Source organism: Nymphaea colorata, chromosome 7, assembly GCF_008831285.2.
Source record: "Nymphaea colorata isolate Beijing-Zhang1983 chromosome 7, ASM883128v2, whole genome shotgun sequence".
In the NCBI taxonomy this organism is placed as follows: Eukaryota; Viridiplantae; Streptophyta; class Magnoliopsida; order Nymphaeales; family Nymphaeaceae; genus Nymphaea; species Nymphaea colorata.
The window spans coordinates 6,260,234-6,404,412 of record NC_045144.1 but is presented as its reverse complement, the minus strand read 5'-3'; the positions used below and the strand labels follow the sequence as shown (position 1 = coordinate 6,404,412).

The window sequence follows — 144,179 nt, the reverse complement described above, 5'->3', positions numbered from 1 at the left end:
CCTGCGTCACCTCCGTCAAGAACTCCATCGGAGCCGAAGGCTCGTCCGCAGCCGCGAAGCCGCAGGAGGTGGTGAAGGCGGTGATCAAGGCCGCGGTGGATGAACAGCAGGAGGCAGCGAAGCTGCTCGAAACGCTAAAGGCGGGGGACGAAATGCATAAGACCGCACTCTCCGACTGCAAGGAGCTGATGCTTTACGCCGTCGACGATCTACGCAGCACCCTGTCAACCGTCACCGGCCACGACGCCAGCAGCCTGTCGCATATCACCGCCGATCTCAGAAACTGGCTTAGCGGCGTCTTGTCCTACCAGGATACATGCCTGGACGGCCTCAAAGATGGTGACCTCAAGGCCAGGATGCAGCACGGCCTGGCTAACGCCACGCAGCTGACGAGCAACGCCCTGGCCATCGTCACCCAGTTCTCCAGCATCTTGAGCCAGCTTCAAATCCCGGAAGCAATAGCGAAGGAGATTGGAGGCCATCGCCGGCTTATGTCGGACGGGGACGGCGATAGCTTCGTCGACGACGTCGACGACAACGACGACTTCCCCGAGTGGATGCCCTCCTCCGATCGTCGGCTCCTGAAGGCTGCTGAGACCAAAATCCCGGCACACGCAGTGGTAGCGAAAGACGGGTCTGGGAACTACACGACCATAGGAGCAGCACTGGCCGGCATGCCGAAGAACCGGTCCGGCCGGTACGTGATCTACGTGAAGGCGGGTATCTATGACGAGATGGTGACAGTGGAAAAGGATATGGTCAATGTGACGATGTACGGGGATGGATCCAGGAAGACAATCATCACCGGAAGCAAGAATTTTATCGACGGAACTCCCACCTTCAGGACTGCAACTTTTGGTGAGTGTAGTCATATTCATATCTGCACATGCAATAGCTATATATATAGATTTATTCATAACTGAAATAGCGAAATTAGTAATCAATAGAACATAATAAATTTGGTATGCTGGTTTTGCATTAAGTTTTGATTGACATGATCAGATTGTTGGGTTAGATGGGAACCATTTAATTCTAACTTCTGTTAGGAAATGATTTTGGGAAATCTGTCACCGTTAAGTTCAGCCCAGCGTCATAGATATAGCGATATTTTCAAAAATATATCAATATAAAGTGATTAGAAAATGGGAAAAATATTTATCGTGCAATGTTGTGGTTTTTTTCACGATTTTTGCCGATTTTTTTTATTTTTCTATTTTTGAGCATTGACATTATCATGGATTCAAAATTTAAACTTAAATTAAATTATTTTCATCATTTTTATTATCATTAAAACATTCTTTTATCACTTTTATATAATTTTATATATGTTTTCCTATTAGTTTCTGATTTATTTCATTCATGATAAAACAACCATGTCAATGCCAATGATAAAACATTCTTTGAACAGTATCCATCTCTATGATTTAAAACCGAATAATGGTCTCACAAGTTGATGTTCTAAAGAAAAATTAAGAACACCAATTACAGTAGCAGCAACCATGATCATATTTCTACATATGCAATTTGCAGTGGCTATTGGAGATGGATTCATCGCCAGGTCCATCGGGTTCAGCAACACAGCCGGTGCAGCAAAACACCAAGCCGTGGCACTCCGCGTCCAATCGGACCGTTCATCCTTCCTCAACTGCAGGATGGACGGCTACCAAGACACCCTCTACGCGCAGACCCACCGGCAGTTCTACCGGAGCTGCGTCATCACCGGCACCATCGACTTCATCTTCGGAGACGCAGCCGCAATATTTCAGAACTGCATGATAGTCATCAGGAAGCCATTACCGAACCAACAGAACACGATCACAGCCCACGGAAGGACGGACAAGAACGAGCCCACTGGGATAGTGATACAGAACTGCAAGATACTGGCCGATAAGAAGCTGTTGCAGGACAGGCTGAAGATCCCTAGCTACTTGGGGAGGCCATGGAAGCAGTACTCTAGAACTGTTGTTATGGAATCCATAATTGGAGATCTCATCAGGCCGGAAGGCTGGCTGCCATGGGACGGGGACTTTGCTCTGGACACACTGTTCTATGCAGAGTTCAACAATAGGGGCCCTGGAGCAGCAGTCGACAAGAGGATAAACTGGAAAGGATTCAAAGTGATCAAAGACAGGGCGGAGGCCTTGAAATTCACTGCAGAGAAGTTCATAGATGGGGCGAGCTGGATCAAAGCTACGGGATCACCGGTTCGCTTGAGCTTGTTCGATTGAGAGGTTTCGTCCATTTGAATGCATGTCATTGATCTGGGAAAGATCTTGTGCTGTGAACGTTTTTCTTGATCTCTTAGCTGTTCTCTTTCTTCCTCATTTATATCAGAAAATCTTGAAAGTTGTGGAATGTGAGAAAAACTACCAACTGCAACCAACTACTGTATCTCGACCACTGATGAAGGTTACTTGGCTTCATGTCGATGATGAATTAATTGGATGAGATTATGCTTACAATGGCATAAATTTTTTGCAGCAGATCAAAATGTAGCTGTAGAATTGGTTGGTCTACAAGAAACGACATGTGTGCGATTAAGCATGTCAGAGAATGCAATTTTATGAGCTCACTTGGCTTTAGTTTCATGCTTGGACAATGGGGAGCAAAAAATTATATGGTTGAGGAGCACTGGTATTTAAATTTAATGTTGTCGTTTAAAAATTGAAAGATTATCAGTAAAACTACTATAAGTCATCATCACGCCATAAACCATGTTTAGTGATATATAGTGATAGTCTTTTAACGACAAATTTTTGAATTTTAACCACAATAATATCAGGCACATGCTGGCATTGGACTATCCCTCATTTCCCTATATGAGGAGCAGATTTAACCACAAAGTTTCATATTTTTCATCTCTCTCTCTCTCTCTCTCTCTCTCTCTATATATATATATATATATATATATATATATATTCCTTTGCATGATGCTGGCAATCGGCTCAGGACGCATCTCTGATGTCTTAGAAACTCTTTGTGTGTCACCCACCGGTGGTTCCCCTAAAAACTCAACAGTTTTTGAGATATTAAAATATGAAATGATAAGGGTTTCATTGAACCGGGTGCTTGATGGGCATAAAGTTGTTGGTTGGGCCTGGTCTGATAACTAAACTAATGTGCTTGAGATGCATGTAAAAGCTTCGAGCCTACCTAAGTCTCCCTTTGCCAAGCCTTGAGCTCACCCAACCTGACGAGATGCCGAGTCCTAGACAAACCGAACAAGAAAGACACAGAACTTTAAGTGGTACGGTGCTTGAGCACTTCAATTCACGAGGTAACCTATGATGACACCAGTTGTTTTTGCTTCTTAAATAAACTTACGTTTGATTATTAGAGCTGGATTCTTTCCATCCTTTTGGATCTTATTCCACTATACAGATATAATTAGGAGCAAGGTATTTTTGGGGCGCTTGAGTTGGTCGACATAGGTTTGGTGTGGGCATAGCATCTAATTTTTTAGTCATGACAATGTGATCTGAGAATATTATAATAAGATTTTTGTTGGGCTGATGTGGCAATTGCTCACACCAGCCAACAAGTGGCTCAGCCATTGATCCTCATCATCAGCGTAAACCTCTCCAACCTCTCCGCCTCTTCGGGGTTTCTTCAATTGCACTCCAATGATTTCCTTACAGTATATGTAACATTTCATAACATGATACTAATCACATCAAATAAATTATACAATGATTCAGCCAGTGGAACAATTGACATGTATTTTTTTGCGAGTAAGTTATCTCTATCTTTTGAAAGGAAACCCGAAGACCCCTTTATTTCCCTTGTCTCTAGGGTCCTAACCTCTTTCGACATTAATAATGATAACAGTGCATCCTTCAACTTAAATGTCACCCTCTACCACCTTAAGACACGGGAACATAGCATCTACAGAAATCAAACTAAAAACCTGTGTTCTTACAAGCTCCTAACCCGACCAGTTACACTATACCTCTTTTTTTTTTATAAAGCAACTTTTGCATGGCTTTGATTTTTTTTTTTTTGGTACATTTCAAGTTTGAAATCTCCTAATTATTCTAGAAACTCACTTGAAATTGGTTCTTCTTTTATATGTGATGGTTTGTAAGTTTCTACAAATCGAATATAATGATCCAGGCATTGTCTTCTATGTATACAGTAATCAGTAACAACGTTACATAGTAAACGATAAGTCCTTTATGCTTTATCACCCGAGAGTAGAAATTAAAAGGCTTGTGAATGAAGGGACACAAATAGTGGTTTTTGTATGAGTTGCATAAATGCAAAGACAAATTTACACAACAAAACGTCCCAATCACTGTAATGGGAGGTTAAATTGTCTATACAAATGTTTGAGACCTTTCACTCCCATCTTATATGGGTGAAAATATTTTATTACATTTGTTGATAACTATTCTCAATATATGTATCTCTACTTGATCTTTGAAAAATTAGATATTTATAAAGTTTTGAAATACTTCAAGAAAATAGATAAACACATCAGTGAAATTATCAAGATAGTTAAGTCTCATAGAAGGGGTGGACAGAAAGGCTTTTTCCAAGTACCAAATGAGAAGTTTGTTTTTCTTTGGAAAATCTCACCAATTCAAAAAATATAAAAATATAAAAGGATAACAAAAAATAATGAAAATTTGGATTTTCAATTGATTTACTTACAAAAACCATAATGAAAATCCACACTAGTTGTTAAAATATTAAAATAAATATAAACCTGCTATATTCAGTGCAGCAGGTGGAGTGCAGGCTTGCCCAGTACAAACCTGTCTTGGGACATGTGGTTTCTTGGCATAAAAAACTACAGTTTTAGTTTTAAAAGTTTTTAAAGTATTCTTCTGTAAGTATTGTTAAAACATCGCTCACAATTTCCATCTAATAATACATATAGAAAGTACACGGCTTAGTCTCACTCCTATTTCCAACCAGACAAAAAATGAATATCCAATGGCTAAGAAATTCAGAGTCAAACTATGAGTCTAAAATAATCCAAGCCGTAAAACTTATAATTATTAGTCATAACCATGGGCAGATTAGTAATTGACTAATTTAATCATGATTAAATTTAACTAATAACAGTTTAAGAACTTAAGCACCCAATCAATGACAGATTACAACTCTAAGCTAAGATTAGATACTAAGCTAAACTGAAACTGAGCTAATCATTTAAATTTAATTAATTAGACAAACATCCTCAAAATATATTATTATTTTTTTAAACCTCCTCAAAATAGAACAATATGAAATATAATATAATGAATAATAAATAATAATAATTTTTTACTATAAATAGGTGTTGCTACCGCCTTTGGGATGCAACGTGAGGGAGAAGATGGAAGAGAGAAAAAGAGAACGAGAGAGGGGAAAAGAGACAAAGGGGAGAGAGAGGAGGGAGAAAAAGAGGGTAGATAGAGAAAAACAAGGAGAGAGAAAGTGTCTATCGATGACGAAACTTTGTTGAATCCTTCCTCTCGTGTATTGTAATCACCTGGAGCAAGACTTTGCTAAAATATCAGTATAATGAAAGTTATTGCAATTTTTTCTGTTACCTGTGAAATTTTAGATTTTTAACCATAGAAATCTTAATTGCTTCTCTTAGGCTGCACTCTGCAGCTATTCTCTACAATTCTGATGGTTCGTAATCGAGAAAATCAGATCGATAGACAAGACGCTATTGAATTTTCGTTAGAAACTTTGACCCTTCATTCTGAGCATAGCACATACGAGCATGAACAGACTGTGCCAACAGTGTTATCGACTTATCGTAGCTTAATTGTCTAGGCTGCATCAAAATCTATGTCGAATCGTGTGCAGGTTATGTATCATGAAACTTGACAATGAACTAGACTAGGCCGTTAGACCCAACTAGTCTCGACCCTTGGCACAGCCAAGATCAATATATGAGTTGATGGTATAAGGGAAAGTTTGAGTACGAGCCAATATACCGAAAACGAAAAGTCCAAGATCGACACATGTTGAGACTATAAAAGTTGAACCCAACTCTAAAACATAAAAAAGGGTCAGGTCAGGTGGTGCAAGGGTCCAAGGACCCACGTGATCAGAACTTTTCTTGAATGCATGGATTGATGTATAAAGTGTTCCTTCTCCGGGCTACTTAAAGGAGCCCATCTCCGCCGTAAGGCAGGGAGAGTGGGATGCAATTACTACAGTAACGCAGTTGAGTACGCGCTTTTGCTTGTATATAATTGTAATGTTTTTTTGTTGTTTGAGACTTAGACTTGAGAGTCGTGGCTCTCCGACATATGTATAAAATAATGTTTTATTAATATGAATTTTTTGTTAAAAACATTAACTGTTAAGACAGATCGTGTCATGCGCTAATTACGCATGCAAGTTATCTGTATGCAATAAACAGATCGAAGCTACACCAACTACGTATGTGTGTGATTGTTTCACTTCCACTGATTACTAGTGACCCTACCACCCAAAAAAAAAATTTGTTTATGCTTAGTTGTGCATGACATTAGAGCATTACACTGTGAGCTGATTTCTACCATACCGGCATCTTCAGTCGGCCCTGGGTGCAAAACTGGGTGCAAAACGAAAAAGAAGACCTACAAGAATATGTTCAATGCCGAAATTGCTGATTTGTTCTCAGAATTTGTGGGCACTATCCAAAAAAAGGCCTGCCATAACAAACTATTGGTTCCCATGAGAACTTTGAAATTGCTTATTTCAGTTGCATCCAGAATATATAGATTTCAAGTATTCAGAATACAAGGGCACTAGGAACCCAGGCTTCTAGCCTGCTTGCAATAAAATAAGCTTATGAAGCCGAGGAAACAAGTTGGTATAAGCACAAGAAAGTATATTAAATTAACTACACATGAAAAATCATACAACACACACACACACACAGAGAGAGAGAGAGAGAGAGAGAGAGAGAGAGCCTGGTTATACAACTGCTGTTGGCTGGAATCTCTGTTTTGCCTGAGCAACCAAAAGGTTGTAATCCTGCATGATGGTTTCTTCACTAATTAGCTTGGAAGGCTACCATTGAAAGTATCAAATTTATAGCTTCATATGTACTCAGTACAAATTGTAAATATAAGAATGTTCAGAAATTGGAGTCATGACTTGCTGCACTTTTATTAGCAAAATTCTGTAAATTTTACTTAACAAAGACGGAGTATCATTTTGCCAACTTACACAACTTGAAACATCAAATTTTCTGGTCGGCTCAGAATGGGACCTAAAAGAAACAAGTGGACCATATATGAAAGAAAAAACATCACATAGAAGCATCTGAAATGCTCTGATTAAGACACCAGTGCTGATGCATTGGCATTAGATATTATTTTATCAAATATGTTAGTTTCCGGAAGACTGGTAATATTTCATTTTCACAGGAAGCATATGGACCACTAAACGAATTATAGTGGTCCAATTTAATCTATAACAGATTAATTTATGGTCCTGGCCAATATCCTGAGCGTGTGCATGGTGTGTTTGTCTGAAAGTATTACAGATGCTAAAGCTTATTCTCCTTAATTCTGATCATGATAGATCTATGAAGCATCCACCACCAAGTATGTTTCACCCTTTAGCATAGTATTTGTTTAGTGTTTACTGGTAATATTTCATTTTTATATCAAGCATATGGGCCAATGAAGGAATTACAATGGTCCAATTTAATCCACAACAGATGCAAACATATTTATATGGCCCTGGTCAGGATATCCTAAAGTGCATGCATGATAATTTGTTATCAAAGGGTAGAAGATGCTAAATCTTTTTTCTCCTTAATTTGATCATTATACAGACAGGCCTTTGATGCTTAAAGGATAGTCCAAAAACATGTACAGCTTGAGGTGGATGATAAGATACGTTCCTTTATTTATTCTGCTGTATTTGGATTTGGGCCAGGTCCGACCCCTAATCCCTGTATATCCTGCATGAGGTACTGTTGTGGCAGTCCTGTCATTTTTTGTATTAGATATGTATATATTAGTCCATCATTGATTGTGTTTATTGAAAGAGACTAGGGACACCTAACAGATTAAGGTTGCCATCTTGCTGCTAAAGCAGCTCCTTATATCTCTCTCACCTTTTTTCCTTATGCTGAACAACTCTGGACGTCAAAATTTAAGAAATAGACAACGAAATATGTCTCCCTTCTTTTCCAAAGTTATTCTATTCAGTATATGCTCACTCATTTCTTAGTTCAATCCCTTCTTTTCTCATTGTTTCTAGCAGTGTTCTCATATTAAGAATTGGCCGTTGGAGAAGCTGCTACATATCTGGCAACAAACTGTTGTTTTTTCACAATTCACATCCTGGTCTTCCAATACATCCTTTCTTTTTGGAATTAAAGTTGTAAAAATTCCTTAAAGTTGAACATTAAGTTTGTTAAGAAAGACATTCTTACACATTCAAAGTAAGAGAAAAAAAAAAGTGAGGGCTGATATGTAAGTACTAAGTACACATATATCTTTCAGGATTATATACATAGCTATATTGAATATGATAATTTTGTATATAGGACTTTTTGTATTTTTTGCTTGTGTATTTCTTTTGTTTTCATCCTCTATTTTTTTCTGAAAGATGTTGGAGTCCCCTGCGGCTGCAATTCTAGCCGTTCAGTCTTCCAACAGCTCCACTGTCTTACTTAAACCTCTTGTAACATATTCTTAGTGGAGGCTGTTTTACAGCCCTTATTCTTTTCTTAATAAAGCTTTTTCTTCATCCACTCGTAAGACTCTTGTTGGACTCTGGTGCCCCTTTGCCGGTGTGTTCTTCTTGGTTAGGTCTTAGTGCCTGTTTATTGGTTAGGCCTTAATGCCTGTTTCGTAAGTTTGTTGCTGCTGTTGGCAGCAGAGTGTGCGGCCTTAGAACTCTCTTTAAGTTGCTTCTTGCTTTGTTATCAGCTTGGATTTGTGCCTTGGTGCATGGTTTTGTCTCTTTACTGAAGAAATTTGGGTGTTGTACCCTGTTGAAGATCAGTTCTTAGGATCCAAAGAGTAAGTCCACAGCAGAACTTATTTATTAGAGAACCCTAGCATCAAAAGTAATTTAAGTGGTCAATTTAATTATTTCTAATAAATGCATGTGGTAGGCAGTATAACTTTTTATTTTGTGATTTTGTGTAATTTATTTGTCTAATGCAGATATTTGTCCTTTTTTTTCCTATTTTTTATATGCTTTATGATTTCTCATTTCTTGTGGTCTTTTACCACAAATTTTGAATTTGTGAGTTTTTGTGTTACATTACACAGTATACACTATTATGTAACTATGGGTCTGACTAACACAGGCTACATTATGCATTTTACAACATTGTTTCTATCATGAATAAGATGAGATAAAATCTCAAGCTACTAAAAACATCGTTATGAATTATTTCACTATGAAATAAAATTTCATACTTTTTCGGTGTCCACAAGGTCAATTTAGGACATGTTAAGGCAAGTTGATAAGATGAGGCTATGCTTTATAAAGTTTATGTAATATAAAACAAGTTCAAGCTGCAGTTTTCAAGCATGAGAAATTTGAATCGTATATAGTTAATCTTAGTAAGATATTGGAGCAACAGCATCTGTCCCTTGAATTGTGTGGCTCATTCATTGATAATTTAATATACTATCCAAAAGATGGCTTATCACAAGCCCTTGGTCATCTCCATCCAAATTAAGATTATGAAATATCAAAAAATAAGTTAATATGCTCGGAAAAACATTATTAGATCCTTCCTTGAGAAAATAAGACTGCTCTGAGTAGGAAACATTTGCACTGAAAATTTTGAAAGCTTAGATGCAACATTAGCAAGGTAAGATGAAGATGAAACAAAATCCTTTCTACTGGTGGGTATCCTATGGACCAAAAATACAAAGCTCCAAACAACTGCAATAATATTATTATCCCAGCCAACAACCTCATCTTGTTATAAAAAAAATTGAAGCACATATTCTCAAATAGATAAGGGACAACATCACTAGTGAACATGCAGAGGATCAAGTTTTTGTGCATTCTGATTTGATTTGTAAACACTTCCATGAACAAACAAGGAATAAAAGTACTATATTTCATTAGTTCACTATCAACCTAACAATTTTATTCATTTTTCATTAGTTCCTTATATTCTTGTCTACATTGCATGTATCATGTAACCATAGCCAATACTTTCAACTTTTCATGTTTTAATTGCTCACTCACAATTGTGAAGTATCCAAATTTTGGGATGAAAACCAGGAAAAGTTTTTGAAGGAAGCATGAGTTCTGACATGGGTTTAGTTGATCTAATCATTCCTTCTCTTGAAGAATTTAGCAATGATGATGGTGATTGGTGAGGCATTGAAATCACGGAATAACGACACAACAACAACTTAGAACCTCATCACCTGATTATCTTCAAAAAACCACACCGCCTTTGAAAAGGATGCATGTTCCATTCCTATATTTTTACTTTGCCCTTTCTTGAGTTACTAGTAACCTAATAAACAGTGATCTCGCTTGCATTGCTTTCATTGTTTAGTTGCTTATCTATTTGTGAATTTCTGTGACGTTGTGACTGTGATAAGTTAGCTCATGGCTGGTTCAATAATTTATGCTCGCCTAAGTTTTGTAATTTTGCAGTTTATTGATTAGTGGACCCTGAACTACAGTTTCAACTTTCATCTTTTGTTGTGTATATGCAATTGACTTCTACCAATCCTAAGAACTGAGTCTACAGAGAGCTGTTTGGATAGTAGTTGTCAGGAATATATATATATATATATATATACACACGCACACACACACACGAAGACACACTACCTAAACCCACACCCAAGTTCTTTCCCAAAAAACCCACCTGAATCTCGCAGCCATTTGACATAGTCTAGATGTTTACCTGCAGAATAGCCTGTGCACAAAGTTTTCCAGACAGAACAGCGCCCTCCATTGATGCTAAATACTTCTGCTTGGTGAAGTCTCCAGCTAGATAAAATCCTTTGACAGGAGACCTTTGTAATGGTCGGCATGGCTCACAATCAGGCACCGTTTTGTAAACAGACCTGAAACACAACATATCGTGCAGATAAAATTAAGAAGAAGAAAAAATACCTTAGCAAAGAAAGAAGAAAAGGATGAAATGTTGAACCATCTGAGTTTGCCTAAAAGATTTTGTATATTTTAGAGAATACATTCTACATTTAAGATTAGCATATCAAGAGCACCAACCACCCTGGAACTAACTGATCTAGTAAATCCCGGTTAAGGCCTGCAATTAGTTTTCAATTTGGCCATGCCATGTGAGATCCATAGAACATTAAATCCATAAGCTACAAAAGATACTGAGCTAGAGCTGCTGGTATGCTATTTTGTGTTTGAAGTTACAGAGTTTGGACAGAGACTAGATTGCAGCGGTTCCAAAACTCATGTGGTCTCCTGGTTCAGCTGACTAGTAACAAATGAGATTCAGCTGCTTTATAGTCCTGAAGGTTTCATCTCTACAAGCTAACCTTGGAGTTTTGACAACATGATACTTCAAGATCTTTGCTTTACTCTGATCAGCAGCAATTTCATCAGGGAAGAGCTTTGAAAGCTCCTTCATAGTGGCTTCAATAATATCAGCATCACTGCGTGAAATCCATTCCTCTGCAGGTGCAAAAACTAGCTCCAACATGGACCTATCTGGATCATAATACTCCTGCATAGGATATGAATAGGTAAGCAAGAGAAGACATTAGCAATATGGATGTACATTTAAAAAGTTGTATCCGAAAAACAACACTTTTTCGCAACTTTTGCAAAAAAGATTCATCAGGACAAAAATAAATTATTGACTTGGTACCATAAATTGTTTTTGTACCTTGCAAGTTACAGACATATCTGCATAAACACTTAGAAGAGGACTTCTGCAAGTAAACATAGAAATTGATATCAGAGAAACAAGCCCTTGCTCCTCAGCATTGTCACATGCTAGAACCACAGACACAAACTTCAATAAAAGTGGTAAACCAATAATTTTCAAGAGAAAAAACAGTTTTACATAGCAAAGTAAGCTAAAGAGCATAAACATTGGGTTTAGATGTTTCAACCAGAACATAAAACCTCATTAATGAGGCATAGAAAACAAGAACAGCAATACGAATTCATCTTTCTGATAAACAACTTGTGGATGCACGGCAGAAAGAAAAATATTATAAAATCCCAGGTCTTTCTTACTCTCCCTACTCTACCTAAACGCCTAAATATAGTTTCCCAGGAACCTTAATTTGTGACACAAACTTAAGTCATTAAACAAACCCAAATAAACCATGTTAAGAATAGTGTCCAGTTCTTAACAAGACTCAGGTTATGCTCACTGTCAGGTTGGTAGTAAAACATGCCAATGCTGGTGTCTCTTGTTGGGCATGGAGAAACATTGGAACCCCAGTTTTAATTTTCAGAGGATTTTCTTTTCCCATCCCCTTACCACTGCTCTTCCTGTTCATCAAAAGAACCAACTTCTCCCTCCACTGTTCCAGGGTAACAGGAACTGTCTCCCAATTGGGAAGGTAAACATCAATCAAGTAGCTTGATGAAGAATAAGCTGACACGGCAGAGTTGGATGTCATTATGATAATGCCATAAAATGACACATGCAAGTAAGATACATAACCGACTTAGGGACTCGTCTCGGAACGAAACTGAGCAAGTAAGGTCTTCAGATGGAAGTAATTTCTGGACCAAACACACCAAATATTTGATCCATGAATTAATTAAACTGATTAGATCTTGAATTTTTATGAATCTCGTTTTATTTTCGGGAGTTCATGGAATAACGAATAGGGTTAGACTCATAGATAGAGTAAATAGATTTAGTAGGACCAATTATGGATACATGTAGAATTTTTCTTTGCCTTTCGAAAATGAGAAGCTGTTTCATGCCACTTTAACACCAATCGAAAGAGAACATATTACAGTGGTAATATAGTAACTCAGAGAGAAAATAGCAACAGAACCTGCTGAACATAAGATGATTGTAAGTATTCCTTAATTTTCTGTCGAACCTGCAACCAAAATGCTAATGTGGTCAGGCCGTCAGGGTACGGGAACAAAATGAGATACACTATTTATCATGGCAAACAAGGAAAAGTGGAAAACTGCACGAAACTATCTCATTGTTAGATAACATGACACATAGTTATAGGTGAACATAGTCAAAGGTTGCACAAGGCAGTGGTCAACTCATTTCGGCCAGGAGACAAGGACCTCACTAGACCACTCTTGGGGTCCATCTCCTAGCTGCTGCCTACACTTTCACTAAATAGCAACAACAGATCATTACGAATGTTCCATATGAGCAAGGGAAAAGTACTGACCATATATGAACATTAATCACAGGTACTCCTACCAACTTTTCCAGCTTCTTGAAGTAAGTTATCTCTTTCCATTCATGGGGTAGGAGACGCTTCAAAATGTCAACTGAGTAGGCAAATACAATCAGTAACACCATTATTTTAAAGATTAAAAGAAGACGACAAAATAACCAAGTGAGCAATTGAAATACAATTTGCACCTGGAGTTGCAATTACATAGGCATCTCCTTCGACAACATTTCCATTGCTAAGTACAAAATGCTTCACAGTACCATCACTGTTAAGCTCAACCTTTTGCAGTCGTGAATTAATCTGTACTTGGCCACCCTGTTGAAGAATATGATCTGCAATTGGCTTACACAACCTCTCAGGAGGATTACCATCTAAAAATGCCATCTTCGATCCATGTTTTTCCTGTCAAAGAAGTACATTCATATCCCTTTTATTCATCATTTTCTTTAATCCATAAAAATTGAATAGCTTCCAATGTGACAATAGACATTTGACAGAAACACACGCGCACACATATACATGCCATATATAAAAACATAAATGTACAAGAAAGAAAAATACAATATGACTCACATGCAATATATATATATATATATATATATATATATATATATATATATATATATATATATATATATATATATATATATATATATATATATATATATATATATATATATATATATATATATATATATATAAGAAACAAAAAGTTGGTGATGCAAGTGCCTTTGGTGACTGGTGAGAAAATCTACTAGTCGAAACTCTGAAGAAATGAACGGCAACTCAATGGTCTGTTAGTGAAATTTTTTGCAACAATGATGGCAACTCGTTTCCATATGTCATGTTTTGCTTGTCAAATGTATCATGATAAATTGCATTTTGTTGTCTCAACAAGGATTGGTTGGTTCTTAAAGATGAATGCCCATGTCATTCAGAAGACTCTTCAATCTTCACCCAAACAATCTTCACAGTTGTGGTTTCCAAGGCATGGCACTGAGCTTCAGCAGATGATAAGGAGAACTTTTTGTTTCTTTCATTTCCAAGATACTAGATAATTACCTAAAAACACATAAAAACATGCTGTAGAATGTCCATTATATGGGTTTCCAACTCAATCAGCAGCAGTGCATGCAATAAATTTCAATGGCAATGAGAATGATAAACAACTCTCTGGTTTGTAGTGCTTTTGATATATCCAGCAATCCTCAGCACTACTCCCATGTGGACTGAGGTTAGAGAACATTGAAACTTGCTAGCAACATGAACAGCATGAGCTATATCGGGTCAGTAATCATCAAATATGATAAATCCCTAACAACTAGTTGATAGCTGCATCATTAATTTTCATCCTTACTCCAAGACTTTCAGGAGTATCTACTTTCTTATCACCTGCAACGCTAGACCTTATGATAATATATATTCTAAATTCAATGTACAGAAAGAATCCTCTAGAGGAATAGCCAACTTTCGGTTCCAAGAAAGTATGTAAGATAATCCAAGTCAGACATTTCAAATTTCTTTCTTAGAAAGGTTTTGGTTTTATTCATTTCATCTATACCACTTCCGACAATTATCATATGATCAACATAGAATAATAAAATAACATGAGTGATTTTAACAAAAGAAAGCAGTATGAGAACAGGAAGATATAATTTTTTGTTCAAATTGTTCAAACACAACTATACTAAATGTATCCAACCAGACTCTGGAAGCTTGTCATACACCATATAGTGTCTTTTTCAAATGAAGAACCTTCCAATGGGGATATCAAAACCTAGGAGCATCTATATAGACTTCTTGAGTCAAGTCACCATTCAAAAATGCATTTTTCACATCCATTTGAAATATGGGCTATTTTTAATTGATGCAATGGCAATCAAGGTTCTCACATAGTCCACAGCAATGGGTACAAATGCTTGATTATTCTCTACCTTATATCCTTGACAATGTCAGAAGACCCATTAGCCAAAGTCTGGCCTCGTATCTCTTAAGAGTGATTTTTAGTTTTTATCTTATAAACAAATAAACAACATATTAGTAAAAGTTGTGTTATGACAGAAAATATAGTTATCTTAAAAATTGAAAGTCATTTAATTTTACATTTGAAACTTACCAACAAAAACTAACAAGGCTCACATTTAGAACATGCAATGGAATTAAAAAGATTATTACCTTTTTATTGGTGGCAAACAGATTTTAAAATTAATAATTTTATCTATTGCCAAATTGTTAAGATTATTACCAAAATATGTGTAACAGTTAAGTGTCCATATGTATACATATTTTTTTATACCTTATATTGTAAAGGATTAATGTTCCCATAGCGATTTCAATATTATTTAACATAATAATTTATTTTTAAGTTGCACACTGTTAAAATTGTTTCGTGAATCAATGCCCACTAACACATATACTCTATCTCTCTCTCTCTCTCTCTGACTCGCTCTCTCTCTCTCTCTTACACGCCCTTTTTCACTAAGCATTGTAATATGATGAATCACAACCTTTACAACGCAATTCATTATCACTGAACAGATAAAACAATGTTTTGAAAACATTGTGATCGGTAAATCCATCAAGGCAATTGTCATGGTTCGTCAATGACTCTGCCACCGACTCACTAATGTTAACAATGGATCGATTACTATAAATTTTGGTAAGCACATTCAAATGTGCACATTTTCTCAATTAAAAAAATATGATTCAAGTTCTTATTTTACCAAATGGATTGTGATATGCACATCTACAGTGTCAGAATTGTAAAAGATGTAGAGAAATTCTGTAAATTTTAGGTATCATCGTCTAGTTTTTCATATATATGTTATAACATCATCTCATATGGTTTGAATATATATATACACACACACACAGAGAGAGAGAGAGAGAATAGCTGTGTGTGCTCATAAAGAATTCTATGAAGAATTCAGTTACCTGAAGAAACCGATTCAGTGCAATCAAAATACATTGCATTGACAACTCATCTGGATTTATGAAGTTCAAAGCCTTGGACATTGCAATAAAGACTTCATCATTTACTCGATCAGGAACACCCTACAATTCAGTTTCCAGAATAACCATAAGCAAAGAATAAGAAATAAGGTACATAACATCATGGACATACATATCAAGACAAATAGAAACTCAATATCAAGTAGCAAGTGAAAATGCATTCATCATGTTTGGTATACAGCTGTCTTGCCAACAGAAAAACTCTTGCTTTTGCTACAAATGCGACATTGAATGAAATGAAATCAACCTCACTGCAATAAGGACCTATTTCATATGCTGTGGACCTCAGGGGAAGCAATCTCAATGAGCAAATAGTTGAATTTCAATGAGCAAGCAAAAATAAATAAAACGTTGAATAGGTCATTGAATTTAATCCAACCTTGTGCCTGAAGTTTTTGGCAAGACAGATAAGATGAAATCAATTGTTGGACAATATCAGGAGATCACAAAATATATTTCTAATCATACTTACGTATTAAGTTTTATCAGAAATAGACAAATAGAGATTAATTGATCCAGTCTGCACTTGAGATAAAATCAATTGCTGGACGATATCAGGAGATCATAAAATATATTTCTAATCACACACATGTATTGATTTTTATTGAAAATATACATATAGAGATGAACTGATCCAGTCTGTACGATAAAGTATCTTTGCTGCAAACATTTTAATACAAAGTATAGTGAAATAGAGAAATATTTTGAAGCAAATATGCTCCAGGTGATGAATTAGCTGCATAATGCTCACAAAAGAAACCTTTTCAAATTAAAGTGGCAGATATTGTATTTAACAGGTAGAAATCATGTGTCAAATCGAAAATCAGCATACCCTTAAAGTTTAACATTGACTGAAAACAAAGATAAGCCTGCCATGGATACCCCTATTCATGGTATTATTCAAGGCAGTACATCACCTAAGCGCCAGCGATTTAGGAACTAGAAAGCATTGCAGGATCAGAAAACAAATAGATGCATAGAAGGACATGAATATATGATGGGATTGAAAAATTGGTTTACACAAGTAAAAATCCCATAGTTTTCAGAAGGCCAACTCATGGACATCATCCTTAGAGAGAAAGGTCAACTGTGGAAATTTTTAAGAGGATCATTAGATTTTCCTTGCAGCTACTGGCTCTCAAGAGGAACTTAAATGTTACTTTCATGTTAGCCAGTCTAGAAACTGGGTAGAAGCATTGAATGAAGAAATGGCAACCCTCTACAAATACCAAACATGAGAAATTGTTAAGAGACCTTTAGATAAATGGTTGGCCCAAGATGGCCTTATAAAACAAAATGTAATCCTGATGGAAGTGCAAAAGACTTTAAAGCCAACTTATTAGAAAATGGTTCCTCCATAAGAATTTGTGCATATGGAACAACTAGATGGAATGGGATGGCCATGCAATTCAACTTTCCCACTTTCACAGCCAAGTTTAATTTTATACTCTTTCACTGCCATCAGCAACTACAACAAAGATTGAAGTCCCAATTAAAAAGCAAAAGCAAGGAACCATAGCAATCTTTACTCATGCCTGCCTTTTCATCCATTCCTTCACAGTCAAGCCATCCTGAGCTTCAACATATTCTTGGCCTCCAAGCATTGCTGGAAGAAGTCCAATTGCAAAACGAATTTTTTCGGGCCAAGTTAGCATCTCATTATTCCTTAGGATGGCCCAGATCCCTGCAAATAGTACTCATGAAGTGAAAACAGAAATGCTAAAATAAAGTACCAAACATGTAAGCATATCGTGCAACCAAGTAGGACAACCAGTAGGACATCAATCACATCATAGTACAAGGTAAGTCAGAACTCTCAACATCAAAGAAGCACATTGCATGCAAAAATAAAATATGACTTCAGGCTCCGAATTAAAAGGTAAAACAGAAGTATTGACAATTTTGCATTGGTACATGAAATGATCAACCAAAAACCCGAATTAAAAGGTAAAACAGAAGTATTGACAATTTTGAATTGGTACATGAAATGATCAACCAAAAATGCCTCAATAAGGTATTGCAGATGAAATGACAAAAACTACATCACCCATTTGTAAATATTATGGTCCTCAGGATGTGCTCTAGTAGAGAAGAATTACGAACGCATCCACATCTTACGAAAAATCAAAAACACTTACAGATGTGACCATTTGAAATGGCTCTCTCTCTCTTTTGTTAGATACATGCACACATATACACACAGCAATAAAGTTACACCATGTCCCCTGTATGTGCTTCTAAACACCTAGTTACACTGGCATTTTCTTCTCTACTTATTTCTAAACAGTGAGCAACTTACATACTTAAACCTTATTTCTTCTATCATTTCATTTGTCAACTATAGCCATGTTTTTCTGCCAACTTTACAGAATGAAACAGACAGATATTACAAAGTATAACTTGATGAAATGCTTCAAAGAAGAGGGTGGGGGTGGAGGTGGGGGTTCTGTGGAAAGAATCAATGGCCAAATCAATGGAGGAAGATGCTACTACATGTAGTCAGCAATTTAACGGAGGCTGATAAATTAACCAAGAGCAGACAATGTGGCATGCATCATTGACATCCAAAATCAAAGAGAAAGAGTCAAAGATTGTACAGCTTGTTGACAATGCAGGTTATACACTACAATAGACTAACAGCAAATCATCAACATGTAAGAACATTTCAATTCAACTGGTAAGAACTTATAAATGAGTGGCACATATGTGCAGGCTACTAAGAAGGAACTTTCATAAGCAAGCATTCATTCCTTTGAGATTGCTTCATAACAACTTATTATTTAATAGAGCAGGAAGAACTTCAGGAATATTAAAACAACTGAACTCTCCCAGTTTATTTGGCATTGCAAAAGTCAAGCAAGCATTCTTTCCTTTTGAGATTGGTTCAAAAACTTACCATTTAATGGAGCAGGAAGAACTTCAGGAAAATCAAAACGACTAAACTGTCCAGGTTTATTTGGCATCGCAAAAATCATTGAGTGTTCTTTCCATTGTAGTCGATCATTTATGCCAAGCTCATTGAACAAATTTTGGATATTTGGATATGCCCCAACTGGAGGAGGTTACAACCATGCAAAAAGACACATGCATCAGTACAAGAACACAAAAATTTTCATAATAAATTATACAAGCATCCATAGACAGAAAATATGATGACAAGAAGTATCAAGGCATCATACATCTATGTTTTTGTGATAGTATGGCATCAAAGTCTTCCAAATCTTAGTTCATATGCTAGAAAAGCCTGTGAAAAGTCAAAATTCCTAGCTAAACTGTTATTTGTAAAAGGGAAACATCCCTCTCTTAAAGAATGACTTGTACCCTGCATACTCTACATGACATAAACTGATATGCGATACCATGGTCTTTCTCAGCCGTCCCTCTCTTAAAGAATCACACAGGTTACATATCGTTCTTCATATCTTTGTCCTCGTTTTATCATTAGACTTGAGACTGTTTTCTTCTTATAATCTACAACCTTTTGTACATTTTTCTGTTAAAACTTTACAACTGTAATAACCCTATGTTACAATTGTGAAGAAGTTTAACACGATTGTGTAAGTGTATACGTGTGAATTTGCCACTAACTTATAACTGATTTATGAGTATTTTTTTTATTTCTGTATAATATATTCTTGTTCGTTACTCTTATTATCAGATTTCACAATGAATGGGAAAAATAGAGTTGAAAGATGAGATTGGGAAAATCCACCTTTATCAGAGATTGTCCCTAGCATAGGACATCAAGATGATGTACTATTGAAACATTCTCTGATACTAAAAAACAAGATCATGCATTACTGTATACTGTCCCTTAATACTGAAGATCAAGATGATGCACTGCCACAAGCAGTTCCCAATTCTAATGTTAATGGCAGAAATGCATCACTAGGTAAATGGATGAAGATATTTCTAGAAAGGTCTCGTGTTCAACAAGAAGAACCTAGCCAACGCTCAAGATTTATTCTGGATTCAAAGTCCCTCATGTCTTGATTAACTTAAATATTATTGTCTTAAGAATTTGCTTTGTATAATCATACACTTAATGTATTACTTTAGAGCTTTTGTTACGTATAGTGTTAAACATCATGCACTCCTATATTTTTAACCTTTCAATATTAATTATTGTGCTCCGATATGTTTACTTTAACCTCAATATTGTTTAGTAACGTAGTTCATGGTAGTACGTTCCCTCAATTTTTTTGGGAACACCCAAGCCCTCTAGAACGTCACTTGCCTAGGGCTGCATAGTCTTTTAAATACTAAAATATACAGAAATACACATATATACACCCCCATCATACTTGTGTCCAAGATTTCTTGAAAAGCGTTGCACTAGTGCCAGCACCCACTCCGGAGTTACATGGTTCTTTTAGGAAACGTTTTCTTTCTTTCATTTACAACTGTTTTAAGCATAATAGTCATGCTTAAGCTCTGCAGACAGACTTAATTTCTGCTTTCCATGTCTACAAATATTATCAACTTGATGAACTCAGTCAAACGTCGCAACAAGCTTTCTGATCATCTATTGGCATCCTTCAAGTGTTCATTTTCTTCTTTTCCACAGCAAGGGACTCAGGCTTGCCTTAGTATTACTACAATGACATGCATCATTATTCTTTTTGAGTGCTTGGCAAGAAATTGCAATTTCAGAAATTCTGTTCCAGCTTAAAGGACTTTGCTTATAACAGCTGACACAAGCAGATATACGAGATCTTGTTGTACATTAAATCTCATGTAGTTCAATGCCAACAAAATCACAGTTAGAAGCTTACAGAATATATGTAGGCCAGTTTCATACCAATCTCCATCACTATCTTTCCATGCAGCAACCTTTACAAGAAAATAACCAAACATAGTATGAGATATTCATCAGAAATAAGAACAAACACCAAAACATGGAGACTAGGGAGACAAATTTCCACTTGGTAGAAGAGGGTCAACCTCCCCCACAATTTTTGTTTGCATAAATCAGCGGCATGAATAAGCCACGCAGGTGTAGATTCAAATTGAAATCCATATTGTTACCATGTGGCAATTTCAATCATTCAATGATGTTTTCACACCTAATTGCTTGTACTACAAAGGGCCATTTGTGAGTCGTCTAACACCAACAAGGACTGATGTTTAATTTAATAAAAGCATATAGAATTGCAGCCTAACATAGATTAATCTAATGCAGCATTCACTATGTGATGCTTATTATACTTCTTCATGTTGCCTGCATAAGGTTTCATGCTTATGATGGATGATTTGCAGTTACGGCTAACATTTAACTGAAACAGGGACCTTAGACAACCAGACACACATGAGTGTAAATGCACAAGGACTATGTTTAGGTTTACATGCAGGTGTAGAACAAAGGTGATGGCAGAAGCACAGTGATGGAGGAAGGACTTACACGAGCCTTCCAAGTTCCAAACATAGGTTGGCTATCTGGGAACGGATATGGCTTTGCTTGTGAAGCTGACAGGCCAGAAAGGAAAATTCCATTTTTATATTTCCAAATCAAACATGGGAAATGCCTCCTACATATTTTTCTACAGAAATAAATTATAGAAGACTAAAATAAGCAAGTTTTAGTGCTATTTTGTGAACGTTTACTCCTATGTGATGAATAAACTATTCACAAGACTAAAATAGCAAGTTTGAGACCTACGTGATGCATAAACTATTATTTTATCTTGTGGCTCGAATCAATTGTTTTTAGTTCTCCTTGTGCTGGTTCTTGGCGACTAGTTCTCAAGTCTTATCTGTGGTTCAACGCTTGACCTTTGGACCTCATTTTTTGAGATTTTTCACATGATATCAGAGCCATGGACCGAAGGAACTTGATAATTGTTGTGGTGGCCCTGGGTTGCTGTCCCAAGAATTGTTCAACCTGTCAAGCACATTAGTGCCTTGGTAAGGGAGTCTCTTGAAATCTCTTCCATTTGCTCTTATTCTTAGTGGAGTAAATGGCAGAGAAACAATTCTGAATTTTGCTTTTGTTTTATAACAGGGTAAAAGCCAAACAATTTTGCATTTCATTAGACACTCCTATTACCATGTCACAAGCATAGTCACAAAAAATTTTCTCGTGTTTTAAATGTCAAGGTTTTTCTTGGGTATAATACGGCAAGCTTGAACAAAAGGGGAAAAACAGGGTAATTAAAAAAAAACTAAAAAATAGGGAAAAATAATTTTATAAGTGAGAAACTAATAACACAAACAACAAAAAATAAATAGACTTGCACAAATAAAATTAGAAAATACAAAACAAGCAATTTGGTGTTAAAAAGGGTAAAAAATGAATAAAATGAAAAACGGGAAAATTTTTTTGGGTTTTTTTTTCGTTTTGGCATCTTTAAAAAAAAACAGCATTTTTTTAAAGTTTTAAACGGCTGACCTATTTATTCCATTTGTTTCGCCTTTCTTTTTTTTGAAAAAACGTGTTTTTTGTAACTCTGGTTACAAGGTAATGCCTTGGGCATAAGAAGTAAGAACATGGTCAAAACCAAGGTGCAATGATTGATATCCATTCAGGCCCAAGTTCACATAACCTAGTACAAAGAGCATAAGACAATTTTTTATCAAACCAAAATGTGCATTTCTGTTCTTCACTATGAAATGACACGAGTTGCTTTATTGATTCATTTGTCCACCTAAGTTTGATGTTTGAGCAGGCAACAACATAAAGAAGAATCAATGATAAAACAACATATGTATGCAAGCAAATAAGGTATATATGTGCTGTAACACCCAATGCGTGGGCAAGAACTTGAAAGTTGAAAAAAGTCTTGTATTAAAGATTCTGAGAAATATTGAGGTACATATATACTTGTGTCACGACCATGTGTCCTAGTTTTTTATTTTCTTAGAAAGTGGAACTAAGCCAGCTATGGACTGAGTTGAGATTTGTTGCACAAAGCAACAGAGCCAATTTTGGGTTGGGTCATAACAGTTGGTGTCAAGTGTCAACATAAAGTTGAACACTCAGACCAAGGATCCGATATGGAACGACACATGTTCCTCAATGGAGTGGATGGTGACACACCACATGTAGGAAGAACTTGAATATGTGACATATTGAAGATTCTGAGAATATTTTATGTTCATAACTTTATAGTTTATATATTCATGCTTTACACTAAAATGTGTCTCGGTTCATGGTTTTTCAATGTGAAAATTGCAGCCTCCTACAAAGCAAGTCTGGGATCTCCTGAACTGCACAATGGGGCCAGCTTTAAAGTAGGAAAGTAGGAATGAGGTGGACTTAGAAAGCACCACTTCACAGCTAATAAACTGCTAATTTGCTATTAAAATTATCATTTCCATGGTTAGCATTTATCTATGTATCTGATGTCCATTCGAAATCAAGATTTAGGGATTTTGCATAGAATGCATCCATATGTGCACTCAAAAAGTTTACTTCCTCTTTCACAATACTTCCTTTTTCACATAACCCCAACATTTATAGTATTTCCCCATTAAACTTGTTAAGGTTCTGAGAGTTCATCAACTGTTACATATGCAACATAGCTAGGAAGCACAAACCGTCCTGGTTAACTTGCTACCATACTGCTTTTGGTAAACCAACCAGCAAACTTGTGGTCCTAGTGGTATTGCCGGTTTACTAAGACACCCAAAATATGACCTGATTTATTCTCCGTATTTAAGTTCTTAAATATGAACACTGCTTATTAATTAGAAAATAAACTTCTCCAATTTTCAAAAGCATTACGACACAGGAGATACTAAATCAATCAAAATATAGGTGGAAAACATCATAGATATTTTGATCACTTCTAACCTTTCCACCTAAAACATCCCTTGCCTCCAACAGTATAGGCTCATGTCCTGCATCAGCAAGATATTTTGCAGTTGATAAACCAGCCAAGCCTGGCAAAACAGGGAATCTTTATCAGAGAAAGATTTCATGCTCATGATTATTTCAGATGCCAATGGCACAAATTATTGACATGTTGTCATGTTGACACATTAAATAGGTATACATAACATGGAGTGGGCACTAGATGTCTAGTGATTTGTCGAGACAATTTTTAGTTTGACAACAATTAGCATGCTAGGTAACTCATGATTTCCTTAAAATAAAATCCAGACTAATTCAAAAAATTAACTCTGATTGCAGAATGGTCGACACTTGGCATCTGTTTCATTTTCCTAAACCGCAGCACTGATAATACCAGATTCAAAGTCTTATATGGTCAATGACAAATATATGGTTATTTGTCTACAAGAATGAGATTTAAGTGTCTCAGAAATTCATGACATGAAACCTCCTAATAGTTGGGACATTACACTTCCTGTAGCTTAAAGTGTAATGAACCAACTACCGGTTCCCAATAATAGTCTTTACCAATTTAAAAGATCATTAAATGTGCTTGAAGCATCTGTTAACATATGTAATCTTAACATACATGTATATGGATCCTGAATATATATATATATATATATATATATATATATATATATATATATATACACACACACAATTATGCTTATGCATTTACATACTTTATAGACATGTATATGTGTACTTTTCCTTTTTGGAATGCATTTTACATACTTTATAGACATGTATATGTGTATTTTTTCTTTTTTTGAATTTTTAATTTTTCATTCTATATTTTCTGTTCTGCTTTCATTTCTGACTCTTTTTTCCTTTGCTCAGCCAATACATGGCGTTTGAGCTAGCTCCTTTATTCTCCACTGTATGTATTTTGAGGTTTTCTCTCCTTGCATCTTAAAAGTTTAGATTCTAGAAGCTTGTTTAATTTAATGAAATTCAGTTTCAAATTGTCAATTCCAATCATCATCACAAGATAGAAGAAGGCAGCAGAAGGAAGGATAAAGGGGGCTGCAACAGGTCACAGTTCACAATACGGGGTGTGTGGTAGCCACGCTCAATTCTGCATCTTTGGTGCCCTTCAAAAATTAAAACCTATTCTTCATAAATTCTTGGCAAATAAAGCCGCACCCAGCTTTTTAGTCCACATGGAATGGAGCCCAATCTCCTTGTTTTCAGCTTTCTAATGATCAAATGCTGAATAATTTCAGTGTGCTTTGTTCAGCTATAATAAACAGGCTTACCGGTTTACAGGGTTAGACAATACCTATTTAGCACTCTAATCATCACATAGTAAGAGGGGCATATAGCTTCCACCAATTCAACCAGAAAGAATCTAAGCCATGTAACTTCAGTTGTTGCCAACTTGCCACACAGATAAATCTGTATTTTTGCTTTGATGCTTAGCAGCAGACTTTTCTTTTGATCCAAGATACCAAGTCTCTCCTAAAAAATGCAATACCCCAAGGTTGACCTCTCCACGTCTGCAATAAGTCATGTCCTTCTTTTTCTAACTCATGCAGTCTATACAAGAGTCCCTCTGAAATGTCCCCTTTAAGTATCATAATATTCTTTTAACAGTCCATATGTCCAGCTTGTTACTCATGCATAAATTGTGATACTTGTTTCATAAGATGAGCAATATCAGGTCTAGTGACAATAAGATACTGGAGCATACTTTACAGGTCAATAATTCATGGGATCATCATATACAGCCACAAAGGAAAATTCCGCTTCTATTTTTCCAAATAAAAAAATTGTTTCCCAAAAGTTAGATTGATACAAAATTAATTTAAAATTTTAAACTTATTTTCTGCCTCCCAAACCTTGTTTGGTGTACATATAGTGGGATGAATCCTGCCATGTGAAGCTTCTCTTAGTACAAGAATTATTTATTCTTAAGTACATTCATGCACCTCTAAGAGACTTGTAGCTGCTCTTTTATTGTATGAGATTTTTTGCACATAGAAGCCTTGTGCAAAAGCCTGTGTCCACTTGTTTGAGGTTGTATTTTGTTCACTTGGTCCTGCCATGAAATGTGATCATTAGCAATACATATTACGGTTTTGTTATAATAACAGAACTTTGAAGACTCTTCAATGTGCATGTCAAGTGCTTGAGGAGACTTCTCAACCAAACAATTTTTGTAATTATAGTCATAATTGCATGATATTCTACTTAAGTATATGACAAAGAGATCTTCTATTGTGTCTTACATCTTCATGAAAGATTGATGGTCCTATCATTGGTAAAGTGAGTGGAAGAGAATGATTTAATTCAACTCCCCCAACCCCAACGCACACCAAATTTGTGAGCAATTAAATCTAATGAAGAATATGAACACAAGATGCATTTCAAGCAGACAATTGTGGCAAAGTTCTTGGCTGGTTTGTCACCTAAGTTTGAGGTAGCTAAAGTGCAGATGCTTACTGGAGCATAGATTCTATATCTTGTCGAGGCATATAATAGACTCAGTAGACTGGCTGTCTCTCTCTCTCAGCCCCAGAGTGAGGATCCTACTGCTGCCTTAGTTGTGTTTGGAGGGCATGGACAAGCCACAAGGGGAAGAAGCTCAGGTCATGGTGTAGGGGGTACAGGGCGATTTCAGTGTACATACTGTGGAAAATTGAGACATTTAGAAGATAGTTGCTTCTTAGGATGTAAATATACCTGACATCACTAATCCTCCTCCTTAGAATGCTTTTGAAATATCTTTGGATTTACCTATTGTCTTACGCAAAGGTAAACGACAGTGTACTCTTCACCCCATCTCTAAGTTTGTTTCTACTTATACTGTTGGTGGTAGCCTGCAGCAGTTTGTGTTTGCCTTGTCAATGCACTTTTTTCCCTCTAGTCACCAGCAGGCATTACTTGACCCAAGGTGGCGGCAAACTATGCAGGATGAGATAGAGACTCTGCTGCAATGGGGGACATAGGACTTGGTTGATCCCCCTTCTGGTTGTAATGTCGTTGGCTCTAAATATAGCTTCACCATAAAGTATATGTCTGATGACTCAGTGGAGCGCTACAAAGCTCATCTTGTAGCAAAAGGGTATACACAAACATGGCATCGATTTCTTTGAGACTTTCTCTCCTGTGGCCAGGTTGGAGACCATACGTCTTATTGTGTCAATTGTTGTGCATTATGATTAGCCCTTATATCAGTTGGATGTCAAAAATGCGGGATCTCGATGAAACTATTTATATCCAGCAGCTTCCAGGCTTTGAACATAATTGGAAGTGTGGTAAGATCTGCAGGTTGAAAGTTATACATGACTTAAAACAAAATCACCGTGCTTGGTTTCACAAATTCTCTAAAGTTGTGTTAGAACTTAGAATGTAACTTTAAGATGTCTCAGCTAGACCATTCATTGTTCATCAAGAAATGATCTAGAAGTACAGTCATGCTAGTGGTGCATGTTGATGGTATTGTTTTGATAGGTGAATGTGAGCAGCAGGTAGCACTAACAAAGGAATTTCTACAAAGACTCTTCGTTACCAAGGATCTTAGCCAGCTATGATATTTCCTTGGCATTGAAGTCACTCGTAGTAATGAAGGTGTGGTGTTATCTCAAAGGAAGTATGTTATTGATCTTTGCAGGACATAGGGATGTTAGGAGCCAAACCTGCAACTCTTCCTATGAACCCACGGCAACATTATGATGATGACTCCGAAGAGATAGCTTCATGACCTTACAAATAGTTGGTTGGTGAGCTTCTTTATGTGATTGTGACTCGGCTAGATATTAGATTTGTTGTGGGAAAACTAAGCCAATTCATGGAAAGACCAAAAAGGACACATTGAGATGCCGTTATGATGGATTTGTTGTGGGAAAACTAAGCCAATTCATGGAAAGACCAAAGGACACATTGAGATGCCGTTATGATGATTGTCGAGTATTTTAAAGTCCTGCCCTGTTAGAGGCCTTTTCTTCAAAAAAAAGGTACGTCTCTCGATGTTGAAGCTTACAGTGATGCAGATTATGTTGGCTCAATTGATGACAAGAAGTCTACCATGGAGTTTTTTGTGTTTGTGGGAGGAAATTTCAAAACTTGGAGAAGTAAGAAACAAAATATTGTTTTTAGCTCCAGTGCGAAGTCAAAGTATGGCACTATGGCTCAAAGCCTCAAACTACTGCCGAAATGACTTAGTTTAGATCCTTACTTGAAAGCCTTAGCATTTCTACTTTTATTCCTATGAAAATGTTTTGTTATAATCGGGCTACCAGTATTTCATGAGAGGACGAAGCACATTGAAGTAGATTGTCATTACATCTGTGACATGGTTCAAGGGGGAATCATTTCCACCATAAATGTAGCCTCAGAAGATCAAGCAGCTGATATCTTTACTAAAGCTTTGCCTATTGCTGAGCTTTCTAGATGTTGTGACAAGCTGAGCATGATTAACATTATGTTGCAACTTGAGGGAGAGTGTTAAATAACATTTATGTTAGGTGGTGTTTTGAATATTTAATAGTTTTAGGAACAACTCTTTATTAATAATTGTTTTAATCTTGGACTTATTTTGTAATTTGTTAGTTTCACCCTAATTCTCTTTTAACAAGAGATTAGGGCAGATTAATGAGTATCGAATTGGTTTTTCTCTCTCAAAAAACCAGCCGTAACAGTAATATCAGTAAAACATTATTCAAAACCTCTTCACTTAGACCACTATTTCAAAAAAAAAATTAGCATCCATTTGAGGCGAAGGTGATTTTCTAATAGCGGAATAGAAGTCAAACCCCTCACAGTTGTCATATAGATATGGGAACAAAATGTTCATCATAATCGATTTTATATTTTTGATAATTTAACAATTAATCTTGTACCTTTTTAAAGATACATCACTTTTAGTTTCAACTTTAAAGATTTACCACCACTCAAGAACAAGAAGTTGAAGCCTTATTGTTTCAATTCAATGTTTGTAAACTCATGGTAGGTGCTAGGCTCATATGGAGAGTAGATAGCAAGATCACAAGGTCTATTTCTTGGAGAAAAGATTCACAAGTGGCAAATCAATGAGGAGGGCTAGTAGTCCGTGTAGATCTTTTACAGACAGAACTTGAATCTTCCAAATTTAGTTCTAAGCTACTATCAAAAATATGTTTTTTCACTTCTATTTCAAGTTTAAATATCTCTAGGAGACTCCACATTAGTATGAAAAGTATTGACAAGTACATTTTCCAAAGGCCAAAAATCTAGGAGGAGAGGAGTTTTGTTAATAAAATCAGAAATCAAAAAGTAGAGAGAATAAGACCAGTATATGGGTACACAAACAAACACACAGGTAGATATACAAATATAATATATATAGACATTTTTTCTTTTTGGTATTGTCTCGTTTTGTAGTTTCATTTTTTATTTTCTCTTTTTGCAAGAGCTAGCCAATGGCAATTCTAGCCATTGGAGTCCTATGTGTGAATATAGGAGACTTCCATGATTTCTTTTTATGCTTCTTGAAAGCACTAGCAAGCATTTCCTGAATATTTTTGAGCTCTTGACCACACTTGGAGTGGTCTTTGTGCATCGTGAGAACTTGTGAAGCTCTTAGCATGATTGTTGTGTGGGTGGTTGCTGAGATACCACTGTGGTGTGTGACAAAGGTGTTGATGTCCATTGCCTTTACTGAAGAAGACATTTCTATATATACAAAAGAACATGTAGAAATATATATGTATATATAACTGATATATATTCTAGCAGTGTCAACATTTGAGACGATCTGAAGAACAACAGAAAAAAAATAATACATTTAACAATGTCTTGAAAAAGTTATGGTGGCAATTATTTTGCACGTATGCACTTATATATTTGTGACAAAAGTGTTGGTGTATGTAAATAGAAGACAATGGATTCATATGCTGTCAATAAATTTCTAAAAGAAATGAAAATTGGATGGTATTTGAAATACAGCAACAAATAATACGAGGACAGAAATGTACCAAATGAAGAAAATGTATAGGAAATATGTTTTTACATATGCGGAAAAGAAAACCGATAACCAAGCAGCTAGGCTGACGGTTCTGGCTTTCCTATAAGGCCAAGATACTAAGACTAATATGCAAGCCTGTTTACCTGCTCCAGCAATAACAACTTTGAGACGTCTTTCTGGTGGTGGAGAAGAAAGAAATAATGATGATAACTGAGCAGCTTCTATATAACTGACTGTACCATCAAGCTCTGGCCGTGGACAGTCAACACAAAGGACCTGCAACATCAGAGAAAGCAACCATGAACCATACAGAACAAGTACTCAAGGAAAACAACCAATAATGCTTGCAGCATGTAAAGATAACTTATCAGAAAAGCCCAGTAAAGCATATAGGTGTAAACCTAATTTTCTCTAAACCTTTCCATGCAAACTACTTTGGCAAGCTTACAAAAAGGAGCACCCTGCAGATTTACAGCAAGATATGGCGTTAGGTAAGAACATTATAATTTTACTAATAAAATACAGTTACTATTTCTGGGATTCCAACCAAATACGAGATGGAACAAACAACAACAAGAGTCCATTAGGAAACTAGAACATCTCCAAATTAGAGATTGGAAGTAGGGAGCGGTGTGGGAGGGTCAGGGTGGTGTTTGTTTTTGGTGCCATGGGGGACGTGTTTGGTTTGAAAGAATTTTTGAATAATAAAAAATGCTTATTGTCACGAAATTAAGTGTTTCCCATTTTTAACTCGTATGGTACCGAGCAAGACCATCTGAGCACATCAAAGCAACTCCAAGTATCACATAAGCAAATGAATTCAATATATATTCAAGTGTGGAGTTCGTGACCTGTAAGGTTCAAAAGCTAGTCATCACAAAAGAAATGAAGAAGTTGGAAACACCAGTTACCTTAAGATGACAAAGTTCCTGCCGTGGTTTCCACTTTGTGGGACTCGAAACGTTTCTTCTTAACTGGTGAAACATTGCGTTTCTGTTTCCTGATGCTAGTGCATGTTTAAAAGGCATCACAAAGGTAGACGTCCTTGTGGGGGATAGGCTCATGGATGTTCCGGCCCCAGATACTATGGTCGCATTTGCCACTGAACCAGCACCAACTATATGCATCTTGCAAAGAAATCCACGATGATTTAACCCAATCAGCGACCAAATTTGTCAGACCTACAACAAATAAATGATCAGCAAAAAAGACAATAAGCATGTGATTTTCCTGCTTTCGTCATAATCAGTTAAAAAGGAGACCACTTCAAAATGTGTATTCACACTTCAATCCCCGCTTAAACAGGAAACTATATAAACGGTAGAGCGACGTAGTTTTCCTACGATATCACCATCTTGGCACATCTATTCAGAACAAGAATATGCATCAGCCGATGGAAGAACGCACGAACGGATGCTTCGACGGAGTAAGAAAATCCAGAAAAGCAGGACAATTTGGAAAACGGCGACACAGTCCAGGACATGCACAAAAGCAAAATCATTGGAAGCTAGCGGAGCTATCAACCCATAAAGAGAAAGAAAAGAAAGAAAAAATGAATAAAAAGGTTCATGCAACGATCCTCAGAGAAATTCTAAAGTCATCGAAACTATAAAACTCGAACTCACTCAGGCAGAAACCAATTGAATTTCCAAATAGCGGAATAAGCCCGTGCAGAAGATTATAACTGAGAATTCGAGAACCCCGACAAGTGGCCACCAGAATCTTACGCTTTTCGTCTTCTCCAGACAGAAGGAGGAAACCCCACCAATCACAAATTTCAAAAGGAAAAAAATATGAGGGGGGGGCGAAGGGGGAGAGTGGGAGAGAGAGAGAAGTGACACTGGTGGAGCTTCAGTTTTGTAAAATAAAAAAGGAGGGACGAAAAAGAGGAGCCAAACAGATGCTTTTTAGGAAATTAAGCAGGGGCCGGGCTTTGCCCACTTCGTTCCGCTCCAAAGCGGATAAGATAAAACTCTTCACCCACGACATTGCCGTATTTCTCGATGACGCCACCTGCTCGGAGACGCAGCTTCGGGTCCTGATACGTAAATGGATCCCATTCCAATCCGATGTTCCCTTTTATCATATTCGGGTTTATCGGATGTCTATACATTTGAGTTTGAATCTGAATTCTACAAAATGTGAAGAAATGTCTAAATTATATATGAACTCGATTTTTAGATTCACAACTTAAAGTCCGATCCAAATCCAACTTTTAGATTTACATCTGAATATAGACCCTACTTTCAAATATATTCGACAACTTGTCAAAGTAATGTATGCAAAATTTGTATTTAAGATGGGGTCTAAATTAGAATTCAAATCCTAATCCGTTCTGATATGTATTCAAAACAAAATTTAAAAGCGAATTTGATTGGATATCATTTCTTAAACCCGAATCTAACTAAATTCTTAATCGAATATTAATTTTTTTTTATATCTCGCATTTTAAACTAATTCGGTGACATATGAGATCCAAATATACATTAATGTTCCTAAATTGCAAATTCCTTAGATTGATACTATGCTTTACGTCTAAATTGGCCAATCCTCAGTGGTGCGTCGCTCCATCATTGAGGTTATGCTTTATGTCATTTCGAGGTTGAAAAGCCTGTTTGGTTGCGTTCACCATTGACAGTTCTTTCACAACTATGTTGTGAAAAATATGACATCAATAAAGGCAAGTATGATCTCAGGTTCCAATGCAGCTCTGGCCCGGAGCCCCGATAAAAGGAAGAGTGGATGGAAGTTTCGGCCTTTCATGCAAGCAACAGCATGGATTCCCTTGTGCTCAACCGAAAAGAAGCAATACCACTTTTTGTTGATTGTTACTGATGTGCAGTTTATTGTTGGCGATTCATTGCGTTTATTTTATGACTCAGGCCAAGCTAATGTTTTGAATGCAGACTTGTGGTTGTTTTAAGAGAGCTTACAATGTCTCAACCTAATGTGAGTTGGTTATGAACTTGTGTCCTAAAGATTTGGGCAGATTTATGGAACAACGTGTTTTAGTGTTTCATGAATAGAGTCCAAACTTTCGAGACATATTTATAGAATGTAACAATCCGACTCACTCTTGGGCATGAGCCCTTGGTTCAGCCTCAAAAAGGCTAAGAACCAGGACAATCATCTCAATAATGTCCCCTTCTTTATAAGCTCTTGAAGATCTCTCACAATGTTCGATATGAAACTAAACTTATCGGGTGTTACATGGAACACTGTGTTACTATTATCAAACGCCCCCAAAATGACATCTATTTGCATATAAATCATTTTAATTCTATGAAAGGCTTGCAATGTAATCCAATGTTGAGCTTGAGATGTTGCAAATTGCTGGAGTGGTAGATCCATGTATCAATGGCGGAGCCAAAAAATATTTGAATCAAATGCATTGATACTTTAAATTGCATTTTTTAGGGGCAGCTAGCCGATATGTAATTAAAAATTAAAAACCAATAAGATATTAGTATACAATTATGTCATTTACATGGGATTGATGTGGTCAATTGCCCACACCAGCCCACAAGTGCCTTTGCATTGCCATGGCCGTAACATTGTGTTCTCTCAATTTATACAATTAACATTATATAATTAGTGATTTTTGTACAAAACGGCCACAACAGTTTACAGAACTTGAGATTTAGTTGTAGGAAGTCACAACAGCCATTTACATTAATAATTATACTTGATGATAGCAAATTCATGAGTTTGCATGTATAATTAGCAACTTACACTAGGCAGAGTTGACAAAAAATAAAATACTGATTTACAAGGCACACATACATATCAATTTGCATTAAGAGTAGTGATTTATACCAAAATAATAGTGTTGTAGAAAACCCAACTTAACAGTGATTGACACCAAAATTGTGACTTGCATGGAAATGGAATTACATTTCTATCTTCATGTTCCAATAATCTTCATTTTTAGTTCAAATCTCATATTCTAAATCTGCACGCACGGGTAGAGCCAAGGTGGGGCCCACTTGGGTCCTAGCCCCACTCAAAAAAAAAATATAAATTATAAATTTTCACTTGTTTTGTATAAAAATTTTGAAAAATGACATTTCTGCTCTAATTAAAATTTATAAACTTTAATTTGGCCTTCCTCATGAAAAATTTCTGTTGTTGCCCTTGTCTGTAGGTACTTTTTCTTATTTTTGAAGTTCATTGCTACAGTGATCCCAGCAATCGAATGTGACTCTACAATTGTTTTTGTTATTTTGATATGGGAAAAGCCAACTCATAAACAAGAGGTATCCTTCTTGAACATTTTCTTCGCTATTTTTGTGGTCCTAATACGTATCAAATCCGATTTTGTGGCCAGCTAGTATAAAGTTTTAGAAAAATTATGCTAGAGTAGCAGCCAAAGACCTGAGAGGAAGGAGGAAAGGGGAAAGGAGAAGGCTTCGGCCTTCACTTGGGTGGTGGGATTAGTCTTTCGCTCACCCGAAAAATAGTTCTACCTATAGTGCATGCCTTTTGCTAACTGTTGGTTTTTTGTCCTCTTTATTAATGACGTTACACCAAAAAAAGGTTGACTGCTGAGCTACTAAAGAGATCTGGATTATGAATGAATCTAGGCATTTTACAACAAGCTTAAACATGCATTTTGAAAATGTTCATTTGAAAACTGTGATTTCGAAAGATGTACATTCATATAGGATATTGCAGCATATGTATAGTTGATAATCATAACTTGATTAGTACAAAACCTAATTCTTGGTGCATTTTTTAAATGAACGAATGCATTACGAAAGACACACTACATGAACAGTTACTTTTGGTTCCTTCCTTTTAATAGCATGCTATATTTTGCATCGTCTTAGCCCTTCCAAGACAGGCTGCATTTTGCAACAGGTTTTCAGTGTTATGTTAAATGCAAATTGTATTTTGCAACAGTCATGAGTTCCATCAAATGGATTTTTAATACCATACCATCAATCAAACGGAGTATTAAAATGTCTGGAATAAAAATTCCAGACCATTACACACTTTGGCATTGTGGAACTTGGAACTTTTGTTCCACCCCACAAAAGCCTTGTATTAAATACTTGGAATTTTAATGTCATACATTTTAATAATAGGCTTTCAAACACCACCTGAAGGTTTGCTTGATTGTTTTATACTTGAGATACTGTCTGATCTAGTTCACCTTAAATTCACAGATTCAAAAAACTGTAGACCTGAGAACCATGGACTTAGGATCTTCATTGCTTTGCAAATTCACGGATCTCTTCATGTAATTTATTCATCTTTCAAAAAAAAGTTTTAAGTTCCTTAATAAAGTTCATGAATCTGAAAATTTGCAGTTTAGGACCCTGAGATTTAATGTCACCTTAGTTCTGTGATCCAAAGTAATCAAGCGCCTTCTAAGTCCTAGTCACTCAAACCAATCTCATTACTTCATCTCCAAATGAATTATCTATGATCCTATTTTCTTCTCCCTCTCTTCTTTTTCTTTTTCCTTTTGACCTTTTACATGCAACAACTGTATGTACATGCCAAGTGTATGTGGTGCACAAGTGTTAACACGACTAAAACATATCTCATCTAAAGGTGGGCATCGGGCTGGGTTACCCCATACCCGGCCCGGTAGGACCTGGGTTCAGGCATGAAAAAAACGGTGTAATTTGCCTCGGTAAACTATTTAATATTATTTTTATATTATTAATAATATATTTTTATTACTTTATATTTACAAAAATTTATTTTATATTTTAAAACTATTTTTTTATTTTAACCAAAATAGACTGGGTGGGGTTCGGGCTCCGGTCATCAAGCGCAGCTGCAGTATATTAATTTAGAGTTTCATGTGTGCATATATATATATATATATATATATATAACACTAATGTTGTGCCATCAAAGACCGTTGTGATCCTTTCGCAGATGGGTTCACCTGAAACTATGAAGCACTATCGCATCCAACGACTTGTGCTTCCCTGCCAAATTTGTTAGAGGCCCTACCCCTTTTTTTTAAAAAAATCATTTGCTTGATTTTAAGGCATTAAAGCAAGTGTTTTTTTTTTTAATTTTCATTTTAGAAGGATATTTTAATTTCTCCATTTCAAAAGCAGATTCCAATTCACTATTCAAGACCCTCCTTCAAAACCAATTATAACATTCACATTATGGCTAAAAGGTAAAGACCCACATTCTGACCTGGAAGAATGACACTGCAACGCTACCAATCTATGACATTTATACCGATCTTTAAAAATGGTTCATGAATCCAATTAGCAAAGCCAGTTAGTTTTTTTTAGAGTTGACAAAAACATAAAAGTTAACTTTTAAAAATGAAAAATATGTAAACTATTTATTTGCTTTAAAGGTCAGATCTAAAGAGATCATGGCCCAGCGTCATAAGTTCCAAAAAATGTACTTTTCTAAGCACACTCGCAGAACTTCAGCTTTGCTTTTCTCAAGAGAGTCAAAGCATTATATTTGATAGTTGGCGTTAGCTGGTTTCAAAAAACACCCATTTCAATAGTCTTGTATGTCATGTCATGTCACAAAAAATCCTTTTTATTTTTTTGTTAACGAGTTCCCTTCTTTCAACCAAACTAATCTGAGTTTCATAAACTTTGTCTTTGCTTATTAAAAAATGACATTTTTCTGAAGCACACTCCCATAGTTTTGGCTTCTTTTGGTGAAAGCACTCGCAACTTGGAATTGCCCCTTAAAAAAACTCAACACACACACACAAAGACGCACTGGCAACTTTAAATTGCCCCTAAAAAACACACACACGCACACAAAGACACAACTGTACATGAGAGCTTCCCTAAATACGGCTTGAATCATTCTCAGACAAGATTAACTACTTTCAAAATTAAAAAGCATTTAGAACTTACACACCACACTCTTAACCGACCACTGAATCAAATCGGTCTGCCACCGATTTGATTTGAATCGGAGGCGCTGGTTTAGAGTATAGGTCGAGACTGGCCAAAATAACCAATATGTGAATAAATAATAGTATTGTTCTTTTTATAAAAATCACTGAAACTAGACGAGACCCATCAACGAAGAAGAAGGCCTAGCTACGCCATATATACGGCTTCCACAGAGAGACTTCTGACCGGTAGCTTGACAGTTGTATTAGGAAAAAAAAAAAAGTAAAGTCATATAAGACAATTTAAGCAAATCTAAGACCCCAAAATGGGAAAGTTTTCATTTACTTGGGGTTGCTGGATGAAAATCTTCCGCCATGCTTTCGCCCTATGTTCCTTTGTTCTTAGTTAATAGCTCCCATGGTAGCCCAGTTAAGCAACCGCCCAACAACCAGCCAAAACTCCCATCCAACCGCTTGCTCCTTTAAGATATAAGACCTATCTTTGGTGCTTAGGATGCAGTTTCCACTGTGCTTCAACTTGTGTATATATGACTTTTTTTACAGCTTAAATTGATGCCTCTAGCACTCAAAATCAAGCTTGCCACTTACCCAGCCACCACCCCAACCACCAAATAGGCAAAATGCCTGAGCATTGGCCGGAGTACGAGGAAGCCATGCAAACCTTTATACTAATCTTGAAAAAGAAATGAAGCGAAAAGAAAAGAGAAGAGATCTTGCTATCTACAGTGACATTCAAGGATCACAGTCCTCCTGTCAACGACAGAGCAGACAAAATGCACCTCGGCACGCTCTATTTACAGCTCTATTCATCCTTGAGAGAAAAGCCTTGGGGTAAAGAAAATTCTTCCTCCTGATTCAAAATTTCCATCTCCTCTTCGTCTGGTTTCTGAAAATTCAAAAGAAAAGGAAATGATGGCATTGCGTTAAATGTTCAGGATGAATAATAGACCTGCATGTACAAGCACGAATCAATGGATTTGATAAAAAGATTGAAGAAGCAGGCAAAACAGTAAGCAAGATTCTGCGGCATATTACATGCTTCAGGTTCTAAAATTAAAAAAGTTGGCCCAACCGTGGTGATTATATACAATTGCCACCAGCAAAAGCGACAAAAAATATCCCTTAATGCTTATGCTCTGTTGCAGATAGAGCCAAATGTCAACCTTATATACAGTAGAACAGGCCAAGAAAGGGGAATATCTTTTAGGATATTGTAAAGGTTAGAAGCAGACAGATATCGGTCAAACATGCTGCGGTTTCCAGGTACAGGAAAATGGGTTTCCCAATAAGGAGGCAACAGGTCTCTGTCCCGAGAAAAATGACTTTCTACGAGATGAAAAGAAGGTCGTCGTGACCGATGGTAGCAATGAGCTGATGAGCTCCGTGAACATTAGGCACTTCGATTTTAAAGCATCATTATCCTTGAAATGAACCTAATTCAGAAGCCATTGTTGATTCTTGCAATACCACAAAGTAAGACATCATTGCCAGTGCACGTCCAAAGACGTCAACTCCAAACCATGAAAGTCGTTCAGGTTTGGGTTGTCCCCCAACAGCAAAGTCCAGAATATTTTCTAGTGTTGACCTCAGGGCTGCAGTAAGTACTTCAAATCATCATATCCTAAATAATAGAATATTATCTAAGAAGCCCCAGAATGTTATTAGTTATACTCACTATTACCAAATACCCAATGGTAACAGCATTCTTTAAATAAAACCCAAACCGAGTATCATCAGTTTCACGCTGGTCGATGATCAGCATACACAACATCTCATGCACAAACAATAGCAAAAGAATTAGTTCTTACTTACCAACATTTCTAAATTGTAAAAACGGTCAAGCAACTGCAAAATTTCATCCGGTGAGAAATGTCGGTCCAAGCTATAAAAAAAAAAAAAAAATGAAATACAAACACAAATTTCTCGTAAAAATATTAGCATAAACAAGAATAAATAAGATATTGTGAAATCAAACCTCCTCCTCAGGTACTCCATGAGCCCAAAAATAACAAAATGGCGATGAATACCTACAAATGGATCTTATGATCAGAAAGGAAATAATTCTCTCTCCTCTCTCTCTCTCTCTCAAATAGATCTTATGATCAGAAAGGAAATAACTCTCTCTCTCCTTTCTTATGCACACAACTATGTGTGCACTAATACATGCAAAATATATCATTTTCTATTACCAACTTTAGTACTGTATCAGCTGCATACATCAATGATCAAACATTTATTTTCCCCATACACAAGCCAGATTTCCTTAAGAAGCACATTTGCAATGCTGTCAATTAATAATTTAATACGTTTTCAAGAAGGGTAACAAGTGTGATTGAACATCACTCACATTTTGAGCAGAAAGTGAAGATTTCATAGCGGTGCATGTGCATATGAATATGAAACACAGATGTAGTATGTATTGGATTCACAAGGACAAATGATAGCAAAATTCAAATGCTGCAGGAGAAAGGCACCGTACCAGTATTGACTAGGGATGGACATCGGGCTGGCCCGGCCCAATAAGAAATCAGGCTCGCAGTCCAGGTCTGGGCCCAGCCTGATTATTATTATTATTATTACTATTATTATTATTACTATAAAAATGATTAACTACAATAAACTATATATTTTTAAATAAAATAATGTTAAAAATAATTAAATAAATTATCGAGCTGGGTACTGGGTACCCGGCCTGGTACCCAGCCTTATTGTTGACACCATTCGACACAGGTCTAGGTAGGGGAGTTGGCTTGGACATGGCAGACTCCCTTTTTTTGTATATTTTGATTTTTTTTTTTTGTTTAATAACCTAAATATAAACAATAAATAGATATATGTTGGTTTGCTTAAAATCTTATTGTTGCTAACACATGTATCTTCATACCCAAGTTTTTTAAAAATGCTCTGCACTCGCATCCGCAGCCGTACCTGGAGCCATGTGACAACTTTCCAGCAAGAATGAGCAAAAAATAAGCAATTCACAAATAACATGGCCTCAGAAGTAGAAAAAATTAGCAATTTTTTCTTGTACATCCAGATTTCATCTTGTTTCTGCAATTATTTCCATCAGAAACGTTGCCTTTTAGCTCTACATTAACTGTCTCCAATCTTAACAAATTAATCAGCTACCTCAATGGAACGCACTAAGTAACACCATAAATCCTGCTGTGATTGATGCTCAAGAGTATGTATGGAAGAAAAAACAATTTAACCAAAAGTACATAATGGAGAGAAGAAGCAGAAAATAAAATCGGGGCTGTAGGGGTATCTGATCATCAAGAAAAGAGCCCACAACTTTTAAAACTCAAATGACAGACTATGGGCGAATGGAAGAGGCATGCTGACAAGACTGGCCAACGAATTAGGTTTTTTAATGAAATGGACTGCATGTAAGAACAACTAGAGAATGCATGAGATAAAGACTGTGATCACTTGAATTAGTTTGGCTGAAGCATAAGCCAAACTCACAATGACTGCCAAAACCAATTAAGGGGTGAAAATTGAAATCATTAGAGGGGTTCTCAAAACCATTGCAATAAAATCATGGTGCCAAGAGAATGCTGCATAAAGGAAGATTTGTTTCTCTATCCTTTAAGGGTTAGAGAAGGAGCAGATGGGGAAAAGCTTTGTTTTAATGACCATGCTTATGCATGCAAAAGCAGTTACTATCAGGTGATGATTATCCCAAGTAACAAACAAACACAAAACTAACTAAATATGGTCCACCAATGCAAATAGACACAAACATCAACTTATAATGCTCAACGAATAATGTTTGCCTGTTTAAGGCACAATTCTCACATACTCTGACATCAAGTCTAGCTGTAGTCATCAATTCATCTATCATATTGTTGAAGAATCACAATCAAAATCCAAATGATATGGTGACAGACATTCACAAGAAATAAAAAATTAAAATAATGAGTGCACTTTTTCATTTTTTTCAGTAAACTGGACTTGAGAAATATTATTTGCATGGTTTGCTTATCGAAGATAAGCATCTGAATCACCAGAATCCATCATATAGTAAGATTTACTGCTGATAAAAAATGAACAGCAATTTTCAAATAAAGGTCTATTTATAGGTTTGTTAGCACACTGAACACATCTATGACACAAGATTGGGCCAAAACACCTTGGATTCCAAATAGATTGCAGGACATGATATATATATATATATATATATATATATATATATATATATATATATATATATATATATATATATATATATATATATATATATATATATATATATATATATATATATATATATATATATATATATATATATATATATAGAGAGAGAGAGAGAGAGAGAGAGAGGTGGTCGAGCAAAGTGCACTCTAACAGAGTAGTTCAGTTGTGAATCTCCACGTTTGAAAGCCTAGAAATAAAAAGTGAAAAAGAGAACCTGTTTCTTTGATGAGTAGAACTTATTTAAGGACTTGAACATAAATAGGTTAAGCTTTCTCAGATTATAAAATCTGCAAATGTTTTCTTAACAAGTTTTTATTCTTTATGCATGGAGTTACAACTACAGGGTCAGCTTTATAAGAAAAAAAAAGTACTTAACATAAATATCTTAACTAAAGTGTGTTGCCTCAAGTGTACAATAATACCTTTCACTCTCTCGCTTTTTATATATGTATGTATATCACAAAAGAGATTACTACGTGCCGACGGTTTTTACAGTATCTAATAACGAAACTTGAATAGCATTAAAAAATAAAGGGCACAATAAGAAAGCTATGAATGAAAATCACAGCTGCATATGTTAACATGAGGATTTCATAAACAAGTTCATCTTTTAAAAGGTGATAAATTAACAAAGAGGTATGAGTATGAAAAGTTTTTCATGCATGTTTTACAGATGTCCAAAGTAAGATATGAATTAGAGTTTTAAAAAAAAGAAAAAAATGTACTTCAGACGGAAAATTACTCAGCCTCTAAGCACCTTTTCAGCTGTAACATGACATTATCTTAGGAAGTTCAATAATACAATAAAACATAATTAATTATAGAAACAAATAAACTGTATATCTCTTAAATTTCATCAGTTTCATCATCTCAGATTTAGTTCTACAGATCAATGCACTTAAGGGCAGCACCCTCCTATAGAATTTTTATTGCACATTTAACATTTTCCCATGCTATAAAAACATTAATGCACATATGATCCTCCGCCAAAACAAAAGAAGAACCAAGGTCATACCATGACAATAGGTCCTGGAACTGTTCTCAAGGTTCATCTTTCTAAATTCAGTCCATCCTCAAGATAACATTATTCATAGGGCTACAAGCAACTGCGTTACACTACTTTACACCTGATGCAGAGTTTGAATATTTGAATATGGCACATCATCTGACGAAGTTTTCCTGCAGATCATGCATGCAACCATGGTTGCAAACTCCAACCCAGCAATAAACATAATTAATTGGCAAAAAAAAAGGACAACCTAACCACATGGATTCCTCGGTAGAAGACTTCGCTTTTCTGAATGAAAAATAAGATTTTGAAATTCAAAGGTGAAGCCAACAAGCAATCCTGTGGATAGTAAGTATGCCTTCCTTTTCTTCTTTCTTTATTCCACTTTTTTCTTGCAGAAAGAGCAGCAAATGCTTGTCCTTCAGAGTTGTTGCCCAGAGCAAAGGATATACAGGAGCAATTTTCACAATAAGTAAGCTAATATAAATAAGATTACCAATTCCAACAGATGACTCGAAAATTTCAAGATAAAACATATGCTCGTCAAGATGAAACAGATCTATAACAATCAACATGCAGAATAAAATAGCTGAATTCATTTGCAAATTCAAGGGAAAAAGAGAATCTAATAGAAATCCTTAATGGCTTCGGGGTATCACTGAAGAATTACACGTGTTGACTCTCAATCCTCTCAGGCAGCAACTGCAACTTTTTTAGTAAGTGTCATAGTTCATGTGATCACTAGAATTCAAACACAGCGCTCCATTTACTTTCTTAATTTTCCACATGGATCACTGGGTATTACGTTAAAACCTAACTTTGCTCACCATTAAAACATTAAACCCAAAGATAAATAAATACATACACAAATACCAAGTCCTCAGCAGCAAAAAAACATGATGGACAAGATTTCCACAAAAAAAAAGAAGAATAAAAGCAACAACTTAGTCTTTCCTTTCAATCACCCACTTAGAATACAGAGAGAGAGAGAGAGAGAGAGAGAGAGAGAGAGAGAAATAATTGACGATTTTCCGAGAACTTTGAAAGGTCACCTTGCAATTTGACGGGTGGGTAAAATTCTAGGGCTTCTAAGACCCTCAGCTCCAGTTCCACCTGCGGCAGTTCCTACAAGATTAACCGAATGACGGACAGGGAAATTCACGTTTAATCATGGGCTTGAACCAGATCCAATACATAAATTCGACGCCCGAAAAGACTAGCAGACAAAATCGAACAGATTAACGGCATCATCCAAGAAAGTAAATCACGTTAGGAAGCAACAAATTACAGGGTAACTTCGATCAATTTAGCTTACTTTGGGAAGCGATGACGCTGAGGAGGGTGGAGCGTGGCAGGGCGAGTGCACGGAAAGCCCGTCCTGCTCCTCATCCTCCTGTTCCTGCTGCTGCTCCTCCGCCTCCCGAGGGTTTCCCATTTTCCCCATTCCTCTTCTTTTCTGAAGTTTCCGGTGTTTCAGGTTCTTGGGATGCCTTCAGCTCTCCCTCTCCTTCTATACATATAAATATATATGGGAACTGCATGAAACGAAAGACCAGGACAAGATTTTCTTGATCCCCACAATCTGGTAAGCCCGCCTCTCAGAGATGTCTGGAAGATGTCACGACCAAGATGTCACGACCAAATCCTTTGAAATTCTCGCAGGAATTTTCGAAAAAACAAGAACCGATATCAGCAACCTTAATCTGATTAAAAGGGATTCATCAACAATTTAGATTAAAATGGCTTTCATCGTCCCCATGCGTCTGCTGATTCTCTGGACTTGGCGCATCTTGCCTTTATTGAAGTTCTTAAGTTGTCAAGTAAGCACAATAAACGAAACTACGTGATTTGGAGCTCCTTTTTGTTCACATTGGTTGTAGTCTCTCTAGCTTTATTAGCTTTGTGTACAAAATTTGTGAAGTACTTGAGTTGTTGTATACACAAATTAAATGAAATTGATATAATTAGATGTACTTTTTTCACACCTGGCGTAATTGCTCCAGCTTTCTTAGAACTCCAACTGCATTTGCCATTTAGATTTAAAAAACGACATCCGATTAAATAATATTTATACCCAATATTTATAAAATGGTTTGGATTCAGTTTCAAAGTTGGATTCAAGATTCTGATTATGAGTCAGACTTTCTATTCAGATATTGTACAAATTTTTTTTTATCCGAATTGGAATCCGAACTTCTATTATTTCAATTATATATATGTGTGTGTATATATATAGATACATATATAACTGAAATAATAGATATGGTAAAGTATACATCATGTTCATAATATGTTGACATCCCAACTTAGAATGCAAGCTTCTATTTAGTACAAAATTGCAAAAAGTCTGCCCTTTTTCTTTTCAAGTTGGATATCATCCCAAATATTGCATAAAAATCTCCAAATATGTTTAATTTATCCTAGAAACCGACAGGGAGAAATATATGTAGACGAACACAATAAATTATTCACTTTTTTTAACTCAAATGCATAAATTATATTATTTAGACTATGCCTAACTCATGCATTGTCACAAGTCGCCATGGCTTTGAATGACCAATTTTTTATGACAATCTCATTATTCCAATATTATTACACAATGCCATCGTATATAATCATGAAGATCCCCTACAAAATTTGGTTACAATATCTTGCTTTGCATTTCCCGTTTTTTGTAGTTTAGTTAGCATATGTAAGGTTGGGCACCAGGTCGCATCGCTGCTGGGTAGTCGGTACTCAACTTAACTAGTGCTTGAAAAAAAAGGACCTGGTGGGCTGGCCCGGGTGAGCCCGATAAGGTTTTTTTAATTAATGTATATATATATATAATATTTTATTATAATTAATCATATATATATATATATATATTATTTTATATTAAAAATATATTTCAAAATTTAATCGAGCTGAACTCAAGCTCAGGTTTTTCGAGTCGGCCCGGGCCTGACTCATTATCGGGTCGGGCCGAGCGATGCCCAAGCTTAACCATATGCACTTGCATTGTCATTGTGTATATCACTATCCTATTCTAAATCAGTTAAACTTGCTCATCATTTCAAGGTTATTTGAGAATAGTAACACACTATTATTTTCTTATGAATCTGTGGAAAAAGAAATGGAGTAGATTCATAGAACATTTGTTACAAGGTCCGATAAATTTGTTTTTTTTTTTCAGTTAATTCATAGACCAACAAAGTGTTAATGTTGGCAAATGCCCCTTTATACTTCTCTAGGTTTATCAACAAAAATATTGCCTATATAGTTAGAAAATTCATTTCCATGCATAATTTCACATATAAACTATATCAATACAATTCTAGCCCTCAATTGATGTATTGTTATTATTTTGGCACTACGATTTACTTTCGGATGAATGGCTATCTTGCGTCAATTTTGTGGCTTGTTATTATTGTACATGTGAACAAACATGGAATATGCAATCAACAAATAACCATTAACATTCAGTGGTTAGAAAATACATGCAACACACTAGTGAGCTCATAAATCACTGAACAAATTCGTCTCTAGTTGGGATGAAAATTTTCACATTGTTCTCATAATGCACATGTTCGAGTGTCTACATAGTGGACACTTATAAGTTTATAAAGTTAGAAACAAATAATAAACAACAGCGTTCAGAGTTAATAAAAGCTATCCACATGTCCTGAAGAGAAAGAAAATGAGGGATTAGGGGTATTATTCATTATTGGTGTTTTTATATAAATAAGGGTGTTTTTGGAACATAAAGGGGATTTTGGGAAAATAAACCGTGTTTTGGGCATTTTAACTAATAATCACATATGTTTTGGAAAATAATCATGCTGTTCCATTTTTTGGGTCTGTGTAGGTAAGGATTGGGACCAGAATTTTATGAAAACCAAGTTTTAGAGGGCCGCATCCAAAGTCCTCGTGACAGTTTGTCTCTTCAATTTTTTTTTTTTTTTTGAAAAAGTTGTTTGATAATTATCTAGACAGAACAAACAGGACGTCCTGTCTACTACACTCCTGCTCTGTTTGTCTACTATTGATGTTTTTTGTTTGTCTATTGTTTGATAGTTTTAAAAACAGAACACCATGGTGGGCAGCTCCAAAGGGTTAGGACCCCACCATGAAAAAACACCGGCATTGAGAAAAAAGGGGAGGCTTTCTAAAGTAACAAAAGCTGCACAAGGCTTTTTCTGGTAAAAGTCTAAAGCTGCACAGGTTTTTGATAAATATGAAAAATGCTATTATAAGGTGATTGAGAAAATATTGAAAAGGTGATCACTATTGGGAATTGGAAGAAAACTGAAACAAGAAAGGCACAACGGAACTGATTTATTTTAGTAGAGTTTTCGTATTTCTTTAACGGTGTTTGGATGGCATCCCAAAACTAGGTTTTTGAAGTGTTTATGCGTCATTAAAATCGGGTTTAAGAAAATTCAGTTTTGATAAAACCTGATTTTGTAAAAAAGAGTGAAAAATCCATCCTCTCTTAGGTTACTTGAAAACAAGATTTTAGGTTTGTCACCCAAATAAGAAACCAACGTGGTTCAAAATAAGGGCCAACTTAAAGTACATGCATATGTAGAGAATTTTCATGGTTTGATGTAATTTTCGTTAAAAATAAACCAAGACAAAAACGTAGGGAGTTGAGATATTTTGTAAATTGTTTTAAAAAAATGTATTTTTTAGTCTTTTAACTTTTTTGGTTCTTTTTTTGTCTCTACAAAAAGTTCTCGTTTTTTTATTAACTAGGAGCATTTTCGTCATTAACTATAATGGTGCACGAAAATTTTCGTGTACCAATAAGGCAGACATAACCCGCTTCCGTTCCATCGTGATGTTTCTTTCCCAGGTCCTTTCATCACACCTTGGAAAACATCAGAGTGCTCTTCTTCTTTTACTTTAGTAGCAGGGGCGGAATGAGGATTTTTTCAGGGGCGGGTTGAACAGTCTAACTTCGGATCCGGGTAGGGTCAAACTGAATTGGATCTAAAAAATACATTGTACAACTAAATTTTTTTCCAAATAGTTGGAGTGGAGCCATGGCCTAGGTGGCTCACCCCTTCCCTCCGCCCCTGCCTAGTAGCTATCCAAGACATCTCTCCATTGTTTTCTTAGTATTTTTTTCTAGTTTTATATCTCTATTTTTCATGTGTTTGTGACTGTTTTTGTAGGTAACCAGCAAGTAGTGGCAGAGCCAAGATTTTTCATCCGTGGGGCACTTGCATTGGTGACACAACTTTGGTGTGGGCATTGCATAAAATTTTAGAGTTATAACAATGTGAACTTAACATATATAATGATTTTTTTTTATGTATTGTCTTGGGCAGTGACCCACCCCAGCCAACAAGTAGCTCGGCTACTGCCGGCAAGATGTTTGAATATTTCACTTCACAAAGGAAAATATCCAGTTTCTCAGTGTCCTGGAAAATATCCAACACCTTTTCCGTTGTGCCATCTTCTCCTCATCTACCAAGAGTTTTGTTTGCCTGCTGGAGCACGTCCCAAGCCATGCAAAATGTGGGTGCATCATCGGAATCCATGGATCAAAACCCGGCATTGTTGAGTCTAGAGTCGAGTACATATAGTCAGGGGCGGAGCCATAAATTTGTTGTTGTATGGGTCAAACTATAATTTCAAAATTTTAACTAAGGCCGAAATAGAAATATTCAAATTTTTTATATATACTAAGTTAAAATTTTTTAGATCTACGTATAAAGATTTAAAGTTTTTAAAATCCGAGGAGGAGGAAAGGCCCCTGCCACCCCTCCCTTCCCTCCGGCCCAAACGGGCAGGTTGGGACACATTATATAATGCATCTCCAGTTCGACCCATGCAGGGCTATGCTCCTATACGAGAAAGGAATGTGATTTCTATGTGCAAGTTGAAGCACAAGAAGATCTCCTCACTAGTACCGATTCAGCTTAGCATGCTAGGGGTAGAGTGGGAGAAGTCTTCAGTCATCATTTGCTTCGTATTTGTTTTATCCACCTTGTTTCCTCATGTCAACCTAACATTTTATTGTTGGATTTTATTATTTTGGTCCAAGTGTTGATTTATGTCTACTTTACAGTGTCCTAATCTCTGTACTTAGATTATAGTAAAGGCGAATTAGAGTAAATCCATATTAGATTAGGCAATTTTCAAATTTTTTGCCTTTTTTGTATTTTCCTAGGGGAAACTTAGAGATTTTTTCGTTCTCCCGAGACATAAAACCTTCAAGTTTGATTTTCATGACCTTTTTGCTTCTATATCTTCAGGTGATGGGGTTTGACATCCAAGTTGACGGATCGCTACCATCGCTCATACCAACGTAGCTCAAGACCCCAAAAATCTAAGGAATTGAGTGGTTTTTGAGGTTTTTTTGGGTGGTAGGAATGAAGTTCTGCTCACCTGAAACCCCCTCCTATAATTTTTTGTCCATTTTGTGTGTAAGACTATGCTGGGGCGAAAGATTACCTTTGAAGGATCACTTCATTGCTTAGGTTTGGTGCACTCCGCACTTGGTTGGCCAACAACTTAAAGAAAGTTAGTTCTTGTCCCACCATCTAAAAGCAAGTAGAAGCTTCCCTCAAATCTCTTGTTCATATGATACATAATATGCTTTTGATGTCTCACTGTGTCATTGTTTTCTACGCTTCAATTTTTTTTTTTTTTTTTTTTTTACAATACAAAAAGTTGACATCTTTTAACACTCGAAATGGAGAATTGCCTTGGGAGTGGTGAAGTCTCTCAACCTGGGGTTAGGGGCGGAGGGAGGGGGCCACGCCTATGCCATGGCCCCACTTCAACTAACTGAAAAAAAAGAAATTTACATTAAAAAATTAAAAATTTTTAGTTGGTAATGTATTTTTTAGATTCAGATTTAGTTTGGCTCTACTCGAATAACTAAGTTGAACTGTTTGGCTGCCTCTAAAAAAAATCTTCGCTCCGCCCCTGCCTAGGGTGGTCTCCTTAGAGAGATCGGATAAAATTGGAGATCCATGCAAGAAATATACGCTCAATTAAAAAGGAGTGGGTATTTTTGACAATGAAGTGTACTTTTTTACGACCTTCTTTTTATATGCTCAAAATTTTCTTCTATCACCTAATCAAGGATATTTAAGTCATTACACACTCTTTATGTCTGCAAGGAGTGTGCATATTTAAAAAAAAAAGAAAGATTATTTCAATGTTTTATTTTTAGGGAGGCAGCTGTTTGAAGAAGTGGAGGAAAAGTTGAGTGCTCGGTTGTTGTTTTTCAAAAGTTAATAGTTTGTCATTTTATTTCTCCGAACTTCGAGCCATCTCTTGAAAGTTTTCCTTTTGCCTTCTAAAACAACAAAAGCTGCACAAGGCTTTTTTTGGTAAAAGTCTACAGCTGCACTAGTTTTTGTAAAATTCTGAAAAGCTCTTCTACGCTGATTTATAAAATATTTACAAGGTGATCACTCTTGGAAATTGAAAGTAAACTGAAACAAGAAAGACACAACAGAACCACTATACTTCAGCAAGTTTTCACATTTTTTTAGGGGCTGTTTGGATAACATCTCAAAACTAAGTTTTAGATTGGTTTTACTTTTAAAAAAGGCTTTTCATCAAAATTAGATTTGAGAAAATTTAATTTTGACAAAATCTGGTTTTGTAAAAGGGAGTGAAAAATCCGACCCCCCTTTAGGTTATTTGAAAGCCAGGCTTTAAGTATGTCACCTAAACAAAAACAACGTAAAACTAAATTTTCATAAAATTGGGTTGAATGAAGGTGTTATCCAAACATTTCCTTGGAGGCTATTTGGCAACAGTAACACATTGCAATTGTTCCATGAAAACTCTCTTAAAAAAATAGAGTATATTTATGAAACACTTATTAGGTGTTTTATGAATCTTCCTCATTTTTTAAGGCAAGTTTATGAGAAACTTGTGTTACTTTAGCCAAACAGCCTCTTAATGTTTTTTGTTTGTTGTTTTGAAATTTACAACTGTTTAATTTCATGATAGATATTTTTTACATTTATATTTTTTTAGGTTTTATATTCTAACTGTTTTAGATACCAGGTGCATTTAGATGACATTCCCAAACTCTGTTTTGGATGCAAAACACCACGTAAAGTGTAAACTATAGTGTAAATTGGATTTGAGTTTTGACCAAATGATATTTTCAAACTCCACACCCCTCCCGCCAATCGTTTTTAATGGAAAGTGTCATTTTAAGTGTGTAGTTAAACATATAAAAGGGGTTAGCCTAATAGAGGTGATGGGAGTTGATAGGCAGCTAGTATTCATTTAAAAAAACCAGATGTCTGACTAGACCTATCTTTTCCAAAGTTACTTTTTTCTATGATGTCATCCAATTTTACCAGCGTTTTTAAATACAATGATAAAGCAGTAAAAAAAACTAAGATAAGTTCTATACTCCATTTAGATTGTATGAATGACTGGTCATGTCATTCAGTCTTAAGAATGCATAATCACAATTTCAACGAAGAATGGATGAAATTTTTAGAGGCTATGATTTCATAATAAATTATATTGATGCACCATCACTATTTTTTAGAGGCTATCATAATAAATTTTTGAGGGGGGCACAGGCCCCTGCGGGCCTCCCTTGCCTCCTCCCTTTGATGAAGGGGTTGATACATTCAATGGAAGCCAGTTGCGCCTGTTTTGCATATAGATGCAATTTGACTCTCATGACTGCTGCTTCGTGCATAAGCCAAATTAAGCAGTCATGGGTACTATGACTAAGAGTGGTATACCAGCTTTAGGTTCTATGCTGCATGCAGTGGTGAAGCTAGGTGTGGGCAGTGTGACAAATCCCGCTAACACTCATAGCACACTACTAGAAATAGGGGTGCCAATGGATTGGCTTCAAATCGAATAATACCATAACTATATACACTTTTTCGGGTATTCATATAATTCGATTTGATACAAACAGAGAAATATAAAAAATTTCTAGCTCGACCACTTCTTATATGTATGCACCTTGTTTAGTCATTTGTTTTATTTACATACTGGTGCCCCTTAGCTATAAATTTCTGGCTCCGGCACTTCGGATGGATCAAAGATTATGAGCTCATGAAGAGAATAGGAGCCATTGTCAGATTTATGTTCTCATTAATGCCAAACTCAGGGGTAGAGTTACAAGTATTTGATTGAGAGGCACTAATACATTCAAAAAGTTGCATGGGCTAGGACTCAAGGGCATGACCCAGGTCTAGTAGGGGCAACCCACAAGGCTAGACTAACCCTCCAACATTTTTTAACTAAAAATGTGCATGACCTTGTGGGCAATTGCCACACGAGCCCACGTTTGGTTCCACTACTGTCCAAAACAACTTGTCAGGTTACGGATCTATGAATCGGGAGTGGGACTCAGGATAAAAGTACCTACGTCACACAAATTCTTCAAGAAGGGTGCCGCACCCACACTGGTGCGGGTGCAGCCTCACACGGCACTGGACACGGCCAATGCGTGTCCAGTGCAGTCTGTCGCACCCATTGACAAGGCCAACGGATCAGAGGTGCACTTGTCTCGAGTCAACAACGAGTTGCAGGACACGCCGAGGACAAATATGTCCTTTTTAATGTATTCTTTTTTAAAAACTTGAAAAACAGAAATCATTGTCGGATAAGGGTTTTATTTTTGTTGAAAGCCTGTGCCCGATGGCCGACTGCTCCTCTGCTTCGTGAGAAGCTCTTTTCCAACGGCCGACGAAGATTTCCAGCGAATTGTGCGGAGTTCCAGCATCCTCAAACTCGCCGGTGAAGCGTCCTTCTATTCAACATCTTCTTTCCAGCATCCTCAAAATTGCCGACCGTCGTGAATCACGTCTTCTTTGGTCGATTTTTGGATGCTACCTGACTGGTCCAGTCCCTCTATGCCATAGGTCTTCCTCTATGTCTGCTTGGTTCAGGTAGGTCTCTCGTCAACTGATGCTCTTCAAACTCTTTCTCGCCAGATTTCATGCTGTTTTCCGACCAACCTACTGATCATACGACGGGTTTCTCATCCCCACGCTCCAACTAGACATTTCCAATGTTCAATTGAAAAGCCCTTTGCTGATTTACCCATTTTCCCCAATTATTGCCGATTCCTTTTTTTGAACATTCCGGCAAGTCCAGATGTTTTTCGACAATTTTTTTGTTTTTCTATTGTCAGCAATTCATCCTATGATACTCTATAATCTATATTATTGTTTCTATCTTTCTGTTTATAGCATTTTTTATTTTTGTTCATAAGCATGTTAGCGACAGATTTTCATGTTTCTGCATCCAGGTGAGAGTAGAAGAAGCAGACGTATACTTTATACAATGAGCATGTTCTTTCTATGTTTGAGAAACATACTTTGCTAAGACTCTTCTTCTGCCTTTTATCTTTTCTGATATCAGTTTGTGGACTTCATAGTTCATTACAAATGTTCTTTGTGTTTAGCTGCCGGTTTAAACCTTCTGCCTTGAAGTTTATGGCAGTTTCACCCATCCTATGTTGCATGTATGTTTTTTTAAGACATTGCAACAACCTTCAAGAAATTATGAGTGAATTCTCTCTATTTAGCTATGATTGATCCTCTTGTGGTTGTTGCGGCGCTACTCGCAAGTTACAACTTTAAAGTTTATGAAGACTTAAGTTTATCAATTATCACTTAACTTTTCAGTTTAAAAATTTAAAGGTGAAATTTATTTGATGGCAGACAAAGGGAAAAGAAATACTACTACATCAACGACTCCAGCAATAGAATTTTCTTCATCAAGTGTGAATAATGTTACACAATCGAGGTCAGGTTGACAACCTGGTTTTGTATATGCAAGGAAAGAGCCAAGTCACATGGGTGTGGGTGCGATACGGGTACGGATACGGTGATATGGGTACAGACACGGTAATTTTCACAATTCTTGGATACACGGATACAAAAAATATAATATTCTCAAAAATTATAAATTGAAAAAAAAACATTAAATTAATAGTTCACTCTTAAAGTGTGTCCCCTTCTTTCTTCTGCAGTCTGGTTCTCCAAACACTCGTGAGGTCGAAACTAGAGGGAAAGTGAAAGACAAGGAAAAGTTTCCTGCTGATTTCTGCAAGGTCGACAGGGGCAAAGGGGAAAATGGGGAGGGCTGTCCACTCGTTTGGGGTCCCAGGCTTTGATAAAGTCGAAAGAGGGTTTTAGGACCTTCACATTGCATCGCAGTCGCCCGCAGAGAGAAAACTTGATGGTTCCAACGACATTGAAACGGGGGAAGCAAATGACGGGGAGAGGGAAGGGGAAGATGGGGAGGTCTATCTACTCGCCTGGGGTCTCTTCACAGTTCACCCTATGCTTCCCCCAAAGATAACCTCCCCAAATTGACAAATCCAAAAACAGAAAAAAACCCTCAAATGAAGAACACGAACCCTAACTTCTAATATCAAAAAGAAAAAACAAAAACCCACTTGTCCGTCGTCGGCTGCCGCCGGACACGACTAGACGTCGCCTTGGGTCGCCAGAAGTCGTCACCATCGCCCGCCATCACTGCCGACTCTCTGCTGTGCTGCTTAAACCTAACGGAAGACCTCGTCGGGTGGGTGATCGTCGGGTGAAACTTGAAAGGGAGACGTTCGACCTAACATAACATCAAACAGGTTTTTTGGGTTCAGATCGGGTCTGACCCAGGCCCGATCCAAAATGTATCGGCGACGTATACGTGTTCTAATTGTTGTATTGGTGTATCGACACGTGGGCTAATCCCACATATCCGTGTGACTTAGGCGAAGAGAAACCATTGTGGAAAGGAATTCAGGTTGTCACAAAAAATGCACTGTAGGCAGCTGTAGCAGTGGCAATGTACGTTTTGTGTGTAAATATTGTGAGAGTTCATTTGTTGGATATTACACAAGAGTAAAAGCGCATCTATTCAAGGTTGCAAATCTTGGAATTCGACCATGTAACAAAATTAGTGCAGACAAATTTAGAGAGTATAGGAAGTTACAAGAGATTGCTGATCAATGCAAGAGAACAGACGGTGGTGACAGAACCATGTCTCTTACGGTTGTTGATAAGAAAAGAAAGACCCATGAGAATACTTTAGAGACAAGTTTTAATTCAGCTGGGAGAGCAGAGTAAGATAAGCTAGCCGGTAAGTTTTTTTATTCTAGCTGCATTCCTTTCAACGTAGCTAGAAATCCCCATTGGAAGAAGTTTGTGCTTGCAGTTGCGAATAGCAAATTGGTTGGATATTTACCTCCAAGCTCAAAGAGATTACGAACATCAATTCTTTGAGATGAAAAGAATGATGTTGAATAAAAATTGGCTATTGTAGAAATACGAACAAGACGAAGAAGAAGAGAAACAATGATCACGATGTAACGTGGAAAACCCTCAACACGAGGGAGAAAAAACCACGAATGAGGAGGAGTTGGTGCCCACTAGCAGCCAGACTCTCTCTCTCTAAAGATTATCATTAACACATAAGGATTAGGGTTACATGACTTAAGTAGAGCCCAAAACGGGCTACAAGGCGGGTCGGGTATGGATCCGGACCCGAAACCCACAATCTATCAACACTCCCCCTCAAGTTGGGCGTACATATCAAACATGCCCAACTTGGATACATTCCTCTCAAATGAAGCTGAAGGAAGAGCTTTCGTCATAACATCAGCAGTTTGGTCTTCAGACTTCATGTAAGGTAAGATCAACTCTTTCGCATCAATCCTTTCCCGAATGAAGTGACGATCAATTTCAACATGTTTTGTTCTGTCGTGAAGTACAGGATTGTTGGCTAAGTTGATTGCAGACTTGTTATCACAATACATCTTCATAGGTCCTTCAATCTCTATTCCAATGTCAGTCAACAATATCTTCAACCATAATAACTCTGACACTCCCATAGCAACTGCCCTATATTCTGCCTCTGCACTGGATCTAGAGCAAACATCCTGTCTCTTGCTCCTCCATACAACAAGGTTTCCTCCCAAGTAGACACAGTACCCTGTAGTGGATCGTCTGGTATCACCACAACCTGCCCAATCCGCATCAGAATAGCCCTCGATTTCCACAGTCTCTTGTTTCACATACAGGAGTCCCTTACCAGGATTTTTCTTCAGGTAGCATAGCACTCTGTCCACAGCCTTCAGATGTGCATCGGTTGGCGCATGCATGAATTGGCTCAAAACATTCACCACAAAGGTGATATCAGGTCTCGTGAGGGTAAGATAAATTAGCTTCCCAACCAAACGTTGATATCTTCCCTTGTCTTCTTCACAGAGAGGCTCTCCATCTCTGAGACTCAACTTGTGCCCAGTGTCAAAAGGGGTAGGAGTAGGTCTACATCCCAATTTACCAGTTTCTTCCAGCAGGTCTAATGTATATTTCCTTTGGTTTAGTACAAGACCAGTACTAGACCTAGCAACCTCCATACCAAGAAAATACCTTAGTTTTCCAAGATCTTTGAGGTCGAATTCTGTAGCCAGTAACCCTTTTAGCTTGATAATCTCTTCCTCATCATCTCCAGTAACAATCATGTCATCTACGTAGACGAGCAGGAGAGTAACCTTGCTCTCCTTCTTCTTCACAAACAGAGTGTGATCTCCATTTCCTTGTTTGTATCCATGACGTATCATCACTCTTCTCAGTCGTTCAAACCACGCTCTGGGCGATTGCTTAAGGCCATACAATGCCTTTTTCAGCTTACAACACATTTCTGGTTCTTCATATCCTTTGGCCACAAGTCGAGCTTTATATCTTTCAACACTCCCATCTGGTTTGTACTTGATGGTATACACCCATTTGGATCCAACTAGGTGAGCGGCTTCAGGAATCTTCACCACTTCCCATGTCAAGTTTCTTCTTAGGGCATCTATTTCTTCTTTCATTGCATCGGCCCACTTGGAGTCACTTTGAGCTTCAGCGACAGTCCTGGGAATCACAGCCAAAGAAAGAGTAGAAACAAAACACTTGTAATCTTTCCCAAGTCTGGAATAAGAAACAAAATTACCAATAGGGTGTTGAGTACATGACCTGACACCCTTTCTCAGGGCAATGGGAAGATCGTCATTCTTCTTTTCAACCTCATCATGGGTCTCCACGGTCTCCTCGGTAGGACTTGGTTCATCCAGGGAAGGAGTGGCATTGGGATTGGAAGTAGATCTAGCATCACAAGTCATCACCTCTGTCCGAGTACCTCGTCTAGAGTAGAACTGTCCAAACAACTGAGGGCCTTCCTTCTCAATGCTATTGTCACCCCTTTCCTCATTCTCAGGCACATCAACAGTATTAAGTGATTCTGTTTTCTTGTAGTCCAAAAAATCTATAAACTGAAGTTCCTGTCTCTGAGAATACTCTTCCCTACCCACAGACTGCTCCCCCTGAAGAGGATTCACACCAAAGTAAGAGGCATGTTCCAAGAAGGTAACATCCCTCGTAACATAAGCTCGACCAGTAATAGGATCAATACATTTGTATCCTTTTTGCGTAGGGGAGTATCCAACAAAGACACCTTTGATAGACCTAGGATCAAGTTTCTTGACATTTGGACTGTGATCATGGATAAAACATACACAACCAAAAACACGAGGAGGAAGAGGAAATGGTGGGCGACTGCCAGGAAGCAACGAGTGGGGAGTCCTACCATTCAAAACACGACTGGGCATGCGGTTAATAAGATAGGCACTAGTAAGAACTGCATCACCCCAATAGTGTTTAGGAAGATTTCTCTGAAACAAAAGAGCCCTGGTGACATTAAGAAGTTGACGATTTTTCCTTTCAGCTACCCCATTTTGAGGGGGGGTGTAACTACAGGATGTCTCGTGAACAATCCCCCGTTGTCTAAGAAACTCCTCAACAGGCCGACACATGTACTCACGGGCATTATCGGACCTGAAAGTTTTAACATTCGCACCATACTGGGTATGCACAAGAAGAATAAATGTCTCGATGATTCGAGGAACCTCGCTGCGGTCTTTTAACAAGTATATAAATGTAGCACGAGAGAAATCATCAATGAAAGTGATAAAATACTGGAACCCTTGACGGGTATGAATGCCCGAAGGTCCCCATACATCAGAGTGAATCAGAGAAAAAGCTTCATTAGCACAACTAGAAGAAAGAGGGTACGAAGCCCTCACATGTTTGGCAAACTGACAAACATCACAAGAAATGGAAGACACATCAAAGGAGGAACACAAGTCTGGAAACAAATGTTTCAAAATCCCAAAAGGTAAATGCCCAAAACGTTCATGCCAGTACATAAAAGACTGAAGACAATCTTCTCTTCTCTTATCTGTCTTGCGGATCGCTGTCAACAGAGCAGTAGCCACACGTATGGGAAGACGATATAATCCATCAGAAGCTAAACCAATCCCAATCCTCTTCCCTGTCACCAAGTCCTGCAAAACACAACGATCGGCAGAGAATATAAGTTCACAATTCAATTCTTTAGTAAGTCTACTGACTGATAAGAGATTTAAAGGAAACTGGGGAACATGTAAAGCGCCCTGCACATGAAATTTGTCCAACAAGGACAGAGTGCCTTCGCCTGCCACACAGGTAGAGGAACCATCTGCAAGAGAAACACGTTCCCTTCCCGAGGACAACTTATACTCATGAAACAATTTTGGGTTACCTGTCATGTGATGAGTAGCACCACTATCGACAATCCATTCCCCACAGAAGAGTTACCTTGATTGCCAATAGCTGCAAGAGCATGATTAGCTGTAGTTCCCTCTGAGGTCTCAGTCTTGTTGACATCGAGCCTGCCCAAATAAGCCCTTAGTTCACGAAGCTGGTCAGCAGAAATGGAGACTTTTTCTCCACTAGAGGCTTGCACCTCAGACACGGGCGTTCTCCCAGTCAAAGATCTCCCTCTGTTCCCCTTCTTTTCTGGATGAAGATCCCAGCAATAATCCACAGTGTGACCTGTCTTCTTGCAGTGAGTGCACCGGCGAAGAGACCTAGATGGGCCGCCAGGACCACGACTCACGAGAGCAGATCTCTCGTTATAGGGCACAAGTTCCCTCTTCCCTTCTTTTGTAACAAGCCTTCGCTGTTCTTCCGCTTCAACACAGGAGTACACATCTTCAATACTGGACACCTCCCCTGAATTCAAAATCTGACTTCGAACACCTTCAAACTCATCATTTAAACCTGCTACTGGTATACACCCATTTAAACGAATAAATGAGGCATTAGTTCATATGGTGGCTGACGAAGATTGGAATTTCTATCATACTGAAGATGAGGTTAAAGCTCAAGCAATCAAGAACGTTATTGTGGATGATAAATGGTGGGATAGGTTGACATATTTTTTGGAGTTCACAGATGCTGAGGGAAGTGGATAAGGATGAGCCTATGCTTCATAAGGTTTACAAAACGACGTATAACTGCAACCGCTGCCTAAAGATGCATCTTTTGTGACAACCTGAATTCCTTTCCACAATGGTTGCTCTTCGCTTGCATGTGTAGAACAAGGCTGTGAGCCAGACCTCAATTGTGTAACATTATTTACACTTATGAAGAAGATCCTATTGTTGAAGTCCCTCACATAGTAGTCTTTCTTTTTCCTTTGTCAGCCATCAAGTAAATTTCACCTTCAAATTTCAAAACTAAAAAGTTAATTGATGATTGGTAAATCTAAGTCTTCATAAACTTTAACGTTGTGACTTGCGAGTAGCGCCGCAACAACCATAAGAGGATCAATCATGGTTAAATAGAGAGAACTCACTCATAATTTTATGGGTTGAAACTGCCATAAAAAACATACATGCAACATAGGATGGGTGAAACTGCCATAAACTTCAAGGCAGAAGGTTCAAACCAGCAGCTAAATACAAAGAACATTTGTAATGAACTATGATGTCTACAAACTGATACAAGAAAAGAAAAAAGGTAGAAGAATAGACTTAGCAAAGTATGTTTTTCAAACATAGAAAGAACGTGCTCATTGTATAAAGTATACGGCTGCTTCTTATACTCTCACATGGATGCAGGAACAAGAAAATCTATTTTAAACATAAGAAATATACAAATAATAGAAAGATAGAAACAAACATAAAAAATCAGCAAGGCACAACAAGAAAATTGTCACTAACATGCTTATGAACAAAAATAAAAAAACGCTACAAACAGAAAGATAGAAATAGTAACATTGAGTATCATAGGAAGAGTTGCTGACCACAAAAAAACAAAAAAATCGTCGGAAATCAGTTAGAGTCGCCGGAATGTTCAAAAGAGGGAATCGGCAGTAATTGGAGAAAATGGGTAAATCAGCAAAGGGTTTTTCAATTGAACATTGAAAATGTCTAGTTGGGGCATGGGGATGGTAAACCCATCAACCAGTAGGTGGCCGGAAAACGACATGAAATCTGGCGAAAAATAGTTTGAAGTGCATCAGTTCATGAGACACCTACCTGAACCAAGCAGACGTCGAGGAAGACCTGTGGCATTGAGGGATTGGACCAGACAGGTAGCGTCCGAAAGTCGACCAAAAAAGACGCGATTCACGGCGATCGGTGATTTTGAGGACTCTAGAAAGAAGATGATTCACGACGATTTTGAAGATGCTGGATAGAATGATGCTTGGCCGACGAGTTTGAGGATGCCGAAACTCAGCACATTCGCCGAAATTTTCATCAACCATTGGAAAGGAGCTTCTCACGAAGCAGAGGAGCAGTCGGCCGTTGGGCAGGGTTTCAACAAAAATAAAACCCTTGTTTGACAAGGGTTTCTGTTTTTCAAGTTAAAAAAAAAGCTAAAAAAGGACATATTTGTGCTCTGCGTGTCCTGACCACACTCGATTCGTCGTTGACCCGAGTTGGTTGCACCTCCGATGCATTGGCCATGTCAATGGGTGCGACAGACTGCACTGGACACGCGTTGGTCGTGTCCAGCATCGTGTCGGGCTGCACCCATCCGCACACCCGCACCCCGCACCTAAGATAGGTGTAGGGTGTGGGTGCCAGAGCGGCACATCTCAAAAAAATTAGGTGTGGCAGTGCGGCGAGGGTATTTATTAAGCCTGGACATCGAGCCGACTCGACCCGATAATGAGTCGGGCCCGAGCCAACTTGACATACAAGATCCAGACCCAGGCCTAGCCAGACTCGAAAACCAAGCCCAAGCACGGCTCGATTAAATTTAAAAATATACTTTTAAATAAAAAATTATGTAAATATAATTAATAATAATAAATTATTATAAATATATATATAACATTATAAATTAATAAAAAATATTAAAAAAACTCATTATCGGGCTGGCCCAGGTTCCTTTTTTCTAGGCCCAGGCCCAAGTAAGGCTGGGTACCCGGCAGCGGCCCGACCCGGTGCTCAGGCTTAGTATTTATTATTAGTATTAATTTATTATAATATATATAACAACAAATTATCTATAAAGCACAAAATTATCAAATACTTTTCCAACCTCGAATTGCAATTTGCCGCTGACCTAACCTTACAAATCATGAACCCAAACATCATAATCATCTGATTCTACAACTACCATAGAAAATTGTAGACAAGCAATGAGCCCAATAGAATAAGCAACTGAAAGGTCACAGACTTGCAGAGGTCAATCAGAGCAGAAAACAACAAGGGGCCTAAATAAACAACAGCTAACAAAACAGAATCCCAAAATTTACATGGAGAACAAAATAAGGATAACATAGGAACCGACAAATAGAAAAAATGAAGAGGAAAGCTTATATAAAAGTTTAAAGGCTTTCGCCGTCTCGTGCGATATTAGAATCAAACTAGAAAGAAAAAACACACTGCTGTAAAGAGTGTAAAGAGTGAGAGAGAGAGTTCACCTTCCTAAAATGCAACTTAGTTCTTGAGTAAAGAACAGAAGAAGAAGTGGAAAGATGTGAAAGAAGAATAGAGCAGGGAAGGAGTCAGTAGTCCGGTGGAGATGATACCACTGGACGGAGAGGATGCCACCGATGGAGGAGATTAGAGAGGATGCCGCCGATGGAGGACAAGATCGACTACTGATGGAGAAAGAGCAGCAGACGGAGAGAGAGGTATTGTTTGTCTGAATTGGAGAGACAACATAGATGCCGGACGGAGAAGATGACGTCGGTGGAGGTAGAAATTGGAGAGAGCAGCGGACACGGGTCATCGGATGGAGAGGATGCCGCCGGTGGAAGACACGAACGCAGCGGATGGAGAGAGAGAGCAGCGGGAGGGGTGAAGGGCACGAAATCAATTTTCGTTAAAAATTAAAATGAAAAAACCCAAAAAAATTGACCGAAATAATAAGGATCAGAGGATGGTAGCTACCCCTTGTTTTCCCTCAAAGAAAGTTCTTACTTCCGTCTGTTACAAGCAGTTGCTTCAACTTTTTTTATATAATAGTTGCTTAACAAGTTAAAAAACGCCAATAAATTCAGGTATTTGGGTCTTTAGCTGAAAGATTTAGGCAGTCTCTTTCAGCTCCATATCTTATCTTTCATAATGAATTTGGGAACATTGTATTGGAAATGATGATGGAATAACTAATGTATTTCAGCACCACTAGTAGTGTTGTATTTTAAAGTGTTGCCTTTTGATAGATTGTGCAGAAAACAAAGTATGAACATAGATGAGAAAAAGAGAGAAGGCAATTTTACGTGGTTCGGCTAATGGGAGCCTACATCCACGAACAGGTCGATCTTTCTTGCTTGTTTTTTGAATTACAATCAGTCCTCTTCTTTATACATTAGAGGCCAAGGTGTATACAGCAATTGCCTAAGTAAGAAGAGAACGCTAGTTCAACGTTCAAAACTAATTGGAGCACCTTCCTTATCCATTCAATCAATGAATAAGGTAATCAACCTCTTCAACGTCTCTTTAATTTTATCACTCCCCTTCAAGTGGGGAGTAGATATTATGACATCCCCACTTGTCAATTGCGAGTTGAAGTTTTGCTTTAGTGACTTCTTTAGTTAATGCATCAGCAACTTGCTCAACTCCACCGATATGAAGCGATTTGATTTCTCCAGATTCAATCTTTTCTCTGACATAGTGAAAGTCGATTCAAATGTGGTTCATCCTTTCATGAAAGACTGGATTTATAGAAATATATATGGCAGCTTGATTGTCACAGAACATGTGCATGGGCTTTGAAACTTCAAGATTCAGTTCTTCAATCACGTTCTTGGTCCAAATGAGTTTGCTGGATCCCGTGGCCATAGCGTGATATTCTGCTTCTACACTGGATCTAGCCACTATTTTTTGTTTCTTGCATTTCCAGGCTACTAGATTTCCACCAACAAAGACACAGTATCCTGTAGTTGATTTCCTATCGCTGATATCTCCTTCCCAGTCTGCATGAGTAAATCCTACTATGTCTAAGTTCTTATTCCTTTTGTACCAAAGTCCTTGTCTTGGAGAGCCTTTGATGTAACAAAGAATGCGATCGACAACCTTCATGTGTGATTCCCTTGAGTTTTGCATATACCTGCTAATTACATTCACAGCAAAAGAAATATAAGGTCTAGTGACAGATAAATAAATAAGCTTACCAACTAGTCGCTGAAATACTTCCCTGTCGACCTCTGGTTCATCCTCACAGGGTCTCAATTTGAGGTTTGCTTCGAACGGAGTGTCGACTGGACGTGCTTCCATTTATCCAGTCTTGTTTAATATGTCTAGTGCATATTTTCTTTGACAGAGAAAGATGTCTTTGTGTGACTGGGCTATCGCAATTCCAAGAAAGTACTTGTGTTTTATAAGATCTTTTATATCAAATGTGGTTCTCAAGTAGTGTTTGAGATTGAGTATGCTTTCAATATCATCACCTGTCACGACTATATCATCTACATAAATCAACACAACAGTGGTGCGTTCTTCATGTTTCTTTATGAAAAGCGTGTTGTTTGAGTGACATTTGCGATATCCAAAGCTATTCGGTGCCTTACTTATTTTTAAGTACCATGCTCTAGGGGATTGCTTAAGACCATAGATAGCTTTCTTGAGTCTGCATACATAGTTCTTTCCTTCATCTGGATGCCCTGGAGGTAGTGCCATGTAGATTTCTTCACTAAGTTTACATTGCAAAAAAACATTCTTCACGTCTAATTGGTGAAGTCCCCAGTTCAAATTACAGGCCACTGATAATAGAATTCTCAAGGTGTTCATTTTAGCCATAGGTGCAAAGGTTTTGTCATAATCAAGACCCTTTGTTTGAGTAAAGCCTTGGCTACTAGTCGAGCTTTGTATCTTTCTAGTGAGCCGTTACTCTTGTATTTGACTCTATAGTGCCATTTTGCATCCAACTACGCTTGAATTTTTTGGTTTTGTAACAACCAGCCACGTCTTGTTGCTCTTTAGGGCCTCCAATTTTCCATTCATAGTCTTTCTCCAATTTGAGTCTTTCTTGGTCTCTTGAAAAGTTTGAGGCTCGCGAATTTTATCAAGACTCTTAATGAAGTTACTATGTTTGGCTGAGATCTGATTGTAAGGGACAAAATTACTGATGGGATAGCGACTGAAGTTGCAAGTCTCATAATCAACTAAATGAGAGGGCACTTTTTGAATTCTCTCAGATCTTCTAAGAAGCACGCTAGTTGGTTCATCATTTTCAGTAGAGGTAGTAGGTTCTCGATTTTCTGTGGGACTTTTAATTTCTAAATAAGTCTTTTTAGTGACCTGCTCATCAATAATGGAAAAAAATAAATCATCAAAGTCATGCAAGTTAGGAGATTTAGACTCCCCTTGATCTTTACCACTATCATTTTCTCCAAAGTAGGAAAGTTTCTCATTGAATTGAACATCACGTGATATATAAGTTTTCTTAGAAATAGGATCGAAACATACATATCCCTTGTTTTGAGAGTTGTAACCAACAAAGACGCATTTGATTGAGAGATGACTTAGTTTGTCTCTTTTTGCATGATGTAGCCACACATGAACCACACAACCAACACACGCAAATGATCAAGTTTTGGTTCTTGCCCTATAAGCTTCCCAATTGGACTAGCATAATTAAGGTGCTTACTAGGAGTTCTATTAATTACATAGCAAGCAGTAGAAACAACATATTTCCAAAAATTTTTGGGCACATTCATTTGGAATAACAAGCTCCTAGCTAATTCTAATAAATGTCTATTTTTTCTTTCAGACACGCCATTTTGTTGAGGTGTGTCAACACAGGACGTTTGATGATGTATGTCATGCTTGTCTAAGAAAAACTTAAAACTAGAATTTTTGAACTCAGTACCATTATCAGATCTAAAGCATTTTATTTTTCTATTATATTGAACTTCAACCATCTTATGAAAAGTTTGAAAAAGAGATGGAACCTCAGATTTGTTTTTCATGAAATAAACCCAAGTGGATCTAGAGTAATCGTCAATGAACATAACATAGTATCTAAAACCATCGAGAGAATCCACAGGCGCAGGGCCCCAAACATCAGAGTGAATGAGATCAAAATGTGGTTCACTAATAGAATCTGATAAAGAGAACTTCAAACTGGTCATTCTAGCATACTTGCAAATATCACATGTATGAATATCAAAATAATGCTTGGGAAATAAATAGTTCAAAATCCGAGATGATGGATGACCCATCCGTTGATGCCAGATTTCTCCCTCATTCAAAGTAGATGCATTCAATGTCTGATCAAGAGCTACAATTTGGTAGAGTCCGTTAACTAGGCGTCCCTCACCAATCGTCATTTGAGCCTTCCGATCCTGAAATACAACATTAGTAGCAGAAAAAACCACATTGCATTCCAATTCTTTGGTGATTTTAGCTACTGACAACAAGTTGGACTTAAGTTCAGGCATTATGAGAAATTCACTAGTATAATTTTTGTTAAAGAAATCTAATCCTCCTTTTCCTTTGACAACAATGGGAGCACCGTTGGCTGCAGCAACAGGTCCTATGCCGTCAATAGAATGGGGGGAATAGAGATAAGCAGATTGATTAGCCATATGATCAGTGGCTCCTGAGTCGAGAATCCAATGAGTGCAAGAATTAAAAGTAGCATAAGCCATACCTTTAGCTTGATCAGAAGTGTTGATAGAGATTCCAACGGTCTTTTTCATTTGAAGTCCCTTTATCATTTCAGCAAGTCTCCAAGGTGATAGGATTGTTTGACGAAGAAGCCATGAGACTGGTCTGATCATCCTTCCTTTTAACCGCCCCTTTTGAAGTGGTCTTGGAGGCATGATTTGTCCCTCTGTCCGGTTTTCCATGTAGGAACCAACGATTTTCAAGAGGGTGACCAGTTTTCTTACAATGAGTGCATTTTGGTTTTCTTCCTTCATCACGTTTTGCCTGAAATTTCTACCGTCTTGAAAGTTCATAGCAAAGGCAGCTTTTTCATCATTGGACACTTCTTGACTGCTGTAGTTGAGAGTGCCATTGCTTTTCTTCTTGACTCTTCTCGCATGAGAAGAGCATAAACATAACTTAGTGAAGGCAGCTCATGTGCCATGAGAATTTGACTACGAAGATTTTCATAGTCATTTGGTAGCCCAGCTAAAATTTCAAAAATACGTTCTTGCTCACGTTGCTTCTTCGCTTTGAAAAGATCAGTAGTTAATGGAGAATAAACATCCATCTCATCTCAAATTCCTTTGAAGGTACCAATATATTCACTAATAGGAACAATCTCTTTCTTTAGACTTCCTTTTATTTGAGATAATTGGTACATGCGAGCAGTGTTATATTGCTCACCGTAAAGATCTTTGGTATCCTGTCCTACCTCCTTTGCGGTGTCTAAAAAATTAAAACATGATGCTATCTTGGGTTCCATAGAATTGATGAGCCAAGATGCAACAATGTCGTTGGTAGATCGCCACTCACTATATTTCAGATCATTAAATGGTGGTCTCTTTGTGGTACCATCAATGTATCCGAGTTTGGATTTTCCACTAAGGAATGTGACTGCCTTAGACCAAGATAAATAATTGAGGCCATCAAGCAAGGTGTTGGTAATCTTAAGATTGGGGTTACCTTGCTCGTGTACAACAAATCTATGCAAAGATCCATCGCTACCTTGTATAATGGAGTGATGGTCATTGTCGTGCCTTGCTACCCCCTCCTGCTCCAACAGTTTCTGCTTGCTTAGAATGGATTTACTGCCTCAGGATGAATGAGTGCTGCTTTGATACCATGATAGATTGTGCAGAAAACAGAGTATGAACAGAGGTGAGAAAAAGAGAGAAGGCAATTTTACGTGGTTCGGCTAATGGGAGCCTACATCCACGAATAGGTCGATCTTTCTTGCTTGTTTTTTGAATTACAATCAGTCCTCTTCTTTATACATTAGAGGCCAAGGCATATACAGCAGTTGCCTAAGTGAAAGAGAACGTTAGTTCAACATTCAAAACTAATTGGAGCACCTTCCTTATTCATTCGATCAATGATTAAGGTAATCGACCTCTTCAACGTCTCTTTAATTTTATCACCTTCAAATACAGCCATGATTTCCATGTATTGGAAAGCATGGTTTTCAAATTAATGGATCGCAACAACCTCTTGATCTTTAGTATTTCTTGATCTTTAAGTATTTCAAAGAACTGGTGTTTCCTGAAACATGTTTCAGTATTGAAACTGCACCAAGACTAAATGTCCACCTGCTTCGGATGGTTTAGTACGGATTTAAGAATGGGAGTTGCATTGCCATCTCTTTCTGCAATTGGAGGCAAGGGATTGGCAACACTGGCTTCACAAACACTGAAGAGCTTGGTGAAATGTGGAAACCACAGTACATTTATGAATGCTGTTAAGATCCTTCTGGATATTTTCTTTGTACAATCCATGCATGTCCACTATCACACCCATTCAGATACAGAAACTAGATCACATTGGCAAACCCTATAGACAGTCTTGAAAGGCTTGCCATCTAGCAGGAATTGCGATGTAGGCACATATGTCTCGGTTAGGCAACTTCTGATAACTGAATTATTGAAGAGTTCAGATCTTGGTTTGTATTTTTGGTTGCAAGACATCTCGTGTGCTTTTGCTTTCGGGTCATTCGCACAATGTGTTGCTGCCTAAGTGCTTGGCGTATTCTTTGGACTACTACTAATGACGTTTCTAATAATTCATTATGGCAGGTTTGAGCGTTCAGGACCTGTGAAGAATGCTGTTGTAGATTTCTTGTGAACTTCCTTTTCCTCAGTTTGCAGTATGAGTTTTTGGTATTGTTTTGAAATTGAAACTGTGACTGTGCAGAAGATTGCTGCTTTATAGTAATTAATTGAGGATTTCTGAGGAAGGCTTGCCATTCTCTAGGGCAAGCTTGCCAATGTGCACCTGGAGGTTGGATTCCGATGTCTCTTCCCATTTTATTTCTAAACAATAAAAGATTACGAGTTGGATTATTAAGATGATTAAGATGATAAAGTTGGGCACTAAGGTGATATTAATATCAAAATTCAAAACCCCTTTCTGATCTCCCTCCTTAGCCATCTAATCATCATTGATTCAGATGGCTTGCCTTATTAGAATCTATTGTAATATCTCCCTTACACTTCTAGTGGATCGTGCCTCAGGTTTCATGTAACCTATTTGAGGCGGAAAAGATCCAGATATTTTGGCCCGGTACTCGGTGAAATCTCTTTTCGCTCTTCGCCGTGCTGACCTGAATCTGTTCTGGAGACTGACAATGAGCTCCAAAATACTTTACCAAAATGAAGTTGGATCTGTTCATTCTAGTTCAAATTTAACCCACCGTAGTCCAATCCTCCATAGTAATGAAAATCAATTTCATCCCATCCTATCCAATCCAAAGCCACTCCAACCAGTTATGTCGAAATAAAATCAACATCGATGCTTTGTGCTCAAACTACTCATAAGCAGTTCTGATAGTACATCGAACTCGTGCTTAGACTGCATGTCTGTTCAACCTTCGCCACCATGACGCATCAAGCATGCTTTCTAGGAAGAACATAGTTAACTGGAACTGATCTTAATCTAAGCACGATCCGAACCTGCAACTCGGAGCAAAATTTGGGAACAGAATCATTCCTGAACCTGTGATGTTTTTGTGTATTAAGTTTTTGTTATGCTTAATGGTAAATCCAGCAGGTTGTCTCGGAAAACGCAGGCAAAGCATCACTGGGCAGCGTAATCTACTTGGATTCAACTTTGTACTCTGATTGTTCTTTTAGGAACTTAGTTGGAATTAATCTGATTCACTGTCATCGTCATCTGGAAAACATGTCGTTAGGTTCTTGACTGCTTTTCGTCAAGAAAAAATGCTCAGTAATTGGACATTTTACAGTACAATTACCACCCAAAAACTGGAATTACAAATTACAAAAATTACAGGTTGATTTTCTTTTCTTTTTTTTTTCATAAGAAAATCATCATCTCCGAGGATTGGACAAAGGAGAGAATGGCTTCACCAAACAACTCAGATAAAGATGATAACAAGTTGCCAGCATCGACATCTTCCTTCATTAGCACCTGTGTTGAGTTCAAAGTCCGCTTCTGTACATCATGAGCAGCATCCACTTTATCTTGTCTCTGCCCACAAGATGATGTTCCATTGGGCAATGAGGATGCTCGGACAACTGCAGATCCCCCAGAGGAAGCACTGGAGAATGCATCTTGAGTTGCATGTGACAAAGATTTTAGCTTAGATATTATTAGATATTACAATAGTTTGATAGATGTTAGTGGTGGAAGGCTCTTGATTTGCTTGTGATTTTCGACAAGATGCATAGTTGAATAGGTGGTTACATTGCTTTATATGTGTTATTTTAGAAAAAGATGTGCAAATTCAACACTTGCAAAATGTTTATGTATGAAGTAATAGTTCAAACTCTTGCATGCATATTCATAGGGGCAACTTTTTGAATGTCAATTCGCCACACAATGTTGAACATACAGGTATGTCTCTTCCCTTCTTTCTCTCTCTCTCTCCCTTTTTTCTGGTTTTGCTTCCACCATTTGATGTGTCATGACCGATTCCCTTTGTTTTCTTGTTTATTTGAATCTCTCTCTAGCTCATAAATGGTGCGCCATAGTTGTCTCCCTTTCCCTTTATTTGTTTATTTATTTTTCTTGATGCAGTTGGGTGGGCGATGATGAAGGGAATTAAGGCCCTCTCTCTCTCTCTCTCTCTCTCTCATATATATATATATATATATATATATATATATAGATATATAAGAGAGAGAGAGAGAGAGTAAAGAAATAGCTCTCTCAAATTTAAATCTCATATCAATTAGACAAAAAATTTATCCACAAAAATTCGATGTTACCAATGATAAGACAGTATCTCGTGCTTCATAGGTCTCATACCAGAAGATTGTTTTATGCTACAAATACCTTAAGATATGCTGCACAAAGTCCTTGAAGTGTGCTCCTCAGTAATGTTGCCAGAATAGCTCTTGTAATGGTCGCCCTCCACATAGCAAGACCTTCCTCCATTTTCTCCAATCCACTCATCTCACCTCAGCTGTCTCTCTTCTTCCTCTGCAACCAAAAAAGCAGCAACAGTTAGATAAACCAGTTAAGCATTTATTCTATCATGCCCATGTGAAGCAATGGGAACATACACTTCTACCTTTTAGAGGTACCAGATATAAAATCGTCAGAATCTGAAAACTTTATTCTGGCTCCAGTAGCCCAACTCCCCAAATTGAATTTGGGCTTAACACCACTAATCAACTTGACAGAGCTTCACAAAGACTCAACATAACTGCAAGCGATAACACCATGCACAAAACTATCATCCAATGCATCTGGAGTTCAGTGATAAAGAGCCATGAATTTGTGCTAGAAGATTTGCAGCGTCCAATACCCGCAGAACATCAAGATTATACAAAGTTTGTCCTTTCTTCAACCATCAAATCAGGAACTACTAAATCAATTATTCATTTGATTGTTCAGGGAATGATTAAGCGAATGACTCAATGGTGAAACAAAACAGCATAATGTAGTTAATAGGACATGTCACAACATTTTATTTTCTAAAAGCTTAAGGCAATGCCATTTGTGCAACTATCTTTTGTCATCTCTAGTAGGAATCAACCACAAACTCCTAGAATTATGGTTGCACTTTAAAATTCCATTTCAAACAACAGAGCGTTAGTAAATTGTGAACAACTAACAAAAAAGGGTGACAATGAACAAGACCAAGCAGTACCTCGAATAAAAATAAAGGATCAGATAGTACCACAAACCACCCAAAACCACATCAAGAGCTGTGGAAGCAGGTTATGGATTGTACTTCCTATCCGGTAATGGACAGAGACACCAATAACCATAACAGTAGAATATCTAGAAGCACAAGTTCTCATGTTGATGTTAAAATGGAAAATATTTCCAGAAAAATATCAGAAAATCCACCTGATAGCTAGAAAAATCTGTAAACTGGCATTCTTCCAGCTTTGAGATCACCAGCAGCCTTCGTGTCTGCACTTTGCATGCGAAACAACTAAGATACACTAAAGTCTTTGACGATATTTTTATCACCAAAACATACCATACATGTCAATTGAAGGTACTCAAATATTTTGTGTCCTTTCACTATCATATATTTCTTTCCCTATAATTTGACCATTAATAAAATGATCTTCAAAGATGACCACTTTCTTGAAACAAGTCATAGCATGCATTACACAGCACATGAGTTAAAGGTTAAAACTACCAAGTTGCATAAATGCCAACCACATGAACAAAGAATGCCTGAAAAGTGAAAAGATACCTTAGAAGATTATATGTCATATTCATGTCAAGAAGAGGCCATCTTTGTGAAGGCAAAAAGTGCAAGTGAACTTCTGCTTTCATCTTTTTGTCTTTTTGATGCGTATTTAAATTTACAAAAAAGAAAAAAAGAAAAAAAACTCTTCTGATCTGAATCTGGGACAATAAGTGTTCGAATTGCATGAAAAAGTCTTCTGCTTCCTTCTACAGCTGAAACATGTCCTTCTCTTCTTCATAATTACTTCCAAAGGCTGCAATGGAAATGATATATGCTGTAAGATTATGAAACTCCTCGTATACAGCTCACAAGATCCTGGAGGCCCAAGTGATTTTTTCCATCTCTGGATCAACTCTTGATAGCTGAAAAGAACATTAATGATGGAAGCGTTCCCTGTTTAAATAAACCAATTGAAAAACATGTAACATGATTAATAATGCTTGCGGAGTCTGTGAAAAATTGTTGGTTGACCTTTTCTTACAGTAAACGGGTGCTCGAGAATGAATATATATTGATGAATATTTTGGTAGCATTGAAAATCATTTTCATATTAATCGAAGGTAGTAAGGCAAAGTGGAAATCAAACGAAGGTAGTAAGGCATATCCTCCAACTATAGAATTTCACTGGTGCCCATCTCTTGAAGAGGCTATCTGTTGAATTGGATTCATATCCTTACGTTAATGAAGTTGATCATTAAAAAACAGGAATGCTGTAAAAAAAACACACACACACACACAAAACCTGCCAATAACAAGCGTATCATATTTGGGAGTCTGCTCCTACCTTGCAGCTTCCTGGGGTAATAACTCATAAGCCTCCAGTAATAGAAGCAATAGCAAAAGTGACAGTTGCCTCCATTAAACAATCCGCAGCTCTTACTCTCTCTCTCGTGTGTGTTGAATTACTGGAAAAATAAAACGACGTGCAACTCGAGAAAAGGAAGAAACAAAGAGGAGTTAACGGAAGCACGTACTTGTTGTACCATTAAGGCCGTCTAATAGTCGGGAATGATTTCCTCTTACACGTGCTGTGACATTTAAGTTACTATAGCTATATACCATGAAGTTCATCAAAGATTTTTCTCTCTCCCTCTCTCTCTTTCTCTCTCTCTCGATAAACAGGAAAGAAGGCTTCTAGCCTCCGTCCGCTGAACATATCAAATCCGAATCAAGGCTTGCCTCTCTAGGTCAAAAGGAAACAAAGAAGCACAAAGATATAGCTACAGCCGCACTCTGGTGCGCCTGAAGACAGAAGGTTCGCCTTCTGTTTTCTGCTACAACTCCTGGTGAAGAGAAGAAATAACAATAGATAAATAAAACAGATGTCGCCAAGAAATGACAGATAAATCAAATCAGAAATCGGAAACAAAAAGAAAAAAACATAAAAAAAAAAAAATCAGAGCTCAGAAAGGGGAACAAAAAATCAGAACACGGACGATAAAAGTGGATGAAGAGAAACAGAGAATACCTACTCAGGAGTCGTGGTTCAACTTCCGGCAAAACGTCTGGGAGTCGTGGTTCAACTTCCGGCAAAACGTCTGGTTTTTATGGCAGGCTCCATCGCTTCCGCGTTGGGTTTCTTCTCAACTGCTGCTGCAGGCAAAGATGCCCCAAGGAAAAAAAGAGTGCAATAGAAAGCAAAAACCCCTTTTCTGAATCCTTGCCCTTGCCTCGCCTGCTGAGAAAATGAGACAATGTAAGCAAATTTTGGACCAGAGAAAAGAGGAAGAAGAAGCATAAGGGAGCCTCGACACATGGGATAGATACAGAAGCGGGCTTCAAGCTGAGCGGAAGCGCGAAAATTTAACTGTTTCATGGCAATGACCCAATGCGTCTTAAGTGATCACCTTGCCTCTTCAATGGCGTATGATGTGCCCGTCACAATCTTCAACCCACCGTAACGACATTTACCCAAACGTCAGAAATTCATCTCAAGCGTCGCTGTGCCACATACATGAGCGAGATGTAGTCTTCAGCGACGCAAGGGCATCGTCGTACCACGGGCTACGAGCAATTTTGCATTCTTGTAACGCAAAGGCAACCTGATTCGTATGTTTCAATGGGTCTTTTGGCAATTGAAATGAGCTATGGAACATTGGGAATCTATCCTAAAGTTAAGTTTGAAGCAGGTTTAATATAAAACACTTGAACAAATGTTTATAAATCTGCATCAATCTTTATATATGAAATACTCACAAAATATTTTATTTGCCAAACAATCTCTAAAAGGATGAAACAAACACATCGATATGATGTACAAATGGTATCTCTAGTTTGATAGCATCAATACTTTGTAAATGGCTAGTGAATCTGTTCAAAAAATTGAAATAAATTTATAAAACAATCATTCAAGTATTTCCTAAACCTGAGCTAATTTTGAAACATATTTATAAAACAATTACAAAGTATCCATACTACCAAATGACCCCAGGCCTCAACCGCTTGAAGCACAATTTTTTATGTTTTCGAAAGCAAACCGTTTTTTTTTTCACTTTTAATGTCGTTTTGCAATTTATTAGTTTTCACCTTATTAAAATGCAAGGGTTTGTCGATCCACCAATTTGAAACGCATTGATTCTCAATTTTAACATGAATTTCAGTTTTCTCCATTGATTTTTTCTATTGCCAAAAACAAACTCCCTCTTCCCCCCAATAGATTGGAACGAAGACCATATCTTATTGCCCTTCTCCCTCTTTATGGCAAGCACACCTCATTCCTCCCCTTGAATCAAACATTCTAGAATTTTGTTTCTGTAATGTTGATTCGGTATGGAATTGTGAATTTGGAAACATAATCCCTTATTCCAAAACATATTTATGTTTATTTGTTCAAGTTTATTTTTGTGTTTAATATGCAAAAAATATATCAAAACTATAACTTAGTCCGTGTTTTGAATTTTTTAAAGGTCGTGGGCTTCAAGCATAAAATTTTGTAACGGATTAAGAATAATCCAAATTCTAAAATGTACTGGACTGTCGAAATAAATTGTTTAAGGGGCTGTTTGACCCATTGGAAATATGTAATTAGAAAGAAGTTTTCAAAAACTTATTTCAATAATTGAACAAATGGAATCAAAATTAAGATTTTCTATATGTTTCAGTAAATAAATTTTGCAGTTTGATAGGAGTGAAAGATGAAAAGCATAATCGTTGGAGAAGAAGAAGCTCATTTTTTTCGTTGTAGAATTTTTTTTCCACCTTTCGGAGTGGGACAATTTTTTTAAAAAGAAGTTTCTAAAAATCTACCCAATAATAAGTTTTTTCATTCCAAGTTTGATGGGTAATTCTTTTAAAAATTTGAATTTCATTTCGCATATTTCCTGCACATCAAACTAGTCTTAAAACTGCTGCACTATTTAAGGGGCAAACTTAAAATTCTATTTAAACTGCTATTGTTAGCTTTTTTTTCTTTCATTTTTCATTTTTGTTTCTCTCTCTTCTCCCCACGGTTGAGAGAGGTCGGTCAAAATTTGTCCAGTTATTCTTCTCGAGTCAAAACGTGAGTCGGTCAAAATTTGTTTTTTATGTATTGGTGGGCAATTCGAATTTCAATCCATTACAGAAGTGAATGAAATTTTGCAAAATATTAGCCGGGTATTTGTAAATGACCATATTGGCTTTCCGCTTTATCATTGGTCTCTCCTGGTATGAGCCCTTCAGCGTTTTTCCTCTGCCAAAAGGGGAGGGTCTCTCTCTCTCTCTTCTTCTTTTTTCTTAATTCCTATAATACCCTCGACCGGCCGGCCGGTCGCCCCCTCGTCCCCTCACAGTAAGCACGGCAATTCGAATTTGTTTCAATACGACATTTCTTTATTTTCTCGGGTTGCTCTGCCCTTCCCCATTTTCCGTCGATCGTGCGAAACCCTCGCGATCTTCACCCTCCATCGGGTGACCGGGTTCCGAGTCGCCGGGTGGTTGCCGACGGTGTCCTATTGCTGGAATTCTCGGTGGGTTCCTGTTGATCGGCCCCGGGGTAGGGAGGAATGGTGGGTAAAGGCGTTCATTGCGGGGGAGTTTTCATCTTATTTTGTTTTTTCCTTCCTTGTTTTTCGGAAATGAGGCCAGGATTTCTACTTCGCGCTTGGATGCGGAAGAGACGTTATGCGTGTGATTGTTTGAGCTGAGCCGTCTAGATTAGGATTAGGTGCTTGGGTGACTTTGTGGATTTTAGGGTTTTCTGGGGAGGAGGGTGGAGTTTCGCGTGGGAATTTTGGAGCGATATTGGGGGCATTTCGTGGACATAGTTTCGCGTCTTTGCGTCTTCCCTTTATTGGGGATTTGGCTTATTGTGTTGATCGTGGTATGAATCATGTACCGGACGGCACTTACCTGGACGGAGTTCATCGGTGAATGATGAATGGGACGATCTTATTACTACGAACTAACTCAAATCGTCCTCCTTTTTCTTTTTAAGTTCAATCTGGAAAATGGTAGGGATTCTATTTGAGAAGAGGTAGGAGGAACTTGACACGTGGGGCATCCTTTTTTTTTTTCGTGTCACCATGTTTTGTCAATTCTAGTCCGAGAAATCATAAAAAAACTGAAAGATTGTGGTTGGGGAGGGTGAGAGTTAACTGGAGTATGTGTGCTCGTTTTGCCATATTGACTTTGAATGTTGTTTGGTCGCTTTTCTGGAGCCTAATTAGGATGCCTTCCAGCTAACCAAATGCTTGTTTCATGTTGATGGCATAAAAGGATTTCGACAGTAGGCGTCCCGTTGTTCTAATGATTGTTTAAGTTTCCATGTTTGACCTTAGTTTCTTCAAATTTTAGTAACTACTGGAATTTTTTTTATTAGGCATGGTTGGCTTTGGTTTTCTTTGTCGGTAGACTCGGTACCGTGGTCTCAGAATTAGTAATTGTTGGTATTTTCTTATTTAACATGATCACGCTGGATTTTAACAATAAATATGTTATTAGTTGCTCGATATGGCTGATTGTCGAAAATTACTTCTCCACCTGCTATGCTAGTTTCTATTTTATGGCTGGTGCTGATATGTGTTGATCCTTGTTCTATTTGTTTAGGGTACATTTTTCTGAGGATTGGGCAACTGTATTGTTGTCTTTGAACCTTGATTGGAACTGCGTGTTCAATGAAATGTAAGTTACATCTTGTTTGACTTTTGCAGTTCCAAATTTCCGTTTGCTAGATGATATCCATTATTTGCTTCTTTTACCACTAGCACGGTTATATGCTGCTCGAGGACTCCCGGATAACATCACCTTTGAACCTGTTACTTCCGTATCTTCCACGGCCAAAGTTCCATTTATCAACCGCTATCGAGCTCAAACATAAGCCCAAACATGTGAAACTCTTAGCTTCTATCTCTTTAGGCAATGCTAGCACTTGTGTCCATTGTGTCCTGGTTGCTTGCATGTGGTATTGGTTGCAGTTACCAGTTTCTTTGAAGCAGTTATATGCCTGTTATTTCAACCAAATGGTGCTTAGAGCCTTACAGACTCTAGCACAATAGTGTGACAAATGGAAAATGAACGTTTAAGGGTTGACCTTTTCCTTTTTCTGAAAGTAATGTTAGTCAAGGGAATGAAGCTCACAGATAGGATCAACAAAAACTAAAGGAAAGACTATGCAACTTTTGTTGCATGATGAGCATATCAACAGTGTCTCTTGGTTATGTGCGTCAAGATTTTCGAACTTGTATTTGTGAAATCTATCTGAAGATTCTATTGAAAGTGCATGTCATTGTTCCTTGTCCCTTCTGGGAAGAAAAACCTTTATGTAAAACTGGTCAGATTTTCAAATAGTTCCATTTCATCAACTAGGTATGCTGGATATGTAGAACTACAAAAAAACTATGTTGTTTGTGTTATTCATGTATGTGAGTAATCAATTTTATTTCTCTCCGCCATTTCCTTTCTTTCTGAAGGAATCAGCTGGGTGAATATTTTTGATCAAGATGTCAACCTAAGTTGGAGACGTTTTTATGTTGATGTGAAGTTTTTGCTGCTGTCTGTTTTGCACCATGAAGGTTTGTCCTTCTCTTTGTCCTCTATTTTCAGGCTCTGACATGCTTGATTAAGAGCTTGCACTTTTGTTGATTTCTTTCCTATTTGTCTTTTCCAGGTGTTTTTTCTTTCCAGGAGGATCAGCTGATTCTTCAGCAGGGCTATCTATGCCTGTTGATGAAACTAATGACAAGGTCCATAATTTCTTTGAGCAAGAAAGCTTGTCTGGCGGAGTGTGTCAATCCTAATTTACAGGCAGTAGTCATTCTCTGTTAAACAGCAACCCGTGGTTCAATAGTTAGAGGCAAGGTTCGTTTCCTCAATATTGTCATATCAGTAGTGGTCATCCATCCGATTTTGGGAAAGGTATGATGTTGATGTAGATGTGCTTCATGACATATGATTCATCTTATAGTTTTCACCTTGCAGCATCCATTTCTTCTTCTGATAGATTTTATTTATGTCATTGTTATGTTGGACTCTCAAAATGGTCGTGAACAGCGTGCCTTAAAAACGCCAAATATTTCTAACTTTCTCAACCAGTGTGGAAAGATCATCCTAGAAATCTGAGTAGAATTGTACAAGTCTGTCAAGGTCTTGTCTCTAGGCCCTGTCAAGCAAGGTCGCTAGATTGAGATTTATCACCTGATGTGTGTGACTGTGCATTGAGTAATATCTCCAGATCTGGATCACAAAAGGTATCTGAAAATGTTTCTGGCAGCACAAGGCCTTCCAAAAGTGTGGAATCTGCTGATTTTGATTTTCTTGGAAGACAATGTCAACTTATGAGGACTCAACAGCCAGGCATGTCGCAGTCTCAAGCGAGGCCACTTCCAGGGTTTGGTGATATGAAGCTATTGCAGCAACAATATTTCTACAAGCAGCTGCAGGAAATTCGGCAGCGCCAGCTGCAGCAGCTTGAGCATGAACCTGGACAGCAGAATTCAGTAGGTCAGTTTTCTGCATTTGCAAGACAAGCAGGTGGAGACCAGGCCACTGCTGTGGTTAATGGCACCCCTATGTATGACACTTCCAACTATATGTGGTCGGGTGAGAGGATGCCTCAAAGTGATCCTAAGACAAGTAGTTCCCAGGCATTTATGCTGGGGAATACAAACATGGTTCGCACTGCTTCATCTCTGCAGGGTTTTCATAATGGCCTTGTGCTTTCGCAGGAACAAGCACGTGCAATTAATTCAATGGGTTTAATGCCTCAACAGTTTGGTCAATCCACATATGGTGCTTCTCTTGGTGGCATAAGGGAAGCTTCTGGCAACTCTGCCAATTCCTTCCCAAATCTTCAGTGGGGTGCCCAAGAAAATACTGATATGTTTACTAGGGCAACTGGGAACCAGAATCAAAAGACAGGGATGCAGTCTAATGCCTTTGGTTCCTTCTATGGTGATCAATCTGCTTCATTTTCTGGTCAAGTGCCTGCCAATGATGGACTTTCTGTCTCTAAACAGAGCTTTCATGGACGGAATGTGTTTGGCCAGGTTTCTAATGCCTTAGAAAGTGTAAATAGTGGAATGTGCTCTGGAAATTTTCAGCAGAGTTCCTCATTAATGAGGGACAGTGCAATGCAGGAATTTCAGCGACAAGAGCATGTTGGTTGGTTGGGGAACATGGAGGAAAAGATAGCTCCTCAGGCTGCTCCTCCACAGGGTTCAATTGGCTTAGATCCTTTGGAGGAGAAGATCCTCTATGGTGGTGATGACCGTGTCTGGAGTCCTGCTGATGGAGAACAACCCTTGTCAAATTCTTTTAGTAGAGTTCGTAACATGAGTGCAGGAAGTTTTGGACAAGGTAATCATTTGGAAGGTTCTGAATCTTCTGATTTCTTCAATATGTTCCCCTCTGTACAGAGTGGCAGCTGGAGTGCTCTTATGCTGTCTGCTGTAGCAGAAGCTTCCAGCAGTGACACCAGGATGCAGGATGAATGGAGTGGCTTAAGCTTTCAAAAGACTGAAGTTTCAACTGGGAATCCTTCAGAGTTAAATGACAATGGGAGGCAGGGGGCAGGATGGAATGACCTTAACATACAAGCTGCCAATTCTTTGTCGTCAAAACCTGTTCATTTATTTGATAATGTTAACATGACCTCCACTAGCAAGAGTGCAGGATTTCAACAGGTGACACCTAAACTTGCTTTTGAGCACAGTGGACAGGCAAATGTACACGGTGCTCATGGATTTCTGAACAATGACCATTCATCTGAATCACTTAGGAGATCACCTAGAGAAGGCAGATGGCTAGAGCAAAATTCTGAAGAAAGGGCAATGGTTGATAGGACTGTGCGTACACCCTTAGCTTTGGGAAATTCTTCTGATGGTGCTTGGAGAAATCAGACATATGGTCAGCAAGAGAGTGTACACCCTGAGGCCATCAGTTTGAATGCACTCAGCATGCAATCCACCTGGACTCATCAACAGCAACCGAGCATGGTTACTTATCGAACAGATGGGCAGCCCAGCAGCAAAATGAATGGTTGGAATATGAATGAATCTTTGCCTTCTGATGGAGATAACCTGCAAGATGATGCAAACAATTTGCAATCTTCACACAGTAATGAGTCTATTGTTGCAATGCAATTGGGAAGGGGTTGTGATCTGTGGCAAACTGATGAACGAGAAAGCATGAGAAAAAATGAGAATCAGGGGTGGTCGTCTATTCCAAATTTGAGTGGGAGACTTGAACGAGCAAAATCTCCTTCAGATAGCCCTGAAGTACAACATGATGGTGTACGTGTAAATCGTGCTTCTGGTTCTGTAAACATTCCTCTGGAGAAGACACAGCGAGTGCCAGGTAGCTGTCACTTTGATCCTTCTTCAAGTAGTAATATGGGGGCTGATAATAATGTAGACAAGTACCAATGCCATCTTAATCAAGGCTCATTCACTAATCACACTAGTAAGTTAGGTGATTCACATGAAAATAGTAGGGAGAGATGTTACCTGAACGTGACTCCTACTGAAGTTCATGCTTCAAATCATTTTTGTCATGGTCAACAAGCAGCAGCAGGAGATTTTCTGGTGGACAATACTTGGTCTTCTGCAAAGGATTCTCCTAGCTTAGCTGCTGGAAGCCAGAAACCATCTGCTTATGTTAGAAAATCTAGTACAGGGGGCCCTCGCAGGTTTTTATATCATCCCATGGGAGAGTTGGCCATAGATGCCCCACAACCGAGCACCTCGAAGCATGATATGCAATCTCAAGGACCGCAACATGCTGCAATTGGAGAGCAAAAAATTCTGGAACTGGGGCATATGTCTCATGCCAAATCTGCTGGTGTTGCTATTGCCAACGCCACTGCTAATTCCGGGAAAGTATGATGACAGCTACAACTCTACTTGCTTATGCAACAATGACTGGCTCTGGAATTTCTTCTAGTAATTCACATTCTTAATCTCTTGCAGGGTTTCTTTGGAAGCAATTCACAGAGTTGGTCAAAGGGACCTGAAGATGCACCTTCCAATGCTGTTGGTTATCTTGCTTCTCCTGCTTCTTCCGTTGATGGACCTATGAACTTTTATCCACCAAAGGAAACAAGGTAGTAGGAAAACTTTAACTAGATGATGCAGAGTCTCAAATTGAGAGTTTGTCATTTCTTCTGTTGGCATAACTGTTTCTGTGTTGAATGGTGGACCTTTTCTATTACTTTGGCTAACAGCATACGTGCTTTTGCAGTCAAAATATGCTTGAGCTTCTTAACAAGGTTGATCATTCGAATGCTGCAAAGCCCCTTGGTTCATCTTCATATAGTCCATCATTAGATGTGTCTGAAGCGGTCATATCAGGTCCAGCTTCAGGTCATATGAGAAGCAACCAATCATCCTCTTCACAAGGTTTTGGTTTACACCTTGCTCCTCCATCTGCTGCATCTGCAGTCCCAAATCATGTTTTCCCATCTCGACATGTGAACTCTGATAATTCTAGGAATATTATGCCGGAAGCAGGCAAGGGGCAGACATGGCTGCATGGCCAGACCTCTATGCGGAGTTTGCCACATCCTTCTGAAAAGTCTCAGCAGGACAATTCGTGTAATAAGACTGCTGTGGCAGACGCAGGGCATGAATTCTCATCAATCGGCAACAGTGATACAAGGTTGCAATCTAGTAAAACCTTGATAGAGACAGGAGGATCACATTACATCCATAATCAGTTACTGTCTCAACAAAGCCCTTGTGTCAGTGGACAAGCTATGGGGGAAGAATCTACTGATCTTGCTTACACAAGTCAGGTTTTAAACAGACAAGTGAAGCCTGAGTCTAGTTGTAGACAGAATCAGGACCCTCAGGATGGACGTTTAGTTGAACAACTAGTGCCAGCATTACAGGCAGAGACTGCTGGCAAGCCCGCTCCTTTTGATAGAAATCCACGAGGGGAAACTGATTTTACATCTGGTCTACCATTCTTTGCTAGGGATAACAGTGTAACAAATTCTCAAACCTTACCTTCAACGAGTGCAAACTCTTTCCACACAGAAAATTCAAGTCGATATCATACATTGGGATCAGCTTCATTTAGTCAATTTTCCAGTCAAAAAGGCATTCTGCAGCCAAATCGGTTCTCTCCATTGTTGCATAATGCCTGGTCAAATATGTCAGCCCAAAGAAGCATGCCAGGAGTTCCACATATGATGTCAAGAGGTCCTCTTCAGCCTATAAGTCCAACAACAACATGGGTTGTTCAGGCAGTGAATGATCAGAACCTGAGAGATAGAGGTGGAACCAGTGTTTCGGAACTTTGTCCAGGTTCTAAGAGTATGACGCATCTTCCTCCTAGAGAAGATCATCGGGGTAGGGAGAGTCCCTCACAGAGCATTCCATCAAACAGAGTGTTGCCAATTGAGTCATTTGGGCATCAAAGGTTGTCAGGACCTCATGTACATCAGGTGAATAAAAATGGAGAGAATCAAGGAAATGATAGCTCCCAACCTTCTAAGACAAGCGATACATCTCTCCAAAGTACTATGGAGAACGGAGCTGGTTCACAACCAAGTTATTCACTGCTCCACCAGATGCAGGCCATGAAGAATTCAGAAAGTGACCCAAATAATGCAATTAAAAGGCTTAGAGGAGAGAATGATGCTGATGTTTCGCAAGTAGCTAGTAAAATAGGACAAAGGAATGTGTATGGCTATAGTGCTTCAAACATCAACTTAACAGCAAATTCCTCAAGAATCTTGCAAGATGCACCATATCCTGTACCAGATGGCAAAAGTCTAAGTTGCTCTGTGGAGGAGAATAAAAATTGGAGTGCGAATACCTCTGCTCATAGTCTGTCCTCAAATACTCATCCACAAGATATGGCTGGATCTGACAGAAACAAGTCACAGAACTATCTTGCAAGCTGTTTTACTTTGACACCTCCCCATCCCTCACTTAGAGGAGCAGGATATTCTCATCCTAATTCACCAATGGCGAACTCTTGGTTTGAGCAGTTTGGTACCTACAAAAATGGACAGTTTCTCACTACATCTGATCGATTTGCTGTTCCACAAAATTCTGCAAAAGCAGCTGCTCAGCAGTTTTTCTTTGGAAGGGTGTCTGAAAATTCACGCTCACATGCAATTGTGGAGCAAAGAAGTTTCAGCGATGTGAGTCAGCTTGGATCTGTCACAACTATGCCAAGCTCAACCACTGTGGTGGCAGCCAAGGATCATCCTTCTCTAGTTCATATGTCACAGCCAGATGCGAATAGTCAAGTGCAAGTCCTCATGAAACAAAAGAAGCGTAAGACTGCTTCTTTGGAGGTTCTGCCATGGCATAAAGTGGTGACACATACTTCCCGAAGTCTTCGAAGTATAAGGTGGTTCCACTTTGATGGAGCTCTTCATTTCCATGGCTCTGATTTTTAAAATGGTTTTCTTGGGACCTTTATTATTACTTGTGAACTGATCTGTTTTTATGATCGCTTATATTTCCTTTTGCTGTTTCAGTTTTGCGGAGCTCCGGTGGGCATCTGCCACAAATCGACAAAGAGAAAAGGTTAGTTAATTCTTGGATTATTTGTCTTGTTTTTGTTTATAAATTTCTGGATGATATTAATTACTTATTGTTTTTTGCTTGTGCTCTTACTGCAGATCGATGATGAAGCTGAGATGATTGATGATATGCTGCTGACACCTGGTCCTAGAAGAAGGATAATCTTCACCACACAGCTGATGCAGCAAATTTTTTGTCCTTTGCCGGCAGCACTTCTCTCTGCAGATGCCAATTCGATGTATGAAACAGCAACATACATTCTGGCTAAACTGTCACTAGGAGATGCATGTAGTCTTGTGTCCTCCTTGGTAGCTGCTGTACAAAATGATGATAAGGATAACAAGTAAGAATATGTCAAAAAAGTAGTTTCCAAATATAAAGTTATCTTAATTGTATCCATTTGTTTGCTAGTTTTTCAAAGTTCAGTTGGTTCCATGAGACATCTTCTGAAGACTCCTTTCGTTTTCTAGGACATCTGTGCAACCTGGCAGTTTTGGAAGGTTGACTGCACGCTGTCTGTCAGGACTTGTTGAAGGCTTTCTTGACAAGGCTGGGAAGTTGGAAAATGACTTTTTGAGGTATTGTGCAGATGAATGTGGTCTTGCTAATTTTTTTGCTGTCTTTTCTTCTGCCTAATTTGGAGATGTATGGTTTCAGTTTTTTTAATTTTTTACCAATACTTGTTTATTTACATAGTGAGTAAAACTGACTTTGTACGTTTGTGCATGTAGTGTTTGAGATTCACATATCTGACAATATCCTTCTGTTATTCTTGAAAAAAAAAGTTAATGGCAACTCTCTGTAAATCAGAGTGCCAACAATGTTTATAGTCAAATGACACAGCTTCCAAAAACTGATTTGAGTCACACACACACATACACACAACACGCAGAGATTAGACAACAGACTGAATAAAAACTGGAAATTTCATTAACTAGAACCATAGCCACAAATATCTTTCTCGGGAAAATACTGGCAAGGTTTTTCTCAGGTATTTTTCAGCGAAGCTATTTTTCTCAAAAAATCTTGGGAAAATTTCGACAATTTTTTTTAAAAATATAACAAAATCACATGCCACACCTTGAAAAAAAAAGGAAAAACAGAAGTTGAACTCTATTTTAGAATTAGGCATAAAGCTTGCTGCTCCTCTATTAAGTAGTTAAAAGATAGGACCAGATGGGAGTGAAGGGAAATCTACAAATAAGATTAAAAAAAAAGCTAGAAAAAATAAAACCTACCACAGGTGGTTTCTTCCCAAGTTCACTAAAGTGCAGCAACGCCCAATCCCTATCGAGGTGGGAAAAGAGGGCTTGGAAATCCTAATCTTCTTTTCCCTTTCTATTTTTACCATTAAAAAGAAGAAAACAGTTCAAAACTGCCCTTTTAAAACTTTTTGTTTACAAAAATTACCCCTTTTGAAAAGCAAATGGAGCCCGTGCAGGTTAAAATTTTAAATTTTCTCAAGAAATGCCAAGAATGCTCCTGCTTGAGTGCAGGTTTAAACTTTAAACGGCGATGAAAAAAACAAGATAAAATCGCGTTTTTGTTACGATAAAAAACGTGATATATATTTTTGGCAATATTTTGAAAATATCGTGGTATTTTCTGTTTTTTTTCTTGATTTTATCGTAAATATCATGATATTTTTGAATATATCGCACTATTTGTGCCTATGACTAGAACAGATTACAACTACACACAAAAGCTATTAAGACAGAGGAGTGCAGTGATACATGTCACATAGGTATGGGTATGGAACACTTTCAAAAATTTTGGGTATGGGGGAACTTCTGCGCACACACACACTATATATATATATATATATATATATATATATATATATATATATATAACGTAAGAATTCAGACAAACCAAAGACATTCATAATTTAAAATTTATATTTCATAGAAGCTAATGAACAAATGAAAAATACTGAAGCTAGCATCGGTCACTAGAAAAAATCGCTGGAAAGCTTCATAGAAATCTGTGGCTGCAACAAAAGTCGCCTCGATCCCTCACTTTAGGGCTCTTAATTTTTCCATGTATATACATGGCAACACAGAAACAAAAACCCTAAGTTCTTGACAAAAAGACTCGTTCAAGTTTGACTGAGTTTAACAATGGTCGGTTACGACAGTGGGTATGTTGATTGGACCTGGTACCCTTTCACCTGTGTCCGGTCTGTGTTGGGTGCCATACTGTACTTATACTGGTGTCGTACCCAACTGACTTGGGTATCACACCATTGGGGCAGTACCCATGTGACATAGACAATGATTGATATTTGCAAGCTTGAAATAACAGGAAGAACTCCCTTAGCCATTGGACTAGTTCCAATGGAAAACTAGCCATTGGAACTAGTCAATGGCTAGTAAACTAGTCCAAGAAAAAGAAATATCAGAAAAAGAAAAATAAGGAATGAAAAAGGGAAAAAGTACATAGAAAAAGGAAAAATAAATAGCCTATTGCATAGATCACCCGAATAGCAATTCATTATGGAATAATGTATCATATGAGCATATTTATATACAGAAAGTAATGCATGTGCTTATTGCTTACATATAATCTAACATTGTCGTCTCCTATGTATTCATTTAGATAGTCATCTAAGTCACATGGGTACTTCAGTAAGGTCCACATACCCGTGTCGCCGTACCCGTACCCAAAATGGGTACTTTGACACTTGGGTACCTATAAATCCAAACTGCTTAATTTTATTCTGATTCAATTTTTTCTACCTTACTTTTTATTCTATTATTTGGATGTGAAGACTAGGGGACTGTTTGGTTGTCCATATGTTTAAAGTTTTTCATAGGTTTCTTAAACACACTGCTGCAAGAACCGTTGATATATATTTTCTATGTTATTTATTTGTTTATGTTGATGTATATTTTTTATTTTGATACATATTTTCTAAGTATTTCTTATTGTTTATATATATGTACGGCCGTACCCCCGCACCCAAATTTTTTGAAAATGATCAGTATCGGTACCCGCACCGGCACCCGTACCCGTACCTATGTGACATGACTATTTGCTACTCTATTTCATATCTCATTCTAAGTTGTCAAAATAGGAAGTCAGCCATAGGTTGGGCAAGGTTCTAAAAAGATTAGTCAGGAGTTGTATACTTTTTAGTCAAAATCATTAACTATTTTCAATTTAATTTGAAACTAATTGTTTGACTTCTAATCAGAAACTGTGGGAAAGCACATGCAAATCTTTGAGGGAACACCACTTGTATAGGAATCACTAAATATATTTAAAGAAAAAAAAGAATGGCAACTACTAATCTATCTGCTAATGTAGTCCTTCAAAAGTTGAAAACTAATTGGTAACGGTTTTGTGAGATTTCTAGGAGGTTAATTGGTTAAAAAAGTATTGGATTTGGTTAAATATATTTTCCATAATACCTAAAGGTCTGCATAGAAATATGCCACTAATGTAGGTAAAGCAAAAAGGGAAACAAAGACTAATAACAGGGATAGCTAAATGAACTAACCACTAAGGGAGTCCGTAAACTAATTAATTAACTAGTTAGGAAGTAATTGATGCCAAGTAACCAAATAAGCAAATGATTAATTGGGTAAGATACGTAAAACAGAAAAATTTACAAAGGAACACTCAACCTTTAGGCCAATAACAGCTAGGCCCTCACCTTTTGTACTACCACAAATAGGCTATCGTCTTGTCCAAAAACTCACAATTCACAAACAACCCCTTCTTGAAAAAAAAAGAAAAGAAATTAATTTACTATTTTAGCCATCAGTTTGAACTTTGAATTTATTTAAAAATTTAACAAATAAAATAAAAGAATCATAGTCGCCCCTTTCCGATGAGTGGCAATAGTGATTGGGCGTGGATCAAGCGACTCTCATCGCCAGATAGGTGGCGAGGGTTAGGGGCATCCACAACCCCCGACCTCATTGTTGCTTCCAGTGGCAAGGTCGATGCGACCCTTGCCTAACAACAATGGTTGATGATGTCAGCAACCCTTGTTGTCGGACAAAGCGGCGAGGGTCAAGGTTGCTTGTGGCCCTCGTCGCTCCATCTGGAGACGGTAGTGCTACTCAACCCCTGCTATGAGCTAGAAGTTGACCTCGCTTGACAGTGTCCTCAAGGTGATTTTCTTTATCTTATTTTTTTCCTTTTTAAATAAATTCAAATTGGTGGCTGAAACCATTGTCACAGAAAACACGTTTTGTTCAAAAAAACACAAAAACAGATCAGCCAAAAAATGGGAAAACACATTTTTTTAAGAAAAACACCAAAAATGAAAAATCGCAATAGAAACATGTTTTTGGAAAAAATGCCGAAATGATAAAAACGTGAAAAAAACACGTTTTTTCATTTTTTCAGATTTTTATTTTCACTTTTTTCACATGCTATTTTTAGGATCTTTCCTTTTTTAACTTTTTGAAAACTTGCAGAAATTTTCCAGGTAAAAACAACTCTGCCATATTATACTTGAGAAAGCCTCGTCGTTTAAAATCCGAAAATGATGTTTATGATGATAGCTGAAATAATACATTTATTTTTATTAATTTATTATTTTTTAATATGAAGGGCTTGTTTTGTGAGGTTCTTGGAAAGGATAAGGGCTTATTTGTGGTAGTTCAAAAAAGGTGGGGGCCTCTTTGTTATTGACCCAAAGTTTGATTGCTCCTTTGTAAATTTTTTCTATGAAAAGATAATTGAGCACTTAGGGAAGAGAGAGAGAGAGAGATGTGAACAAAAAGGAAAGTAAAAGACTAACAAATGCATTTAAGGCCCAAAGAAACTATGCACCAGTGAAGTAAAGAGCTTGCTTGGGGGTTAGGCCCCCTACCTTTATTCCAACAAAATGGATATATACAAGGGAAGGCCACAAGGCCTTTAACTATAAGCACAAAAGATTGACCCAACCCTTCACCCAAAAAATGAAGACAAACATATCCTACAAGCTATGCATATACATTTTCAATCAGTAAAATAGTCATGAGGATCATTAGCATGATGCATGGTCACCCGTCCTGTGTCAACTATCGTGGCACCCTACTCCACAAAAATTCTCATATGAAATTGGTCAAGGCACCTAGTCCAGCTAGTATTTGGCTTCTTCCTTCCAGCCTTTCCGTAGTTTTCCTCACCCAATATTTAATTGGGGAGACAATAACATAGTCACCTCCATATTCCTTATGGAATCTGAGAATGCGTTTCAAGACTTCCATTTCACCTTCATGAATCCTTCCACGAGCCTTGATAATCACCACACAACCCATTTGGCCATTGTCCACATAGCTTAGACCAGCTATTTTCGGTCCATGCATAGTAGAAGCTCTAACAATGTTAATTAACATTCCATTTCTGTTGGAGGCAATGGTGTCCACACTATTAAGACCAGTTTCCATCCAAATTCGCAGTTTAATTTCAGTCTTAGCAGGCCACTTGACAAAGGAAAAGCTGTCCATGCAGCTCCTCCAAACATCTCCTACTAACCTGGGGTTGAAGGCTGTCATGGAGACATCTATTCCTGAGACACCACAATTTCCAGCAAACAATTAAAAAGGCCATCCTCCAGCACCAACGCCTCCACTTCCCCGTTATCTTAGCTTGAAGCCATCTCTTGAACGCATCTGCAATTTCACCTTGGGGGAAGTTCACTCTATCGAATTTTGCAGCAATGGACCTCCAAACTTCCTTTGTTATTTTACAGTTTATTAAGACGTGAGCATTTGTCTCTTCAACACAATAGCAAAAAGAACAACGGTTAGTTAAATGAATCCCAGTCTTCTGAATCGTATCAAGAGTGCACAGTCTGCCTTCACACTCGATGTAGGAGTGCCCGCAGCTCTTGGCCGGGGCATAGGTAGCCCAGATCTTCCTCCTCCACCACTCTTTAACACCCTGAATGCAACATTTCTTGATAATCTCACCTGCCTTGAAGCTCGCCTTTCCACCATCACTCCAAACTAAACTATCCTTTGTATTCCTTAGCCTAATGTTAGCTGTGGACACTCCAAGGTGTGCAGCAATGGCAAGGGACGGGCTCTCCCTCCCCACCACTCCACTCGGTGATATTCCTCCCACACATCTCCATCCGCTTTGGTGGTTCCAACATATTTCCCCAACTCAGGGAAGTCGAACCGATCATCCAGGTCCATCTGCTCGCTCGTCTCCATCCCCCCGGCGAGCTGCCCGTGCGTCTTCCTCTGCCCGCCTGTTTCCATCCCCCCCGGCGAGCTGCCCACGCGTCTTCGTCTGCCCGCTCGATTCCATCCCCCCGGCGAGCGCTGGGGGTTCCCAGCTGAGTCCCCTGTTTCCCACGCGAGAGTCCTGCTCTGAGCTTCTCTCTCCACAGGAAGCCTCCCTCTCTAGAACAAAAAATGCTACAAACTATGAGCCAGTGGATAATAAGCAGTGACTAGTTAACTTAATGATGGCACAGCCTATCAGTCGGTGACTTGCTAGGCCTGACTTGCTAGGCCTGGGAATTGTCTAGGTTGACAACCATGACCTGGATATAATAAAAATTGATCTGCATTTATTGTCCCTTTTGAAACAATGCAAGTCTTTTTGAAGCGTTCTTTTTTTTTTGTCTTCCATTGGCACTTATCTTCTAATTTTTATAACATAGGTAAACCATTAGGCTGATATGTTTCAGCATGTGCATGTCATGGAAACTTGTACCTGTAGTGTTGGCAAATGTGTTCGAACAGATGCAAATAAGCTGCATAAATCGTCACACGGCTCTGTAGTTGCTATATGACTCTTTTTACATATATTCCTGCAAAACTGCGAGTTTGATTGTTGCACTCGCAACTGTTACTTGTAATATTTGTAACTCTTTGGACAGAAGACGAAGTCAACTTCATTTTCATATAGGATTTTTTCTAGTATTAATTAATTAAACTATTATTAAGGGTCCGAGAAGATTAAACTATCTTATTGGTATTAAGAGTTGGTTGATTGAAGACTTCTATAATATATTTTAAGTTTTCTAGTTCTTTTGAGCTTGATCTTTATTTTCATCTAAAGCAATAGGCAGATAAACTAAAATCAAATATAGAAGTTTGCAATTTTTTGTTCTATGTAAATCTGATATCTCAGATAGTCCTCCCAAATCTTGTCTTCAGGGCTGTATGTTCTCCTAAAACAGCCACAGTAGTAAATGAGCACACAATCCCCATCAGGCATCATGTGTTGTATGCTCTGGTTGAATATGTGAATGCATTGTTTTATTGAGATAAGACATTTCATGTTTACAGATAAGCCATTTTTGTTTGATATTTTGTGAAATCTGCTTTGCTTCCAATTCAGCCTTTTATCAGATGGAATTATAGTTGAGTAAAAAGTTTGCTTTTTCTTATGTAATAGAACAGGAAGGTGTGACTGCTATCTTGTTTTTCCTGCTCTCTTATGACTTAAAACCAACGGTAAACCTTGAAATTAGTGTTACTGAGCTGATTTGTTTTGGACCAACCACCCAGTCTGCATGTGTAGGTCATGTTATATGAGTTTGCAAATCCATGGTGCCATGCCTGAAAGAAACTAAGCCTAGTGCTTTTGGCATGTCTCATAAGAGATGCAATAGGTACCACATGTTCCAGGAGAAAATATAGATTGGCGTGCAGAATTAACTGAATGACAGTTCAGGCCTCATAGTGGTCAGAAACTGGAGTACCATGCCCCACTCCTAAATATATGTGGTTACCAATGCAGTTTCTTCATCGTATGCCTACTCAGCCATCCTAGATAGAATTTCTTCATCGTATGATGCCTACTCATAGCCATTCACATATGCTATAGCCCTTGCTAGGTAACGTATAATTCAAAATAGGTTCACACAGCTGAATAAACTCCTTAATCCTCTAAAAAGACCTTTCTTTTTTTTTTTTCCGTCTCAAGTAACTGCATTCCACTCAGTTCATATGCCTGTAAATAAATCAAATCCTGATCATCATAGTCGGTGGTAGGCTCCTCTTCTATTAAAAAGAAATATTTGAAACTGCTATCAGTGGGAAAAGTAAAAGACGAAATGAGGGAGTAAAGTACTCAAACATCAGGTTTATGTTTTGAAGTTTCCAGATGGTGCAGATAACTGCAGTGTTTTGAAGTTTCTCACTAACTCCCGTTTGTCCAAATCCTTCCAGATGTCAGACTGGTTGTTGCTTCTCTCCTTCCTTTTGCGGTCTTGGTTATCATCTTAGATCAAGGTGATTAAATAGTACTAGTATCTAGTCTATTATAAACCTACACCAAGGTGATTAACTCTTGCTTCATGTGTAGAAAAGCTAAGAAAGGTGTGGAGAGCTAATGTTTCAATTATCTGATAGTAGAGATGAGAAACATGGAAGTTCAAGTGACCGTGGCCAATGGATAGAGGCTAGGGGGAAAATTGCCTTTTGTTATTTGACCATTTGAAGAATTTGTATGCATAACCAACATGTCCATGCCAGCAAATGAAAAAAAGGATTGCCTTGGAATAGATTTCTTTTTATCCGAAGATGGTTTCTTTTCCCTCCTGCTTATTAATTTTGGAAACAGACACCTAAAGAGTGAAACCTCGTCATCCCTTTGAGCACGAAGACTGTATGGAGCACCTTCTTGCCCTTGGGAATGAACTCCGCTTCCACTTCCATAGCAGTCTGCCACTTCCACGCTTCAAACTTTGGTAACCTGTACATCATCATACTGCCATGCTAGAAGATCGAGTGTGCAAATTTCATGTTCATCCTTATGCTCGTGCATGTCCATGGCTTCTGCAATGTGTGTAACACCTGTATGGCTGTATCCATTCTAATGGCTTCTTTTCCATAATTGGTTTTCTCACTTCTTTTGTGCGGCTTGATTGTTGAGTAAGCTGCAATCTTCTGACACTTGCTGCTGAGTCATCCTGCTCTTGACAACAGGCTCACGAGGAGGCCATAGACTGTGTTGGCTTTTAAAGCCTCAAAGTTGAAATGTTGAGTTTTTACACCTTGGCCCCATTTCCAGCTGAGTGGGAGAGACCCATCGACTGGCCGAAGGCCGAAGCCCCCACCCAATCCCACTGTACCCCTTTGCCATAGAGGTAAGATTTGTTGGCAGGCAAGGGCAAGGTATCTAGGACTTCTATACCGAGGAGGAATAAAAGTAATGAATGGTAAACGTTAGCTTTTTTGGTCCTAGGGTATCTGATCTGTCCAGATAAAAAATACTTCTGTATATCTAAGGCACGGACTAACCTGCTTGGATTTTACTTCATTTGCGTGATTGCATTCTTAACAAGTAATGTTTAATCGCCTCAGTTGGATATATGAAGTGGGTGCTGTAACATATGCAACTCATGTTGTTTTGTTTAGTTTTCTGTCTGCACACTTCTGCTGGTATTTATTTTCAGGATGTCAAGCACTAAATGCTTTGCTTATTATTGAGATGGTGTTTCAGGTTGGAGAAGGGGCCTTCATTGTTAGATATAAGAATCGAATGCCAGGACTTGGAGAGGTTTTCCATCATCAACCGTTTTGCGAGGTTCCACGGGAGAGGGCCAACAGAGGGAGCACCAGCAGATAGATCTGCTTCTGGTCCATCCGCTGCTCCTTCATCCTTTGATTCTGGTATTCTTGTGCCTAGAAAGTTATCCCCACAAAGATACGTGACTGCTGTCCCCATGCCTAAAAATCTACCGGAGGGGCTGCAATGTCACTCACTTTAATCATTAAATTAATTGATTTTTTCACCCCCTTCACCCTCTCTCTTTCTCACACGCGCACCCTCAAGCATTGAATTTGTTGTAGAATCATCAGGACTCAGATAGTTTCATCATAGGATATGTGGGAAGGTGAACAAGTCAGTCTATTCTCGCTTACCGCTGCTAAGGTTTTGGTAGTAATTGAACGTTACATTTCACTAATTTAGATATGGCTAGAAAAAAAATTCATTTTTGTTCTGATAATGAAAAAAAGGCTTTTCAACATCAAACCTAATTGGGTATGGTCAAATGTATGTATAGACGGTTCAGGTTTTTGTTCGAGTGGCTGAAGCAGGATGGCATGCAATATCTTAGGGGCACCGTCCGTATTTTAGCGCATTAAGTCAACTTGAGCTAATGATACGTTATGTTGAAGCAAGGATGATTGTGGTAACAGCTCAAAATCAATCAAGTGTGGCAATATTAAAAATCCAAAATGTTAAAGGTTTTGATTTACAAGGCGTGCAGAGACCATTTGACAAACAGTGACGTTATTATCCCATGAATCGTTGATTTATGAAGAACTTCTTACGGTAAAACTGCCTCATTTTTTAGGGCAGGTTTATGGGACTGTAATAGCGTGCTTACACGGCCTGCAACCCCTCACTAATTATGGATGTTACGCATTCTGCGACAACCTTGCATGTGGATGTCCTTCCAACCTTTTTATTTCCAAGATACATACATAAATAAAACCGGTTACCAACACTGTCAGTGGAAAAACCCAAAGGAGCCCAACGGGAGCAGAATATGATTGTGAAAGGCCAACAAAAAGAGAATAAAAAGCGGCAACAAAACAGAGCTTACAGATTATGGGACAAAAGGAGGACCACGACGGAGCAATTCTGGGTCTGGTTGGATGCAGAATTTTCGCTTCTGTGTTCGTTGGCAACGCCTTTTTGCAGAAAGTTTTTTGTTCCTCCAATAATGATATAGTAATAATGCCCATGGTCGTATGCTATGCTATGATGCGTATAAAGCCGGTATTATATGCACAGGAATGATTGAAAAATGGCTGGCAGCTCATGCATTAAATGCTTCCATGATTCCTGATGTCAAATGATAATGTACCGATTCTTGGGGAAGCAAGCGAGAGGTTCATATGGGGGATGAACTTTAAGTATCCATTCATCTGTGCTCATGTAATTGTGGCCAATTAATCTTCAAAAACCTGTAGTTGGATGCAGATGCTTACTTAGTTTTCCACCAAAACTGTGAACATGAATGGGCTCAAATTTCTTGTAGAATTGATCCTTCAAAGATTTCTTGCAATTGTAACTGCAATAGTTTGGAAATATTATTGATACAACATACACTAAATTAGGTGCCTATTACATACTAACGTGATCCTTTAGTTTTATAAGGATCATTGCCAATGGAAGGCTGCTGGGAGATGAGCTCCCATCCATTTGTTTCAACAACAAAAAAAATGATGTACATAAATGCTCTCTATGATGGCAAAAAAGAGGGGGATTAAAAAGATTTGCAGAGAAATAAAACTGGCAAGCCAAGCCCCCTACTGCGCTGCAAACAAAAAAATCCCACTTAAAGATTTATGACGAAATCCTGCAATTTCAGACTACATAGCAGAAACTCCTCTTCACCCGCATCATCTCTCCCATTCCTCTCTCCAAACCTGGATAGAGCTTTGCCTGCTTCAATACCTGGCAGATGATTGAGCACCACAACGGCGATGACCATTCAATATTTTCTAGTGTATGCAGCCACATTTCGAGTAGATTCTCTACCTCTCCCCACCTGAAGAAACTTCACATATCAGTGATTTGCAGCTCCTGCTTCCGCCATCCCACCACACTGCTATCACTCTAGAAAGCTTTCTCTTTTTGCAATGGACGATCTGCAGCACATCTGCCTCCTTACAAATCTCTGACAATCTTCCTTCACATAACACACCCATGTACAACCAGCATTCCAATGCTTCCTTCTCCTTATTGTTTGTTTGTCGTTAATCCTTCAAAAGTCTCTTGGCTTGCCCTCCATGCTCGATTGCAGAGTTTTCTTTGCAGACATTATTGATTCCCTGCCATGAGCTAGTTGATTTCTGTTCCACCATATCTTTCAAATGCTTATAGGAGATTAAAACGTGCCAACAGTTACTCAACCAGTTACCTTTGAATTTAGCTTTGCACCATGTTTGGAACTCCACATCCAAGCTCTGCCATGACAGCTGATGCCTTCCGAAGGCCTTTACAATCCTCCAAGTCAACAATAGGATTCCTTTGCTTCCTGTTGTTAGCTATAGCTTGAAAAATTTTAGGATTGTTATCGCCCTCCCTGAGTCATTTTATCATCGATTTCTCCCCCCACATGACGACCTCAATTTCAAGGCCTGCTCTAGATCCTTTCTCAGCCTCATCTCTTTCCTCTTCCTCCACATCTGCCATGCTCATTAATTCTTTTATTCTGCTCATTTTTTGTTTGCAAATATAGCTATGTTTTGAATAAAATTTTGGGGAATCCCTCAAGAGGGGTTTTCTTGAGATTTGCTTTACATACACAAACATCAAAGTCAATGATTAAAGATTGGGTATCCAATGGATCTGGTTATTAGTAGAATTCAATGGAAGCTGAACACAGCCGCTTAAGAACAAGGAGCCAATAGCCCATCATCTTCCTTGCTTATAGAGTCTAGGACTATATCGACTTGTACAAAGAGTTGAGTTGATGCCTACAAGAATGAACCCAGCAATTGGACATCAACTAATGTTTCTCCAACTAGGCATGTCAAGCTCCTTATCCTTGAAAACTAACAAACAAAGTCTAAGTCGGGTCGGTTATCAGGAAAAAGCAATCAACGCGGCTTTCAGCTCCCCGTGCATCCCCAACTCATTTTAGGTTTTAAATCTAAAGATATTTAATGATTAACACGTAGATTTAAACAAATATTAAAAGCTTAAAAGACGAAATCTTTAGAGGGGTATAACATAGTTGGTTGATCTCAATGAATGAAGTATTGTTGACTTGTTTTTAGAGGGGTATAACATAGTTGGTTGATCTCAATGAATGAAGTATTGTTGACTTGTTTTCAATTAAATTTTCACAGATAGGTTTCAAAGCAGCCTTGAACCCCAGAGAGATAAGGGGAAGAAGGAGGTTTTAGGCATCTAACTGGGTGGGTGGTGAAATTCCTTTACCTTACTTGAAAAGTTAAGAAGACAAAATGCTCCTAAAATTTGAAAAAAAAAAAAGATAAACAAAACACCCAAATTGTCTTACAAAATTGAAAGATATTTTCAAAAGAGTTGGTGCAACAGTACTTTTCGAATTCTCGAAACGTAAGAAAACACCGATCAGCAAATAATGTATAATGGAGCGCGTTCCAGAAAACCTGGTAAAGCAGACGTGAACTTGGATGGAATTCGGCTTACACTCTCGCTTAACCCAAAAAAAAAAAGGAAAAAAAAAAAAAAGAGAACGGCATTTTAGGTACGTTTATCATTTATGCGGTTCGAGCACGTTAAGGGCAGAAGGGCGGGCGATGGCCTCCTTCGTTTGGTCGTTCGGTTGCCCCTCTCCCAAGAAACTGTCGCGTGTATGAAAATCTATATAAATTCGAAGCAGAGGGGCAGCGACAGAGGGAAAAGGTGGGAATTCTTCCTGAGAACCCATGGCTTCCGATGGTCAATTGATCCGTACTTTGGAGGATTTGCAGAGGAAGCTCAACAGGAAACAGAGCTTCGAGGAGGCCGTCGCTTCGCTCCGGGAGATCCTTCAGGAATCCTACGCCTCGTCTCCTCCCTCGGTCCAATCGAAGGCGAGGCTCTTCTCTTTGTGTATTTTATTTTCTCTTTTGCCTCCTTTTTCTTTCCTTCTGTACTTATCCAATTGAGTTCTGGTCATTCTAGTCGTTGCTGCTTGGATCAGGAGCTCGATTGTGAGTTATTTGTTTCTGTCGTTAGAATTCAAATTCAAAAGCATGATTCTTGTTGGGATTACTGGTTTTCTTGCGCTTGGGTGTTGGTTGATTGTGTCTCCCTTGACGAACCTTGTTGCTGTTTGCCTTTTGGGCGTTAGTGAATTGTAACACATATCATTCTAAATTGAGTGGTTTATTGAGTATGCTTCTGGGTGGACTTTGCATTTAAAGCATGATTTTGCTTTTCCCGTGGGTTAAATCGCTAATTTGTTTCACTTTACATGCTTTGGTTGATGCGTAGGAGTTACAGTTTTGTTTGTCATTCTAGAACTTGACATATGATTGCTGGAAGTGCAAGTGGATGCAGGCCAAGCACAGGGTTTGATGAGAAGGATGGACTACGGAATGTGCTTGTCAGAGAGCGATAGAGGAAAAGTGAAATCGATAGTAACCAACCTGAGAACAGATAAGAAAGAAAAATGATTACTTTATGATAACATGAGGAAAATAAGAAAAAATAGTGGAAGATCTAGTGATGAATGTAGAACTGGATATGAATGTTGACAATTACTTTATGATAACGTGAGGAAAATAAGAAAAAATAGTGGAAGATCTAGTGATGAATGTAGAACTGGATATGAATGTTGACATTAAGAACGACAAATTATATGCAAATAATGGAAGTGACTAGGAAAGCTAATTTGAGGTAAAAGGGGGGACGGTAAACAGATTAGGAAGAGAAGGGTAACGACGTGCTCCAGATTTGGGAAAACCATTTTGAGATTGCTAGCTTATTGAATTGTCAAGGAATGCTTAATTCCTCTATTTTCTTAGCATTTCATTCTAACTTTCTTTATGGTTAAATAATGTAAAATGTAAAGACAGATTTCCATTTCAGTGCTCTAAAAAAAATTTGGCTCCTAGCCATGAAGTTCCCTTTTGAAGAACAGTTTTTCTTATAATTGGCTTGCATCTTTATTTTCTAGAACAATTCTAATACCAACTGCCGTTCTGTCCGGGGTAAAAAAATTTTATTTTTCTTATTCCAAAGGTTATTATTTCTATTTCTTGCTTTTGCTTTCATATTTGGATTCCTGTCTAATGTCCGACAATGTAATCATGGATGTGGAGAATAAAAAGTGATGGCCCTTTTCTTCCTTTTTGGCTTGCTTTCTAAATCTATCCTCTAACTTCAAAGTTTATCTAATTCCATACATTTTCTGTAAATAAATGAGATCAATAATCCAACGAAACCAAAGGGACATGAGGCTTATAGGATTGGATGGATAAATATCAAGTGAGTGTACCAAATGGAGAGAGAGGGAGATATTAGCTCGTACAATTATTTAATTGATTCTGTTGAATAAGTTTTGTACAGTTTGACAGTGGAAGTTAGTTAAATGTTTTATCTTTATGTGACAAAACTGCCTTGTTAATAATTCTCCCTTTATTATAGAAACATGCTACTTATTTTTAATGACAGATATCCTGACCGGAATCGCACAATTCTGCTTTAGGTACATTTCTGCTGTGGTTTGCTTGTAATAATAGATATCTTGCTTTGATGTCACCATCCTTCCGAAGTCAGCTATAACATTTCTAGTTCTTTGTCAACATGCACAGTGATGCATCTCTTTTAGTTATCTATAAATCATTTGCAAAAGCATGCAATGGAGAACTCCACTTAGGTCCCTCATAAGCCTTCTTTGCGCATTAGGTAAAGTGTAGCACCTAGGACTGCCTAGGTGCCTTGGCAACCAGCTATTTAGTTTCAACTAGGTTTTTTTTTTCCTTGTTTTTTTAGATGTGATATTCTTAGTGGATATAAAGTAATTAAATTTTTTTATCTTTTTTTTATTTTTCAGTTCATTTTTGTTTTTAACTTAATATTACAAGCTCTTAAACATTTTGATCCTTTTGTTTTTAGTCTTGTAGGCTATTTGTCCCTTTTAGACCATATGTAGACCTTTGGGACTTTTGGATGTAGGCACCGATTGATGTTATCGACTACTAAATGCATATATTATATATTCTATTTTGTATGACAGTATCTGTGATGATGGTTCATAAGCATGTGACTATCTTCGGAAATTCTTACTAATTAATCATCACTGTCATGGCAGATATATTCTGTAATCTCTAGAGTGTCTACCGTACTAAAGACAAGGTATACTGCAAGTGGTTACTGGCTTTCTGGGCTGAGGTTATTTGAAGAGGCTGAGCGTCTTGTTACCAAGCCTTCAGAAAAGGAGCATTTAACTGCATGTGCAACTAGTGCTCGCCAATATTTGCTCGAGTCTGAAAATCAATCTGATTCTGCAGACTCTGCTCAAAATAATACAAGTATGAATTCTTGTGTTCTGTGTTGTAACTGCAGTTTTTCCTTGAATTTATGGATCATGCAATGCTTGCAATCAAGTATTTGAAATGTTATTCCTGTTATTTTTGTTTGCCCTTAGTTGTTATTATCTTTATTAATTTAGGAAAAATGTCTAGGTGAGGAAGTTTACAAATTTCTTATAACTTCATCTTTGTTTTTGATAATGTGTACTGTAGTGGAATAATTTATTGCATAAGGTTCTCTGAAAAATGTATTTTTCCTAAACGAGTAACGACTAACGAGATAATATGAACTCAACCTTTCATCCTTTGGCCAGATATTACTGGTACCTTGGCAAAGCAAGACAGGAATAGCACATGAACACCTTTGTGGGATTTAGTAAGTGGCTAACTGCGTAAACTGTTGAGACTTTAGTCTTTTGATGACATGCAAAGTTTGGGTTTCATTGGCAGTTGGCACAGTGCTTACTGCTTAATAGGGAGAAAGTCCTTTTGTTTAAAGAACTGGCATATGTATGAGATATTAAAACCACTTCCAGTTGGATCCAAGTAAATCTATTTAATCTCTTAAGTTTCAAGGAGTTTAATAATATAAATCCAACTTACACTGCATATCTGATACTTTCATTCAGATGTATAAAAAGCTGCAGCAATGTTCAATCAGATCTAAAGTATTTGATATGTATCCCAGTCACAAAACATTGCCTCTTTTTTCTGGCACATTTTATCTCAATGTACCTGATATTTACACAAAAGGTAAGGCTTTTTATTCTCAAACAGATTCAAGATTTCTCTTCGAGGGACATCTGACAGTGGGAGCTGAACCTCCACCACCTGCATGGCTTGTTGCACAAAATGTCCTTACAGCCTTGGCAGTCACGCAAGAGTTGGGTGATGATGGAGCTGGATCTTCACAGCCACTAGAACATCTCCGGGAATCAGCTGATGCAGCGACAAGGGTGTACCTACAAGAGGTGGTAAACAGTATTGAAGGATTCAGAGGGCTAGATGCTCTTCATAGTGCAATTGAGACTTCCTTGCAGGTATCTTCTTGTCTTTTTCTCATCGTTGGGCATTCTATGAATTTCTTCTTTTTCCTTTTCCTGTAAGTGTCATATAACTTACCCAATCAATGCCAGGTTTAGCATCTTAGGTTCCTCTGTGATAGTTATTATCTATAAGCAGATAAAATCTTCCTGGAAGATTTATGAATTTTCTTTTTCAGATTTATGGATTCTGTTTATTGAAGCCATTTGTATTTTGGACAAATGAGAAAACAGAGTTTGGAAATAATAGTCTAAAAGAAAGTGATCGTCAGATTGAAATATGCTGAGACATAACTTTTCAGACATGCAAAGTTCAAAACATTCTTAGATATTGGCAGAAGTGTCTGACTTGACAACAGCATTTATGTCCACATGTTCCTTTGGCTTGACGTGGTGGTTATGACTAGTTGTGTTAGAATTTTAGTTGGTCCAAAACCACTCACAAAGAAGAAGAGAAGAGACGCTGAAAAAGGGCTGCAAAGAATAAAAAAGAAATCCCAGCAGCTAAATAGTCTCTCTCATACACATTCACAAAATCGTCTCTTTCATGTTGTGCATGGTTTTGCTGAAGAAAGATGACTTGAAATATCCACTGATATGGCTGACTAATGACTATGCACGTCCTTTGGTCTTTAAGTGTTTTTAACTGACATCCCTTTTTTCATCAGGAAATTGGTGCTGGACCAGAGAAACCTCCACCAGCTTCCAAGGCGGTTGTTGCCAAGCTTCCAATCATTGAAGTAACTGATGAAATATTATCAAAGCTTGGAAAAGAAACTGAATGCGCAGTTTGTAGAGAGAACTTGGTTGCAAATGACATGATGCAGGAGATGCCTTGCAAGCATTTGTTTCACCCAATTTGTTTGAAACCATGGCTGGTATGCAATTTTTTTCCTATGTTAAAAAAATAATCATCGATCCACTTGTAACCAAAATCATATCAAATCGTTTAAAAAACTTACATGCAATTTTTAAAAATTTTCGTTTAGTCTTATATAAAAATTTTGAAAAATGAAACTATAGTTTGGCCCTCATAATGAAAAATTCTTGTCATCCTGGTGCCTGTGTATATTAATGTCACAACCCGTTTGGTGAAGTGGATTTCAACCTGCCTTTTAGCAGTTTTGGTTTCAGTTTGAAGAAAGACTGAGAGTTATGACAACCAATCAATTAACGACCCCCTTATAAGTCCCTTTATATTTTTCATAGACTAAATTTTTGAGATGTTACAATCTCCATCCTCCTTGAGGGATGTGTCTGTGTGTGTGGAACCATAAGTTCAAGTGTTGAACTGTGCTTTGGTATATCCTTTATTAGTTGACTGATGGATTTCAACCCAACCTTTATTAGTTTTGGTTTCAGCTCAAAAAAGGTTAGAAACTAGGACAATCAATCAATTATTTACCAACTCTTTTTATAAGTCCCTTAATATTCTTCACTAACTTAGATACAAGAGTGTGTCCCTTGTGTCATGTTCGAATGGCTTTCTGCTTATTGGAACTCCATATAATGGAGTTGTTATTCTCTAGAGTGCAAACACTTTGGTTTGTAGCCAGTGATTTCTTATGTAACCTTTTATACGACAGGATGGGCACAACTCCTGCCCAATCTGCAGATTCGAACTGCCAACAGATGATTATGCCTATGAGAGCCGCAAAGAAAAGAGAAAGAAGAGGAGGAAGAACGTAAGGGTGCAGCAAATGCGGTCCGTGGGGGAGAGTATATGTATGTATGAACATCAAGCTCTAAAGAAATCACATGTTATGTATTAATGTGGTTGTTCTTCAGTTTAGCAGATCAAAAATGGGTATTCTCAAGGTGCCTGCTTTGCCGACAAGATTGCGGAGTCTTGTCTGTATGTGGCTTTTCGAATTAGCCCATTTTTTGCATTGTTAGTGCATAATCCTTCATTTGTTAAAAGTGTGACAGTAACTGCAGCCAATGCTTCATGCAAGTTATACACGGATTCATCAAAGCTAGCATCTTATCCAAGTTGACATGACTTGCTGTCCAAAAGATGTGCACACTTGATTTTGAGCCAATGATAAGTAGGCAGAGTCAAATTTGTGGTAAAAAATTTACTTACAGCTTTAAATTTTTCTAAAAAGTCACTAACAATAACAAACATCCGCAGCTATGTTGAAAATGTGTATGGCTTGCGCCATGAACTCGTGAAAAGAAATACGTAACATTAGAGGAGATTCGCATGGATTATTAAAAATGATATACGTATGCATATCTTTTTAAATTTTCTAACATCCATTGGTAGATGTTAAATGCATCTATGTTTTGGTATCGCCATCCAATTACTGAGCGATTTAGAAGAATGAGAGTTTGATTTGAGAGAAAGGATGACATTTTTGCACTTTTATGTCGCTCACTAATTTGTACTCTCTTCATCCCCATATTGCGAACCAATAAAAGAATGTACAGAGACAGAGTAGAGTATACTCTTTTTCTCTTCCCATCCCATACCAACCAAGGAATTTGCAGAAGAATTTAAGCAAAGCATGTTTAGGAGATAGCTGGTAGGCCTGAGCATGGCATAGCCCGAGCGTTCTCTCTTTGATTATTGTGTATGCTACACCTTTGAACTGCAAGTAATGGTATTTACAATACTCGAGTTGAAGGGTAATTATCATAAGTCCACCTGAAAACCAAGGTCTGGAGAAGGACGGGCTTCGGCCTCTCACTCGGGTAGTGGGATTACCATCCATCTCACCCTAAAGCATGCTCAGAACATCAGCAGCTGAAGGGTTGCAATTCCTTTAAAATTACTCATATAGAGAAGTAAGGTGACCCCCATGCCATCCTTAGCCTGCAGTCTAAATCCGATGTCTTTGATTCTAAAATATAGTCGGAATGGAACTCATGTGAGGCTATGCATATGTGTTGATTTTATGAGAAGACTTGCAGAAAAATTTTCAACTTGTAAAATCGAGCTTACATGTTGGAGAAAAAGGCTTTATTCTTTGGACGGTTGGAACTTGGAATCTATGTTAAAAAAAAAAAAAAAAAAATCACGTTATGTAAGAGCTTATGTAACTTTATGGCCTCCCTCCCCAGACTATGACAATTCTCTTTGATTCTATCCCAAAGACTCGGCAGATTTGAAATACATTTATGGAACACTTTGTTTGTGTTTCCGCTGCCAAATGCGCTCTAAACGTATTTTATTTGACATTTCCTTAGTAGGCAGAATTATAGCTGTACTGGGCAACATCATTTAAGATGAATCGCTCCGAAATTTTTAACCAATATTGTGAAGTGCTTGTTCTGACGTTTATCGATTAGGCCAATGGTTGGATGGGCAATGCATCGTAATGTAACATAACAAACCGGGATTTTTTTAACATGAACTTGTTCATGCAATCATTCTTGATATTATCTGCATTCTCATTATCATTTATGTAAAATCTTTTTCACATTTGATATCACCCCTAATGTATATGGACTTTTGTTAACCAGTACTTTAGATCTTCCTCTTGGAATCCAACACCTTAACGTTTTCTAAGCAGATGGGATCAATTTATGATATATGCCGTTTCTCTTTCAAGTTTTCCCTAACTGCCTAAAATAAAACATGAATAAGAGAAAATTTGTCACACATTACAAAATAAGCATATGATAATGGAATAATGGTCCAACTTACAAAATAAGTTTATAATAGCTTAAATAAGCCTATATTGACTTGTTATATTAGAAAACAAGTATATGACAATGGAATAATGGTTCAACTTACAAAATAAATCCACAATTTGTGTTGCAGCATAAATTCCCTTCCAAAAATTCTAATTATGCATCTAAAGCTTGGCGCTGGGATGGGCTCGAGCCACATATCAGCTGTTGGGCCAACCCGATAAGTTATTGGGTAGGTCTCAGCTGAAGCTGATCTGGTAACTTATTTATAAATTTACTTTATATTAGTGTTTGTTATTATTGTTATCGAGCCAAACTAGGTTCGAGGTTCGAGCCAGCCTGTCCCATGCCCAGCCTAGACACTAAGCCTGAGCAATGGGCTCGGGTATTCAACGGATACCTGGTACCCGGCTCGATATATTATCGGGCCGATTGGGGTCGGCCTGATTAATTTTTTTGTTAATTATTTAATAATAATATATAATTTATTATTAAAAATATATTTTATATTCAAATTTTTTTTATTTTATATTAAAAAAAATATATTTTTTTATTTTAACCAAGCTGGCCGAACCCGAGCTCTAGTATTGGGTATCGAGCCAGGCCCAGGCTCGAGTTTCAAGCGTTGGGTCCTAGTGACTGATTTCAATCCATTGAATAGCTAAGTTCAACTCTATCCCGTTCAGTGTTATTTCCAAGCAATGTTCGTTCAGGTTAGCATATTTAAGGAGAGTTAGACCGCCGGAATTCCACCTTCCAACCCTAGTTTTGGGAAAACTTGATCGGCCTAGCAAACGCGTGGGAAACATCCCGTCAAAACTTTTCGTTGGATTCGGGATTCTTTTTCCCAATTTTTTTTTTGGCCCATTAGGAATTTAGGGCTGGTTTTTCTCTCTCCACAGCCCTCTTCGTTGCAGCAGCACAGGACCGCAGCAGCAGCAGTACAATTTGCTTCTGCTCTCTCTGTCTCTCTCTCTCTCTCAGCCGCCTGCTTCGCAAGTGCATTCGCTGCCTCCATCGTCCCCTTCGGTGAGCATTGCCGTCTTTTCTTGTGATTACTTTTTATGTTTTTTCCTCCCATTTTCCCCATCGCTGTCTTTTTATGTCCTGGCTGTGCGGATCGCCAGAAGGAAGTAAGGGGAGGTTGGATTCCTTTGTGTTATACGTGGGTGAGATTTCAAGAGGAGAAGCCAGTACTCTCCCTCAGTGAAATTTACCTGGCTGTTAAAGACTGACAGACTAGGCATCGTGCTTGCTCAGATGGACTTTCTGACAGTTCCTAAGCCTCGAGGTCTCTCCACATCCATCAGCGGTCGGGCATGATCCTGTGAAATGTGGTGTATGTCTCTGCTTGGTGTGTCGTTGCTTGTTTTCTTTCTCTTTTCCTTTGTTGTAGCTTCATTTCAGATCTTATTATGTTTTAAGCACCTTTTTTTAAGTTCTGGTGAGCAGAAAAAAAATGTGAATTAGTGAGTGGTGTACTCTTTCTTGTTGTTTTCCTAACTTGGGTTCTTCAACAATGAAAATCTAGATGCAAAACTACCTAAAACTGATGGAACTGAGGGGGCGTTTGATTGTTTCTCCTGATTTGGTGGGGAAATTTCACTAGGAGAAAGTCCCCTTTGTAAAGGGTAGATGAGTAGAAATTTCACCTCATCCTAAAATGATGTGTGCTTGATTAGCTAGGAAAAGTTCACCTGGAGAAATTTATTGGTGTTTGATGGCTAAGTGAGGGAAGGAAAGAAAAACAGTTAATTAACTAACTATTACCAACGTTCTCAATTTTAATTTGAATTTCAATAATCACACGAATTTTCTTGGATGTTGAAAGAAGACCTGTTAATAAGTTCCAATTTTCACATCTGAATTGGCTATAATGGGATGCAAAAATTGACGGCACTGCAGAAATTTTCACATCTTAATTACTATTCCACTCATTTTGAATGTATAGGATACAGGTTTGCATTACATAAGCGCTTGAGAACTGGTTCAGTTTAAATGTATTGTGATCATTCAATGTAATGTGAACATTATATTACGTTGTCAATTTCAGTCCTGATAAAATCTGTGTCCAAACTGTTTGAAAAAAGGAGATCAATTAGTCAAAAGTTGCAGCTGCAGATCATTTTATTTCTCCTCAGCAACCTTACCTCACCTGTACAACCTCCTTCATAACTCTCTCTTTTCTTCCTTGGCAGCTCCTTCAAAGTTCAAACTATTTTTTTTTGAATGCAGGATGCTTAAAATTTTATGGTTCTGTTGTACTATGTATTTTTACTTTTATAAGCACTTTTGAATTTTTTTTTGGATGTGTAGCTTGGGATGAGATACCAAGTTAACAGGTCCCTCCAGCTGTAGTTCTGATTGCGTATTGTATACATGTGTGGTTTGCTGACGTGATCCCTTATCTACTTTGGGCATTTTCATTTTTGCCTTTTTCCTTTCTTTCTTACCATCTTTCTTTGGATCAGACTTCAGAGTTAAGATTAGATTATAAACTAATCTGAGTATGTTGTTTAATAGGACAAGGGATTAAAGATCATGAGATTGTGATGGGTGAGCAATACTTTGAATAGCTCAGTAACTAATTATTCAACTGAAGGTGTCTTGTACTATAATATGAGATGTTGGTTAAACCCACAAATATTCAAGGGAAGGGACGGGCACTGGTAGCATCTGAGCCGATCCCTGCAGGCCAAATCCTTCTGAGGGACCGCCCCATCCTTGTCTACCTTTCTCACCATGATCACGACGGCCCCGTGGTCTGTGCTGGTTGCTTCCGAAAATTGTCCTCTCCTGAACCGAATGCGGCACCGTTACTATCTTGTCCTTCGTGTTCAGACCATGCACGTTTCTGCAGCCCCAATTGCCAGTCCTCTGCCCTTGCATCCTCACACTCCTCGTGGGTTTGCAAGGCACTCACTTGTCTCCGCTCTGCTTCTACCCTCAGCCCTGACCTTCGAACCCAGGCCAATTTCCTCATTGCTGCCTATAACCTCTCCTCTGTCTCTCCCTCTGATTTCAGCCTTCTCTTGTCCTTCCAAGGCAGTGGCGTGGAGAGCCCTGAATCCCACCTCCTCCATTCTTTCATCTTAGCTGTTATCGCTCTTCATCCACTACCAAAGGGCGTAGAAGCATCTCCTGTGCTGACTGCATTGCTGTTGTCGAAGGATAAGCAGAACGCCTTCGGGATTATGGAGCCCTTGAAGGACAGTGGTGAACGATTAGTGAGGGCATATGCCATCTATCCCCAAGCTTCCCTTTTCAACCATGACTGCCTTCCTAATGCTTGCAGGTCTCTCTCTCTCTCTTTTCATCTAAATCATTTTGTAACTGTAACTTCAGCTAAATGTAAATTATCAAACAGTTATTTAACTTTTGTTTTTATGATTATGAGATGAATTGGAAAAATTCCAAAATGAATAATGTGAAGAAGAGGTATTAAATTGAAACTTCTAGGCTTCACATGTATCTCTGGTCGTATCATGCTTCTTGATTACCCATTGGAAAACCTTTCTGTCTAAGCTTTTGTGCTGAAAGATGTTCCCTGTAGCACCATTACCTTGATAGCATGCGTTGTGCACCAACCAGGACCTATTATATTTATGACTTGGTCTCCTTCATTTTGCTTGATTCACAATGTGTGGTTGGTTTTTTGCAGGTTCGATTATTTTGACAACCCTGGTGATGGTAATACCAGTATCATCATCAGAGCATTACATGACATTCCAGCAGGCAGAGAGGTATGTCTGAGTTACTTTCCCATCAATTGGAACTACAAAGACAGACAAACAAGGCTTTCTGAGGATTATGGATTTACATGCAACTGTGACCGTTGTCAAATTGAGATGAACTGGAAGGATGAAGATGAAGAAGACATGGATGAGGATGAACAAATGGATGGTCCGGATGGAGGGTGGGATGGCAGCGGAGATGAGCAGGATTTCCCCCATGAATACTTTTTTATGAAATTTCTGTGTGACCGAGAGAATTGTGGTGGAACTTTGGCCCCCTTGCCCCCTGAAAATGGTATGCCTTCACATGTTTTAGAGTGTAATGTCTGTGGCCAATTTAAACCTGAAGAGGATGAGGATTCTGGGGTCAACGAAGATGATATGCTGGATGAGTGAGGGGAATATGATTGCTAGTTTTCTTCAGCTCATGGCAAGTTTCTTCATCATTTTCCTCATCCATCTTCTAGGGGAAAAACATATCTTGTACTTTTGTCTTTATGGTGGAGAAGGATTATGTGTAACTGTACTGAGCTGGGTCAAAGATGGTTTTTGACAACTGCGAGTTAAGTTTTGGATAGGACGGGGACATGACAAATAAAGAGGAGGTTCTAGCATCTCTGTTGCCTATCACCTTGTGTGCATGTGCAGGTCCCTTTCCGTTTGGTTTCTCCTGGTATGCACTATTCAGTTTATCATTCTAGGATTTTCATCCTTTTCAGTGAGTTCTTCCACTTCAATGCGTCCTCCATACGTCTTTTTTACTACGACCGTAGTGTTTCATGACTAGTGAGTTGGCTTCAAAATTGAAAGAAATGTGTAGCACCAATTTTTCAGCCACTCTGTGTTGCAATGACGAATTGGCTGTGGTTAAATTCAGAATTACTTGCACGATCCTTTTGTTTACTAGTATACAATAGAACTAGGAGCTGATCTTTTCTGTGTCCGTCCCATTTTAAGCCTGTTCAAGTAAATGGTTTGAGGCTGTCACGTACTTGTAGCCACAGAGGAGGATGCATGAAACTTCACCTGCCCACGAGCTGCGAGTTGCCCATTAGAAAGGGGAGATGGGTTTGGGGTCACGGTAGACGAATTTCTCATGCATTCCTTCAGAATGTTTGTGAATTCTTTTAGTGATACTACATCTTTAAAGGCCTGTATGCGCTCGTGCGTGCGTGTGTGTGAAGGAGAGATTTTGTTAATTATCTTAGACTTTGTTTTTGACTCGTTATATGTATTTATGTATTTATTAAGGCAATGTGACTTGGCATTGGTCGTACGATTCTGAACTTCTAGCCCTTTATAATGAGCTTGAATTTTTAGGATGCTTTTTAGCTATACTGAAATATTTACTTTTTGTCAAATTCATAAGGGCCATTTACGAGCAAATTTCGCATCTTAAACAAATAAAATCAGGCTGATCTCTTATTGTGTAATGAGGGAGGAGAGAGAAAGAGGTTAGTACTTTTCTGAACTTAATTTATATGTTCTATAGAAACTGTTGAACATATAGGTGATTTTAGAATTTCTTATAAATTGACACTGGATTTGCATTCTAGAAGTGCCATTTCAAACGTTCAATGCATTTTTAAAGGCTGATCTAGTCAGATACTCTTATACCATTAGAATATGCGGTATTCTGTAGAACCATTTAATATATTAATGAGCTATGCTATACTCTTGAACATCTTGACAGAGTATGCTCTCGAAAATTTATCAGTTGTTGGAGGTGCCATCCTTGGCATATTCAACAGGGGCAGATAATCCAATGTGCAAACCGTGTCCACGTATCTCTGCAGAAGCGGTCTAAAAGGTAAAAGTTTATCGAATCAGCGTCTTCTTTCTGTTATTTCTGTACCCTTCTTCAAATTGTGGAGACATGAGTGCATAGGAGAAGTAACTAGTACCAGTAAAGAATTTCTGTCCCTGCAGTTCAAAAAATAATTTCATACATATAGCTAGACAAAATGAAGATGCCCCAGGGAGAGGAATGTCACTGGATAGGATTACTTGTTACTGTATCTGTTTTCGTCGGATGTTCACACAATTGGATTCCAATCCGAATGGAGAAAAACATATACCATATCGATACATAAATTCAAATTCCACAATATGAATCCAATTGAATCCCTTTTTAGACTGACATTCGAATGCGAATCTTACTTTTAAACTGAAAATAAGTGCAATTTTTAAAATGTATGGTTACTGGATAGGAGAACTTAGTCCGATCGGATATTTAGTTAAGTACCCACCCAAATCTAATCAGATGCCATTTTTAAACCCGACCCATTTCTTTGTCTAAGCTCAAATTTTTTTCCAATGAAAAATTTGCTCCTTGCCACAAAGTAATTATTTGTTTTGTTGTCATTTTTTTGGGCGGTGGGATTAATGAATGCAAAACTTATGTTGCTTCTTGTAATTAAAAGCAATTTAATGTGAGCCTATTGATTGGTAATTGTCGCCATGTCCCCAAGAAAGAGTTCCTTTCTCAAAATGCATATTGAATGAACGCCGGCGGGCGTAAATTGCAGATTGTATAAAAACATTTATACATATAATAGACTTGCTTCGTAGATGCCTTAAGGTACGCAAAAGCATTTTAAACCTGGGGTTGACGCTTTCTATGCGGGCACATTTTGATAAATTAGTTTTGAGAATCTAAGCAATTGCTTATAAAATTTCGAATGTGAGCCTTATGACTTGTTTTTCCAAATCCTTCTTCTCAAAAGAATGATCTACATAATGTACATTATCTTGAAATATATGATCCATGATAACTAACTGCATGCAGTTGCAGCAAAGCCTTCGTTTGTCCATTGTTAGAAAAGTTGGGTTCACAATAAGCGTGAGTTGGATGGTCATGTTATGATTGGACCAGCGTAATTGGTGGGCAAACAAATCTAACGTGTTCACTCATCCCCTTGTCCTCCTCATTCGTAACAATACAGTTTCAGAATCGACCTGCCACAGAGAGAGAGAGAGAGAGAGAGAGAGAGACAGAGAGGGAAGAGAGAGAGAGATCATCATGTGGGCAATCGACATGAAGAAGAAGAAGAGGAGGAAGAAAGCAACGACAATAATGACGAGGAGAACGATGGTGGAATCAACAAAGACCAGCATCCCCACCATTTTCACTGCATTCTTCTTCGTCGTCTTCTTTTTCATCATCTCTTCCTGTAATGCAGCCTCTTTCTCTCCCGCAGATAGCTACCTTTTAGCCTGCGGGTCTCCCAACAATGTGAAACTCGACGATGGTAGGTCCTTCCGTTCAGATCCACAGTCATCTTCTTTTCTTTCCACCCCAGAAGACATCATAGCGTCTTGGCCCTCCTCCACCATTTCCTTTCTGTCCAACAGCGGCGGCGACAATGCCACCAATGGCACCATTGCCGTCTATCCGTCCTCCTCAGCTTATCCTCTGTACATGACGGCGAGGATTTTCAGAGAAGAATCCATCTACAGCTTTTACATCTCTCAGCCCGGTCGCTATTGGGTCAGGTTGTACCTCTACCCCCTGCCCAACTCCTACTACAATCTCACCAAGGCAGACTTCACCGTCGCCACCGACTACTTCGTCCTTCTGCACAGCTTCACCCCTCAAGACAATGTTACCACCGTCTTCAAGGAGTATCTGATCAACATCACCTCCGACCGCTTCTCCCTTAAGTTCACCCCATCCAGGAACTCCTTCGCGTTCATCAACGCCATTGAGGTTGTCTCAGCTCCCAGCAGCCTCATTCCTGATGCTGGTGCCTCCACCATCGAGCCGGTCGGCGATTTTCAGGGGTTATCGGCGTACGCTCTCCAGGTGGTGCACCGCCTCAACGTCGGAGGGCCGCTCATCAACTCCAGGAACGACACCCTGGGCAGGACCTGGTTGCCTGACCGTCCCTTCCTGCTGCTGCAATCTGCCGCCCGCAATGCCTCCGTCTCCCCTAGCATCATTACGTATGCGCAGGGCGTCTCCCCACTGATCGCGCCCAATTTGGTGTATGCGACGGCGGAGCAGATGGCCGACTCCGGTGTCGCCGAACGAGACTTCAACATCACTTGGCGCTTCGATGAGTTGGACACATCCTTCCCCTACCTTGTCAGACTCCATTTCTGCGACATCGTCAGCAAGACCCTGAATGACCTCTACTTCAATGTCTACGTGAATGGGAAGATGGCCATCTCCGGGCTGGACCTCTCCACCTTGACCTCTGCGTTAGCCGTCCCGTACTACAAGGATGTAGTGCTCAATGCCTCATCAGGGTCCAGCATCATGGTCCAGGTTGGGCCGATGAGCAGCGGAGTCGGGCCTGGAGGTTCGGTCAATGCAATCCTCAATGGGCTTGAGATCATGAAGATGAACAACGGAGCCGGCAGCCTCGATGGGTTGTTCGGCGTCGACGGTCAGGAGGCAGGCGGGGGTTCCTCCATGGGCATGTGGCGGGTGGTGTCGGTGACCTTGGGCCTGGGCATGGCGGTGGCTGCCTTGGTGGGGTTGGGCGCCATGGTGACGAGGTGGCACAGGAGACCCCAAGACTGGGAGAAGAGGAACAGCTTCTCTTCATGGCTGCTGCCCCTGCACGCCGGCCAATCGAGCTGCAGCTTCATGACCAGCAAGGGCTCCCACTTCGGCTCCCACAAGAGCGGCTACGCCAACTTCTACTCCTCCACTTTGGGGCTCGGCCGCTACTTCACGCTGGCGGAGCTGCAAGAGGCCACGCGCAACTTCGACGACAAGGTCGTAATTGGAGTGGGGGGATTCGGCAAGGTCTATCTGGGCGACTTAGACGACGGCACCAAGGTCGCCATCAAAAGGGGAAGCTCCACGTCCGAGCAAGGGATTAATGAGTTTCAGACGGAGATCCAGATGCTGTCCAAGCTCCGGCACCGCCACTTGGTTTCCCTCATAGGCTACTGCGACGAGCAGTCGGAGATGATTCTCGTGTACGAGTATATGGCCAACGGCCCCCTGAGAGACCACCTCTACGGCTCCACCCCCTCCGCGCCGCCATCGAAGCTCATGCCCCTGTCTTGGAAACAGAGGCTGGAGATCTGCATCGGCGCCGCCAGGGGACTGCACTACCTGCACACCGGCGCGGCGCAGGGGATCATTCATCGGGATGTGAAGACCACCAACATCCTGCTGGATGAGAATCTGGTGGCCAAGGTCTCAGACTTCGGGCTGTCCAAGGCAGCTCCTTCCTTAGAGCAGACCCATGTCAGCACAGCAGTGAAGGGCAGCTTCGGCTACTTGGATCCTGAGTATTTCAGGCGGCAACAGTTGACGGAGAAGTCGGACGTCTATTCATTTGGAGTGGTGCTCTTCGAGGTGCTCTGTGCTCGCCCTGCCATCAATCCGGCGTTGCCGAGGGAGCAAGTGAACTTGGCAGAATGGGCCATGCAGTGGCACAGGAAGGGCCTGCTGGAGAAGGTCATCGACTCCCATTTGGTTGGCACCATAAACCCTGCATCCCTGAAGAAGTATGCTGAAGCTGCTGAGAAGTGCCTGTTAGAGTATGGTGTTGACAGACCTTCCATGGGAGACGTGCTCTGGAACTTGGAGTACGCCCTGCAGCTTCAAGAGGCCTCCTCTAGTGCGCAGAATTCATCGCCGGATGATAACAGTGCCATGCTTATAATGGAACGCCAAATGACAGACAGAAACCCCAACAGCCATAACCAGAATGCTGCCACTGCTGTTCATGTACTGAGTACGATTGATGAAGATTCAGGAGCAGTCTCTGGAACGCCTTTGTTTGCTCAGGAATGCGAAGGCAGGTAGCAGATGCATGAGCAAGGGGCACATATGGAAAGATTTTATGTGATGTTATTTTCACTGTCAATCCTGCATGCAAAAGAAAGTAGAAATCAATTCTGCTTCTGAATCGATCTATTAATGGCCATCACTGCTTCTTGATGGGATTAAGTGGGAATATCATCAAAAGTTCAGGAATAGTGGAATCAGATCACGTGCTTACTTCCTGTGAATCAGTTTCAAAGTTGTATTGATCATAAAATTCATTACCTCCATCAGTATTATTACCTATTTTACCTACATTTGTTTGTCATCGCTTAGTGCTTGATCTCTATCTGATATTTTTGGTCAAATTCTCGCATTCTTTTCCTTTTATTCTCTCTTTCTTTGTTTTGGGTAGGGATTGGTAGGCGGTCAATTTCTGTTTCGAGCTCTCGAGCTCCTACTGTTGCACCTATTGTTGCAATTATATGATTTCCGATTTCAAATTGTTGCATTTCTTGGTGCTAATGCGTTTGTCAACAAGCCTGGATCTAGGTGGTAGAGCAGGGCCTTAGCTACCTAATGGTCCAATTTAGGACAATTATATTAGGTATGCCCAGTAAATTTTCAGTTGAATCCAGGGGATATGGAAGGTAATATCTGTAAAGGAGAGGATAAAGATGTAATTAGGGGGGATGTGAACAGAATTTAGTTGAATGCGAAGGGTGGATTAGTCAATTTCTAATGGCGGGATTAGAGACACTAACTGTTTGGTAGGAGGGAAAGGGAGGGAAAGGAAGGGAGGGAAAGGGAGGGAAAGGAAAGGAAAGGGAAGGGAAGGGAAGGGAAGGGAAGGGAAGAGGAAGGGAAAGAGTTCATTAAAAAGCTTGTTTGGATAGAAAGGAAAGGAAAGGAAAGGAAAGGAAAGACTTAAAATCATGTTTGTTTGGACTATATAAAGGAAAGGAAAGGATAGCATTTATAATACTTTACGATAATACCCCTATTAGTTAAAATATTTAAAAGAATGATAGGTTTCAAAAAAGACACGATAATGCCCATCTCACCTTGCTCGTGTGTTTTCCAATGAAGGGCTGCAACTTATGCAATGCGTCTCTCTCGCAATGGGTCTCTCTCTCTCTCTCTCTCTTCCTCTCTCTAAATGTACGTAATTGTTGGTCACATGATATTTTCACAATGTTACATGTTAGCCTTTAAATATCACATTTTAAATAAATTAATTTCATGACAGACCTATTACGTTTTGATTTTCTAACATATATTTTATATACTACACATGTTTTGCGCTTGAGATCTATTCAAAATTCAGAGATGCAGGTGTAAGAAAAATATTACAATTTTTCCTCACGGGACTTGAAAATATAAGAAAGGCCTGCTTCCACATTACTGCATAGCTGTAAATTATACTTCATTGCATGCCATTTATCTATACGCATGAAAATCTTGGAACAAAAAGTAGCTAGCACATACATAAGAAGAAGGGGAAATGCAAATAGAATAGGAGTGGTGCCATATTTTCATACCAGTCATAAAAAACTTACATAAAAAAGAGTGAAAATAGCTGTCTAAAGACAAAAAAATGACATAGCAAAATAAAAAATAACATTCATGTCTTACATAATTCCAGCAATGCTAAGCATCCTAAGTAGAACATTCTTTCGCTTAGACACTGGACAATCAAAAAATGTTTCCATCCTATCTTTATCACTAGTAAGATAAATATATGCATCAGTATGTAACTCTGCTTCAAGACCAATATCTTCAAATGCTGGAAATATGTCTTTTTTAGAATATTTACATTCCTGTCTCGACTCTGGTATGACAATGCTTTTTTCAATTGCATTAGCAACTTTATCAAATGCTTCTTTCATTATTTCAATTTCTTTTACACTTTTTCTCCTTTTACGCTTCGACAATGAACCTGGGGGGGGCTCCACTTGGACTTCACAGTCGTCTCCTAGGTTGATAAATGGTTCTAATACTGCTTCATTTTGAGAAACCATTTCATCAATAAGCTGGATTGTGTTGCCAGTACCCTCACATGCTAAAGTCATTCGGTTGCGCCTCTCTTTCGCTGTCATCGATCCTTCCCCTGTTGCTCTATCATTACCAAATAAATTTACCAGCTTATCATAGTTCGGAACAGGTGCCGTCATCCACTTTTTTGCCATTGGATTTGCCTACAAAAAACAAAAAAATATATATAACAACGTCAAAAGAAGCTCATGCTTAACATAAAAAGTAAATTATTAAAAACTAATATTAAATTACCAAAAAGAAAATTAGGTACCTCTATTAGTGGCTTCCATACTTCAGGTTCGGCCATCCACATATTTGTCCTTGAATCAATGCTAAATCCACTCAAACCACTTTTAAAGATATCATAACAACTATTGAAATTAGACTTCAATGTTTTCATTCGATTTTTTATGTGATCCTTTGTGAGCATTTTACCCAACTTATCGTTCAGCTCTGTCACAACATTATCATATGCTGTTGTAGTAAAAGTGCCATTCACTCGATTACCTATCATTTGTTGAAGCAGTAATGCATCAATAAGTGCATCATCCATAGATTGGCTCCATTGTATCTTATCAGTCTTGCTTCCGTCTGTATATATTTGATTCTTCTTCATTGTTATTAGCTAAATGTAAAATAAAACAAATTTAGGAAAGACATTCATAATGAAAAGAACAAATCACATGTAACAATAAAAGATCAAGTAATTACAAATAACATGAGGAAATAAAAGTCAACATGTCTCATATACAATAAAATTTAATCTATTGAAGTATGAAGTTGATAGTTCTGCCACATAGTCTCTGAAATGATTTGTCGTGTGTATTCTCCAACTTTGTACTCTTCATCTACATCAATTTGAACAGAATAATTTTCACTAGGTTGATTCATAAGTTCTGCATCAACATCTTCAATAATGCTAGCATCTGGATCGACACCCATGCAAAAGTTGTGCAATATACAACATGCTAAGATGATGTCCGACTGTGTATCTGTTTGTATAATACAAAGGGATATAAAACGTGCCACTCAAGACAAGCTGCCATTAGTCTGCAACTTGGACTGATTAATAACTGAAGGAGATTTACATTATTAGTTAGACTGGCATCAGATTCATATCAGGACCTTGACCTAAAGTTCAAGTCTAGTTCAGGTCTCACATTGGCTACACGAAATTCTAGAATGGGAGAAGCCAGTGGTCACAGCTCTCCTGATTTCCATGCTCATGTTGAAGGTGGTGAGCATTACCAGCTTTTGGAGGACCACAAGCTGCTGTCAAAAGCAGAGGCTGTAGTTATGTTTTAATCTTTCTGCCCTAATCTACACGTTGTTTGGTTCCTAACCATTAAGGATGTTTCTGTCTCTAGGATCATATAAAGCATTCAATTTGAAAGATTTTCTCTTGATGGACGTGTTTTATGCAGTATGCTCGATTTCTTCAGTTTCAGAAGACTGAAGGTAGTGTGCACTCTTTTGTCTCCCTAATTAAACAACAAAAGTTGCAGACGAAATCTGTGGGGAAGCATATGAAGTACTTGGCCTAAAAAGTAGATGTCGTTTTTCAATCAGCAGAGGAATGCGATGAGGCATCACCAACAAAATCACACAAAAAACTAACGTTTTAGATGAAAAAAGAACAGACGTTGTTTCAGACGGCCGCTGAAAACAGAAAAAAGCAAACAAAAAGAAGAAGATGAAATGGAAGAAGAAGAAGATGAAACAGAAGCAGAACAAGAGAGAGAAAGATGCAGCGAGAGATGAAGAAAAACAAACTCACCTTCCTTGCAGTCGAGGCCTTCTTCTTCTTCTTCTTCTTCTTCCCTTTGCTCTTTTGCTCTTCCGCCCTGTTCGTTGCTTGCCTCTTTTTCTGTTTCTTCTCAACGGTTTTGAGGGAGGGAAAGGGTGTTTCTTCTTCAACAAGAGGTGGGTCCTCAGGGTACCTTTCCTTCCCAATCCGTCCGATTTGGGAGGGAAAGAAATTACACTACACAATCCCTTCCCTCCCTTTCCTTTCCTTTTCCTCCCCTCCTTGCCAAACAAGTTTTGCCACTTTCCCTCCTTTCTAATTCGCTAACCAAACAAGGGAGGGATTGAGCAATCCTTCCCTTTCCCTCCCTTTCCCTTCTACCAAACAGGGCGTAAAGAAGATTAGAGATAATCTAATTACTCAATGATGGATTAACTCACTATAATCAAGATTAAACTTAACTAATTACCGGTGCTGGGTTAAACCTCGAGCAGATTAGCCCCAATTAACCTTGCCTGCATGTTGGCTCAAGATGGGAGACAACCTGGGGCACATGTTTTGATGTAAAGATTCTGGAGTGAAGTCATATGCCGTGAGATAGAGTTTGTGTGCGCCACTCAGGTGCATGCACCATGCATGTGCCAAAAAAAAAGACATTTTTGAAATTACTGAAAAAATATATTTTAGTTTTTTTATTTTTTTTATATTTACACAAAATTTCTTTTTCTTATTCATAAAAATATTTTTACCATTAACCATATTCACACACACAAGTCGCTATCATACAACAACATGACCGAACTCTGCCATTTCCATCGTCAACAACATAATGTGGAACTTGCTATTACAATAGCATAGCTGAGCTCAGCGATTTCCGTAGAGGACTGACAAAGGGATTGCCCCACACGACTTTTCTTGATGACCGTATGCTATCCAACGGTCGACACTTTACACTAGGTGGGGTTGTGCCACCTGTCATTGCTTAGGGATGTGCCCTTATGTGTTCGCCCTCTATGCATTTAACTTCTCTGTTTATCGTGTGCACGGCACCCTCACTTTGTTTTACTTTTACCATGTGGCGGCAATTGATATGGATACATCTTTTACCATTTACCATTTGCACTAGTTACCTTTGATGTCATCTCTTTAGTTGCACATTTTTTGGATTGGGGGCTATTTGGGGCTTCGGATATTAATAGATAATATACCCCTTAGTTATATATCTGTTGTTTTGGATATTCACATATTCGAATTCAAATATGAATAAAAAAAAGTCATATTCAAATTTGAATTCAAAATATGATTTTACTAAATCTGTTTTTTATATTTATATCTGAATTTGTATACGAATTTTGAACTGATTTTGCCAATTTTAAAATGTAAGACCATTATAAGTAGGGTATTTGTTTAAAAATAAATCTGATATGGTTCGTATATGAATTTGATCGGATATTTATGTACGGAATCAAAATCCAATCTGATTTCTCGGATATTAATTTTTTTTTTTCATATGTGGTTTTTATCAAATCGGTTCGATCAGGTATCCTGTTCAATGTACTGACATCCCTAATGAGGGCACCTTATTGTACATTTGTCCCGCCTTATGTTTTGTGGGCCATTTGATGAATACAAAAGGATGTATAACGCAGTTTTAAACAGTGTCTTGTTCGTCTGCAGTGTACACATAGGACAATTTATTAGTGTAGAGAGCCTTTATTTGTGTAAGATTAGAACAAGCCATGCGCCAACTATGTAGGTGCCTTGTGTACTGCACTCGTAGGATAGGTCCAGCCATATGCCAATTATGTAAGTCAAAAAAAATTTCATGGACGTATTATATTGGTTATGTATTGTAGGTCGAGCCATACTCCTCCGTATATATATATAAATCTAAAAAATTGTAGTTTAATATATATAAAAATTGTGAAAATTTCTATTTTGGTCCTTGTTAAAATTTTAAAACTATAGTTTGTCCCATGCGACAAAAATTTCCTGGCTCTACCCCTGTATGTATCCATGAACGACGCTACATGTTTAACATTTAAACCCCATGTGTGTGATGATTCAAATGTTAAGTAGCATTGGTCTGGATTTGATAGCCAGAATGAGTTCTGAGCATTTTTTTGTGCCTTCAAGCAATTTCACAAGGATTTGTGTGGCAGGCCAATTTCCGTTTTGAATCATATTTAAAGCCTTCTCAAACCAGAAAACCCAAGTTCCATGTTTAATTTTTTGTGAAAATTCAAAGGTCCCTTTCTCAGGGGTACCTAGAGTATTTCTAAAATATGGAGAGTTGGTAGGTTATTTTGTGAATTCTGTATTTTTGATGACTTTTCTACAAAAAAGTAATAAAATATTTTGTATAAAATATTTGGAGGTCCTCCCACAAAGGAAATCCTTAAAAAGAGAGATTGACATGATAATTGGACCACCACCCTTTCCTTGGCACCGATTCATTGATATGCTTTTTTTTGGGGCAGTTTGGCAGTAGAGACATTTGTAAGTGTCCCATAAATCTATTCCAGAGATTGACGTATGTTTACAACACAACAGTTCTAGTGTTTGATAAATCTACCTCAATCTTTGAAACATATTCAGGAGGCACTCACAAAATGCATTTGCGGCCAAACAACCTCTTTGATTTATCCATTGCTCTAGTGTAAGGAGACTTGTTTGATATTAATGTTTGGTTTTTCATCTATTTCATTAGATTATGACGTGTTTTCAATGTTTTAGTTAGTGTTACCACTTAGGGACTGATTTAGTATAGTTTTCTTCTTCCTTAAGGGATATAATAAGGCTGATGTCCTCCCTTGGGGGTAGGTCGTCACAACGAATCAAGCTAAACCTGGCTCGACTTGCTAAAAAAAACTTGACTTATTAGCCCATGACAATCTCTTAAAATTAACACGGAATAAATGCTATAGAAAGATTTCTATGCATGTGCGGGCAATGTTGATCTTCACACACATAGAACAATACTTTAAATAATAGTATAGTGACACTATTATTTGTTATTATTCTATAAATCTTTTTCAAAAAAAATTGGGATAAATTTATAAAACATTGTAATATTGTGTTCCATGACCTTGCCTCAATTCAGGGTGCAGGTTCACGAAAATGGCCTTAAGAGTATTTTTGTGTATATGCATGCATAAACTGAAATGGAGTGCTTCCACTCAGCTTTAGTTTTGTATAGATGCATCATTTTTAACACTAGTAAATATTCCACTATGTGGATGTTTTGCATGCATCATAATCCAAAATATATAAAATATTCGTTTTCATTTGATAACCTGGATCCTTCTCGTCACTCTTAGGTACCAGGCCTGCTCTCGTGTCAGCTTTAACATGCTTAGAGGTCTTTTTTTTTTTAATTTTATATAAGGGTATTTTGGTCCATGTCCTTTTGATTTTGTCCTTACTACAAGAAGTTAACTTCACCCCCCACCCTTCTCTTTTGATGTACAGTTCTTAACTGTGTCAATATCCACCGTACATGAGGACAATAATTTGATTACTATACCAACAAACAAACATAGTGATTATTATAGCAACAAACAAACATAGTGAGACATGTTGCTTTCTGAACAAAATTTTTGGAAAAGATATTATTCAAATTAAGTTACCTTTCTTGCCGTAGGACACTATTGAACCTACACTTCCCTTTGTATAGTTTTTTTTACTGAGTCGAAATTAGGATTTTTTTCAGGAGCGAGCTAAAAAGTCTAACCTTAGATTTGAATAGAGCCAAATTGAACTCGAGTAAAAAAAAACATTATACAATTAATTTTTTTAATGTTTTTGTAATAATTGGATAGGTGCCATGACCTAAGTGGCCCCCCTTTCCTAAAGCCCCAGAGTTATTGCCGAACCTTAAAAAAGTAAAGCCTTTCAATGCTAGTTTGACATATGGCGACATATGGCAGTCTTTAATTTGATTTTTTTTAAATATTCACTCTCCATAATAATAATAATAAGATTAAATGATTATCCTACTAATTAAATGCCGAGAGAAGGGGAGGGCTGGAAGGGGTCATGGCAGCTTCCCAAAGTTTTTTTTTTCTCTTAAACAATTTATTATAATTTTCAAAAAATTTTTAATTTAATCGTTATAGGACACTAAAAAATATATATCTAGGCCCTTGTGAAAGCGCCGGAGAAAAAAAAATTGTTTACTCATAAATTTCCTTCTACAATTTTTTTTATTATTTCTCTTTCACTATTAATTTCTAATTTCTTTAAAAAAGGGGCAAAAGCGCGGGTGTTCTGGTAAAGTCTGCCCTTCAACTGAGCTGAAGAAGCGAAGCCACGTCTTCTCGGTGACGGGTTAGTTGGATCGTGTGGCAGCCGATTCCTTACCCGTTCCCGGTGGTAGGTGGCACGTGACTTCGCTTTCTCGCGTGCAGTTGTTAACAGGTTCACACAGGACTCACGGATGACAACGCAAAAAGAGTCGGGTGGTGAGTGGTAGCTTCGTAATATATGCAGAAAAAGGGGGACATTTCTGATAATCTAATTCTATAAAAGTTTCCCCAACCGAACTGAAGTTACCATCTTCAGTCGTCCCTGACGAGCCCGGAGTCGGAGGTCCTGACCCTTTCGATTTTCGACCATGATCGGCGATTTAATCGCCAGTCCCGTCCATCTCGTCGCGCTCCTCGCCGCCCTAGCGGCGGCGATCTGGTACTTCCGATGGCGGGATAGCAAACTGCCGCCGGGCCCCACCGGCTGGCCACTGATCGGCAGCCTTCCGGCCCTCGGCCTGATGCCTCACCACTCTCTCGCCGCGCTCGCTAAGCAGTACGGCCCCATCATCTCCCTCCGCCTCGGCACCACCACGGTGGTCGCCGCGTGCTCGGCGTCGGCGGCGCGCGAGTTCTTGAAGCACAACGACGCCAACTTTTCGTCGCGGCCGCCGAACGCAGGGGCGAAGCACGTCGCGTACGACTCGCAGGATATGGTGTGGGCGGAGTACGGGCCGAAGTGGCGGAGCCTACGGAAGATCTGCGCCGTGCACCTCTTCTCCAACAAGGCGCTCGACGACTTTCGGCACGTCAGGGAGAAGGAGCTGGGGATCCTGGCAGCGTCGCTGGCGCGGGCCGGGGAGAACGTCGGCGTGGGGGAGGCGCTGACCGTGTGCACGGCGAACGCTTTGGGGAAGGTGCTGATAGGGAGGAGGGTGTTCGAGGGTGGGGAGGACGCCGGAGAGTTCAGGGGGATGGTGTTGGAGTTAATGCAGCTGGCGGGGGTGTTCAACATAGGGGACTTCGTACCTTCACTGGACTGGATGGACCTCATGGGTGTGGCTAAGAAGATGAAGGCGCTGCACCGGAGGCTCGACGGCTTCATGCAGAGGATTTTGGAAGAGCACGGACGCTCCTCCGGCGCCGGAGGACAGGGCGACGTTCTCAGCGTTCTTCTGCGGCTGAAGGACGATCCCGTCGGTCTGGATGGCCAGGATGGCAAGCTGACGGATACTGACATTAAAGCCTTGCTATTGGTCGGTCTCCCTCTTGTCCTTTCTCCTTCTCTTTGATTTATATGAATTGTTCAGGGATGGTCTTTCTTTATTATAACATCAGAAGGTTCCCGAACAAAGTTTTGAGAATAAAATTATCTGTTTTGTTAACAACTGGCAGCCCTTTGAATTAAACTTTTCTCCAATTTTTAAACACGTTAAACTTGGTAGTAAATCTTTTACGAAAGGCTTTCTGCTTCATTTTTACAGTAAAAGCAAGTCCAATCTTGCATTTCATTCAACGCTTGGGTTTTAAGAGCAGCGCAGTACTCTACTTTTGTTGGCAAGAATAACTTTTCACATAAAAATTAAAAAACACAACATCATTTCCATTCTTTCTCTCTCTAACGCAACTGGCCGCCCAGATGTTTCAAGATCACTAAAATGTTGAAACTATCGATCCCAAATTTTTTAGCAACATGGCATCGTTTATAGCATAGTTTTTCATGTTTTTACCAACTCTGGCGTTTTACCCATCCAGAGACTGGTTACTTTGATTTATTATATATATATATGTGTGTGTAGAGAGAGAGAGAGAGAGAGAGAGAGAGAGAGAGGTGATATTTATTGTTTTCATAATGCTTGAAGTGGTGGCTTGCAATAAATAGCTTTAAATGTTAGGTTGATAACTATATGTTTCATTTAAATTCATTAAAACATATTAGAGTACACATAAAATCAAGGAATAGGCAATTCAATTGTGTTTTCACCTGCCATGGTGTCTGTCCGCCTTCTCTTCCTTATCATCATCACTAATTATAACATCACTAATTATAAGGCGTTTGCAAATGCAGGATCTGTTCACAGCTGGTACCGATACTTCTGCAAGCACGGTGGAATGGGCACTTGCCGAGCTGATCCGGCACCCCCACATCCAAAAGAAAGTTCAGGCCGAACTCGATTCCGTCGTCGGCCGGGACCGGCTGGTTAAGGAATCGGACATTCAAAATCTGCCATATCTGCAAGCAGTTGTGAAGGAGACATTCCGCCTTCACCCATCGACGCCGCTTTCCCTCCCACGCATTGCCAGCGAGAGCTGCCAGGTTGCTGGCTACCACATCCCCAAGGGCACCCGCCTCTTGGTCAACGTCTGGGCTATCAGCAGGGACCCAAGCATATGGACGGATCCACTGGAGTTCCAGCCGGATAGGTTCATGCCTGGATCCAAGTACGAGAACATAGACGTAAGGGGGAATGACTTCGAAGTGATACCGTTCGGAGCAGGCCGGAGAATCTGCGCCGGCATGAGCATGGGCATAAGGATGGTGCAGCTGATGGCGGCGACCTTGGTCCATGGGTTCGGATGGGAGCTGCCGGCCGGTCAGGTTCCAGAGAAATTAAATATGGATGAAGCGTATGGACTCACTTTGCAAAGGGCGGTGCCCCTCAAGATCCAGCCTAGGCCCAGGCTTGCCTCAAGCGCTTACCTTGCTTAGCTCACACACATGGTCTGTTTGTGAGCTATAAACATGATGTTTACATTCGAATAATGCAAAGTCTGTAAGAGGCCAGAGTTATATACCCGGACTGCCGGAGAAAGCCTTTTCCTCTCTCTTTCTATACGTAGAATATAGTGTGTGTGTGTGTGTATGCACGCACACCCACCTCCATTTTCCGTCATTCTGAACTCAGAGCATGTCCAATACATATCAAGAGTTTTTATCTGGACTTGCAACCAGCGGAAAACCATCAATAGCAGGTACTATTAATAAACTTCAAAATACTGACTGACAATGTAATGTTGCTGCATGAGGTTACGAGTAGATGCGCAATCAAGTGTGGATGGAAGGAGCCATGGCCGCTTTTGATATATATATATATATATATATAGATCAACTTAATTCTTTGAAACAAATTCATGTAATAGCTGTTCTATTTATCAAACGACCCCCTGAAAGGTAACCAAGGATGGTCAATTAATGAACTGTTTTTAATGTGTCAGAAAAGATGGCGAGCCAATTTTTTTAAAGGGTGTCCCCCAACCAATTTTTTTGGCTCAGCCACTGGCCAGAACACATCTTCTTAAGAAATGTCCTGTCATAACCGATGCTACAATGAAAATGGATTGTCAACATGCGACAATTTTTTTGAAAAAAATTTACATTGAAAAAAATATATTTTTTTAATTGTGTTATGTATTTTTTGGATTTGAATTCAATTTGGTACTACCCAGATCCAAAGGTTGGACTGTCGGCTCGCTCCCTGAAAAAAATACTGGCTTAGTTGACAAATGATCTTTATGATTGAGTATCGAGTTGAATAAATTGAATTTAAATGTCATTAACGCAAGCTGTAGTTGTGTTGGCCCCGGTATGTAAGCTATTTCATCAAAAGAAAATTTTCTTCAAAAGCTTAACATTTTCCTTATATAATAGAAAAGGGCTTCCGTTTCTGAATATTTCACGAGGGCAAACTTCTTTCATGACAATTCCCAAATACATTTTCCAGGATCAACCTCAAGTTTCCGAGGATAAAAAGTATTGTGTTCGAAGATACAAGAAGTAGACTTAATTCCAGAAAAAAAAAAGAAAAGAAGCGCTACAGTCTGATTTCAGTTTTGAAGCATAGTGGTAACACAAGTTTTTATTACGTAGTTCTGGGGACATTAATTTGGTATACGTATGACAAATTCAGAAAGTCAGGCCCTTCTCAAATACTATTGACCAAATTGGGGCCCTAAAATGAAAATTCTCTTCAAATAATGCAATAGAAAGTATCTCTTCAAACCTGAATTTTTTTCACCTGAATATAAGGAATGATATAAAGAAGGTTTTTTTGGATCCAATTGTTACACTAAAAGAAACCACACTTCGGTCGAGATTTAGTCACTGCCACAAGGTAATTATAAAACCTTGTAGCTAATTGGTGACCGAGGCAGGTGTAGGGCTGCACACGGGCCAAGTCGAGCTCAGCTCGAGCTTGACTCGGCTCAACGAGCTCGACCTTGAACTCGACTTGAACTCAAGTCGAGCTGCCTAACACAAGCTCGAGCTCGACTCGCTTAACTCGATTAACTCGTTTAGCGACACAAAACTCTTCTTGCTCCTTCCTTTTGACTCGATTAACTGGTTTCTTGCATCTGCGTGTTCTCCGATTAATACTGAACCAGCACCAGCAGCCTAATTTTGAGCGATGAACAGATCACACAATTATGGCATTATCAATTGTTGTAGTGAACAGTTGATGACTGTTTATTTTAACAAATGAAAATCTTGGTGAACACCGTTTAAAGATTTCGTTTTCTATCTTATACAAACTCATAGTAGTACTTCTATATGCAGGTGTGGGCAATTGCATACACCAGTCCCCATGACTTGCTTTATTTATATATTGATACCTCATTTATTATTTTTTAATTATTTATGTATAGGTGTCATTAAAGTTTAAAATCTCAAACTTGGGCTAGTGCCTTCACTGTGGCGGCCTATATAACAAAATTTTACAAGGAAATATTGTATTAAAGGAAAAATGTTCAGATGCATAGGCTATTCGAGCCAACTTATAAGATTTAGTGACATAGTTTTACTAGATTCCAGTTTCGGTTGCTGAAGCAAATGAAGTCAAACAAAGAAAACAACAAAAAGTTAATAGATATAGATAAAATAGTGTAGGTATCCAAAACAAGAAATTTAGTTGATCAGGATCTGTCACAGCTATGCACTGACAATTGAGATTATTATGATTCCCCTGTGCTTTTCATTAAGAGCTCACGTTCACATTAAATTTGTGGATCCATTTTCAATGTGCAAGTCAAGATATCAACGCAAGCGTAATTGGTCTCCCCCCCTGTTGGGGAGCCGTGGTTAGGCAGATCCTTACCAGACTATGTTGACCACTAACATATATATATATATATATATATTGGTAGGTTCCAGACCATTATGTCTGGAAAAAAAAACCAGATCGCTTAAATGCGATAATAAAGTGTTTTTCTTACGATCTAACCTTATTGACGTGACATTAAAAATAGGTTGGTAAAACATTTACTAAGCTGATCTTTTTTGGAATTTAATGGTGCTTTTATCATAAGAAAAAATGAACGACTCTCATAACATCAACGTAAAATCCACATTTTTCATAAAAGCGACTCAAATCAAAGCACTTTTTATATTGAAAGTCTTTATAAAATAATAGTGTTTATATTTTATTCAATTTTTTAAAATAAAAATTAAAGGGTTTGGTTTTTATCCATGATCTAATAGTCTGGAACAAAGGAACGGTTTGTGCATGTGTGCGTGGCGTTCGATAGCTTCAAATTTTGTTGCTTTGATCTTAGCCTTAGATTTCAATTTTGAAAATTTTGATTTGGATCTAAACTTGGGTTTTGCATCTAATTTGGATCTAAAAGTTGGATTTTAGATTTGGATTGTGTTCGGACTCAAGCATGGGTCTAAAGCTTCATTTTAGATCGAATAGTCATGAATTGGACTTAGGTATAGATATGAAAGTTTGTTTTGGGTCTAGGATAGGGCTTAAGGTCCAAAAATTAGATCCAAATGAAATGATTGAAAATTTTGTTTGGAAAAATTTGATCTGATAACAGATACCAAACTTTTCAAAGTCGGGTGTTATAGAGACAAAGAGAGAGAGAAAGAAAGAGTATTTGGAGCTTTTAACATATTAAGGTGAGCCACTATAACAGGAGAGCACGGAAACATGATGTACAAAAGAAACCACCCCAATCTTTGCTTTATTTTCTCCTAGTTTATATTCCATGTGCAAGAAGACTGAAGATAACACCCAACATGTAACATATTCAAGGTTTGCCACACTCTTGTGTGTCGATAAAACCTAATATGAACATATTCTTTTGTACTTAGCCCTTTACACTCTTTATCATCCATCCATGGCTCGTGCATGAAAACCAAAGCCTCATGAAGAAACCCGAATGACTGAAGAGTTTATTAATTAAAACCATGAGGGCAGCCATTACAGATAAAAAAATAATCAATCGATATCAAGAGAAGACGAAGAAGAAAACACACTTGGAAGACCAAAGTTCTCATACATCCACGACCATATACACTGCAAAAAAAAAAAAAGACACATTTGCACACGCATAGGAAAATAGGGTGTCGGGGAAAGGCTACTTTTACCGACATCCAACATTAAATGTCGGTGAAGATTAATTTTTATGGACGTCCAAAATAAGATGGCAGAGAACCTAACCTTCACCGACGCTTGCCGTTAGGATGTTGTTGAAGTCGAGCTTTTATCGACGTCCAGTTCAAAAATGTCGATAAACAAGTCATTTTTACCGATGTTTAGAAAAAAACATCGATATGAAAAGTAGCCTTTCCCGACTCGTGCCATTTGAAGTTAAGCTTTTACCAACGTCTACCTCGAAAACATTGCTAAACATGTCACTTTTACTGACTTTCAGAACATAAGGCCAGTAAAAAACCTTTTACTGACGTCCACTTCAAAAATGTCAATAAAAAGAAGTAAGTTTTACTCACATGGTCATGCTTAAGTCCCTTTTACCGACACACGTAAAACATTGGTAAAAGTTATCGCAAAACTTTTACCAACATTTTTTAAATAAACCTATAATGATGCATGCCAGACATTGGTAAAAGGCTTCTCCGACTCTAAAACTCCACCCAAGCCCTTCTTCTCATTTCTTTTTCTTCCTTCTCCTGTCTCCATCTTCTGACCGGCGTTTACTGAAGTTTTTGATCGATTGCAGGTGTACTTCATCAATTTTTGATGTCCAAATGATAAAAAGGTAGGTTGACAGTTAAGTTTTTTCTGTTTGTGAATGATTTTCTGTTATAATATTGCCAGTGCTGGTTGGACCTGCTTTTATGTTCATGTTTATTGGGTTGCCTTATAAATCATGAGCTCAGGAGATCCATAACCCACGGACCTTGTAAGTCCTGTACAGGCAATACAAATGCAGGTCGCAACAGTAGATCCAAAGAGACCAGCAGCAAAAGAGGGCTAGAAAGAGGTTAAAAAGGGAAACTCGCTTGATTGCGGATACTAAGGCCCCATTTTATAGTCGGGGTAAAATGAGAGGGGAAGGAAAAAATGGTACGGGTGGGGTAAATTCTTCAGAAAAATTTACCATGGTAAATTTACCACGTTAAATTTCACCCGATAATCAAACATCAAACAGACCCTTAGTGGCTGACATGAGACTCAGTGATCTAAGTGTTCATCTAGAGAGAGAGAGAGAGAGAGAGAGAGAGAGAGAGAGAGAGAGAGAGAGTTCTTGATAGGAATACTCACTGTATGGGAGCAGAATAATATCTCGCCCTTGATCTGTTGATAGGGGCTGACATGAGACTCAGTAAGAGATCTAAGTGTTCATCTCGAGAGAGAGAGACATACGCAATAGACCCTTTTCACCTCTTTAAGTATCCCTGACTCTGTTGGTCCACCACAACTCATCCGTATTAATCAGTTTTTGGCTCTGATTCTTGATTAATCCCATCCTTGGAGGCCTTATCCCAGTCCTCAATTCATCTTGTTATGAATATTATTTCTCTCCTCCATTCTTGCTACTATGTGGCAGTTCTTATGCTGCTTGCTTCCATTGAAAAGAAAACTCAACCTTATCATTAACACGTTCACATGCGACAGAACTTCCACAGCGAATAAAAAACACCTACCATAATACCATTCCTCTCCTGCAAGGGGTGGTCTGTTCGTCACCAATATTATTGGGTCAGCATTTTCTCAAAAGATTAGCTTAATGTTGCTGATCCTTGTCTTCATTTAAGCTTCCCATCTCACTCATTTTTTTCACTTGTGAAAAGGATGACTTTTATGCCTTTAAGCTCTAACAAAGCGACCGACTCTCACATCGAGTTGGTTCGACAGATTCCAACCCGTCTCTCAACCGCTTCCATTTCAACACAAAAAAGACAAGGAAGTAGGACTACCTGTCATTCACAAGTTTGGCATACGACTTTGGCACTTTGCGCATTCACAAGTTTGCTAGATACTTCGGATTTTCATCTTCTTGTGATTTTTTTACATTTTTTTTTCCCGAAATTCCTTTTTATCCTAAATTTTGGTGATCCATTCTGCAGTTTTATGTACTTGAAATTCAGTTCATAATGTAATTCAGTATCGTGTATTATGTTTCTTTTATTTTTTGTCTGCTTTACTGTATTGTTCACTCCTTTTCTTCATTTTTTTGTGGTTCAGAAATTATCTGTTTTTTTTCCAAATTTTCAACAGGATTTACCACGTACATTCCCATCCCATCCTTGGCTGGACACACCAGAAGACAGAAGAAGATGCATTCTGGATGCTTCCCACCCTTCTGGACAATGTGCTAGTGAATGATTGCTACACTGACAACCTATCCGGTTGCCATGTTGAACAAAGAGTATTCAAAGATCTGCTTTCAAAAAAAATGTCCAAGGTTACTTGCCTTTATTTTGGCTTCTAACTTGAGCCTCTTATTTTCCTCAAGTATTGTAAGATAACTAGGACAATGTATCGAATTGCTACTCATTTGGAGGCTATGGGGTTTGATCATTTCATGTGTCTCTTGTCGCCACAGAATGGTTTCTGTGCCTCTCCTCGAAAAGCTTGCCATCAGAGGTAGGCCATCACATATGAATAAAAGAATATTGTGAACTTCAGGGAGATAATTTTATGGCTTATCTGCGTGCCTTAACAGTCGCTAAAAGATTGTTAAGCAATGTCTTTGCTGATTAATGAATATGCTTATCATTGTTATAAATCATGGTACCCACAAGTTCATATGTCCAATCCTGCCCTTGAATTGCACATTTTGCTAAAATAGGGTTGTCCTTCACATGCCTTCACATGCTCTAGCTTCCAAATAAGAAGCTAGAGCTTTTTTTTCATTCTCACACAAGTGCATATGTGCATTATTAGTGCACATACGTAAGGTTTTTTCTGTTTTCTTAACAATCATGATGAGGCTTATGGTACAAACTGTGTTCCCCTAAAGATGCTTATATTTACAGTTTAAGAAATTATAACATCTGGCTGTCTTACATCCAGATTTTAAACAAGCATACAGCAGGATAGATGGTTTGAACTTAAATTCTCCAAACAGTAAACACCATATTTGTTTATGAGGCTCCTAAGGAGATTAGTTCTTTCTCTGGTTCGCCTTCTCTACCAGCGTGAAAGATAGTTATCCAAATTTTTTGCAATTAGTCTGTATTTTCTTGTTCTGTCTTTATATCTAATTCTTGAAAATTCAAGTCTTGTTCATCAAATAGCTATAAATGAGCTTGGATTCCCACCGATTTCACTGATTGTTAACGACAAACAACCTTGATTTGTCCCTGATTGTTAACTATGGATGAGCTAAATGTTCCTCACCATTTAGTTTTGCATGAAATTTGGAACGAGATATCTTCTGTGCACAAATTTACACTTACCATATGTTTGGTGTGAATAGGCATTTGAACATTGGTGATCACTGGTTTCATTTTCTTGTTTGCATAAAAACAGCTGCTGTTTAAGGAACTTTAGATTGTTTTAACTCTTAATATATCTGGCAGGGATTTTCTAATAAAACACCAACTGAACGGCTAACAACGCTCTTAAGTCCTTACTTGATTATTACTCTGTTCCTTGAAAGATGTTATTTTCAGCTGTGTTCCATTTCTACTTCTGATAGCCTACTGCAGGTTTCTTCCAGGCAGCTTCTTACTATTCAATTTGTCATTCCATATCAGTATGCCTTCAATTTCATCCAGTTGAGTGTGTTGCCCTCTAAGTCAGCTGTAGGTAGAGAAGGAATACAGAGTATTTGTGGTACGCACAAACTCCTCCTTCAAGAGTATATGTAAGCCGCTTGCAAACAAAACTCATCCAAGAAGGCTGAAGATAGAAAACGAAATCTCGTACTACTTGGGAGTTTAGGGTCCACGAGAATTTGATGCTTCTCTTTCTGGCCTTCCAAGTTATGTTCTTTAAATTTCCCCCACTGGGTTCTATATTTCAGTCTTCAGACAAAAAGCAAATAAACAACTGTGGACTGCATCACCATGTTCGTTCTTCTGCTATAGGGTATTCAGTTCTAATAAAAACTTAATCAAATGGTGAGTCTGAGCATTCATATTAATGACTAATTCCACAAGCTAGCTTTGTTATTCTCTTTTAGCCTTGAAGTCTACTTCGACCTTTAAGCTTGATTCTCCATAATTTCCCTTCAACCAGGTGAGGCCTTCTCAAATATCATATTTTCTGTTAAGGGAGTACTTGAATCTTGGTTGGGCTTCAATGCACTTTCAACCTACCTGTTATCCCTTTGCTAGCAAATGTAATCAATTTTTATTTCTTTCTATCATGCTAACTGAATGGGGAGTTGTTGGAATCACTCAGTAGGCAGAAGCAGCTGCTTAGATAAAAAAAGAAGATAGTGGATTAGCATAGCAAAAGTGGCAGAAAACAGTCATAGTTCTTAAAAGCTAAGCCTGTCCTTTTTATGGTTTTGTAGATTATCCATTTTCCCAGTTGGGTATTTAATATTTAGTTTAATGATCTATTCTTTATTAATTTGCCGCTGAAGTTCTTATTAGTCTCAACTGCTATTTTTCAACAGTTGATAAAACAAGTAATGAATTCTTACATTATTTTGGTGAGGCGATGTTGAGTCTGGTTTTATGTTCTCAATCCAAAGCCTATATGTTGGTGTGTCTAGTGTAGTGCTGCTTTGTTCTATGATGACATTTTAATGTGGGAAATTTCCAGACAACCATGAGGGTGTGGGACGTCCTATTCAATGAGGGTGTGAATTGATTGTTTTGTGTTGCTTTTGCTATCTTCAAGCTAAATCTAAGCGACTAAATTATAATATAAAATGCATATGAAAATGTGCTGTTGTCAGATAATGTGGTTTATTACTGTTGCCTTAGAATGCCTGTCTTGCTTTGTTTACCCCTTAAAACTGGGCTGATTTTCAGAATATTTAGCTTCAAATATTTGTTACATTTTTCTAATCTAGATTGGATATTAAAGTCGTTGGCTTTCAAATTCTCAAAATTCATTTCGATAGTCCCAATTCAACTGAACCTCTAAGCCAAGCAGATTTAGCATTCATTTCCCACTGGGACCATAGAAAGCATGTGATGCTTGCTTGACCTTTTCATCAATTTGACCGTGGTGTCTATGTTGAATGTTCTTCTCCTAACAATTGGGTTTTAAAATTTTCTTGTTCTAATATATAAAAATTTGAAAAATGATATTTTGGCCTTATTCAAAATTTAAAAACTTTAATTCGACCCTCCTCGAGAAAAATTTCCAGCGCCGCCTCTGTATAGTTGAATGTGGCCAATTAGAACTAGGGTCGCTGATACAATCACATATTGAGAGCAGTGTGCAATATTAGATCTACTGCAGTATTCTAATTGTAGCAATCTTATTTGCCGTGAGTAATCATTTGGAGATGAATGGTTTACATATACAATAGTCCCATCAATTGGTCGTTCAATTTTTTTATACTTTTTATTTTTTTGTAAAATTGTTTTAAGCATTTTTTAGCATACAATTAAAATTCCTCTTGGGCAGATCATCCAAAGTGACCACTAACATGCATATAATTAGCTTCTAAAGATGTGTTTTGTATAGGCAAGAAGAAATCCAGATGGCGTAAATGCGATAACTAAAGTGATTTTTTTTTTTTTTACAATCTAACCTTATTGATACGATCTTAAGAATGCATTGATGAAAAACATTTATTAAGTTGATAATTTTTTGGAGTTTAATGATGTTTTTATACTAAGTAAAAATGAATGGCTCCCATAACGTCACATTTTTATAGCAGAAAGATCCACACTTTTCATAAAAGGGACTTGAATCAAAAGCATGTTTAATATTAAAATAGTCTTTATAAATATAGTAGGATGTTTATATTTGGTTTAAAATATTTTTTTGATAAAAACTTAAATGGTTTAGTTTTTGTCCTGACCTAATAGTTTGGGATCTACCAATTACTATATATTTTATATATAGATAGATAGAAAACGGGATAAATTCTTCTAAAAAAATCTTTCTGATTGTAAGCAAAACAAATTCATATCAGAGTCAACATGTGCATTGTACATTACCAATGCTAATTGCGGAGTATTTGTATTCTTTATCAAAGAGTTGGCAAAAGGTAAGCCAAACTAACATGCAGCTATGACCAATCGCTCTAACCTAAATTATTAAACTATCACGTGTTGCCTAATTAGTGGCACAAACTTAAAGTAATAAAAGAAATTCATATACACTCTCCGATCAACATTAATGCTGAGACATATTAGTTCATTAAACAATTAATGTCAGCATGTTTCTTTCATGTTCTTTCTCATGGGTGACGGATACCCGAAAATGGCGGAAGACCCTTTTCTTTCCCTAACTTAAGGTTCAGGGTTACTTTGAAACATGGATGTGAAGTGATATAGAGCGCCATGTATCCATTATTTGCAAAATCAAACGAAAAACATGTTTGGATAGTAAAATGATTTCAATAAATAGAAAAGAAAAGAAAAGGAAGGAAGGGAAAAAGATGAAGATGAAAAAAAAAAAAAGAAACTATTACAAAAGACAGGAAATGGAATATAAAAAAATTAGCAGGTCCTCAATTTTTGTATGCAAAAATTCCATTTTGCTTGAAATAAAATGTTGAGGTAACCCCACGTAGATGTTCTCCATAAATAAAAAATTATGTTTGTTTATTCGTGCAAAGGAAATGAAAGGAAAAGATTGAACATTGTTTTCAATAATACCATTTAACATCTTTATTTTGATTATAATAGCTTTCTCTCTTTATCATTTATCTTATATATATCTTTTTCCCTTCTCTCTACAATAAACTAGCCAATCTTGAATACTACCTATTCAATGGGTTCATAAGTCTATGAACAATAAATTAATCTCTCTCTCTCTCTCTCTCTCTCTCTCTCTTATATATATATATATATATATATATATATATATATATATATATATATATATATATATATATATATATATATATATATATATATAGACAACAATTATTATACAATTGACTGAAGACAATGGCAAAGGGTCAGGTGGTATCCCGAGAAGAAAACGTCATTTCTGCTAACCTTACTCTATAAAAGTTTCCCAAACCAAGCATGCAGCTATCTTCAATAATCCCTGACAAGCCTGGACATCCTGACCATTCCGATTTTCGATCATGATAGGCAATTTAATCGTCAGTCCTATCCATCTCGTCGCGCTCCTCGCGGCCCTAGCGGCGGTGATCTGGTACTTCCGACCGCAGGATAGCAGACTGCCGCCTGGCCCCACTGGCTGGCCACTGATCGGCAGCCTTCCGGCCCTCGGCGCGATGCCTCATCACTCTCTTGCCGCGCTCGCTAAGCACTACGGCCCCATCATCTCCCTCCGCCTCAGCACCACCACGGTGGTCGCCGCGTGCTCGGCGTCGACGGCGCGCGAGTTCTTGAAGCACAACGACGCCAACTTTGTTGAAGTGAAGGCAGCGGAAGATCGTCCACACCCAAGTGCTGCAGCCACGAACGGTCACCTCTGTAGAAAGCAACAAGACAAGAAAAGGTGAAGAAGAATTTGATTAAGGGGTTTCCTTCTAAGGGGCTTCTCAAAGGGTTATCACCGAGAGATTACCCAAATAAAGAGTTGCTGAGCTTAAATAGGCCAGCCCCTTAGGTTTTCCCCTCAGCCCAGCAGCGGTTTGGATGGGGGAGAGATTTCAGCAAAAGGATGAGCATAATCTCGTAACTGCTATGCAGTTACGGGATATCCGGATAGGGCTCAATGGCCACTATCCAATATCTCCCACTTGGCCATGAGACCGCCAGTTTGCATCCACTATATGTGGGTTTTCTTCATTGATCTGGTTACTAGGTTTTCCATAATTGGTTTATCCATCGTAACATAAAACTTATTCAAGGTTTACAGCAAGGTTTTCTATTCAATGGTTTTTTTTTTCCTTCGCAACCTTTCAAATATATCTTAGCCCCATATGGGCTACATGCTTTGAAAACAAATCTTCAGATATCACCTTAGTTAAGGGATCAGCCACCATATCATTGGTAGGCAAGTAATCAACCGAGATTTCAATTTTCTCGATGATTTCATGAACATAATGGTATTTCACCATTATATGTTTACTTTTTGAGCTAACAGCTCCATTCTTCATAAGAGATATAGCTGCCTGATTATCACATTATAGTTGAACATGTTCATGATCAAGATTTAATTTCAATTCTTTCAAGAACCGGTTTATCCAGACAGCAAAGGTAGTTGCAACATTACAAGCAACATACTCTGCTTCCTGTGTGTGCTGAGCAACACATCCCTGTTTCTTACAGGACCAGGCTATCGCCCCACCTCCAAAGAGAAAAACATACCCTGAAGTGGATTTACTATCATCTTTGCAGCCTGCAAAATCTGCATCGGAATACCCAATTAAAATTAGCTCATTTGCTTGATAAGACAATTTCAGTCCTTTTGTTCCTTTAATATACCGAAAAATTCTTTTGACTGCTTGCCAATGAGGCCATCCAGGATTACTTTGATAACGACTTACCAGACCGATAGGAAAACTTATGTCTGGTCTGGTAGAAAGCATTAAATACATCAGACTACCAACCGCTTGTGCATATGAAACATTTAATTTTTGTTGTCCTTCACCAGGACAATCACTCCTGCTTAAGTTTGCTCCTTTAGCTATAGGAGTTCCAATTGGTTTGCAGTCTAACATGCGAAACTTCTTGAAGATATAATCAATATATCGTTCCTAGCTTAAACTCAGGATTCTAGAGTTTCTATCTCGAGTGATTTTTATTCCTAATATATAGGATGCTTCACCCAAGTCCTTCATTTCGAAGTTTTTGTTCAGCCAAGTCTTCGTTTTTACAATCATGTCGTTATCATTTCCTGTTAGAAATATGTCATCAACATATATTGATAGAATATAAAAAAGGCTCCCACTTTTCCAAACATATACACAGAGGTCTAATTGGTTTGCAACAAACCCAAGTTTTGTAATTGCTTTGTAAAAAGCAAAATACCACTGTCTAGGGGACTGTTTCAGTCCATACAACGATTTATTCAACTTGTACACTTTGTCTTCTTTTTCCTTGATGACATATCCTTGTGGTTGAGTCATATATATAGTTTCTTTCAACTCACCATTGAGAAAAGCAGTCTTTACATCCATATGACAAATATCCAAGTCATAGAATGCCGCGATAGCTAAAATTATTCTGATTGATGCAAACTTTGCAACCGACGAATAAGTCTCTGAGTAATCAATTCATTCCTTTTGGGAAAAACCTTTCGCTACTAGTCTGGCTTTGAATTTTTTGACTGATCCGTCAACTTTATACTTCTTCCTTAGTATCCATTTACATCCAATGGGTTTTCTGTCATTAGGAAGATCTACTAATTCCCAGACTTTATTCATTTTTATGAATTCAATTTCTTTATCCATAGCATTCATCCAATCCGACGATTCATGCGAGCTAACTGCTTCATCATATGTCAGATTGTCAGACATTTCGTCAATATCTGCTAAATAGCATAGCTCCTATGCCAGATATACATAATAATCATTTAAATATGAAGGAGAAGCTCTAGGTCTTTTATGACCTGATAACGTCTGAGATGATGAGGTATTCATATCAGTTGGTTCATTGCCTAACTGATTTTCAGTCGGTTCATTTCCTGACTGTTTCTCAGACGATTCCTGCTCAGTTGGTTCATTGCCAAACTGACCTCCAGTCGGTTCATTACCAGACTGTTCATCTGAATAAATCAGATCATCCAGTGTATCATTTCGATGTTCCACTGGATCATAATCTTTATTATTGAGTTCTTCTATGAACTCTACATCTCTACTTTCTATAAGTCCCATAGATGAATGATATAATCTGTAGCCCTTGGATCCTTTTGGGTATCCAATAAATATACATCTCACTGATCTATTATCTAGTTTATCCAGTTTTGGATCTAGAATTTTCACGTGTGCTACAGATCCCCATCTCCTTAAATATCTCAGATCTGGTTTTACGCCAGTCCATCTTTCATAAGGAGTGGTTGGGACTGCTTTGCAGGGCACTCGGTTTATTGTATACATAGCTGTTAACACAGCTTCTCCCCAAAAAACTTTTGGTAATTGTGCTCCTGCCAACATGGATCTCACCATGTTCAAGAGAGTTCTGTTACACCTCTCAGCCACACCATTTTGTTGTGGTGTCTTTCGCATTGTCTTTTGCCTATTAATTCCAAAGTCCTTGCAATATTCGAGGAATTCACTAGAAGTGTATTCTCCTCCTCGATCAGACCTTATGATTTTGATATTCCTTCCAAGTTGTCTCTCGACTTCAGATTTGTATTCCTTGAATTTCTCAAGTGCTTTTGATTTATATCTGATCAAGTATATGTAACCAAATCTTGAGAAGTTGTCAATAAATGTTATGAAATATAACTTGCTACTATGAGTTTGGATCCTGAAAGGTCTACAGATATCAATATGAATTATCTCTAATAATTCAGTGGCCCGAATTACTTCTGACGGAAATGGTTTCCTTGTCATTTTTCCATATACACATGACTCGCATTTCGCAAAATCATTTATATTTATGTCAGGTATTAGACCTTGTTGTGCTAGAGTCTGTATCTTTTTGATGCTTATATGACTTAATCTTTCATGCCATAAGTTTACGTTCACACTCATTGCACAATCGAAATAAGCAGAACTTGAAGCTTCATTCATATCATTCAGTTTGAACATACCATGTTCTTTTACAAATTTTCCACCAAACATGAACCTTCCATGTTTTCCCACTGTTACTTTCCTTGGAATAAAACGTACTTCAAAACCTTTTCCCGTCAATGCGGGAACAGACACTAGATTCCTTCTCATGGAAGGGACATACAAAACCTCGTTAAGTACAACACTTGTACCCCCAACATTTAGACGATATGCCCCAATTCCCATGACATCACAATAAGAGTTGTTTCCCATATAGACCCTGTGGGTTCCCGGACTCAGATTTTCCATGTGGATCACTCCTTCTTTCGTCTTTGCAATGTGACGAGTAGCTCCGGAATCGACCCACCATCCAGTTAGATCTCCATCTACAAACAGACATTCTGACACAACACAGATGACTTCTCTGTCAGAGTCCATTTGAGGCTTCCTTCTGTTGTAGTTGCCCTGACCATTATTGTCTTTCTTACTCGGGAATTTTGTTCTGCAATTCTTCTTTATAAGTCCAGGCTTTCCGCATCTGTAGCATTTCACTACAGTTCCTTGAGATTTCTTAGTACCTGCATAATTGCCCTTGAACTTGCCATCGTTTCGATTTTTTAATTGTTTTGATTTTACAGGCACATGACTACCAGCAGGTTTTTCCTGGACTGTCATTAACGCTGCTCTATTTCTCTTGGTCAGACGTTGTTGTTGTAGAGCTAACTGTATAGGAAGCTTTTCTAAAGTAAGAGTATCAAATTGAACACTCAAAGCAGTAACTGCCATATCCCAAGAAGAAGGTAGGCTGTTCAGGATTGTGCTGATCTGCATGTTGTCAGATATGACATTCCCTACCACGGCTAAATCTTTAGCCATGACCAACATCTTATTAACATGGTCCAGTACATTATCTGACTCTTTTATCCTATAGAAATTGTATTGTTCTTGCAGTAACTGTATGTGCATCGCAGTCATGGTATTGTATTTAGAAGCGATAGTATCAAACATATCTTTGGCAGTTAGACAATCCTCAAAGACTCTAATTTGATCATCTATCATGAATGCTAACATGATAGTTTTAGCCATTAGATCATCAGAAGTAAATGACTCATACGCCTTTTTGGGTTTTTCTCCTAAAGTAGGAAAATGCTCGTTGATCACATAAATGAGTCTTTCCAAAGTCAAGGCCAACATTATCCTATGCTTCCATGCATGGAAATTTGTCCCATTCAATTTCTCAGTCTTAGCTAATTCTGAAGCTCCCACTCTTGATGTCATTTCTAAATTAATTTCGTATGACAAGTAAGGAACAATTAAGAAAGGGAAAAATATATCACAATGAATATCACATCAAGAAATTTCATAATATTCTAAAAGAATATTAAAACAAGAAGACTTTAAATGAAAACATGCACATCTCTTTTCAGAATTTTATCTCAGAACCCTCTTTCTCTACTTTTATTAAGTTAAAGGGTGCTTTCCATAATTTTGCATAAATGCACAGCCTTATACTAAATTTGCAACTAATTTTCTGAAACCCTCTTTTGCTAATTTCATTAACCCTGAGGATTCCCAAAAGTAATTTCTTATAAAGTTCCCGGTTTCTATTGAAAAACAACTTTCGCGAGCCTCTTTTTGAAAATTTTTAGCAAAACATGTTGCGGCTTTAATTTCTGAGAAATGTAACACCCTTTCTTGAAATAGTGCATAAATTATGGACTATTCTTGTAATTTTCTAATTTTGACTATAAATACCAATTTTTACCCGTTTTCTCTCATTTTCTCTTTCGTCGTCTCTCTCCTCACCGAGCGACCGACCGATTTTTCTCTGGCGAAACCCTAGCCAAGGGTTCCGCCACCCGCGTCTTACAACTGCTCCTTCAACCACCGCCACCGAGAGGAGCCCATCCTCCTCTATTTCCAGTGCACGGCGTTTCAGCCGCCTCTGTGGTGGTTTCTCATTTCTGTGAAGAAGATAACCTTCCCAAAACCAGAAGCTCAATGCATACGGCTTTCACAGTCTCTGCTTTCGCTGAGACTAAGGTGAACAGGCAGACTACAGAGAAACAACGGGAGGAGATTTGCAAAGCGTCAGACGTCATCTTTCCTTTTACCCAGGTTGCCTCTCTGCTCTCAGCGAGAGGAGATCTTCACATTCACACGAGGGAGACGACTGTTTCCCAGTTCATCGGTCGACTGCTGTTGCTCGTCGGTGGAGACGGCAGCAGCAAATGGGTCGAGTTCAAGAAAGGAAAAAAGAAAAAAAAGGTAACTGTTCCTCCGGTTTTGACATACGGGAGAATCCCGGCTCTTTTCCAAGTAGTCGTTGGGTAAGTTTCTCAAACAAGAGCAAAGGTGCTACGTTTCACTTTCCTCCTTCTTCTTAATTTATTTATTTTTGGCTTTGTTGAATATCGAGCAGAGCAGTCTCAGCCTCCTGTGTTACCGTTTGTCAGAGACGTGGGTAATAAAAGTTATTCAAGTAGTGGAGTTCTTTGTGGACAGATCCTCTACGAGGGTCTGGTAAAAGCCATTAGGCTTAGTCATTGTCTCAGTCTCTCGCAGACACAGAGAAGACAAACAACATAGTATATAGAATAGAGGATTCCATACCCAATCAATACTATCATGCTTCATGCTTGAACTCAGTTTAGTCTAGCATGCTTTATTTTCAGTAAAGAGATCACAACATGATTCACACATAAAGCACAGACGAGACACATGCTTCACCGTAGTATAATCTCACAGGCACAGGCACCACAGTGGTCGAAATCACTTACTGGTGTTCGATAAAGCAAGCTCTGATACCACTGTTGAAGTGAAGGCAGCGAAAGATCGTCCACACCCAAGTGCTGCAGCCACGAACGGTCACCTCTGTAAAAAGCACCAAGACAAGAAAAGGAAAAGAAGAATTTGATTAAGGGGTTTCCTTTTAAGGGGCTTCTCAAAGGGTTATCACCTAGAGTTGCTGAGCTTAAATAGGCCAGCCCCTTAGGTTTTCTCCTCAACCCAGCAGTGGTTTGGGTGGAGGAGAGATTTCAGCAAAAGGATGAGCATAATCTCTTAACTGGTATGCAGTTACGAGATATCCTATCCAATAAACTTTTCCAATAAACTTTTCGTCGCCGCCGCCGAACGCAGGGGCAAAGCACATCGCGTACTACTCGCAAGGTATGGTGTGGGCGGAGTACGGGCCGAAGTGGCGGAGCCTACGGAAGATCTGCGCCGTGCACCTCTTCTCCAACAAGGCGCTCGACGACTTGCGGCACGTCAGGGAGAAGGAGCTGGGGATCTTGGCAGCGTCGCTGGCGCGGGCCGGCGAGGCTGGGGAGAACGTTGGCGTGGGGGAGGCGCTGAACGTTTGCACGGCGAACGCGCTGGGGAAGGTGCTCATAGGGAGGAGGGTGTTCGAGGGTGGGGAGGGCGCCGGAGAGTTCAGGGGGATGGTGTTGGAGTTAATGCAGCTGGGGGGAGTGTTCAACATAGGGGACTTTGTGCCTTCGCTGGACTGGATGGACCTCATGGGTGTGGCTAAGAAGATGAAGGCGCTGCACCGGAGGCTCGACGGCTTCATGCAGAGGATTTTGGAAGAGCACGGGCGCTCCTCCGGCGCCGGAGGACAGGGCGACGTTCTCAGCGTTCTTCTGCGGCTGAAGGACGATCCCATCGCTCTGGATGGCAAGCTGACGGATACTAATATTAAAGCCTTGCTGACTGTCTCTCTCTCTTTCTCGCTCCTTCTCTTTTGATTTACATGATTTACAGGCATTGTTTATACGTGCTCTTTCTCGAATCCATTTTCGTGCAAAGCTATGTGCACGCAAATATGCATTTAAAAGATAGAAAGGAGTAGAGCTATTTTTTAAATTTCTTATAAATGTGTGTATATTTTAAGCTTTTAATATTTTTTATGATTCCTTTTTAAACTTTAAAAATTTCGTGTTGCACTTCATCGAAACATTTGACCATTGATGTGCACGTAACCAGCTTGCGGTAGAAGATTAACACATTAAAATTTTCTCCATTTTATTACAGTAAACGCAAGTTCTATCTTTCATTGCATTCAGCGCTTCAAGGGATTTTAAAATAAGGTGTTTGCATTTAAAATAAGGTGTTTGCAAATGCAGGATTTGTTGGCAGCTGGTACAGATACTTCCACAAGCACGGTGGAATGGGCAATTGCCGAGCTGATCCGGCACCCCCACATCCAAAAAAAAAGTTCAGGCCGAAATTGATTCCATCGTTGGCCGGCACCGGCTGGTCAAGGAATCGGACATACCAAATTTGATATATCTGCAGGCAATTGTCAAGGAGACATTCCGCCTACACCCAGCTACACCGCTCTCCCTCCCGCGCATTGCCAGCGAGAGCTGCCAAGTTGCCGGCTACCACATCCCCAAAGGGTGCGCGCCTCTTGGTCAACATCTGGGCTATCAGCCGGGACCTGGGCATATGGACCGACCCACTGGAGTTCCAGCCGGATAGGTTCATGCCTGGATCCAAGTATGTGCACATAGATGTAAGGGGGAATGACTTCGAAGTGATACCATTTGGGGCAGGACGGAGAATTTGCCCCGGCATGAGCATGGGCATAAGGATGGTTCAGCTGATGGTTGCGACCTTGGTCCATGGGTTCAGGTGGGAGCTGCCAGTCGGTCAAGTTCCGGAGAAATTAAATATGGATGAGGCTTACGGAATTTCTTTGCAAAGGGTGGTGCCCCTCAAGATCCACCCTAGGCTCAGGCTTGCCCCAAGCACTTACCTTGCTTAGCTCACACACATCTGGTTTTGAGGTACGAATATGATGTTTACATTCGAATAATGCAGAGTCTGGGGTTCAGGCTCACGGGCTTATGTTTGGCTAGACCGCACCGCTCCTGTCTCTACCAAGCTGAAATCTCTTGCATCCAGTGGAAGATGTGTGAGATATCAATGGGACTATTGGCAAACCTTCTCTCTCTCTCTCTCTCTCTCTCTCTCTCTCTCTCTCTCTCTCTCTCTCGCTATATATATATATATATATATATATATATATATATATATATATATATATATATATATATATATGTGTGTGTGTGTGTGTGTGACAATTTTCCATCGTTTTAAACTCAAAGCATGTCCAATACTGATCAGTCTGGTTATATAAGGCTAAAACCCCCCAAACTCAAGTGCTATTAATCAATTTCACAATATGGAGTGATAATCTTAGTCTCTGCAAGAGGTTCGATGATGCACAGCAAAGGGAAGCTGAAAAGTGCCATGGCTCACATCTTTTTTCAACGTTAAAAAAAGATTAATTGATCATCTCTTCTAATCTTTTAAGGCTTTTTTGGCAAATGAAACACTTTATTACTTGTTTCATGAATTTTCGTTAAAGATTTAAAAGAATTCGTAAAACATATATATATATATATATATATATATATATATATATATATATATATATATAAGCTTTGCACTAATGAAAATGCAGGTACGCTGACATGATTGCCAACATGCCACTGAAGTCCAGTCACTGCGCAGAACTACATTTTCTGATGCAACAAACAAGTCGCACCTAAGAACAGTATCACTCTTTTCTGATTTTGCTCCACTGAACAATGTATTTTAGTAGTTTGTGTATATACATGGGCAACCCAACTGAATTTTTTTGTTTTGTTTTTCAATTAACTTTTTTTTTTCCTTTTACTTATGGAAACCACCTGAGGAAGAGAGACTTTGTGGCTCACCTGAATAACATTACCCCTGGCCCTGCTAATGGCATGTCTCTGCTTGCCAGCCACTGGCCTGCCCAGGTGTGCTATTTCCCTCAAGCCCTTTGTTTTTCAATTAATTAGAACTACAAGGGATCACCAGAATCCTTCCAATTCAATATAAGGAATGAGCTAAACAAGATTTTCTGGATCCAATTATTACACTAGGAAACCACACTTGGGTGAAGAGTCTTAGTCATCCCTCAAGGTTATTAAAAACCCTGTGGCTGGTTGGTAGGGGAGGCACCTGCAGGCAAGTGTGGGCAATTGCATACACCAGTCCCAATAATTGCCTTATTTATATATTGATACCTCATTTATTATTTGTTATTTACTTATAGGAGTCGCTTAAAGTCTAAAATTTCGAATATTAGACCATTAATCGTGAAACAAAAACCAGATGGCTTAAATGTGATAAATAAAAGTGTTTTTCTTACAATCCAACCTTATTGACATAATCCCAAAAATTGGTTGATGGAAAACATTTATTAAACTGACTTTTTTGAAGTTTAATAATGAACAAAAATGAACGGCTGCCATAGCACCAACTTTTTTTATAAAAAAAATACACATTTTTCATAAAAGGACTCGAATTAAAGCATGTTTTATCTTGAAAGTCTTTATAACTATATTAGGACGTTTGTATTTT

General features: G+C 38.4%; 8 protein-coding genes, 1 long non-coding RNA gene and 1 pseudogene across 18 annotated transcripts in view; 7 read left to right on the top strand and 3 right to left on the bottom strand.

The window, feature by feature from the left end:
- The window catches only part of LOC116257580 (pectinesterase-like), a 2,820-nt gene extending 465 nt beyond the window's left edge, over nucleotides 1-2,355 (top strand). Inside the window, exons 1-2 of the mRNA XM_031634469.2 lie at nucleotides 1-858; nucleotides 1,531-2,355. The exon at nucleotides 1-858 is cut by the window's left edge and continues 465 nt beyond it. Coding sequence (XP_031490329.1) covers nucleotides 1-858; nucleotides 1,531-2,228 — 1,556 coding nt within the window. The 3' untranslated portion in view covers nucleotides 2,229-2,355. The remainder of the gene's footprint in view (nucleotides 859-1,530) is intronic.
- Nucleotides 2,356-6,654: 4,299 nt separating this feature from the next.
- On the bottom strand, nucleotides 6,655-32,024 carry LOC116257475 (15-cis-phytoene desaturase, chloroplastic/chromoplastic). Of its 3 annotated transcripts, none has more exons than XM_031634259.2 (15): nucleotides 31,783-32,024; nucleotides 31,009-31,278; nucleotides 30,241-30,373; nucleotides 24,109-24,197; nucleotides 21,092-21,149; nucleotides 19,213-19,368; nucleotides 17,852-18,000; nucleotides 16,239-16,358; nucleotides 13,493-13,706; nucleotides 13,296-13,398; nucleotides 12,936-12,983; nucleotides 11,801-11,846; nucleotides 11,451-11,638; nucleotides 10,841-11,003; nucleotides 6,655-6,966 (listed from the first exon to the last, which is right to left on the bottom strand). In XM_031634259.2, exons 2-15 carry the CDS (start codon nucleotides 31,222-31,224, stop codon nucleotides 6,907-6,909), a joined length of 1,743 nt encoding a protein of 580 aa, XP_031490119.1. In that variant the 5' UTR covers nucleotides 31,225-31,278; nucleotides 31,783-32,024; the 3' UTR covers nucleotides 6,655-6,906. The 3 variants fall into 3 exon arrangements, with proteins under 3 accessions (XP_031490119.1, XP_031490117.1, XP_031490118.1); XM_031634257.2 differs by having other exon boundaries at nucleotides 31,723-32,023; XM_031634258.2 differs by having other exon boundaries at nucleotides 31,825-32,023.
- Nucleotides 32,025-37,045: 5,021 nt separating this feature from the next.
- On the bottom strand, nucleotides 37,046-44,027 carry LOC116258101 (uncharacterized). 3 transcript variants are annotated; one of them, XM_031635219.2, is made up of 6 exons: nucleotides 43,863-44,020; nucleotides 43,481-43,773; nucleotides 43,218-43,290; nucleotides 38,932-38,983; nucleotides 38,769-38,838; nucleotides 37,046-37,842 (listed from the first exon to the last, which is right to left on the bottom strand). In XM_031635219.2, the coding sequence occupies exons 2-6, from the start codon at nucleotides 43,607-43,609 to the stop codon at nucleotides 37,759-37,761; spliced, it is 408 nt and encodes a 135-aa protein (XP_031491079.1). In that variant the 5' UTR covers nucleotides 43,610-43,773; nucleotides 43,863-44,020; the 3' UTR covers nucleotides 37,046-37,758. The 3 variants fall into 3 exon arrangements, with proteins under 3 accessions (XP_031491079.1, XP_031491080.1, XP_031491078.1); XM_031635220.2 differs by having other exon boundaries at nucleotides 43,218-43,278; nucleotides 43,481-44,027; XM_031635218.2 differs by having other exon boundaries at nucleotides 43,481-44,015.
- Nucleotides 44,028-69,269: 25,242 nt separating this feature from the next.
- LOC126410249 (uncharacterized) lies at nucleotides 69,270-72,550 on the bottom strand. 3 transcript variants are annotated; one of them, XR_007573889.1, is made up of 4 exons: nucleotides 72,220-72,550; nucleotides 71,726-72,034; nucleotides 69,612-71,144; nucleotides 69,270-69,520 (listed from the first exon to the last, which is right to left on the bottom strand). It is a non-coding gene; the product is annotated as an uncharacterized LOC126410249 (long non-coding RNA). The 3 variants fall into 3 exon arrangements; XR_007573887.1 differs by having other exon boundaries at nucleotides 69,612-72,034; XR_007573888.1 differs by having other exon boundaries at nucleotides 69,612-72,034; nucleotides 72,224-72,550.
- Nucleotides 72,551-74,413: 1,863 nt separating this feature from the next.
- LOC116258063 (uncharacterized) lies at nucleotides 74,414-92,414 on the top strand. Of its 3 annotated transcripts, none has more exons than XM_031635145.2 (11): nucleotides 74,414-74,520; nucleotides 75,777-75,851; nucleotides 76,640-76,741; nucleotides 76,837-77,084; nucleotides 77,440-80,044; nucleotides 80,135-80,268; nucleotides 80,406-82,529; nucleotides 82,660-82,708; nucleotides 82,804-83,048; nucleotides 83,176-83,283; nucleotides 92,114-92,414. In XM_031635145.2, the coding sequence occupies exons 5-11, from the start codon at nucleotides 77,504-77,506 to the stop codon at nucleotides 92,379-92,381; spliced, it is 5,469 nt and encodes a 1,822-aa protein (XP_031491005.1). In that variant the 5' UTR covers nucleotides 74,414-74,520; nucleotides 75,777-75,851; nucleotides 76,640-76,741; nucleotides 76,837-77,084; nucleotides 77,440-77,503; the 3' UTR covers nucleotides 92,382-92,414. The 3 variants fall into 3 exon arrangements, with proteins under 3 accessions (XP_031491005.1, XP_031491001.1, XP_031491003.1); XM_031635141.2 differs by having other exon boundaries at nucleotides 77,220-80,044; XM_031635143.2 differs by lacking the exon at nucleotides 74,414-74,520 and adding an exon at nucleotides 74,528-74,737 and having other exon boundaries at nucleotides 77,220-80,044.
- A 3,475-nt stretch (nucleotides 92,415-95,889) lies between these two features.
- Nucleotides 95,890-101,655, top strand: LOC116257840 (E3 ubiquitin-protein ligase AIP2-like). The gene is given in 6 exon segments (XM_031634837.2): nucleotides 95,890-96,192; nucleotides 98,418-98,637; nucleotides 99,415-99,677; nucleotides 100,349-100,558; nucleotides 101,267-101,339; nucleotides 101,342-101,655. Coding segments are annotated over 6 exon segments (987 nt in total). The 5' UTR covers nucleotides 95,890-96,045; the 3' UTR covers nucleotides 101,416-101,655.
- Nucleotides 101,656-104,075: 2,420 nt separating this feature from the next.
- Nucleotides 104,076-107,667, top strand: LOC116257441 (histone-lysine N-methyltransferase ASHR2). 2 transcript variants are annotated; one of them, XM_031634189.2, is made up of 4 exons: nucleotides 104,076-104,348; nucleotides 104,447-104,658; nucleotides 105,843-106,614; nucleotides 106,981-107,667. In XM_031634189.2, exons 3-4 carry the CDS (start codon nucleotides 105,944-105,946, stop codon nucleotides 107,447-107,449), a joined length of 1,140 nt encoding a protein of 379 aa, XP_031490049.1. In that variant the 5' UTR covers nucleotides 104,076-104,348; nucleotides 104,447-104,658; nucleotides 105,843-105,943; the 3' UTR covers nucleotides 107,450-107,667. The 2 variants fall into 2 exon arrangements, with proteins under 2 accessions (XP_031490049.1, XP_031490048.1); XM_031634188.2 differs by lacking the exon at nucleotides 104,447-104,658.
- Nucleotides 107,668-109,968: 2,301 nt separating this feature from the next.
- On the top strand, nucleotides 109,969-113,096 carry LOC116257440 (probable receptor-like protein kinase At5g61350). The gene has a single exon (XM_031634187.2). It carries the CDS (start codon nucleotides 110,076-110,078, stop codon nucleotides 112,821-112,823), a length of 2,748 nt encoding a protein of 915 aa, XP_031490047.1. The 5' UTR covers nucleotides 109,969-110,075; the 3' UTR covers nucleotides 112,824-113,096.
- An 8,009-nt stretch (nucleotides 113,097-121,105) lies between these two features.
- On the top strand, nucleotides 121,106-123,849 carry LOC116257842 (flavonoid 3'-monooxygenase-like). Its single transcript, XM_031634839.2, has 2 exons — nucleotides 121,106-122,068; nucleotides 122,881-123,849. Exons 1-2 carry the CDS (start codon nucleotides 121,181-121,183, stop codon nucleotides 123,520-123,522), a joined length of 1,530 nt encoding a protein of 509 aa, XP_031490699.1. The 5' UTR covers nucleotides 121,106-121,180; the 3' UTR covers nucleotides 123,523-123,849.
- Nucleotides 123,850-134,234: 10,385 nt separating this feature from the next.
- Nucleotides 134,235-142,719, top strand: LOC116257701 (flavonoid 3'-monooxygenase-like; annotated as a pseudogene).
- The last annotated feature ends 1,460 nt before the right edge of the window (nucleotides 142,720-144,179 follow it).

Excerpts from the sequence above, each read along its gene's own strand:
- LOC116257475 (XM_031634259.2), bottom strand. The coding sequence starts at position 31,224 with ATGCATATAGTTGGTGCTGGTTCAGTGGCAAATGCGACCATAGTATCT. Across the intron at positions 19,369-21,091 it reads AACTGGCCTACATATATTCT|TTGGGGCATATCCAAATATC; the intron begins GTAAGCTTCTAA and ends AACCTCCTCCAG. Across the intron at positions 11,847-12,935 it reads AATCATCTTATGTTCAGCAG|AAGTCCTCTTCTAAGTGTTT; the intron begins GTTCTGTTGCTA and ends GTTTACTTGCAG.
- LOC116258101 (XM_031635219.2), bottom strand. The coding sequence starts at position 43,609 with ATGGGGAAAATGGGAAACCCTCGGGAGGCGGAGGAGCAGCAGCAGGAA. Across the intron at positions 43,291-43,480 it reads CAGCGTCATCGCTTCCCAAA|GAACTGCCGCAGGTGGAACT; the intron begins GTAAGCTAAATT and ends TTAATCTTGTAG. Across the intron at positions 38,839-38,931 it reads ATGGAGTACCTGAGGAGGAG|CTTGGACCGACATTTCTCAC; the intron begins GTTTGATTTCAC and ends TTTTTTTTATAG.
- LOC116258063 (XM_031635145.2), top strand. The coding sequence starts at position 77,504 with ATGAGGACTCAACAGCCAGGCATGTCGCAGTCTCAAGCGAGGCCACTT. Across the intron at positions 80,269-80,405 it reads TATCCACCAAAGGAAACAAG|TCAAAATATGCTTGAGCTTC; the intron begins GTAGTAGGAAAA and ends GTGCTTTTGCAG. Across the intron at positions 83,284-92,113 it reads TTGGAAAATGACTTTTTGAG|GTTGGAGAAGGGGCCTTCAT; the intron begins GTATTGTGCAGA and ends ATGGTGTTTCAG.
- LOC116257441 (XM_031634188.2), top strand. The coding sequence starts at position 105,944 with ATGTTGGTTAAACCCACAAATATTCAAGGGAAGGGACGGGCACTGGTA. Across the intron at positions 106,615-106,980 it reads TGCCTTCCTAATGCTTGCAG|GTTCGATTATTTTGACAACC; the intron begins GTCTCTCTCTCT and ends GGTTTTTTGCAG.
- LOC116257440 (XM_031634187.2), top strand. The coding sequence starts at position 110,076 with ATGTGGGCAATCGACATGAAGAAGAAGAAGAGGAGGAAGAAAGCAACG.
- LOC116257842 (XM_031634839.2), top strand. The coding sequence starts at position 121,181 with ATGATCGGCGATTTAATCGCCAGTCCCGTCCATCTCGTCGCGCTCCTC. Across the intron at positions 122,069-122,880 it reads ACATTAAAGCCTTGCTATTG|GATCTGTTCACAGCTGGTAC; the intron begins GTCGGTCTCCCT and ends TTGCAAATGCAG.